This window comes from Alosa sapidissima, chromosome 17 (genome assembly GCF_018492685.1).
Source record: "Alosa sapidissima isolate fAloSap1 chromosome 17, fAloSap1.pri, whole genome shotgun sequence".
Lineage (NCBI taxonomy): Eukaryota > Metazoa > Chordata > Actinopteri > Clupeiformes > Clupeidae > Alosa > Alosa sapidissima.
The window spans coordinates 18090275-18234453 of NC_055973.1; the positions used below are offsets into that span (position 1 = coordinate 18090275).

The following is a 144179-nucleotide window of genomic DNA, read 5'->3' on the forward strand; positions in this document are numbered from 1 at the left end:
ACAGCTAGTGACCACATTAAGTGAGTCGATTTGGACAAAAGCGATATATGCCATCTCCTATAACAATTACCATAACATTACATTACTCCAATTCTTAAGTCCTTGCACTGGCTATAGCCTATACTGCTCATTTATAAATCACTAAATGGAGCAGGACCTTATTATCTATCAGACATGCTTCATCAGTACACACCTTCTATACCTCTCAGGTCTCAGGAGAAAAACATGTTAGTAAAACCTGCTATGTTAGAACTAAACGTGAAGCAGTTTTCAGCTGCTTTATACGGTTCAGCTCTGGAACCAACTTTCAGATGGCATCATTAAGTTGTTTTAAATCTATACTTAAGACTAAACTGTTCTCAGTTGCCTTCTGCTAACTGATCAAATGTACTTCCTGTTACCACTGATTTATAAATTCTGGATTAGTCTTTTAATTATTCTTTCTTGTGTCCTTTATGTTTTCATTTTAATTGGGGGCCAAGCAGCGAAGCTGCAAAGGCACCCATTGAGTTACTAGCTTTTCCTATTATTAGTCTGCCATTGGAGTCTATGGCAGCCCATAGAACGCCTGGCTAAAAAGTGCAGATTTTTTGGCAGAAAGTTTCGGGACACTCCACTGACCATTCACACTCATTTATGGACCTCTAAACCCAGCCATCTAGCGCCACCAACAGGTCAAAATCTGGCCGAAAATTGAACCGCTGGGTCTAAAGTTATGAAATTCGGCACACTGATTCAGCACTGTCCCATGATCACTTTCACCAATTTACAGAAATCTATGCCCAACACGCCACCAATGGGTCGAACCTGGATTGCATTCACGCATGTAACCATTGAACGGGGCATCCGATTTTCACATATCAAGCACTGTTGGAATCCCTGGACCATCCCGAGTTCATCGACCCCTATCCCGTCACTTTCCGCCATATTGGACCTCCGCTATATTGGATTTAGTCCAAACTCTACGAAAAGTTTCAGCGGTTACAAATTTCATCCGATTTTCACAGAACTTGGCGGAGATGATCTTCAGACCGAGCCGCACAAACAATACTTGTCAGATTTTTCAAATTCCACTTTATTGGCCCATGACAGCCAAACAAATATGGCGATGAAGCCACAAAACAGGAAGTGGGCTAACATCTCGGTGACACTTTGAGTTAACATAGCAAATCTTGATACCATTAGTCAGGACACTGTCCCAATCACTCACAGCAATTTTCATGGATATACATTGAACACACTAGCGCCACCACCAGTTCAATGCTGCACATGCATTCATGCGCATGATCCTTGACTCTTTTGTCTGTTTTTCACAATTGAGGTAGCGTCTGAATCCTTGGACCATCTGAATCCTTGGACCATTGTCAGATTTTTCAAATTCCACTTTATTGGCCCATGACAGCCAATCAAATATGGCGATGAAGCCGCAAAACAGGAAGTGGGCTAACATCTTAGAGACGCTTTAATGTACGAAGTCCAAACTTGGTACAGGGACTTCGTATCTGATTGTGAGGACACAGTAGGAAATTGACATAATTTGGCCTCTATAGGGGGCGCTGTAATACAGGAAGTGAGCTTGTATCTCAGCAACTCTTCGATGTATGAAGTCCAGACTTGGTACAGGGACTTGGTATCTGATTGTGATGACTCAATAGGAAATTGGCATCATTTGGCCTCTACAGGGGGCACTGCAATACAGGAAGTGAGCTTGTATCTCAGCAACGCTTTGATGTATAAAGTCCAAACTTAATACAGAGACAAAGTAGCTGATTGTGAGGACATGGAAGGAATGTGGTCTCATTTGGCCTCTAGGGGTGCTGTAATAGACAAACTGAGCTCACATCTCAACAACTCTTTGGTGTATGAAGTCCAGGGACACATAGACATAATATACATAGACGCCGCATTGGCTGCTGGAAACAAGAAATGCGGCCGCCATCTTGGACAGGTCATACTCCTCGTTGCGTTGCAGCAGAAAACACAAGATGACAACACTGTGTAGCATGTTCCTGCTCAAATCGGCGGACCATACTCAGGGGATTTACTTTTCACAAGTAAGATTTAACATTACCGTACTATTGGTTGTATTTTGTATTTTCGAACAATGTGGCCTGTATCATAGCTACATGTATGACCTTTGCAGCAAAAAAAAACGTGTGAAAATCTGTTCGGTATTCAGTGAGGTATGATTAATTTAATGCGCTGACAGCTCATTGCACCAGCCAAAGAGATTACACTGAGTGGAGTGGATGACCGATCCAAGATGGCGGCCCCACATCTCGTCAGCGCTAGTAGGGAGTAGCGGTCGATGCACCGTGTATGAATATTATGTCTATGCAGGGACATGGTAGCTGATTGCGAGAACGCACAAGGACATTGGTGTAATTTTCGCCTCTAGGGGCACTATAACAAAGTAAATGAGCTTATTTCTCAGCCGTTTTTTATCCAATTGCAATCAGACTTGCTGTGAGTGCTTGCTCATGCAATGGCAACGCCATTCCTGCTATAGCGCACTGCTTGGCCCCCGCATTGCTGCTAGCAGCTATATTTATTCTTAAATTACATATTTTTTTTATTATTTTACCTTGTGTTTTCTTTTGGTTTTGTTTATGAAGCATGTTGAATGACCTCTGTGTGTGATGTGCTTGACTTGACTTTAGTACAACTATTTTTAGGTGGACTTGACTTTAGTACAACTATTTTTAGGTGGCTTTTAAAACCACATGCTATCATAGATATAAAAAGTTAATATGATCTTCCAGCAGATGGCAGTATACTATCAGTATGTTTAGACCTGTCTAGGTCATGGAGGTATTATTTATATATATACAGGCGGCAGGAGAGATCATGGATTACCTTTCAGTGGGGTCTGCAAGGAGTTATGCAAATTAGTTGTTGCCACTTTAGTCAAGTCAAGTCAAGTGAAGTTTATTTATATAGCGCATTTCAGATGTCATTCAATGTGCTTTACATAAACAAAAGCAAACAACAAATAAAAGCATAGAAGGGCAATATAGTCAAAGAATGGTTCAAAAGGTAAAGATCATAATAAAAAGAAAACATAAAACGCACAAGGTAAAATAATTTAAAAATAAAGAATAATTAATAAGCAAGAAAAACAAAGGCAAAAGTATAATAAAAGTAATAAAAAACAAGGTAGAATAATAAGGTAGATTCAGAATTTGTAACTCAGCGCAGTTAGCAGAAAGCATCTGAGAACAGTTTGGTCTTAAGTCTAGATTTAAAACTGCAGTTTGGGCCTTTTTGATGTCATCCGAAAGTTGGTTCCAGAGCTGAGCCGCATAGTAGCTAAAAGCTGCTTCACCATGTTTAGTTCTAACAGTAGGTTTTACTAACAGGTTTTTTACCTGCGACCTGAGAGGATGAGAAGGTACTGCTGAAGCATGTCTGATAGGTATTTAGGTCCTGCATTTACTGATTTATAAACAAGCAATAATGATTTAAAGTCAATTCTGTGACTTATTGAAGCCAGTGCAGGGACTTAAGAATTGGAGTAGTGTGGTCAGTTCTTAGTTTTTGTAAGAATCAGCTGCTGCATTTTATATCAACTGAAGCTGTTTAATAGTATTTTATGTGCTCAACAATATTAGTTGTCTCTCTCAATATGACAGAATAGAGCCATGTTTTTCAGGTGCCATTGGGAGAAACATAATTTGTCACTGCAGTGATTCCTTTGAAATGGCAATAAGAACAAGCTAAACCAAAAATGTCCTCCAAAATTAGTTAGTAATTCTATTCAGTTTAAATCATTCATCTCTAAATCCATTTTTGGCTGCCAGTGGTGTGTTATATTATATTATTTCGTTGCCAGTTAGCTATGGCATACATATTGCCATGGCTAACTGGCAACAAAAACAATCAAGATGTCTTATTTTGCTTTACTAAAAGCAAGCAAATATGACACATGTGAGATCATGACAAGCTAAGAAAAGACAGAATAATATAATGTCCTAATTGAGGATTGAAAGTCTTCTCTGAAAATGTATTAGGCTACATCTCTCCTCGGAGATAAAATGTTCAGATGCATTGCCCAGAAATATTTTTCTCTTGTGTGAACTGAGAGCAGCCTTTTATTCGATCTCCATCTCAATTGAGATTCCATATTTGCCTTTAAAATGGCCATGATGAGTCTATACTGCATTAGTTAAAATATTATAAAACCCTCATAAGTCTTAACCCAAAGGGAGGCTTTATTGGTAATTAATTCATTCATTTGAGCAAATCTGGATTTATTTTTGGTTATTGTAGAAATTATTGAGTAAATAGCTGTGTAAATTTGTAAATGTTAAAAAAAAATGTCCATAGGCTAGGTTACATGGTTGATCATATTGTATGTAACAAGTATAAGAAACTGTTGAAACAATTAAAGGAGGAGCTTGGAAATTTTCTTGTCTTTAGTAAAGGAACATCATAGACTTTGCATTTTAGTAAACCTACTTCAATTTAACAGAGTATGCAGAGGAAATGTTTTGGGGGGTGGGAAGATTGAACAAGGGAGAGAGAGGTGTGCAATAAAACATTATCACACAGGGATAGAAAAAGAAAGGAAAGAAAATTGAGCAACAGGAAGAGACGACAAGAACAAGCAAGGGGGATACACAAAGGGATAGAAAGGCCAGCCCATAATTAAGTGGAGTGATGCAGTTAAATACTTGTCCATGAGATGGCAGTATAAAGCTCAGATGTAAGCATGTCAGATTGACTCGGCCTAATTTGCTCCTCTGCAGCACACAGCGACAAAAGAGGGGATTTAACAGCCCCCTTGCTCAACATTTTACAGTCATGCACCAGATGAGATCAGGTTCCTCTCTACCAGGCGTATACAAGTACATGTGCTCCTCTCATCATCACAGTGCAATAGCCACTCGCCAGACAACACGATTTCTGTCTACAAAGATAAAATAAATGTCCTTCGTCATCAGAGACAGGGAGGACCTTCTCATCCAAAAATAAACTGCATATTGATAAAAAGTGGCACATTGGATGTTCACAGCCCATTCTGAATTATTTATGATCAGTCATGATCTTTTGAGAACAGGTGTCAGATAAGGCTTTTTGAATAGGGATATTTAGCCCTTAAAGGTGTGATGGAAATTTTGGAAAATTAACGCTCTAAAGAATATCTGGGTTCATTGAATACAACATAGAATTTTAGAACCTTGAATTGTTGCGGAACGGAATCGTATGTTAGAATGTTCAAAAATACACACCTTTAAGGGTTAAGTAAGAGTAGCAAACAGGGAAATATCTCTCAATTGTGATGTGCTGGAAGACTAAATGTTCCCAGCTGGACTCGCACATCAAGATACTGGCGTATTGTACCATCAGCAGAGGAGCACAGGAGGCTGGCATCTGCTCTAAGCTCCTGCAGTGTGCTGCAGCATGGCGAATCCTTTGAAATATATAAATATCTGAATGTGCCGAGAGTCAGGGTCTACAAACTGAATAATTGTGAGGGCTAATGACGTAAAGGCAAGAAAGAGAGAAGTGACAGAAAGTGGCACAAAGATGGGAATGTGTGTGAGAGACATGTGAGTGCTTGCTGCTGGTCACATCTGCCACACTGTTTAGTAATGAGTTGTTTTGGCAGCCAATAGGAGATGTTATAGCACCACAGAGGGTAATTGATAACAGTGTGGTGATTCACACATCCCAAACTCTGTGAGTCTTAATCTCTGAAGAGAATTGTAAGTCCATCATGATATGAGTGTGAGAGAGAACGCTATAGAAGAGGAGTGGGGTCTACGTGTGTGTGAGTGCGTTCATTTTGTGTCTGTGCACCCAGTATTGTGATTACCTTGCAGTGTTTCTGCAAGTGTACAGTATTTATCACACATACCTGGTAAGCTGTTGTGTATGCACCCTTCTGACGCACAACACCGATAGACAAAATCTTGCTCATGCTGTTCTCGGAATAGACTTTGTGTGATGCTCCACTGGCGAGCTCTAATTGCTTTTCTGCCAGGTGATGGGATTAAATTAACCTCCCGGCCAAAGGGCCATGCTCCTCTTTCTTCCTGTGGAGACTTGGTACTGATGGCCAGAACTGTCTGACCCCTACTGCCCCACTGCCTCGACATCCACCTTTCTCCAAATGAGGGAGCACAGCTCTCTAGACTGGGTGGCATAGCTCTGCATCACCAGCGTTGTACTGTGACAAGCTTTGCCACTTTAGAGTATACTGAATGATTCATGCACTTCATGGAAAAGTATATAATATAAAAATCACAACTAAGCAATAAGGACTGTAGAAGATAAAGAATATACTAAATATAATAAAATACAAATGATACTAAATAAAACTCAATTCTAAAAAACAGTATCCACATAGTGGGTGATTAATCAATCAGGTGCGCTTGCAATGGCTGAAGCAGGGACTGAGCCTGCGGTCCTCTGTGCATAAGGTAAGGTAAGGTGCTCTTTGTGAATGAGTGTCATGGTGATGGTGCAAATTAGTAAGTCAAACAGTGCAACAGTGCAAGAATAAAGTCTATATATCTATATATAAATAACTATATTAAGAAAGGTATAAGTGTGGTCACAGTTCGGCTGTGGCATGGAGGGAGGGGTTGTGCATATGTGCTAATAAAGCATGCAAACAGTGAGGCAGAAGACAATGGTAAAGTGGCTAGTGGACAGACAGTTCAAGACATGGAGGTGGTGAAGAGGCAGACAGACTATGCGGATATGAATGTTTATCTATAATGGGGACATCTTCTGTAGAAAGTCAGCACTTTCCCCATCTCTCTCCCTCCTACTGCCCACAGGACTGACACAGGCACAGGTTCTCTCCCTTCTTTCTTGCTTAAGCGGATCAGAGAGGATGGCTGAGTGGATTCGGGGTGTGCGATGCAGTCTCTGTGTGTGTCGCTGACATATTTGCTGTGACACTTCTTTCACCACAGAGGTTCAGGGCTGACCTGCTAGGGAAATGTCTCCTGGTCTTAGTGTCATTGTGCACCCCCCCAACACACACACACACACACACACACACACACGCCCCCACCCCCTGGCATCCTCGCCTCTCCTCTTTTCTCATGCACACACACATTCCTGCATGTGTACACTAACACACATTCTCAAATGTGTAATGTGCATGCATTGATATTCTCTCTCTGAATTGCATCCTAATACATCCTGCCACCCACATACTCATAACCCACATTCTCTCTCTCTATTCAATTCAAATATGCTTTATTGGCATGACAAATCACTGTCAAAGCATACCCAGGAAAATGAATATCTACAAAAACATGCATTGTCTTCATTAATGCACTGTAATATGTATATAATATGTATATATAGGCATATTCATATATGTGTGTGTGTGTGTGTGTGTGTGTTTGTTTGTGTGTGTGTGTGTGTGTGTATGCATGTGAGTGAGTGAGGATATGGGTTATTGCAGAATAGCAGTTTGCTAGTATAGGCACTGAATGATCAGTCCTCTTTTTGTCATGGTTTGTGTATGTAATGTGCAGCCAGTATTGCACCATCTTCCTCCTCTACGATTCATACTAGAGGCACACATGTGGCACAAAAAGAAAAATATGAATCTACATACTGGTATATCTTCATCTACACACTACTGTACATGATCACAAATAGAGGACATGAGTCACATCAAACTGCAGTGATGATGCTCTTCTCTATCTGTTGAGTGACGTTGAATTAGAAAACAACCTCTGTGGACTCAGAAACACCCCTTACATGGCGCTTGAGCAGCACCCTATCAGTTTGTGCACAGCAGCCGTGAGAAAGCACAACACATTTCCTGCATTGTCACAGTGAGGCACAGAAGATGGAGGGCACCAGGGGGACTCGTTAAGAGCCTGGTGCTGCCAGGGTGGGCACAGAGAGGGGGCACAGCGCAGAGCCTGGTGCTGACAAGAGCCAGTGAAGAAGCTCAGGGATTACGGAGAGGAGTAGGATGGGAAAATGAATGAGTTGAGGAATGAGACTTGAGTTATATATGTGGCAGTTATGAGCAGTTAAGGGCCCTGACACGAGGGAGTTTAATAACTGGCAACTGTTACAAACAGTTTTTTAGGCTTTCTTTGTGTTCCTGAAGGATATGTTGTAATACAGTCTGGTATTCTGCAGAGGTTGCGGTGATTGTGTGCAGCATGGCACGGAATAGAATTAATCTATACAGAATCCAACTATCATGTCCTCCCATTAATTATATGCTGTAATGTTTGCTCTGCAGGGTTCCTCACTGACAGCTTCACCCGTCTGTCTCATGTTATATGTAATAATGTTAGGAGAAAATCAGGTAAATCTCCAAGGACCTGGCATTTCCCTCTGACCAGACCACCCTGTTACCTTTGTGGAAAAAGAGAGAGAGAGAGAGAGAGAGAGAGAGCTATGAAGCGGAAAGAAAGGAAATGTAGAGGAAATAAGGCGCTTGGTTATCAGTCGAACCCAGACAGCTGAGCAATGGAAATATGTGCCTCTCTAGCACAATCCTCTCTGTCATTACCACACCCACACTCACACACACACACACACACACACACACACACACACACACACACACACACACACACTTTCACAAGCAGATCCTTTTCCTCCAGCTAGGTGTTGAAGTGATTCTTCACTTTATCCCTCTCTGACATCCTGGCTTTGGTCTGAAGTGATTTCTGTTTCTGAGTGTGGTACAGTCAACTGATCTCATTTGCATACAGGTTATGCGTTTGCATTTCAATGTAGCTCTGATAATTACCATGCAGGCTGCCTTTCACATTATCAAATGAATGAGAAAGAAAGAAAATGAATAATGTCTAATGGCTCCTTTGCTAATTTGTTATTCCTTTGTTTTCTCCCAAGATCGGTCTTTATTGTCATTTAACATTTCGATAGAATACAAATAATTTCTGTTTGTTTTCTCTGTAAGTATCACACATCAAATATCCATATGACTGATGTAGTTTTGACTCTGTATGACTGTGGGTTGGGTCATTTACAGAAAGCCTAATCAAATACGGCCACTGGACCTGGTTTCATTTAGAGAAATAGCATCCCTCTTAGTTTCCTTCCAAAATATGATTTACAACTGTCTATGTGGGGATTGGGAGAAATTCAATTTCATACTTACTACTTTTCATTCTTATTTTCTGGGAGACCAAAGAGCTAATCAGAAGCTATCAGAATCATAGTCACTTTTATAAATGCCAGACTTTTAAAACATCTGCAACCAAGCAGAAATTATTTAACGTGATACATGAGAAAACTCTGGATCAACACAACATCAATTGCCTCTAAGATGGAACAAGCACTGCTCAACAAAAATACTGTTGGGGCAGTGAGAGTGGGGACGACATCAACTATTGGTTTACCACAGATTTATGATCTATGAAACCCTGTAGCCAATCCTAGAATAAACACACAGAGATGATTTGCACACACTCAGACACACACACACACACACCCACACACACACACACACACACACACACACACACACACACATACAGAAAACACACAAACACACACAGAGACTCTCTTTCTCTCTCTCTCTCTCTCTCTCTCTCTCTTGCACACACACACACACGCACATACACAACGAGAGTGACAGAGTGATGCAAACAAAACAAGACACTGAAACATTTGCTACCCAAGGGCATGTGCATGCTAGCATTAATTCATTATGCAATCAAGAGTTATGTTTATGTTGTTTTTATTATTATTATTATATCTGTGAATAAAATACAGTAGTTGATTATTGCCTATTAAGTTTAGATTATATCTTGTCAGAGTCTTACAGTAATGAGAAAAACTGAGAGTTTTTTTTTCCTTTTGTCTAGTGTAAATGGTAGCCTAGTAGTGGGCTTGCCTCTATACACCAAAGCAATATCAGCACATGCCACAATTTAGCAAAACAAAAACAGAAACACCACAATGTGAACATGAATTTAGGTTATTCATCCAGCGGCTGAAACGGACTCATTGCTCAAACAGCTCTGCGGTATTGTCTTTTGAAATAAAGATTTAATATGGATTTTCTGGTCCATGTCTTGCAAACCTGTCACCATGGCAACCAACATATTATTTTAGAAAAGGTACAATTAAAATCTTGTGCTTTAATATGCAATTAAGACTAAGAGCACATGGGACAAGGCCAGCTGCTCATTATTATATGCTAGGCTGATATGGAGGCTGCCCACATGCAAGTAGACCAAAACCTGGACGAAGTCCATTCACACAAATCACTACATAGACTTACATGTAGGCTATCCACAGATTGAGCGAAATGATTACGGCTCAATCCCACCACTGTATGAAACAATAATACTAAAGCCGTACAAAACCAATATTTTAATCTAGTCTTTCATTCATTCAATGCCCACATCAGTCAAAGTCTAGTCATAACGACTATAAAACCAGGAGTGCACAGCAGAACTTGTGCCACGACACTAGACTCTTATCTACTGGGCTACTAGTCTACCACTGCAGCCATTTGTCATGTCTACTGTCTCTGCCATGTTCTTTTTTTTCTGTAAGGGCTGTCTCTGCCATCATTATGTGTTGTGTCGTGTGCTTTGTTATACAGTATGTCCTATCAAAGCCATGTCCTGTACTATGCCTGATTTATTTGGAATCACAAAAGTTATTTTTTGTTATTAGTTTTTTTTTTTTTACGATTTTATTGAATGTATTGCATTTATATTGTGGCACACACAAGTACAAAAACACATAAACATAACTGTAAATGTGGGGACATTTTCTTACACTATCCTCTCAGGGACTGACCTTTCAGTTTCTCCTTGCGGTGCCACTTTAAAGGGAGGAGCAGTTTTGCGCGGGGGCTATAGTCAAGATGAAAGGTCAGAGTTCAGCTGCCTGGGCACAGGGAGGTTGGGCCATCTCTCCATGTACAGTACATCAGCCAGTGTTCAGATGTGGATTGGCACCCAGATGGATAGCCAGAAGATAGCCAGCTGTTGGGAGATGTGGCTCATGTTTCTTCATGCCCACACACTGGCCCCCACAGCATCAGTCCAGTACAGCTTACATTTCATGTGAGAGTTGGCAATGAAACAAGCTGCTGATAGGGAAATTGCATGTAAGTGTAGTGCCCATAGAAACCATGCCCATTCCTGTAGAAAACCCGTCACACAATTACATGCTCATGTAATATCATTGTTATAACTAAGCATTCAATATTGCTTAGAATAAACATTCAGTAAACATAATTCTCTATATATTTTATATTCTCTCTATATTGTTGAGGTCAGACAAGATAATATCTCATAGTGTTATCTTGTCGACACATCAGTCACGACACATCAGTAGGGGCACAATGATACAGTGCTGTGTGTCGGAAGGGAATGGCTAGAGTGGCAAAAGACGATAAATGCTTCTTTTAGTGATATCTTTTGTATTTTGTATTTTTGATATCCAGCCAGCATCAATCTCGACACTTCACTCACTTGTGACCTTAGAAAGACACATGCCAAGTTTGAGAGATATATGAAGAACATACAGAAAGACAGACAGACAGATGTTAGGAATGAATAGATAGGCCTAATAGATGTGCATATATTGACTGAGAAATCACCAGCTGATCACAAAAGATTTTATTGTATGTATTTATTTATATATCTAAAAGGATGTAGCACAATGCCCATCCACACACATGCACATACAGAATGCTGCGCACACATGCTCACACAGTTCATACTGCGCTGTGATATAAATAGCCTTACCCTGATTGCTGACAACAAAGGCACGGGGTAACAACCAGCAAACCCTTTTATCTGTCTCTGAATCCTTTCCGGCGTCTCCCTCCGAGCTGACATACAAGATATATATTCAAAAAACTCACTCACAAGCCCGCCTCTGCACCGTCTGTGGTCTGACTTTAAACTGATAATATTAATGAGTTCAGAAACCTTTTGGGTTGTCTGCAAATGATGTACCTGAGCATGGTCCTGACTTCACTTGTGCAGTCTGTTCTCTTCATTGAGGCTGTCTTGAGCTTCCTGTCCTTATCTGTTGCTTTTATGTGGGAAATAAACTCAAACTCTGAATCATTTATTGGAGAACCTGGACTTTCTGTCAGTTTATACTGAGTAATTGAACAAACCATTCAGTAGGTGAATCTTTTGTTCATTCAATGGTTTGAAACCATGACCTTTTTATGGCCTAACTGTGCTAACAACCAAGGTCAGTTTATTTGATCTGAAACATAGCTTGCCTCTCATTGAGGTTGACAGCATCTGTATCGAACTGAACTGCTCTGCTCAATCTAGAATATTGAGTCTGATAATATACACCGAGATTGCAATGCCAACCTTAGAAACTGTTATGGTAGAGCCACTATAGCAAAATAAAATGACTTTAAGATTATCGGTAAGCATCTCATGTTGTCTATCTTGAGTTATTATTTGTCAAATATGTATTAGCTTTTTTCAATGCCACACCAATAGCACTCCGGTGATGTTAAAATGATTCTCACAAAGAAGCGACTGAGTGAGATAAAATATGCAGCATATTTCCCCCGAGGCATCACCTTGAAGATAACAGACCCTTTGCTGACGTGCTGATCCCGTCTGAAAAAGATCTGTCTCCATCCATCAAGCAGTACCATGCTGCACACCTGAGGTGCCCACAAAAAGAGAACTCTCCAGACTTCCATATATGTATTAAATACTTTTCTTAATCTAGTCTTATGGTATGGAAATTGTTGTGATGTGCTCTGTCATATCACAGTTATTATGTCTGTCTGTCTGTCTGTCTGTCTGTCTGTCTGTCTCTGTGTGTGTCTGTGTGTGTGTGTGTCAGTGTCTGTCTGTCCTGGCTTTTCCCCCAAATGTCCTCTCTTTGTCCAACTCCATGTTTAACTATCTTTCCCTCCTTCCTCTTTGTGTCTCTGTATGACTCTTATCAAACCACATTAGACTTCTATCACATGCCACAAGGCAAGCTCATGGTCTGCTCCTTATCTTGCTCCATCTGATAAGACTGCCATTCTGTGCATGTGCAGAAAGCCAGACACAAAGCAATACCATGCAGATGTGCAGATAGAGGTGGGGGAAAGAAAGGACAGAGACCATGAGAGAGAAATGGGGCATCATTATTCCTAAACCTAACCCAGCCACCACCACAACCACTAAAACATGTGAGTGTAAATGATCATTAAGTTCAGCTCCATACAGTATAGCTTGTGGTCGGAGTAATGTCCACCTGGCTACTTGTACTTGCGTCCTCTCCTCTACACTACTACAGTGCTGTAGTCTAATGGCCTGACTGAAGCTAAATCCTCTTGAGGGCATTTTATCTTCCCTGGCTGATGAGGACAAGGGGGGCTTTCATCTATGCTGTTAATAAACACATGACAGGGCCCAAGGTGACGCTCTTTAGTGACTCCTCCCCTTCCTTTTATGTAGCTCAACACAAAGCAAAGACCTAAAGCTGCAGCTCAATATTATGGATCAGCATGGGGCATGCTACTTGGGCCCTTGCTTTACAGAAAAAGCAAGACAAGGCAACAAAGCCATACAAGGCAACGATATTAGGTTCCTCTCAGTAAAATGTATTATTTTCTCCCTTTAGTTCCATTCTTCTCGAGAAGAGGTCATATTTTGTTGTCCATCCATTCATTTTGTGTCCTTAATAAGATCATAAGATCAGTTCGCCACATTTATTTTACAAGAATAAACTTGATAATGGGTGCAAATAAATAATCACTTGTAGTTTGGGAAATTGGGATGTAAATGAAACTGGGGAAGAATCTTCTCTAGAACCTGACAAGCATACTGTATAAGTAGCTGACACATTTTTGCTGCATCCCTCTGCTTTCTACCTTGTGGGTATTAAAAGTCCATCAGCCTCAAGAAGAGATGTAACCAGAGGCTGATTTTAAGCTTTTAATCTTCACATACAACTTAAGACATTATAGGCGTATATGAGTCACATGTCAAATTAAAATAATCTCTCTCCCTCTCAGAAATGTGATTATAATAAGCTGTCAAAAAGTAACCCCAGAATTTAACATGACCAAAATGTTATTCTGTATTTCTACAGAATTATAAGAATTGGACATCTCTATCTCTCTCTCTCTCTCACTCTCTAACATTAATGCAGATATGACAATTCTCAAGCAGATATATATATATAGGATTCCTTCCATCTTGCCCTCCATTCAATCATGTGTGAGTGAGGAAAGGTGACAGGCCAAAGGCAGGCTTCTCTCGTGAACAAGCTCTTGTAAGGATGACGGTAAGGATGATTCCGATGACAGCTCTCCATCTGTTCACTCTGCTCAAAGCTAAGTGGCTTGCTGATCAGCCTGTGCTGGTTGACCACTGGAAGAGTACCCAGTCAGGCGAACATCCACTCACTGTTTAGTTGAAAAAAAAAACTTCAGAGGCCATGCATGACTCATTTCTTCTGTGTTTTTCTGTCGCTTTTGCATGAGCTAATTATCACCCATGTGTATAAATGGGAGCTAATTTTCAGTGCAGTTTAGTTTACCTCGTTGTTGCTACTGAATGTAGCATCTGGGTTGGAAATGGAGCGAGACTGTCACTTAGTCATAATTGGGAGATATTGTACTTACTTGGATGCTATTGTCATTTGGGACACTGTTTGGCGTGCCTCCTCCTTACAATTTAAGATCCTTCTCATAGTGACGTTTTTTATGTTAAGAATCATATCCCATAGCCTAGATGTTAGAGGGCTTGACTGTCATTTAATAATTATGAAATTCTATGCAATACAATGCATTTTAAAGAATGCTTAACAACAGAACATTTAGATAGATATAAAGAAAGAAAAAGATTTGTCACAGATGGAGTGGAGGAGATGATTACTCTTCCCACATGCAATATGGTGGCTCCACATGACCAAAACACTGCCAGGATAGCATTGCAAGGATAAACAACAGCCAGGGCAGTATTGAAAATGTACTGTTTTGCCAGTCATGTACATATATCTACCTTGAAGCCACACTAGAATAGGTAATGTTTATAACACATGCTGGTTAATGGTCTCCCTGCAGAATTGCAAGTAGCCTGTCAAGTTACATTTACCTCTGTTTACCTGCTGGTGATGATAAGGCAATGTGAGACATGTGCTGTGTACTTTAGACACAGTTCTCCCTCCAGATAATTGCACTTCATCAGTTTATTTATGTGCAGCATAATGCACTCTTTGCATCATTTCTTGTCTTCATCGATGATGAAGTCTCTTGCTTATTCTATTCCTCATTGGTATTTCATAGCCTTTTTGGGGGCAAATATTACTACTTGTGTACTTCACAATAACATGATTTAAAGACTGCACATCAGATACCTTTTATGATTGAACAGTATGAAAACACATGCATCTAAGCCATTTGTTGAGATTCTTTGGACTGTTGATCAAATTCCGAAAGAAATCGGCACATTGAGTCACCTCTTATGCTGTAGTTCCAGTTATTTCAAAGTTGCAGAGGAACAAATGGTGAAACAAACCAAAGGGAACTGACTGGCACAGATTAGAACTGTGCAACATAAGGGTTTGTGCTTTTGTTTAGACTTCAGAGTAACAGCACATTGCATGACAGAATGTTTCTTCACCAGACTGATCATTTGCCCTGCGGTGGGTTGGGATCAACTGAAAACCTCATCCAGATCCTGCACTACCTTCCATGTCATTCCCCCACCACAAGAAAAATGGGACAAAACAAAGAGAGGTCCCAGTGTCTTCTATGTCATCACAGTGGGTGTCTTCTGAAAAGTAACCCTATACAAAGGAAAGTCAAGTTTCATGTATTTCAGTCCTATTCAGATGTAGTGCCAAAAATGCAGTCCCTCCTGTGGTTTACAATGTGTGCTGAAACAGTCACAGCGACCAGATTGTGGGGAGGGATATTGCCGGAACATTCTCTTGAGTACCCAGCTGAGAGTGCAACCCCTGTTTCATGCTTGATTAAATCTGTCTGCCATTTGCTATAAATACTAATATATCATGTGTGCGAACAGCGTATCCATCACAGGTTATGACAATTGATAAATCCTTACATCAACTTGACATGAGACAATACACCTTATACAGAAAGGTCTTCTTAATATCTGGGGTTTTGCTGGCTTCAACTGTATCTTATATTATGGAATTGTTTTATGTGTGATAATTCTGATCCCTGAACTGCTGCTTTTATTCCCCAGTGTTACACTAATTAAAATGTCTATCACTCAAGTTTTTGGTTCTTCTGTCATTTCATTACGGTCAGTTCTCTTTGCTGCTTATTGCTGCTGAAAGCATCTTGACAAAATGAATTTCCTCCATCTTTCTTAGTAGGTCCTCCAATCCGTGAATGATGGCTGACATGTTTTACGTGTGCCTGATGATGTTTGCAAAGATAAATCTCCCTGGAATGATGACTCAGCTTATTTAAACTCAGTCCTCCACCAGGGATACAAACTGAGTGAAACCTCCTGCTGTTTTTGCTCTGTGCAGCCAAATAAACATTAGAGGTGGCAGCTGGGTGTCAGTCACAGTGACTGACATGGTATCGCTCTACTCCAGCAGGGCTTTAGTTCTCCCTCTGGCTTTCCTCTCAGAAGGATTAGAAGGTTCCTTGCAAGAAATTATTTTCTTGAGAACTAAGAACTTTTTAGCAGTGCCTCTAAAAATGTGTTTGATGTAAGTGTGGCATTTGCCCCATGGCAGGTGAACAACACTGTCATTTCCCTAGTCGTTATCAACTGCCACTTCTTCTAAGACAGCATTTTTTATTTAAGTCAATCTGTTCTAATTCATGTTAGTGCATATGCTCCACATGCCTGGTCAAAGTCCTAATGCAGTTGACCCAAGCACACCTATAGCCTATATTCTATAGCCTACTGCACAACAGCGTAACACAACACTGATGCTGTCGATACACTTCACTGTCATCACATCAATATGACAACTCTATGTTATGCTGTATACTGAAATGGTACCCTGCATTGCAGCTTCCAAAAAACCCCTGTCAGACCAAAAATGAATAAATACATACATTTATTTCATAAAACGCTGTGACTGCTGCTGCAATGGTAACACCTGAATAAGGCAAGACACCACATCAGCTTGGAATGACGTCCACCAGTGTTTTTACTAAGGTTGTCTACACTGTTTAGGCTTTGAACTAGTTGGCTAACTGTTACTCCCTCCCAACTTGTTACTGTACATTCAAATGCTGTAGGCTAAAATATCTTTATACTAGTTTTCTTCAATGTTTTTATAGAAAAAAATATCTTTATACTAGTTTTCTTCAATGTTTTTATAGAAAAAATTCAGTCATGATGTACGTTTTTCAGGACAAGTATCCCTTCAGCTGCATGCTCATGATATGCTGTTATGAAGACATATAGCAGAATGTATTCTAGACTGTTCAGCGTTAATCTCTGGTAGGATGAAATGCCCCCAAATTACTTCAATCTCACCATGGTAATGAAGAGCCATGTAGAGCTAGACATGTTCATGCATGAGTAGCTCTGTTTCTAAACAAATCACTCTGCTCCCGTAACCCTTTAACTGCCAGCGAGGGCTGAAGGTGCAACACAAATGATGATACATTCCTCATGTAACTGGAATAATCTCTCTCTGCCCCTCATCTAATGTAATGGAGGACACCATAATGACATGGTTAAATCACAACACTGTCACAACGGCTTTGGCTGGGAGTAGCATTTTGCACGGGAGAGTGTGCATAATATTTCACTGTGGGATGGGCCAAAATGAGATTTTAGTGGCAACAGACATTACAAAAGCTGTTTGTGAGGCAGCAGATACGATCAAACTTGTCAGAAGATGGACAGATACTGTTTGTCTCTGACAGGCATTTAAGAGCTGACAGGCTTCCATGGCTGCATTTGTCCCCTACTCACCAATTAAATCATGCCTCCTTTCTCTATTTTCTGTTTTTTTTTTGTGTCTGAAGCAGGTGGGATGATTGATTTTGGATGGCTCCTCCATGGCTCTCTGGGGGTATCTGCACGTCCTCACTGGCTATCATTCAAGCATGCCACAGACAGCTGTAGCACATTCGCTTTTCAAACTGTAACATGTGGCTGTTTCTCAAATGTATTTGTGGTTTGGCAGGCATCCTGGGTACATAATAGTGGGATCACAGCACTGAGAGGACCACATGACCACTCATATTCAATTTGATCTCTGAAAACATATGTCCGTCATTGGCCGACTATAATAGGCTGTCACTTGGTTGGCCCTAACATTTCTAACAGTGCAGTGTATGGGTTTAAAATGTAGATGAAATCATTTGAGAGCACCTTTGAAACCCCTTTCTACTATCATCCATCTTCACTTGGGTTTTTTTCCAGTCTCCAATTATCTTGCGTCTCTCTGCCTTTTTCACCTATATGTCTCATGCACCATCCTTTCATATCCGCCTCTTGTTCGCCCCCATTTTCTATCCTCTCACAAACTCTCCTACCAACACACACACACACACACACACACACACACACACACACACACACACACACACACACACACACACTTTAATTATAGGACCATCTGTACATCTCATACTGTGGCTATCAGAGTCAGGCTAGTTCTTGTGCCATCACACTACGGGAGGATTTTGTACAGATAGGGAAAACAGTGTTTTCCTTCAAAATGCAAAACCACATCAGTGGATTTCTTCAGGTATATAGGCTGCCATTCACCAGTGCATCTTCTTTTCTTGTGAAACACAGACTCATTAGCCATTCTGAGAGGTCTCGTTTCTCTGTGTGAAGCCTGTCTGACTCGGAACTGACTGTCTGTGCCTGTGTAATTAACAATGTTTTATTCTGAACACCAAAGACAAGAGCTCTAGCCCCCGCACATGCTCTCTGCCCAGATCAGTTGGTGGTTCACAACATGGGTTAACAGCTTTGCCAGACATTTTACACTATTTCTAGGAGACAGAAAACTGGCATTCAGCACAAATGGATACAGACTAAGCACATAGCATCTTTCTTTACCTGCTATACCATTCCATACATCTTTTTTCTCAGGAAAATTAAATAAAAGAGAACATTACCATAACACCATTGCGCTGGCTTAACTTTGAAAAAGCCAAATGGTTTGGATAGCAAAAGCACACAAGTAGGTGAAAGCAGATAAAGAAGAACAATGATTGAAGAGCATAGAGGAAACACATGAAAGGGAATTTTATACCAAAATATAAAGAATTATGAAATGCAAATGTTTTGCGTGACAAACAATGGCTCATAAAGAATGCCATGAAATATTTACAGTATATGCACAATGTATTTTCATTGTGGAATTATTGAAATTATGAGGATTAGTACCATCGTGTTTGCTGAAAAGATTAAAAGGAGTCAAAGATAGAGAGCAGGAGAAAGAGACAGAGAGATTCTGTCCTGTATAAAATGTGAATATTGTGTGTTTAAAAGAGTTTGTGGTGAAAGATAATTTGGAGTCTGCTTCTTACCTTTGCCCTCTTCTGAAATGGCACATCTGATGGCATTTACAGGCTGCAGCTCTGAGAAGACCACGGTCAGTGAGAGGAGGGAATTGATAGCCTTTTACCTTCAAAACACCATAGAGGTCTCCCATAAACATAGAGTGTGCGGTCCAACATGAATCACAAAAGTCAGTCACACAGTACACCACAGCATTAAGAGGAAAGGGTAATAATAAAACACAAATGGGGGGAAATAGAGAATAAAATGGAGAAAGGTTGTGTTCATGGGTGCAATGATTAGAACATGTCCTTGTCCTAGGCAATGTTTCCCAATATCTAATCATTGTAGTGGGAATATGTGGTACTCTAGACTGGAGAGAAGCCTGGGGATCCAGCAAGGAGATGTAACCCTGGAGGCTATGGTCATGATACAGTGCCATACTTTCATGCTTACAAAGGCCCATATAGTGATGGTGGTGGTCATGTTATTTAAAGTGAAAACATTTATAACAAGGACATTTACATTTTTAGTTTAGTAGCCATATTATAACACATCATTCTGCATTATCTGAATACAGAGTATAGCCACTGCTGTGTCAATATGGAGAAAAAGAGATAGCTTGAACAGTACCCATGTTGTGCAGATTAGAGACTCTACTAATTAGAAATAACTCATTAGCAGTCCTTTCCACTTTGACAGGTCCAAATGGAAATAGGATGTGTTAGATAGCTATGGTTATATGGCATCAGTGCCAAAGTAAAGCAGACCCGATTTAGATAAGCTGAGCATATTTTTAACTCAGTGGGCTCCTCATTAGTAGGCTGCAGTGTGCTCATGCTGAGATGTGAACCATCATAAGACATTGTAAACCGCATTGCCTTTTTAAAAAATCAAAGGGGGAAACATAACTGTTGAAAGATAACTGTTGCCTTGTTTACACAGAGATCTCACCCAATCGCCCAAATACACCTCATTATGCCAGCTTTGGTTGTTTACACTGAACCAAATAAAGTCAACATGATGAACAGTACTTCATATGTTGTGGGATTGTGTAGTGAACACTTTATGGACTCACATATGTAATGGTTTGGGTAAAATACTCTGGACTATGATAACCCCAGACCCAGTCTGTTAAATGATGATATGTTTTGAACTTTGAATGAATACATAGGGGAATAATGTTTTGGCTTTTTGGCAGAGAATCAAACCATCTTAGAATATTGGTTTAATGAGGAGATAAATGTATTGACATTGGAATATTCAACTGCCAGACTCAAGCTGATGAAGCCCAAAACTGTAGCAGCCTGGGGAAATGTAGTGGAGACGAATGTGTTCTTTGGAATGTGCTCCTCCAATTCCATGTAGGTGCAGAATGGTGAGGTGGAATAAAAGAACAGCACTCCCGCCCTGAAAAGGCTGTACAAAAAGCATGTGGGTGGGTGGAGGGTCACTCTGTTGATTGACAGGACTATAAGGATGTTGATCCAAATCCTTTAGGCTGCTCTCCTAAAAAAAACTCACCTTTCTCATTATAATGTATTCAGCATCCACCATGTTTGTCAAATAAATCAATGCCTCTATCCCTGCCAGGGGCGTTGTGTGGAAAAGCTCCAGAATGATCTTGTTCTCTAACCCTTTTCGTAAGTTACGTTACACTTGCCAAACAGGCATTTCCTCCTATGTTCCACACCACAGAGGTCAGAATGAATACCTGAGTACACTTATTTCTATACCCCAGGGCAGTTAATTTCAAAACTGGCATTATACAATAATTGGGTTCTATGGAACTATTTATTTGTTTCTGATTGGCCGAGTGACGTTCCATGAGTTGGAATATCCCTGGACATTTCAACTCAGACTTTGCACAGATAATAATAAATCACTCCGCGATACAATGCGAAGATTCAACACCATGTTCTCATCCCAGCTCTCCACTATTTTAAGCAATGGGTTACTCCTTAGAAAACCATAACGAAACAGTGCTTCACCACATCTGTGGATTAAGCCACACAGTCAACTCTAAGTAAGATAAACGAGGATGCTAATTGATGCCATGAGCCATAAACCAGCGCACATCACATCAGCACAGCAGAAACTTAAATGTAAGGGACAGAATACCTTCTACACTTGAAAATGCATAAATGAATAATAAAATCGTATGAAACTGTATTGTATTTTGTTCATGAAAAACACAAAAATGTGGCACACTTGCATTGTGTCCACAAAATATATTGAAGAGGGCTCATTGTATCATGCACAAAAACAAAATGAATGAAAATAATGGTTATATAAATATTATTCTTGGAATTTGTACTATTGAAATAATTAGCCTACCTTTGTCTATGAAATGAGTTGATCAGAAGAGAATTTGGACTTGTCCAAAAAACAAAAAGATCAACAGTCAATTTAGTACAAGAAATGAATCCATTGGCATATTTCAGAGTGAGGAAGAGGGAATTCTCAGACTGATGTAAATTATTCATCGTTCTGGATTCAAAGTCAGATCTAAATATGTCTTGCCATATACTGTAGCCTATGTCTGTATATGGAGGGCACACATGAACATTGTTTGCACCATAATAGACAAAATCTATAGGCTCTTTGGTTTGCTTGAAGGCACATTTCCTTTTTTCAGTTTGTTTGGATTTTTAAGTGATAAGAAAGAGGGAGAACGAGAGAGAGCTCACGTGTGCATGTTGGGGAGAAAGGATTGAGGAACATCAGGTTCCCACTGATCGACTTTCCTCTAGTGTTACTATGGAAACATGGGACCAGCAGGCTACCATGTTAATGTTGATCAGAAAAGGCTCATCAGTCGGCCCTTTCGAGTTAATTTTTTCTCTCTCCATGATGAGTTAGGAAATTAGGAAATCAGCTGCTTCACAAGATATCATTTTCTATCAACAGAATGCAATAATTATTACAAAGCTGCTATTTGTCTTCCAACGATGCATACAATTATGTGATTCATGAGAAGACAGTATTGTTTATATGCTTTCTCATCTGCAAATGACCAAAGCTATTACACTAGCACATCTGCTGTTGAAACTATGGATCATGTCCTAGCAGATATAGCAGTGAAATAATTTGATATAACGGTCAATCTCTCCTGCAATGCATAGGCAAATATGTGCAAGTCGGGTATATTTTAGCACTTGTGAGTCTCTTGTAGTACATTATTGTCACTAAGATAGGCTACATAAAGATGAACTACAGCCTGGAACATCTAGACGCAAGGAACCTAATGACCCAAATCTGCTAACGCTGTCGGGCATGGGGGCATGAGGCAATAACTGAATGAGAGCTCCAGGATTGTTGCACGTGAAAAGCCTGTTTGCATACTGTAACCGAACAATAGCTCTTACCTGGGCCTTCAAATGGTCAAATAGTTTGAGTCTTGCACGGGTTAGTTAGTGGTGCAAAGTGAAAGAAACTCACATATTGATGACATGATGATCATGAGAGTCATCAGGCATTACTGGTGGTCATGATTCTGAATGATGACGATAACAAACATGCAGGGTCATCACGTATGGCAGCATGTCCATTCACACATGACCACACTTGCAATTGCACCCTACCCAACCCCCACTCCCATGCGTTTGGTGAAGGATATTTTATTTATTTGTAGTGTTAGAGAGAAGCAGCGAGGCTCCCTCCCTCCATCACCAACAAGCCTTCGCGCTAAACGCTAAGAGAGGTTTGAAGAGCGTCTCGTGCATACGCACCTGCTTTCTTGGAGACATCCGGGGAGACGGATGAGGAGATGGCAAGCGCAGTTTTATATATATTTGGTGCACGGCATCGAACGCCAACCATTCATATGATGCTTGTCCTAACAAAATCCAGTGGGATCTAATAAACCAAAAGGTGAGTTTATTTGGATTCAGTCTTGCATCGATGAGAGATGTGTTGCGCTCAAATTCACAATCATATCGCATTTGGATATAGTTCAGCAAACACGCGAGGTGGCGAGGAGGATGAAAAGGAATACATATTATCGATTGTTTTTATTTTATTGAAGGCATCAAGTGCTTTGCTTTACGCATCGGTGTTTTTATATAGAGACATTTTACACGGATTTGTTTGTGGCGTTTTTCAGTACTGTTTCTGTAACCTACATTTTACTGTCCACAACAGTAAGCCCATATTAGTCATATTAAATTATCATTGTTATTTAGACTATGTGAAATAATTAACTGTGAAAAAATATATAAATCAATGCTTATTTTGTCCTGGTAAGTTGTGCATTCATATTACCTTTCGTTTTGGAAGATATAGTATTTGTTTTCTCACATGGCTATATGATAATTGTATGATTTTAGAAATTGTGGGAAATTGACTTCAGGCATAGTGAAATGAAGAGGCTAGTTGTTAGCTGGAAGCAGAGAGCACAAAAGGCTCAGACGTGCGAAAATCTGATTTCTGAGAGAAAACACTATTCATGGGAACACAAGATGTTCAGAGAACACTATAATTACATCCATAATTTTAAAACAAGAACGAAAGGGTGGGTGAGTGGAGAGAGAGAGAGAGAGAGAGAGAGAGAGAGACCCCTTGTGGGATTCTATGTAGTTGCAGTCTCATACCAAGATTTCCGTTGGAAGCGATCACTCTGTAGTACAAAAGAGACAAATTAAAATCCTTAAAGGTGATTCTTTTTCTTCCACAACTATTTACATTCTGTTTTGGTAGAATCGAACATATGCACACATATATGCATACATTAATTAATGCATATATGCAGCATGATGATAGATATTACCATTTCATTATCATTTTTCTCTCTGAATGGAATTACAGTATTTGCTGTTTTCTCTTTTCACTTTGTATATCTCCTGAATTGTAAACCAACCTCTGGGTTTGCCTCTCTCTTATATAATGTCTCAGCCATCAAACTGAGTCAACCTCAACACGCTTCTCTAAGCAGGCTCTACAGCACTTAAATATAGACATTGCATTGCACATGAGAGATGAAGGAAGAAAGAGAGAAAGAGAGAGATAGATAGAATGATGGAAGTGCAGAGTGAGACAGCCTGAAAAGGGGAGCACTGAGGCAGTAAGTTATGAATTATGTAAGCACCTCATCTGCATTTGGGGAAGCCGTGGTAGTACCTTAGTAAGCAATAAAAATAGTTTACTGACACCGTTTTGATCCACGCAAAGCGGATTGTTTGCTTCTAACAAAATGTTTATTTATTTTTTTTGTTTATGAGCACAAACAAAATCAAGGAACTAAGATGCACCGGATCGTATGGATTTTTAAGTTGCCAGTGTCTTAAAATGAATGATAATGTTTTAATTTTATTGTATTTTTAAAAAATTATTATTATTAATCTGTGCCTGTTTTTTTTCCCTAGCAGCACCGCACTCTATTGAACTCCTTCAGATTAGAGTTCAGGAACCATGGATCCAACCTCCTCAAAACAACAGTATGGCTCCAAAAAGCGAGTCAAAATCCATCCCAGCAGTGTCACAGTGAAGTATGCCACCCACTTCCCTCAGCCAGGTGAAGAGGGCTATGATGATGCACCCTCCTTCGAGGACTTCAGCTCCTTCATGGATCAGAGTCCTGGTAAGCGACTGGTGACGGAGGGTGGACAGGGCAGGACTTTGTTTGGCACCATGGACACGCGACCACGGCCCCCAGGACCCACCAGCACTGAGGCCATGCGGGACAGAGGCGTGGGCAGTCAGCTTCAAAGCTTTGGCGAGGCCTCGGTGCTGGCCTCACGCGTTACCTGGGGCGCCTTGTTTGGGGCAGCGGTAGCCCACGGCTGCGTGGCCCTCATCACACGCCTGGCGGCTGACCGCTCCAACGTGCCCTCTCTGGAGCTCATATTCATCCGCTCGGTTATCCAGGTATTGTCAGTGGTAGTGGTCTTCTATCGCAAGGAGGCTCCCTTTGGTCCCAAAGGCTACCGTCTACGGCTCTTCCTCTATGGCGTCTGCAATGTCATCTCCATCACCTGTGCGTACACCTCCTTTGCCATTGTGCCACCCAGCAATGGCACCCTCATGTGGCGTGCCAGCACCACAGTCTTCAGCGCAGTGCTAGCCTTCCTGCTGTTGGAGGAGCGGCTGGGCTACACAGACGTGGTGACGGTGGTGGGTAGTGTCTTCGGCCTGTGCCTGGTCATGGTTCCCAACATCGCTGACGAGGATAAGTCACCGCTGGGATTCTGGAAGGAGGCCTTTGGCTACACCATGACGGTGATGGCGGGCTTGACCGCTGCCCTCTCCATGATCGTCTACCGCGCCATCAAGGACCGGGTGAGCATGTGGACTGCACTCTTCACCTTTGGGTGGACGGGCACAGTGTGGGGCGCATCCACCATGTTCATCATGCAGGAGCCCATTATCCCTCTGAATGGGGAGACCTGGGGCTACCTTATTGGCATTTGTATCTGCTCGACCGTGGCGTTCCTGGGGGTCTACTACGCCCTCAACAAGTTCCACCCCGCGCTGGTGAGCACTGTCCAGCACCTGGAGATTGTGGTGGCCATGCTGCTGCAGCTCATCGTGCTGCGCATGGTTCCATCCGCCTATGATGTGCTGGGCGCTCTGGTAATCATGCTGAGCGTGTTCGCCCTCACTGGAGTCAAGCTCTACTGGGTGAGCCGGGCTGTACGACAGGATTACCAAGAGATCCTCGACTCTCCATGAACACTCGGCATTCCTAGATGTGTGTGTATTGGTATCTGTCTGGATTTGTGTGTGTGTGTGTGTGTGTGTGCATATCTGTGTGCATTGTTGATGTACAGTATGTGTGTGTATGTACTAGTATGAAAGTGAGTGTGAATGTTTGTATGTATGTTTGTACGATGGATGTGTTTACTTGTTTGCTAATCAATGTGCAATCAATGAATGTCTGAAATATCATCTATTTATTTTATATGGTGTATATGGTGTTGAAAGAGTGGCAATTGTGTAAAGTCTCTGCTAAATGTTATTGCGTGACAAAATAAAAAATAAATATGTTCCATGATGCATTTGTACTCCAAACATTATCCTATCCAAACAACATTTTATTAACTGTCAACAGTTATCAAGTACGGTTCAGAAACAACTGAATTAATTTGTCCTGTGTCAAATTATTCTAGATACTCATGGCTATGCTATATACACATGATATAAAATCAGGGTAAACACTGATTCTATCCCAGTATGTTTTCAGCAAATTCTTATAAAGATTAGATTTAAAGACAGCCATCCTAATTGTTGAACCATTATTGATTCTGACCACTGCTACTGATTTTCTTTTGTGCAATTAATACTTAAGAAAATGGAGGTCAGCAAGAGGGTAAAAAGGCATTTGTGTCTTTGACGTTCTGCAGTCACAAATGATGATACAGAATTCAATAGCTACAGCTGTGCTACTGTCTTTATATAATGAGCATCTCTGAGAGACAGCAAAGAAATCAAGGGCAGGTGCTGCAGACCCTCGCAGTCAGTCACAATAAGTAAAACATCTGCATTCTGAGACGAATCATAATGATAATGCAGCAGGATCAAGATATGGTGACTCCCTGCCTTGTGTTTTTGTAAATTATACATTTTTGTTAGTACATCTACAGCAGTTTCTCCAGTTCTGCCTTTAAGGCCACTGCTGTTTTCTTTTTCTTTTTTTACTTTCTCTGGCACAGAAGCCCTTTATTCAAGAAGTCTCTACAGCTATTGAATGTAAAGTTTTAGCACAACTCACAACCTAATGATGGGGAGGTGAGGAGAGGTTGCATCACTTGCAACATTTACATTTCTGATAAGTATTTCAAATTACTACAGTTTCAGGTGTAGCAGTGTGTGAAATGTGCATGTAAGACGTAGGCCTACATACAACATGGTAACAAACAAGCATCAAATGTGTATTGTTTCCCCCCCATAGTACAGTGCATTAATTGTCATCCTGATCTGATTTAATGAAATTTTGTTTTTTATGTTTCTCTCCAGTCCAGTAGGTGGCATATGAGAGATATCCCTGGATGTAATCATATTCAGAGATCAGTGTTATGTAGTCTCATGGTTAATGTTGTACTGGCGAGCCAAGGTAACCAAGACTACAAATCAGTTTAAATTGTATTAATTGCAGTGCTGTTTAGCAATAGAAATAATAAAGATAAATTAAGGCCTGCTCTCTTTAGACAGTTTTTAAGGGAATATTATCTGTGGTGGTCAGATCAGAGCAATGAAAAGGAGGGGTGCAATGGGACATACACTAAGTCCATCTGTTTGTGCAGGAAACAGATTGCTTCCTGTACTGTGTCATGCAAGAGCACCATCACATACTGTCTTGCACCTCTGCCAACAGAGCTTCAGAGCTTGTGTGTGTGTGTGTGTGTGTGTGTGTGTGTGTGTGTGTGTGTGTGTGTGTCTGTTTGTGGGTGTCAGTGTGTAGTTGTGTTCACAACCAGTGACCTGGTATAACCATCTCATAGTCAATGTAGATTAGCTTTCTGGACTCTGAACCATGTGTATGATGAATAAGTAAATGTAATGTATTGTTTGCCTGAGTACAGCAATGATTTGGATGTAACTTGACAATGTTGAGTCATTTAATTTTCCATGGCCAATAGAATCCACTGTTTAGTATCCGTTTGTGCCTTAGCTAACAATATTACAATTTGGCCCTTTTGAGGTAGATTTTCATGAGCAAATGATGGACAGATAAAAACACCTGCCATTCCCACCATAATTTCTTTTCACCATGATGCTCCCCCTGGGCCAGTTAAGCCATCGCCATGGACTCAGCTTCCACTGCTGATGACACCCAACTATACTGTACATCAGCACCAAACCCTCTACCCAGCTCCCACACACACCACTTGTCAACTGCCTGCAGAAAATAAAAACTTGGATTACTGCTAATTTACTCAAACTAAACAGCAATAAAACCTAGCTCATGGTGGTGCCTCCCACGTCACTGCTCAGAAAGGTTGGGGATCACCTCCTAGATGTGGATGGCAGTTCCATCTCTCCATTCTCAGGAGTCTGCAACCTGGGCAACATCCTGGACTCTACCCTCTTATCCCAGTCATATATAAAAAAACATCACCAAATCTGATTTATACCACCTCAAGACTCAATCCCTCACTCTCGGACTATTGCAATGGTGTCCTGTCTGGTCTGCCCAGCAAGGTCCTGGGCAGTCTACAATATGTGCAGAACTCGGCTGTCAGAGTCCTAACACACACCAAACCATGGCAGCACATCACCCTTTATGCAGCTACACAGGTCTCGTATCAACTTTAAAATCCTCCTCCTTAAATGGCTCCATGCACTTGCGAAGCGTTTAGTTTTTTTTTTTTTTACTACTGTTTTTTTTTTTTTTTTTGGCCTTTTTATGCCTTTATTGATAGGACAGTGGAGAGTGACAGGAAGCGAATGGGAGAGAGAGAGTCAGGGTGGGATCCGGAAAGGACCACGGGGCAGGAATCGAACCTGGGTCGCCGGCGTACAGTGCAGGTGCCCCAGCCAGTTGCGCCACAGCTGGGGCCCCTACTGATTTTTTTAATCATTTTTCTCTTCAGTAATTTTGTGTCAACAATTCTCGGGACACTGAAAGACCGAGGTACACAAAACTTGGTGGGCATATAGGCCCACAAGGATGACCCATTGTTTTCCGTTTTGATCAGTCGCCCCATGTCAACCCATCATATATCCACTCATTTGATGTATAGCCTATAGCCTTGATGTACAGTATACCTGTACACCTAGTTAAAAATGAAAAAGCAAAAACGAGGCATCGTAATCGCAAGTATCTTTGGCTGAAACCCTCTGAATGCATGCCAGGTTTCGTGGAATTCTGTTCATGGGGGACCATACAATAAATGAATATATGTGCACATTAAGTGACTGCACATGCACACACACCCGCACTCATTTACACACACAAACACACATAAACACACACACACACACACACACAAACACACGCATAAACACACACACACATAAACACAAGCTCACGCACACATGCGCACACACACACACACACACATAAACACACACATACACACACACACAGGTACGCACGCACACAAACACATGCACGCCACGCACACACACATAAACACAAACATGTACACGCATGCATGCACAAACACACACACACACACACATCAACACACCCACACGGACACACATGCAGGCACACACACACACCCCATTACCCCCAGTCCCCCCCCACATACACACTCACAAGCGAACACGCACACACGCACAGACACATAAAACACACACACATGCAGGCAAGGGACACATGCACACACGCACGCACGCACACACACACCCCACCACACACACAGAGAAGTACACATATACACAAAAGCAAATGCACACATGCACACTAATTTACATACACAATAAAAAACACACGATAATGTATAATCATCAACAGTTAAGTGCCAAATCCTTTTGTTATGCAGGCTATTTGGAGAGGTGTTGCCTACAGCCTTGTTGATCTGACTCAGAGGAACACATCTTGAGGTGGAGGTGGTATTTTCTAAGTAAACTGTCACAGGCTTGCAGTGCGTAGGCTACTCTACATCAACAGAGCAAGATAGGTTACTCTGTAGGCCTAACTAACGTCGTGTCTAAAGAAATTCTTAAGAATTCCCAACATGCGCCGCAATATTCAATAACAAAAAGGACCCTCTTTTGATGAGGCTCTGGCGTTTTTAGTAAAACAAACAACTATAAAGAGATATTCCATCTAAAACAAAATAGCCTATGCCAGTAGAGGAAGAATAAGTAGATAGATTATTTAAGCATTAAACTACAGTAGGCTACTATTGTAATTTGGCCAACGTTGGTTAGACTTGAGCAGCTAACTCAAGAGCTGATGATTCCTTAATTTTGTGTAGTGTTACATAGAGAGTACTATATATGACTAGTGTTACATAGAGAGTAGGCTATATAACATTGAATCGTATCAACTCGCCTTGAATCCACAACCAACAACTCTTCAGAAGGCTTCGCGTTTTCCCCTCTAAATAAAGGAGACAGAGTAGCCGCACAGTCCATACGGCTTCGACCCGTGGCATATGAGTTGATTGGCAGAAGCGCTGGCGAATAAAAACGTGTTCTGAGTAGAGCAGCCAATGAAAACCAAGGCAGCGAGGATTGTAGAAACAAGTTAGATCGAAGAGAACTTCTCATGCTGCAGACTGAACCGTGAACCACACTCCATCCAAGGCAAAATGATAATAGAAGCCTTGGCACCGTAGCCATACTGATGTGCCCATCATTATACTTTTTGCGTTTTGGACTTCATACCTAAAGCAGTGCACCGTCAAGTGATTGAATCGAAGATAGATCAATCACAGACAGGTAAGACCGCCGCGCCAAGCTGACATAATTTGTGATCACACCGATATCAGGGTTGGCACACATGCTACTCTTGCAGGGCTAGGACAACTACCCTATGCTAGCCATCGACCTAGCATTTGAATGCTAACCCATCTCCGTATGGAAATGAAAAACGTATTTTTTAAGAACTAATAGTAGTAATTCCCCCCAGATAAATCCATTCTTAAAGTAACGTCAACTGACAGAGGCAAGCAGATGGAGGATGCATTTACAATGCTTGTGGAGTCAGAGGGCTTTTAAATATGGGTAGGCTAGCCAGCTAACAGTTAATGTTATATATAAACGTTAGCAGGATTTTGCACTTAACGTGAATGTTGTCGAAGATTTGCGTTTGTTTGTATTTGTTGCATTAATACGTTTTACATATCCGGCGCGGCAGGATGTGAGTTTAAGGCCAGCTTTAATCTTAGATCGTGGTGTGGTGTTTTCACCCGGCTAGCTGGCTGACTGTTGATGTGGCTAGTGCGCTTTGATTTTTTTTCTCCCAACGTTAATGAATCCGTGGCCACTTAACTCGATTCCTTTTTTTTAGAAGAGAGGTTGCAAGGGGTTCAGCAAACCTCCAGGTGACATTATTGTCCTCGTGCGGCTTTATTCGTCTAATGGCCATTTGTGAGGACTGTAGGGTGGGTATTTGTGATCCTCGGTAACGTTACTGTGGAATTAGTACTGCATTGGCGTCTATGCTGAATGCTTATTTTTGTCTTTGTGACATATCCTAAGTAGCGGCACAACTGTCAGGCATTGCCAGGTGTGGCAATGAGGTTGAATTCAAAACTGTCTTTAATCCACGAAGAGCGTTGAAACTTTAAAACAACGTTGCCTTTGCCCTTCACTGTTCTGAATTATAATCATTATTCAGATATTTTTCGCTTCCATAAGCTGGATACATTCATAGTCATAGTGGATGCCCATTTGTGAAAAGTGTGGTTTAGCACGTATAGCGAATTAACCACTTTCTCGAAAGTGCTGTAATCGAAGGGTTTTGTGGGGTTTTTTTTGCCAAATCAAGTCAAAAATGCCCCTGAGTTTGTCGTGCAGGGTATTTTATTTCTTACTTGTTGCCTAAATGTGATTATTTTTCATTGTCGTCTTTTATAAAAAAAAATTTCTTAACAAAGTTTGATGGGGATTATTGATAGCTGTTACTCCTCACCCACAAATGCTCCAGCATACATAAGTATTATTTTGACTTGGTTATCTGATGAGGATGCCATACCTCAAAAAATAAATAAATAAAAGAATCCATGGATTACTTGGGGTACAGCTGATCACCATGACCACCCCTCTTGATCTAGTAGGACTCCTGGTCACCTAGCTCAGGCTCCCAGCTCTCCCCAAACTGCAGTTTCATCTAATGGTAGAGCTCGGAACTGCCAAACCAAGGAGCCTCCCATCCATTGAATGATAGTGTGTAGTTATAGCATGCCTGTGAGTGTGACATCACATTCTAGAGCTCATTCAGTTAAATCCAGAGCCCTAGAGAGAGATCTATCTATAAGGCTCTGGTTAAATCAAGAGAATCCTGCACTGAACTCCAGTATTACCCAGCAGTAGCTGTAGCAGGTTCAGTATGGCCAGTAGAGCCCTGTACTGTGCATTACTGTACATCCTTCATCCTTGATCTCCCCCTCTTTATGCTTTTCTGTTTGCTCCCACTTTGTTTTGCTCCCCACCTTTACACTCTTAGGCACATTTTCCCAACTCTCATTACGGTACTGGCAATAGGCACTGATGCTGTGACCCCATCTTCTCTTGCTAGCGTATAAACCTGCAGCAGAATTCTGGGTCCTACGTCTCCACCCATATCAAGTATTTTTGCCACTTAATTGCCACTTAATACCACAACTTCTATGAAAGGATGTGGAATGGGGGATTCTTTCCACCCCCCTATTATGCCGGCAGTTAACATGCTATGCCCTTTTACAAAGCAGAGCCCCAATCATAGGCCCACGGGAAGAGTGGACAGTTATATTTATCTGCCCGTGTCCTGAAAAAGAAACGGGGAAAACGAAAGAAACACAAAGCAGTAGCCGATATTTTTCACTCAAGTATTCGCAAAGTTTTTGTGTCACTCATGCCCATCCCTACGTCACTGGTTCCACACACTCTTCTACATCTGGACTCCATTAAGAGAGGAGCTGTGATATGAGGAGCAATTAAAATGCTTAGCTGTTGATCCTCAAATGCCTAGCAATCATAGATTACATCATGTTACATGCATCTGTTCCACTATAGATAGGCCTACCTCTTTTGAAAGCAGCCACATGCATGCTCTCTTGGGGTGTCTGTGGACATCGCTCACGTAATCTTGGCTGTAGGCATCCTAGGACCACTATCAAGCCAAACGTCCTTATTAGCTTTTTAATCAAGCATCCTAGTGGGCAAACTAGTGAAATTATTGCGAGATCTGCCTTACCTCTCTGCATCACACATTCCACCTCTTCCCCATTCTCCTCCACTTCACTAGTAGCTCTTAGCTCACATTATCCCTCATCCAAAGACAGTTTCAGTGGACATCACTCACACTATCTCCTTTATAGACATGATCTCAGAACCATGGCCAGCTACCAATCCAAACATGCTTCTTATTTAGTGTTCTAAATGAAAGATCCTGATAGGCAAACTAGTGAACTGTGATTTAACAAAGCCTCACTTCAACACATGTGCAGAGTTATCAACAATAGCCTTATTATTTTGATTAGCCTTATATCCCTTTCTCCTCCCTGGATTTGGGCCCATACACACAATTACCTCTGTACACAGGGTACAGGATCTCTCTCTCACTCTTTCACATACTCACACTAGGCAAGGAGGCTACACTTGGGTTGTGACACTTAGGAAACCGATTCAAGACCACAGTAAGTCTCTTCAGTGTTCTATCTTTGAGGACTTAACTGTTTTTTAACTACGGTATGTGTGCAGTTATTAGCTGTGGAAATGACATTGAAGTGAGACAAAACATCAGTCATTTACTGTAGTACTAGTATGCCTCACAGTAGCAGCAGCAGCACATAACCTTTTCTGAAGCCTCTCAAGTTCAAGAGCTTCTGACGTGTGTTTGTTGAAGGGGGCCTGTTGCAGCTGGTGAGATTCTGTAATTACTGTGACACTGACAGACATTTCCAGAGTCTTTCATTATGTCTGGGGTGGAGGTGGGTTGCATTTGCTCTGAGGCCGACTCGAGACTATCCCACAGCACTGAGACAGTTGTGTTTGAGGAAGATTGAGAGAAGCTAATTTATCAAGTACCATTTTTCTCAGACGTGGAGGAGGTGTGGCATCCCCATTCTGTTGGGTGTGAATGATTTATATCTGACTGGGAAAAAGATGGGAACCCCCCCCCCACCACCCCCCCCCACACACACACACACACACACACACATCCCACCCATTCTGTCAAGCAGATTTGTCTCACAAACATCCAAAAATCTCCAAGTAGACCTCTCTTCACCCTCTTACTGGTCCTGGCTGCCAAGAGATTAGCCAAAAGGCTGTTTTACCCCAGTCTAGGGGAAACACATGCGTTATAGCTCCATAGTTTTGTAGTGCTAACATGAAGGAACATGAATAATGTTGTTTTTTGAGATACAGGATGTGATCTTTTATAACTAGCTACAACTATTACCTACAACTTTATCACTTCCTCATTTCTTTGTAATTGTGTCTGGTCGAGCGACTGCAGTCATCACTACTGCACCACATGCAAAGTTGTTATGTTGGCAGTAGATTCAGAAGAAGCCTCGACTTTAGGGGTCTGCAAGCTTTTCTCTGTCAGAAAGTGCCGGGCGTAGTTTGTTTAATTGAAGCAAAACATTTAGGCTACACTAAAGCCACTGCACCACCACCTAGTTGTGCATCAGACAGGAGGAGGCATTATGCCACATGACATACTACAAATCAACTGAGGACTATGTAACCTAATACCTACACTGAACATTAAGTGATGAGTTGACACAGTGTGTATATGTGTGTATATATATATATATATATATATATATATATATATATATATATATATATATACACACACACACACATATGTATGTGTGTGTGTGTGTCAACCCATCACTTTGGTTAGATATAATACACACACACATGCGCTGAAATGCCAGCTAGTTTATTATGAACTGAACTGTGCTTGATTAAATCTGTTTTTTGTGTCTGTGTTCACTACTTCTTTTTATGGAGAGAATGATTTGTCTGAGTGAGCACACCACAATTCTTCACAGCTTTCAGTTTGCTTACTAAGTTATTATTGCTTCTTTTAGTTCTCCTTTGGTTAATGTTATTTTTGCTTAAATAAAGTTTTCATAGCTGTTTGTTCATTCATGAATATCAGGACAAGGATTTGGCCTTAGTCCAGGGAAAATTCGCAATGTTGCAGAATGAAGTAAGCTGAATGTGATTAACTGGTTGTATTTACAATTCCTTACCACCAGACTTTGTCACTGGGTGATGTGTAGTGTAGAGTGTTGCTAAACTTGACTTCACTAGCATCACTAGCATAACATTTTATTATACACAGTACACCATTGGTTTATTGTTATTGTTTTGATTTTGTTTTAAGTTGCTACATTCTGCCACCTGACCTCATATGTAGGCTAGTCTACTAGTCCATATTTAGGCTCCTGATGTATTTCAGCTGTTTCCCAGTTCCTCTTATTATTCAGACTTAAAACTCTGTGTCTTATTTACCAAAGAGGAAATGAGAGAAATCTATTCAGCCACATTTTGTGTTTATGGCTTTCAATTAAGTGCAGGACATGGTCAGTGGTCATGTGGGCTAGGTTATAGGCCGTCTCTGGTTTGTTTTGATTTAGGGGGAGGGGGGGCGGGGGCTTCTCAATGCTCAATTCCCAATTCCATTTATAATTTTCGTGCCTTCCCCTTCCATTACCCCTTGCTCTTATCCCTCGAAACTGAGTTACAGAATTAGGGGACAGCCCTTCAAGAACCTGATAGCCTCATCATGCAAACAGATATGACTGGGGGATAGACAACAAATAAGATTATTTCCCAAAGTAGTTCCAAAATGTATTTCAATGAATCATAAAATGGCCCTGATATGTCACTAGACATTAAGTAATCATGTTCATTTCAAATACTTATATCACTGACAACAGTACTCCGGCCAGGATATTGTCATTTAAGAAGTGAAGTTGCAGCCCTCAACTGATGTTGATGTTGTGTTTTGCCCTGATCCTCTATCTATCTACTAATCACAAAGTCAGTAGTGTTTCGGCATCCGGGTTGGCAACCTCGAGTCAGGGAGGAGAGGGAGGGGATACACCATTCTACAGTAATTTGAAAGTAATTGCAGTACCAGTTTTGGCCACAATCTTACATATGGTTCCTTTTAACATAAGCGAAATGATCAAAGAAGTGCAGAAAATTTGTCACTGGCTTATTATTCAACCATCATGCATCGGACATTGAAATGGCTGTAGCCTACTCACTCACACGTCATGTTTACACAAAGTTACATTGTGGATAAAGATTTTTCAGAAATGCTTGTTACAGCAATCCAATTTTATGCCCCCTTACCTCTACAGTCAGCTCAGATGTTTCGACAATGTGTAGTGATGCTCATAAAAATTTCACCTTGTTGTAGGCCTATCAAATAAGTGGGAAAGTGGAGAATTGACTTTCGAGAGCATAGCTGTACTGTCATTGCATCTTTGACACCAAACTCTGAAATGTGTGTATTGCATATTATTCCTCAATATTACAAGACTTAAAAGATTATAACATTTATGGACTTCTTTCAATGCATTTGATAGTTGCCCCTCAAAAATCATACAATGGCCGTAGCCCCTCAGTTCCAGAATTAATCGGGACACCCCTACATGTGAAAACGTAGGAGTACAGTGAATTGGGAGTAATGGGATTCAGCCTAACTGTTGATTGTAGTAAAATGTTTTGGAGACTGAAACTGAAAGAAGGTGGTTTATGTGAATGTTTTTGCATGTGCTCAATTTGACCTGGTTACAGCAAAGCAGGCAAACCAGGTGTGCCAGTACTGAAATGTTTCCCTTCTCCTTTGTCAAACGTCTGTCATGGTCTCTTCTTTTTTTTTGGCATGATGTCATTTTGCTTGTGTGCAGTGCATCTCGGAATGCTTTCGTGTAATATCATGCGGCCCTGCGTGTTAGAGCGTGTGCTGCTCAGCTCCGTACCCCAGTGGCTTGTTTAGCCAGACTGTGTCCGAGCCCTGGAGCAGGTAAACTGTCAAAGCACATTGACTGGAGATAAACCTCTTTGTGTGGATTCACTCCACTCCATTTTCATACATCCTGTAGCTGCCTTCCGGGACTGTTATCTCTGTGGTTTGCGAAATAACTTTCAACTCAATTGATTGTGTGGGTTGGGACCTATCTTTGATTCTCAGTGACATTTCTGTCAGGTCTTCCTTAACCCTTAGAACCCGACTGACGCAAAGTGCGTCAAAAAACACACCCTTTCTTCTCTGTTACATTGCTCCGCGACTGTTCATCACAACGAGATAAAACCTTTATTTTATGACAGAGGAGAATTGGGGCTTTCCAAAGAGACTATGCACTTGTCTGTACGATCAAGTATGAAAATAAAAAAAAATCATGAAATTAAATCAAATTGCATCATATTTACAGTCTATACTTCTCTGCGTTCACCTGCGCACCCATTACTCTCGTTTGAATTACTCGCGAACCCGTGATCGCATAGATATGGCAAGCATATCAGATGAAAAAGGAGAAACAGGGCTATCCATTGGTACCATGAAACCAATGGATAAACCAACGCTGCACACCCATTACTCTCGGAGTAATTACTCGCGGACTCGTGATCGGATATATATGCCACGTATGTTAGATGAAAGAGGAGACACAGAGCTATCATTTGATACCAAATACATTCTTCTGGGTTATAAAACAGATGAAGTAACAGCAAAATAATAACTTCATATAGCTGGACTTACCACACGTTTTTGTCTGTTTTTGTGGCAAAGCATGTTTATAATCCAACGCTATCGTGTGTTTCTCTATGGCAAAACATGTTCATAATCCGGTTTTGAGATCCTAGCAAATTCCTGCATGGCATCCAATTCAAGGCTCACATTGCATCCCAATTTGTTCAACAAAGAAACACCTTTTTTGCCTTTACTTTGTTCATGGCAATGCAGTAAAAAGTTGAGAATCATCATGAGTGCATACACCATAGTCACACATGCTAACAGGCAAACTTGGGTCAAGTCAGGTCAGATCAGTTCGTGTCACAGATATGGAGCGCAGAATGGTCATTTTTCATCGCTAAATAAAAAATGGCATTTATTTCTGTAAATCACACACCACATATTTCTGTAAATTGCTCAGCCCCAGAGTATCCCTCCAACATGGCAATTATATTGCCCGTTTCAGGACAGTCTGCCCTATACACACATGAAATGCATGTAGAGCTATGAGCTTGCTGTGGTGAGATACAGGTCAAAATATAAGAATTTTTATAATATGATTTTTATATTTTAATTATTGAAAAATCAAAATAAAATCAATGCTAATACATGAAATGATAGCCTAGACTCTGCTGAAAAAAACAATATATAATATGTGTGTGTGTGGCACTTACAATGACCAGAATAAATCCTTATGAATAAAGGTAGTGAAAATGCCCTAAAAACAGCTTAGGGTTCTAAGGGTTAAATTTGTATGTTGGTTTACTTTGGTGTATATCATAGTATTAATATAACACTATGTTTATTTGCTTTTATGATGCCATGGATTGAATGCCTTTGTAATGAAGGGAGAACTTTAATTGTTTGAATACCATACATTCAAATTGTTTGAATACCATTGATTATTCCAGTATGATTATTATTCACTGTATGGATGCTTGTTATGTAAACTCTACTGGGGAAAACCCTTCCTTGTTCAACTGTAAGGTGTAAGGGTTATTCAGGCTTCTCTTCTATACTGGACAAGAAAGTAGGAGAGAGGAGAGAATACACTGATATCATAAACAATTGCACTCACTGATGTTGGATCTGTGTTTTTTAAGTGAACAACTTAGGTGACACATACCAACTGGACATTACTATTGCCATGTAGCCAGGGTAGACAGTCATGCACACAGAACTTATGTAAGCGGGTGTGACTTGTGGCCACACAAGGTGACATGTCTTCAGCTTGCTAAATCTGATGACACTTTTGCCGTGGTCATTGGTTTTCTAGATTTAGAAGAAAAGTAAAAAAAAAAACTTTTTTTGTACACATTTGGCATCAATCATTTTTTCTTTAAATACAAGATATTCTTATTTGTTGTTGATGTGCCAATATGTGAAGTCTCCAGAAACAATGGGCATGAATATATACGAGGAATATATATATAAGGATAAAACGGGCTGGTTGGGTTTTTTAAGTCATTTTCAAATGACTAAAATTGTATGTGAGGTATCTAGCAGGAACATGAAAATCTATAGATTTGGAAGTAGCTTATACGATAAGGTAACTGTATTTAAAGTGCTCCACACACAAGACATTAACATCAGACAAAAGATGCTGGACTGAGCGGCGTAGTCGCCAGCATACCTGTGACCCCAAGACATAAATAAATTTACAAAATGGCAAATGACACAAGACGAGATGCTGAATGGAGCGGCGTAATCGCCAGCGTACCCGTGACACCAAGACATACAAGACAGACAACAAACAAAATTATCTAATAATAAATAAATAATAAGAAATTTCACAAAAAGAAAATTCCATGTTAACTTAGTCCAAATGTTAATTGGTTGCATCTAACTGGCTGATGTCCAAGGGCAATGATGATGACGGCGCACAGCTGTGTCTTTAGGCAAGACAAACCTGGTCAGAAATCCATGGCGAGTTGTTTGTTATTTTAAGAGTGCATTATCAACAGTGATATGGGCGGGTGCACAACGCACCCCGCTTCTCTCATCCACGAACGCACCAGTGCACATCCATGCAGAACATTACAAATTATTACATGATTAGGCTACCATGGGAAACATAATTAGAGTAAAGATATTATGAAATGCATCTCTCAATGAGTAGTTATTCACCATCATTTGCAAATTGGTAATGATGTGATAAAAGTGATTAGGCAATAGGCAAGGGGCAAATACGAAGCACAGCTGAAGATGCACTTTCACGAGATGTAAGCAGCAACTCCTCTGCAGGATAAATGTCCTTAGGTTTTTTATTCAGTCATTCAAACATTATTGGGGAAAGTGCTTTTTTCAGGCTATGTCTTCGATGGTAACCTATTGTCAGTCAATAGTGAAAGTAACTGTGTATAACTGTTTTATCGTTGACTATGAGACTACGGTGAAGTTGGTTTCACTTTGGCAATGAGTTCAAATGTGTGTAGCTATACTCTGCTAGGTTTTAGTAAAGTATGGTTTAGTGGAATAACTGTTCCATACGGTCTCGCGTGCAAGCAGATTCCTTCAATTATGCCGCTGTCTATCAAAATACCGATGCGCTGTTTGAAATTGTGCTGCTCGCTGTTAAAGGGAATGACATATGTCATTCTCATTGGTTTAAATTATGTTAAGCCCATAACACACCCATGACTGATTAAGGAACGCCTTGTTGCGCCATCCGCCCGACGTTTGATAACGAAAACACTCCCTATGTGGACTGGACATCCTACTAAATTTAAGTAAGCTTTTGACTAGTGATCATGCATTTTAGACCACGATAATAGGGAATTTTCATGTTCATATGCTGTGGAGACCTAAAATATATTGGCACAACATTAATAAAGTATTAGGCCAATGTTTGCAGACAAAATACTAATGCTATGTGACTACTAAACGACCCTCAATATCACTCTTTTTACACTTTAATCTGAATCTAGGGCCTTATATAAAATCAGAGGGCATACAGTGAAACTTTAAATGAACATTAAAATAGCCCCACATCACGTACCCTTCACCATACCAGGAGATTGGCATGGTTTTATTTCAGTTAGCCTAATAGCTGGTTTGATTTGCATTGAGAGATGATCTTATGGAAAGTACCCCATGCCAATCATGAGATATGGTGAAAGGTATGATGTGGTGCTATTTTAATTCCAAAGGCCAGGGGATCTTTATCAGGATGCAGAGTATCCTGGATCCATGAAATAACTGACCTTTGAAAAATGTATCGTAAATAAATAAATGTTCTTCCTTAAAATACAGGGGCTCATAAGTATACATACCCCTATGTTAAATTCCCATAGAGGCAGGCAGATTATTATTTTTATTCACGAAGAAAATCGGTGTCCTTAAAGGTTTGATTTTTTCCTCATTATATTTAATTAAGGCATTCAGGTCAATTCCCAAAAGATGATTTTTTTTTTTTTATTTCTCTTTTTAGTCAACTTTATCATGTGTATGTACAGGGTATGTAAACTTATGAGCACAACTGTACCCTTCTCGTCTCTGCGAGCAGTTACTCTTGATACACCTACCGCTAGCCTAGCTTAGCACAGTGCCTCGAAGTGGCCGGCCACAGTTCCCAATAGTGACAAAAGAACTCCAACATTTTCCTATTTACATGTGATTTGCATAGTTACAATTTGTACAAATAATAATGTCAAATGAGACACAGCCTAGCTGGAAATTTGTGTAGGGTACAGGATGACTTTTGGTCTACTGGTTTGCAGGCTCCATTTTCCTCATAGCTAAGTACACAAGGGTATTCGGATCCTGTCTTCACATAGACATCACATAGATGTTTGTTGAAAGCAAGGACATTGTTGAAATGTGATGTTGATCAGTGTAATCTCCTACTGTTTGAATACAAGGAATAATAAAGCGCAAAAAGGGACAGAATGTTGTGATGGTGTAGAGCCACTGTTGTGGTGTAGGCCTACCGCCTGTCAATCATCTATCTATGCTCTCCTAAGTTCTCTTGGAAGTTAGCAAAAAATGCAAATATAGTTTAAATCTTTCACATTAAATAGTTTCCTTTGGGCTATGCTTTGTAAGACTGCAGAGCATTAGGAACTACACACACATACGCAAAGCACATTCCAGAAGGCTCCACAGCCCTGTTATTTGAACAGGCTCTGAAAGGGATTAGGTTTCTGTGTGTGTGTGTGTGTTTGTGTGTGTGTGTGTGTGTGTGTGTGTGTGTGTGTATGCACTGGTTTGTGTGTGTACGCCAATGGTATTGCCCTGCTAAAAGGGGTATCACCTTCTTTTCGATCACTGGCTGTCTGTTTAGAGACGGGTAAGGCATATGACTGCAACAACATGTCTGCATGTTCTTGTTGTCTCAGACAATACTCAGAGCTCAGAGAACTGCTGCAACCTTGTGTCATCAAATGAGGTTGAAATGGAAACAGAAAACTTTGATATAATCTCAACAAATAAAGGACTGGGACACAATGTTCCTCTCCCTGTAATTTTCGCTTCATTCAAAGCCCCCATTAGAAGCCATTAATCAGTGGTCTGTCATGGGCCCTCTGCAGAGCTAGAGGGTGACTCGCTGAAATCATCTTCTGGCTCCTCTGGCTAAAATCTCATCTCTCTGATCTTCAGCGTGGGTTCACCCTGGCATGGGCTGTCGATGACACGCTTGTTGCTGTGACACGAGGCCGGGGTGCAGCAGTGATGAAGGATGTGGGGAGGCTGAACTTATCTTTGCACGCTTTGTCTTTTTTGTCCCACGATTTCTGCACTCACATCTCAGTGCAAGTGCACCAAAACCACACTCGGCGTCGGTTATGACACAAGAATGAGGTGTGAATGCACCTTTTGTCATGGTGTGTGAGGTTGCTATGCAGACTGTTTTCTTACTCACTTCCTTTTGAGGTGTGGTAGAAACAAGCAGGTTTCCTCAGTGGCTGCTGGGTGCCTGGTGTGGAGGTGTAGATGATGCTAAGTCTTAGACGATGCTTGTCACTGTCAATATAGGCTGGGATCGGTGTGTTGTATTTGTTTGGGGGAAGGAGACTCTGGGAGAGGGAGGGAAAGGGCGCTATCTGTGAGGGAGTGTGAGGAGAGGAGTGGAGCCATCATGTCACTGGATGACCTCCTGGCCCACAGCTGGAGCCTGACTGGGGAGTGTAAGCAGTGCTCAGATAAGGTAGGCCGCTGCTTCCTGTCAGCCAAACTGCATGTTGCCGTGCTGTGTGTGTGTGTGTGTGTGTGTTAGATGGCAAAAATCCTTCCAGAGAATTTACTAAGTGGTGTATCGGTTTTCCAGTAAACACGTATAACCTACTTTTGTTCTTGGCTTGTTAAAAGCCAAAGCAAATATAACAGAGTGTCTTTCGACAACTACTGTAGCTCTGCTTTTTTCCCAGCACCTCTGTTAGTCAAGAAGTTCCATATGGTGCCATTAAACTAAATTAGAGCCAGTCAGACTGTTGGTGTGAGAAAGCCTAAAAGAGCTCGCTAGTGGGCAGTAGTCTTTCTGCAGTGCTGTAAATGTAGACCTGGTGTGGTTAATAGAAATGGTGCATGGTCCTTCCTGTTTCCTCAGGACAAGCTGCTGTAGAACGGGTGGCATCTTTAAATACCAGTGAGAGGTTTTCTAGGGCAGTTGAGTGGGGAAGAAGGGAGGAGCTTAGCACAAGGGAGAGAAATCCAGCTCGTTCTCTGTCTTTTTTTTTTTTTTTTTTTTTTTCTTTTTTTTTTCTCCTTCCCCTTTCTCTCACTGTTGAAATGTTTTCCGTCTCACTCCCTCCCCCAGATTTGCCAAAATTAGGAAAGACTCTTGTCATAGCGAAGTTACAGCCCTCAGTCATTGTTCAGAAGTCTTCTTTTTCCTTGGAAGCCCTGTGAATTGTGTCTGTTGGTATATATTGGATCTGTGAAATATGAGCTTAGAAAGTAATGTCCCTGTCTGTGCTGTCTGTGACCACCTGACCTCTCTGTTCTTTAAATCCTGGGATCTGGTGTACTTTTCACTCTTGGTTATGGAAACCAACCTGCCACCAAGCTTGGCTATCACTGCCCACATCTGTTGGAAAGTCGTCGCCAACAAACACTCAGTCATGTGCACACAGACCACATCAAACATGCGTTGCAAAGCATCCTTGATTTTATAAGTGTCCCTCTCTTTATTAGTTCCAATATCAATGCCCAGTTTTCCACAATATGGCTATCTCTCTACAATAGTTCTCTACAAATCCCGTGAGATTATGTAGTCCTATCTCTCCTCTCACTTGTGCTGTTCATATAAGCCTGGGTACTTTTTTAAAATTATTCTTAAGAAATTTGTCTAGGGCATTTCATCATATCTCCAATAGGCCTACTCCCTGCAATTTGAGTCATGGGACTTTCATGTAACGGTGGGGCAGCAGTGGCCTACTGGTTAGGGCTTCGGGCTTGTAACCAGAGGGTTGCCGGTTCGATCCCCGACCAGTAGGAACGGCTGAAGTGGTGCCCTTGAGTAAGGCACCTAACCCCTCACTGCTCCCCGAGCGCCGCCGTTGAAGCAGGCAGCTCACTGCACCGGGATTAGTGTGTGCTCCACCTCACTGTGTGTTCACTGTGTGCTGAGTGTGTTTCACAAATTCACGGATTGGGATAAATGCAGAGACCAAATTTCCCTCACGGGATCAAAATAGTATACTATATACTATATACTATACTATACTATACTGTACAATCCCATCTGACCCCAGACAGACAAACACTCTTTTAGCCGGCCTTACATTGTAGGATTTTCGTGTGATTTCACAGTCAACGACTACATTTCCAAAGTCGGACAGAAATCATGGCGCGCTCCTGTCAACTAGATCGTTGAGTGTAAGGTGCCAGTCTTAGCGGTTTTAAGTCGGTCGGAGTCAGTCTTTTTCTAGTTTTGGCATTACGACAATATCAAACATGTTTCGCAAGTCTTTTAGTCGTGGCTCATGCAAATAAGGACGTAAACAATGTAAAAACCAATAGTGACCTCGCTCCACCAAACACCAAACACGAAGGGGCAAAGTAGGTGACAGCTGTAGCCTATTCATGGGTTTCATCAGGTCCCTTGCCACAGGTGCATTAATCAAGCACCACTATGCAGTCTGCATTCATAATCTAGGTGCTTGATTTTATACACCTGTGGCATGAAACCCATGAATATGATAATTTGCTAACTTGTTTCTTAAAAAATATTAGTCGGCTATTCCATTTCAGTTCCAACTCTATATAATTTAGGGATGCTACAGAAACACGAAAATATGGCTGATATGAGTAGGCTATCGTTTGAGTTCCTGCTGATATCTAGTGCACGATGGGAAATAATTGAAAGGAATCTAGTTGCAGTCTTGTAATCGGTGACCCTGCAAGATCCCTAGTCGTTAAAATCATAGTCTCTGTGATTTAAAAACTCGATTTGTCTTTTAATGTGAGGGGGTCTGAGACTGTAGTCTTTCAAAAAAAATCTTTGCAAAGTCTTTCAGTGTAAGGAGGGCTTTGTTAGAGTGCTTGATGGTACAATTTCATATTAAGTTGGATTGGCAGAGGGAGAGTTTGCCAGGGTCTATATGCTCTACTCCTTCTACATCTCCATGGTTTTATTGAGTCAACTCTGAAGAGAGTGGTGCTGGTGCCTAGAGCTTCCTGAATACTCAGACTGTTGAGAGGAGCTTCTGGATAGAATAGATGGCGGAGTATCACTGCATTAGTGCAGGGTTGAGGGGGATATCTTGTGATGTTGTTGTTATTTTATGTGAGTTGAAAAGGGTACGTGTGCATAGTAACATAGCTAGGCAGAGCAGCTGGTTGTCTCTGCTTCATCTGATATTTGACAGAATAATTTACGAGCCTTGTAATGGCTAATTCTCACGTTACATTAACACTTGACCCGGTTTGGATTTTGATGTATTCTTTGACTGGTTGCTCCTTCTCTCCTCTCCAGCCTCTACTTCAACTTTTTCTCTGCAGATCAAGTGTTGGTTGAAACCCAGTTTTCTGCATATCGTTGTCCCAAATGCCCCTTACTTTGATTGCAGGCTGTATCATCTGCTGCTCACATGGCACTAGCGATCGCTTGTTTGATCTGAGATCTGAGGAAAAGGGATAGGCTCTATGTGAGGCCCCTTGCTATGTTGTAGGTCTGCAGAATGTCTATGTTGTAAGCTGCTACGTGGAATACTGTACTGCTAAGATGTCTATTTGAGTCTAAATCACTTGCTTTAATAAGGAGTTTTTTTGAGAAATAGAACGGTGAACGGGCTAAAGTTTTGTGACCTATGCCTAACCGTAGAGAACTACTCTGAGACGCCTTCTATAAAGGATTAAAAAAAACAAAAACACTTACACCAGCAATACATTTGGCAAATGATTAATTTAAAATTCAGTGCGGATGTTGTTACGGATTGTCAACAGATGAACCATGACATGTTAAAGTGAAAGTGTTACTCCAGGAAGTGGTAGGCCATACTGTTAAACTGCATTGAATTCAATTAAGTTAAGACATGCATTTCATTCTGCTTAGTCATTTGTAACATCACAGAGATTGCCTCAACCATCTTTTTTGTGCTACCACTAATGAGCCTAAGCTGTTTTGTTACAGTTGTATAACTTCAGAATGGTACAATTTTATTCAGAATCATTCCCAAAGCATTTGTTCCTGCTGAAAAGAGCAAGACATTAAAAAAGCCAGTTCCTAGTTTTCCTTGCAGTAAAAAGACCATCATCCATCAAGACAGTTATAAGGTGAAAAGCCATTTTCTTAACATCATTTTATTATATTTTCTCTATATTTATTTATATAGTCTTTCCCTGTCTATGCCTTTTCCTTTCACCATTCCCTCTGAGTCATGTTGTGGACAATAGACAATTGCTGGCTACATTCCCCATAGAGGAAGTCCTGCTGAAGTTCTAACTACATCAGAAAATACGGAAATATAAACCCATCAGATTGTATACTTACCTTTTGGCAAGTGAGGCAGTTGAACATTTGAAAATAATGGGTGACTTCTGTCCTTTTTTCACACAATCTACTAAAGTTTGTCTTGCAGTACCGTACACTTCAGTTTCAATGTTTCATTCTGCATGGCTTAGATCTTTTCACATCAAACAGTACAACAACAACAAACAACAAAGTTAGCAGAGATGATCAATCGAGTGGAAAGCATTTATCACCTGTTGGCAAAATCTAATTGTTAGCCTATGCTAAACGCTTATTTACTTGCTTGATTCAGTGATATTTGTCAGGATGGTGGTTGGTTGACAGAAGTCCATAACATCTGGTGGTCCAGGCAGACCGACTTGGCTCATGTCAATGATGTCAAACAAGGCAGTATGCCACTTGTTGCATGCTATATAGGCCATCACCTCTCCTGTCCAGTTGAAGTTTTATTGTCATGTTCTCATAAATAGACATTTATCAATAATGAAAAATCTTGTGCTCAGGAGCCAGCTCAACTTTAAAGAATAATCAATTGGATAGTTTTAATTTCTAATAAACAAGACTGAAAAGTGGGTGAGTATTAGAAATAAAAAAAGGAAATAAAGTGACGAGCAATAAAATATTGAGGAGCTTTACACATTACGAGTGGGTGAAGTGACAATTCTGCATCCTGATGGTTTGTAGATGGAAACATCATATCACTGCATCTGCTTTTACAGGCCTGAATACTCTTGTACCTTCTACCAGATGGTAGGAGGGTGAAGAGACTGGCTGGGATGACTGGGCTCAGAGAGGATCCGCTTGGCCTTTCTCGTGCAGCACTGGCTGTAAAGGTGCTGGATAGTTGGTAGCTCAGTCGTTGTAATGCGCTGCACTGTGCTGCGCTGACCTGACGACACTCTGCAAAGCTTTGCAGTCATGGGCAGTGCTGTTACCATACCATGCTGTGGTGTTGCCAGACAGGATACTCTCAATGGCACAGCGGTAAAAGTTGGACAGTATCTCAGTACATACCAAACCTCTGCAGCCGCCGAAGAAAGAAAGAGCCGCTGTAAATACCTCACTAACAATTCATACTTTCTAATGAGGAGACACAGCACTCAAATAATCCTCCATAGAAATGCATGGGGTTAGTTTGTAACACCAATATAGCAGTTGTCTACACATATCCTGCCTCTTCCTCGGCAAAAAGTACTGTATATGTAAGTAACCATTTAAAACCTATATGGAACAGTGAAATACTGTGGTACTGTTCCAGTCAGTGAAGATGTTTTAGAACTTGTAAAACTGCTGTTACAACAATAAGTGATTTTATTTTCTTTCTTGCAGGTTCACACTAGAACAACTGGATTCTTAAGCTTCCAGCTTTGATGTGGTGCAGGTAGGTAATGCTGTAATACATGTTAGTTTTTATTTAAATAGCATATTGTAATATGCAGCCTTCTAGCATATCAAATAAAATGTATTTGTCACATTATACAGTCATAGAAAATGCAATATGTACTGAAATGCTTTATCAATGTGCATTAATGAAAAGATGTGTTGTACATAAAACACAAGAATTGTATGGATGAATGGTGATGTGACATTTACAGGTGTACACTATGTCAATAAATATGCCTTTGTTTTCATAAACAGCATACAAAACATCATGCACACCTTCAATACTGATTTATTTCAGAATATTGAAAAAATAATAATAATTAAAACTTCCAAAGGTTTAGATATTTTGTTGTATCAATTTGTTGTATCAATTCATGTATGAAATTCATCTTTTGGCTCCAGAGAGCGGTAGCAGACCAGGTGGTGTAGGCTACTGCCACTTCAACAGCCAGAAGCTGATGAGCACTGAGGCTTAACTGACATTCACTAAAATTCATTGGCCCAAACCCCTTAGGGGTGATGTGATTATGGGTAAAGGATCTAGAACTTTCTAGTCTGTTGTCTGCAATATGTCTGGCTAATGTTCCCTGTCGATTTTAATCAATCATCTTTTCAAGAATCATTCAGAATGACCTTAGGTTCTCTGTCCATCTCTTGTTCATTACTTGTTATGGTTGTCTTGAGCTAGACATTTCCAGATGCCATCTCTTTCATCTAGAAACAATTACACTCGTTGCCTGGAGTTATAGTTTCTGGCCCTCTTCCTTCATAGTATCAAGTCAAATCCAAGATGACGGAAGAGGTGATTGTTGTTGCCAAGTTTGACTACATGGCCCAGCAGGAGCAGGAGCTGGACATCAAGAAGAATGAACGCCTCTGGCTGCTGGACGACTCCAAGTCCTGGTGGCGCGTACGCAACGCCACCAACAAGACTGGCTTTGTGCCCTCCAACTATGTGGAGAGGAAAAACAGTGCAAGAAAAGCCTCGATCGTCAAAAACCTCAAAGACACACTAGGTAGGGATGTGTTTTTTCCTTCACACCTTCCAAAGCAAAGAGTTTTTGATACCATATTCCAGTCAGCTGCTTAATATTCCTGTCCACTTGTATTTCTAACTATTGTTAAGTGTTCTTTTATAATAATATTCATAAATAAATCCATATTTATTGTGCACTACATGCGATTAGTCTTCAAAAGTGACTGAAATGAGGCCACTGTAACAATAGGCTGGTATCATGGTGAATCTCTCAAAGTTGCTCTGTGTATTCTCTCAGTTTTGCTTCATTAACCACAAGCAGAGACCAGACAGGAAGATTTGCTACTCTGCAGCATGCTTTCTTTTTTCTTCTCATGTTGCTTACCTTGGTGTACAAACACTTGCGCTCATACACAGCCGATGCACAGATGTACAGCACGCCCGATAGTTAGAAAACTGACTCTCATCTTGTCTTGCTGGTGAACAGATCCTCTCCTCTTGTCTTAAGAGTAGCACCATCAGGTAATTTGGACCTTTCCTATGATACGTATTTACTGTGCACTGGTCTGAGTGGAGCAGTGCAAATTGAGGTCAGATCAAAAACCTCAAAAACAACATTTTTATGCAAAGAAAGATTCCAAATAAATGAGAGATACATGAATCGTCTATTTTGCTTACACCCTGTGGTTGAATTCGGGCAGTTTGGGGAGGAAAAACAGGAAACATGGCAGGAATAGAGTAATGAGCAGATGCAATGATTAATCAATTATTTTTATTTAAAGGGCTGCAGGGGCTTAGTTGGTGTTATCGCCTGTATTATAGAAGGAAGGGGAAGGTCTGAGCCAAGTGCAAGATAATTGGTCAGAGGATTGAGTCCAACTAATCATTTTTAATGGGGCTCAGGAAATTATTAGTACCTATAGGACTTTTACCAATGAACTGACATTATAATGCAGCCTTGCAACTTAGTATTATGTAGCCTATGTAGAAACATTGGTTTCTTCATTTGGGAATGCTTTAATGATTACTCAGAAAATTGTACCATGTTTCCATTTGACTTCTGCTATAAAACAGGACATAGCTTCAACCTTGAAATCAGAAGATCTATGTCTTCAGTTATGTTCTCCAGATTTTAATTTTTTTTGGGGTGAAAATCAAAACAACATAATTTATCACTACTCATTTTAAAAGGAAGCCTGTTTCAATTGTTTTCTCTTTGCTCTAATGTGCGCGAGGGAATGCGCATATGCCTCTAGAGGAGAAATTGGGTCTTGCTAAACACACGTGAAGTGAGAGCTGAAATTCACAGAAATGGGGCTCAAGAAATTCAGCCGCGGACTGTGCATGAAGTGACCAGGTTTCATTATGAGTAACGTGTGTGTGTGTGTGAGAGAGAGAGAGAGAGACTTGTAAAAGAAGTTTAACAAGCTAATTTTCTACACTTGGTTAACTAGGTTGCCATAACAATTCCTATTATGTGTTTGACCACAGTAATCATTATGAAGCCTAAGAATGATGTCAAACTGAATTATTAAAATGGCCAACCCCTGGTTATGTGCTCTTGGTATCTTGTTTAGTATGCTAAAAGCCATTATGTTGTAGCAGAGAAATCACTACATTTGCACAAATAAAGCACCCTACGGCCTGTTTTTTTTTTTTTTTTACAGGTTACATTCAGTTATTGAGCAAATAAATGTCTAGACCATTATTTGCTGTTTTGTGGCAATAAAACAAATATGGACCATGGTATGGTGACAGCCTGAAAACTTTACATGTGCGGTCCTAAAAAAAAATATAGGTCATATTGAGGGCAGAATACTGTGCAGTGTAGGCTAGCTAGTGTGGACAACTGATTGTTGCTCCTGTTTTAAAAGAAAGCACTTGTTAGGGCCATAACCTTTCTCTCTCACCTGTACCAAAACATTCAAACTTGAATGAACATTTGATTTGTTTTTTTTAGACTGTGCTGCTGATACTTAGCCTCAAATTGATGTAGGCCACATTTCAACAGTCATCAGCATGCTGCCATGCAGAGCAGATGCAATCCTGTACAGATAACTGTTACAGCCCTGCCCTGATGAGACATGAGGATTAGGAATGCAGGCGGCCCGACAGTGTTATGATCTCAGTAGTAGGCTCTTTCAGCCCGCGAGCAGAGCCCCAAAGGGAGCCGAGGGGCTGATCACGGTCTCCTCATGACTGCATGCAGATGGGTGCTGGCCTGGCCTGGGGGGTGGGGGGTGTTCAGTGGATGTGTTTTGAGCTTGTTGCTATATGGCACAACACATGACTAGGACCACTGTGAACAAGTCAATTGTTTTTTTTTTTTTTCTCAAAAAAATGTGTAACTTGATGGGACAAGAAGAACTATCTAAAATAAAAGCTCAGTCTCATTTCCTCTCTTTTCAAAAGTGCTGGTGATGAATCATTGGGTGGTATGGGACCGTTTCCTCTCGTTTGGAACCTGAAGTGTGTGTGTGTGTGTGTGTGTGTGGGTGAGTGAGGGGGGGCTGAGTGTGGAAAGTAGCCTCTTCATTGGTCAAGTCTGATCACATGGGGAGCTGTGGAGTTGGAGGGCAGTGAGATTCCTCTCTGAGTTGTGGGAGTTTCACATGGAATAGCAGCTCAGCAGAGGGAAGTTGGGACTCGCCGGTGGGGAGGCGAAAATGGATATGGCTAACCTCTTTAAGCACTTCTTCCGTGAGTCCTTCGCTTATCTGTTTTGTTTTGTTTTATAATAAACAGCGAGGAAACACTCTTTCTATTACTTTTTCAAAGATTGGTGAAAGATTTGTTCATCTGTTTTTCATCTCTCTGTGTCTTTTCGTTTCAATGTCTGAATCAGGGCTGGGTGGTTATTTCCTGAAGTGATTTTGAGAGCTTTTCTCTATGTTAACAGAGTGTTAGTTTTCCAATGTTCACAACTTGTTAAAGAGAATTGAGAATTCAGTAATTAATGGATTGTTTGGAAGTTGGCTATGGCATAGAAAAAAAAAAAACTGTCCTCGCAGCTTTGTAAAGCGTCTGCTCGGGGTGTCTGCAAAAACAGGGCGGGTAGCACTTCTGAGAGCTTGCTGTCGAAGCCTGTAATTGCACAGTCTCTCTCTCACACACTCACACTCACACACGCATACGCACTAATACACACTCTCAAACACAGAATATGCATTCTGCAACAATCCAATTCTGTGTGAAAACCTTCCTCCACACATTGCGCATATGGAAAAGAAGTGTAATTTTCTCAAGACCGAAATGCTTTTTTTACACCACTCAGTGAGCCAGCATGACCATGGAAATGGTTAATTTCAGACACAAGCTGCTGCTAATATGCCCTATCCCCAACTAAATTCCAACAGTAGGGATTTCTTTCTGTTGTGACTAAAATACTCCAGGTTATTTAAGGCAGTAGTTGTGTTTGAAGAAGTTGAAGTTTTTTTTCTTTTTCTTGGTGATCTGTAAAATCTGGAACACAGGCAGTCCCCATGGTTCCCCCAGCAGCCAGCCGGCAGTGGAACATTACTTTTCCCTGTTGAACACTGCAGGCATTGTGTCATTTTTTTTTTAAACTGTGTGCTAAGATTGACTAGTGCTTGGCTGGTTATCAGACAAACGTTTTTGGTGTGGAGGAGCTTCCACAGAGAGATGACTGCTGTGCAGCTGACTTTTTTAAGTCAGCCGTGCTGGGCATTATTGTCTAATCACCATTCCCATTGAGTTATGGTGACTGCTCTTAGGGTTCGAGATTATCATCATTGTTGTATTAATACATTGAGATTCTAGTGCAAAAAAAATCTGCATTGATGTAGGAAGTTTAAATAATTGTTAAAAGTGCTATGCAATTTAAATGATGAAAGACAAGTTCCTTTGTACATATCACTGGCAGTACCACATTGTGTGTGGTGAAACACATTCCTTAGGGTCGTGACACTAGCCAAGTACACTTAAATGTAAACAAACCGGAATTGCTATCATATTTTAACCGAAATAATGATAACCGAAATCATTATCATATTTTCCATTTTCAGGCAATACCCTGTCTGACAGGCATAAGAAGTTGAATATAATCAATATCAATCTAAGAAATCAATCCTATCCAGATTGAGAATTACAAGCGAAACACTAGAAAAGCAAAAGTCCTCATGTGGCGCTAGTAGGCCTTGATTTGATCACAATCACAAACACATTTTACAGGCTGTTAGGCCAGCCAAGTTTTCTCAAGAGCTGGTTATTTCAGACAAATAAAGGTCAATGAGGGGGGATAAGAGTATTTCAAATAGACCTAGAACATAAATTGAACTTGGACTGAGGTGAGAGGATGGCTGTTTCTTTGGACTTGAATATAAGAAATATGAGAAAATAGTCAAAATCTTATTGAGCCAATGCTGTAAGTAAGATCAATTATATCCTGGGCTAGACAAAGATGAGATCTTGTGCTCAGTTGTAATGCTATCCAGGTACAGTTACATGTTAGTTTGATCATATTTTAAACACTTATTGATCTAACTATGTGTTGTCACATCAGTGAATGAAAACATACAGTAGCTTTAATGACCAGAGAGAGAGAGAGAGAGAATTAAAGTGAAAAGATGTTCCAAAAAAAGGTTTACCAAGAGCTAGCAAAACACAATGATGTGTAAATTGTGAATGTTGGACTCTCACTCTCCCTGTCTTTTTGCCTCTCTGTCTCTCTTCCTCTGTCCCTTTTGCTGTGCTTTATTTTCACCCTCCGGAGCTAGCGGAAGTAGTTTAATTTGAGACAGCTTTTTTCTCCCACCCCAAGGCAGGAAGCTGGGGCTTTTGGATAGAGCAACCAACCCATGCTGTGTACGTCATTCTTTCTTCCGGTCATTTGTTCGTCACCCCTGCTTCTTTCATTTGTATGTCTCCCTTACAACCATCCCGCTGCTTGCTCATTTATTGGCCTTGATGGTAACACTTGTAATAGATGTTTTTTGGAACAGATGTTGATATTTTTTTGCAAATGTCCCTCTTGTTGCTTGCTTCTACCCTGCCATTTTCCACATTTTCCATCTTTTTGTCTTCGTCTGATTTAAGGGCCAGAGTTCAGGGCCTGTGAGCCAAAGAGCGTTGCATAAGAGGAAGTGATAGTGGCCCTTTTTGAAGTGTGTCCAGTGGTTGTAAATGTGTCAGGAGCGGTGGAATTCTGCAGAAGGTTCCCTGAGTGCCTGAGGAGAGGACTCTAGCCCTGCACTTGGCTCCCCCTATGCTCTACAAATCCCATCTCTAACCAAACAAGAGCACTCAGACGACTGCAGACCCTTGTCCCTGTCTCGCAATAACCAAAATCAAATCTAAGTTCCTTGTTTGTGTAAGCATTGGCCAGAAAGGCCTACATGTGTTTAGATATTTTATATATCTTATATATTTGTTTACACTTTACTTGACAGTATCGACATAAGAGTGACATGGCACTGTCATGAACGTTTCATAAACAAGTCATAAACATTTATGACATAACACTTCTGTCATTGAGTGTCATTCGGTTTTTGTCATAACAAGTTAGGGTTATGTGTTCATGACTGTGTCATGTAACTCTTATGTCGATACTGTCAAGTAAAGTGTTACCATCTTTTATAATTGATTTAAAACTGACCTTTTTCTATCCGTGATTATTATTTTAATTCTGTCCAAGACACTCGTTTCAGAAATATCTCCCTACACTCTAGAACACAAACTACAGCTGATAATGTGACTATATTTTTGCTCTTGCCCTTTTTCACGTCATTGTTTAATCTAAAAATCTCTGTTTTACTTGTCCACATGGATCCACGGAAACTGCCGTTTTGTACAAAATATATGAAACCCATGTTAGCAGGCATTTTTAGAAATGTCCTCTTGAGTGAGCAGACAGATGATTGACCCACTGGGGGACAACAAGGGTAATAAACCCCTTTTGCACCAAAGATTTCATATGCCAATCAGTCACATCACACCAGGTTAAAGCAGGAGGCCTGAAGTGTTGCAGCGTTCACCCTCATATAATCCATGGTATAGTGGTCTGTCCTGAAGTCTGTTTGATGGTGGAAGAGTATAGCTGTCTGGTTAAAAAGCCTATTGGGAGTGACCTTACTGAAGCCTTTGCGTGTCTGTGCTGTAAGAATAGTGACCTAGGTGAAGCTGTTTGTGAAAATGTTCGGACTAAGAGCTTGTGAAGTCTGTCAAGTTGTTTGAGACTTTCATGGTTGGAGTGTAGTGGGTTTCTTTTTCTGATATTCCCTTTAACTCATGATGCTAGCTTGAGGCATTCAACATCTTGTTTTTGTTTTCTTTAACATTCTGGTAAATCTGCAAAGGTTTTTTTGTCTGTCATGATCTCTTTCTAGGCATTATCAGTTTATTTTTGCCTTTTCATTAAAAGATTGCCTGAAATATACCAGTGTGTAGGGTTATAAAGTCACCCTGAATCTGACCAAAACATACACATATGTCAACAGTCTGGTCTCTAAACTGTTGTTGACTAATTAATGTATAACGTGGAGGTTTGACTTAGCTTAAGCATTCTTTTTGACCCTCTTACATTCCTTGTTGTGAGGCATCTCAGCCTCCTGCTTGAAGAATGCTGTCAAAAGAAATAGAAAGAAGTGACTTGATATCATACAGAAGGGCTCAGATAATGACGATGATGGACAGATGATGGAAGTTTTCTGGAGAGTCTTTCTTTAGAGAGAATTCAGTTTTCAACAGAGACCTGACAGTGAAGAACCAGAATGAGGTGAAAGCTCTACAAGTTGAGCCTCTTGTTTCCTTGCTGTCTTTCTGTCCAAATGAATGTTAAGATATCATTTTCTCTGTCACACTCATTTCCAAATGTCTGAAAGGCATTATGTTAATAAGGACCACTTTAGGTAATGCATTTGTATCAATTAAGTAGACGTGTGACCGCGCACATCCCTTTTCACCGTTTTGGATGGGTGCTGGATCAGAGAAATGACTCCAAAAGTAAAATAAGAAAGTGATCCGCACACCATATAACTCCCTTGAAAGGTTTTTTTACTTTGCATGCAACGTTTCGAGCCCCTGGCTTTTCCTCAGGCTAGGAAGAGACAGGGGCTCGAAACGTTACACGCAAAATAAAACAACTTTCAAGGGAGCGATATGGCATTTGTATCAATTGACATGAAAAAGCAAAAGGAAAGGAAAAAAAGTAACACAGAAATATCCCCTTGCACACACATCTTTGTGTATGTGTATATTCGTGAATCTCAGTCGAAGTCAATACACTAATTTGGCAATTTAAAATGAAATGGTGTTGCAAAAGCAAACCTAGAATAGAACATGGAATCTTGTAACATGTCCTAGGCCTAATCTCTCTCTCTCTTTCTCACTCACTCACTCTCACACACACACACACACACACACACACACACACACACACACACACACACACACACACACACACACACACACACACACACACACACACACACACACACACACACACACACACACACACACACACACACATGGATATATGCAGATTCAAGTCCTTTTTCCACTGAAAGGTGAGCGACATATACATATACATCCATATATACACTCACACACATATACATATACACGCACTGTATGGGGGAATTGGGATGAGTACCTGTGTGTACTCAGTAAGTACTCATTTACACATTTACAAATAACAGGGGTGTAATCATTTACAAGAAATAGTAGACAAGCTTGAAGGTTTGCTCTACCTCTTCCTTGATATATAGTGTAAAGCTACATAAAGAGTAAGAAGTGTGCAAAAAAATGAGAAAATAAGAACAAAAAAGACATAAGAAGCCAAAGAAACGACTGTTGAATAAGAGAATATTGCAGAAGGTTGCTTTACACACTTGGTACTAACACAGGGCGAAGATGAGCATGCTTCGAGAGGGCCTCTGATGTCATGCCTGTTGAGGAGGCTCCCTGTTCTTCTCTCCTCCCTGCATTGCAAGCCATGACTCATCTCATTTCATAACCCATCATTTCATGACTCATCTGATTTCTCATGTCTGCTTTTACATTCATACCTGTCTTTTAGTATGTTTAGTGTGTTAGTATGCAGTAACTCCTACAGCATAGTTTGTGAGTAGACTCTTTCCATATACCCTCTGCTAATCCTATCAAATGCTGTTTTTGAAAAATATATATTCTAGGCAGACACGTAGAAATAGTCACGTACATTCACCAACCGTGTCTCAGTGTTCAATGATTCTGCACCTGACCTACATAAAGGTATAAGTGAGTTTAAGATATGATATGGCTGTTTGTGTGAGACCGTTGCCGTTTGCAAATCTCTCTGTGCCTTCAATCAGCCATCAAAAAGGAAACATAGAGGCAAATATATCAGTCCCAGATTGCCTGTGTTTGTAATGCAAAACAGGCATTTCGACACAGCAGGAACTTCTCTTAAGTAAATTATCTTGCTTTTGATAAGGAGCAAAGCTTTATCAGAAAAACCTGCAGGGGCAATGCAGGAGTTCTGTGCTTATTGAAGTGAAATTGGCAGTAGAACAGTTAAAACCTTCAATGGATACTGTAGCTGCTTGCACACTAAGGATTTTTTTTTCCCTTGTCACTAGCATGTCTGAGTAGACAAAAGTAGAGTGGCGAAAAGTAACCGTAACCTTAAAGGTATTTTCATTCCTCACTTGCAGCGATGCACAAGGGAAAGGAGTTATGCACAAGTTGTTGCGCAGCACAACATAGGCTACTTTGAAACAGTGTGTGCACAAAATACACACAACAGCTAGTCACAGTTTCTCAGCTGTCTTAATAACCGAGATCCACATCTATGAGCTGTTTGGGTGTAGTACTTCATGCACGTTTATGCTTTAGGTTGTCTTGCTTGGTTTGTTTTGATGTAGAGGAGTGATCGTGTTCTGATATTGTTGGGGCTTTTGAGCGCACGCTGGCTGCCAAATGGACATTCCTTTGCTGTAACACCATCACTCCCCGCCCCAGCTGCCTGCCAAACCCAGCAACATGGCAAGGAGGCCAGACGAGGGTCAAAGTTTTTTTTCCTCCCGTAGTAATCCGCGCGGCCGCGCCAAGCCCGACGCTCTGGGCCTGATGGTAATGTAGTGCGGCAGGGTGGAATCCTCGAGAGTGCCAGAGGACCCATCCCTGTTGACCCGCCTTCTCCTTCCCCCTGCGGAGGATGACGGCAGCTGGGATGATGTCACCAGTCCAGTCATGCAGCTCACTGGGTTTGTGCTGCACTAAAATCGTAGCAGAATATAGCCTAGCCTAAAGCACAAGGATGGCACGAGTAGGTTAGTGAGTTTGAGTCGTTATTAACTAGACTTATTCTGCAAACTTGCTCTGGATTTCTACAAGACTGTTTTCTGTAAGAACATTATAAATTAATATTTGTTCTGTGCTACGGTAGCTCTTCTCAGAGCCTTAGCAGTTTGCAGCCAGCCTGGTGTGTGGGAGGAGGCCCCTTCTAAGCCAGCATTTTTAGTTTCTGCCAGCCGTGCAGTGGGACTGACAGGTGTTAACTGCTGTTTACCCCTCTCCACTACCGATCTTATCACAGGCCTCTTCTTTCCATGTCACTGTGTGCATCTGTTTTTGTGTGTGTGTGTGTGTGTGTGTGTGTGTGTGCGGTTAGTATAACGTACGTCACCATGACTGCAGTGGCCCCGGTTGCCAACGTTAGGATGACTGGAATGCCACACACACACATTTGGTACAGTGAGACTGCTAGGTACGTGTGTACAGTACATGTGAGTATGCTTGATGAGCTCAGCTGTGCCAAAACATGTGTTTGGACAAGTCATGCCTCCTCACAAGCAGCCTGTTTGTGCCTGTCCCAAACCACAGAATCTTTTCTAAGGGGTTTTATCCAGTGAATACCCTAAAACAACACTTCAAGTTGCTCTTCAATAGTCTGGTATTTCCCCCCCTCTCTCCTCCTTTATAAAGTTTATTATTGGCAGCTATTATTTTCCATTTTTGTGTTGTGGTTTTTGTCCTCTGATGGCGTCTTTTTTCAGTATAAGCCTGTTGCACTTCCCGTCGAGTGTGACCCAGATGGGTTTGAGCCAAATTGAAGTGCGTTTGTGGAGCAGGAGGAGGATTACACAGTGTGCCATCATGAGCTGTGTGGACATGCTAACACACATTCACTCTCTTACCCCACTGAAGCCTGTCGATAATAACACCTTATCATCTCCTCTGGTTACAAACCACTTGCAACAGCCCATAATTCAACATAATTTGTACTCTGTATCATCTTATATACTATAGTGTACCTTTAACTAATACATGTAGTCTTAGAGCTGGGTTAAGGTTTAGTGTTTGGAGGAGATTCTTTCAGAACCTTTTTACCAGTCGTACAAATCATAAAGCTATTTGACCTGAGCTGTATTTACTGTAAATGTTTGTACTCTACCCATGCACACAGGTTACATGCACACACACAGTCCTCTTGAAAAACTAGGGCATATGGGGTCTTTGTTTCTGCACATCTGGACTGAAACTCTTCCATGTTGTTTCCTGTGGCTGCAGGGATCGGCAAGGTGAAACGGAAAACCGGCATGCGGGACACAGCCTCCAACGCAGACACAGACCAGTACGCTGACAATGGCGAGCGCCTTTATGACCTTAACCTGCCGGCACTTGTCAAGTTCAGCTACGCGGCTGAGCGCGAGGATGAACTGTCGCTGGTCAAGGGAACGCGGGTGATCGTCATGGAGAAGTGCAGCGACGGCTGGTGGCGCGGCAGCTACGCGGGCCACTCCGGCTGGTTTCCCTCCAACTACGTGACGGAGGACATGGACGGCACCGCGGCGCTGGGATCGGGTGAGCCTGTCTCGTCGCTACCCGAGAAGCTGGCAGCTGCCGTGCACGGTGCCTCGACCGGCGGCTACGCTTCCAACGGCAACAGCAGCTGCGGAGTTCTGCACACGGTGCAGGCCCTCTACCCCTTCAGCTCCACCAACGAGGAGGAGCTGCGCTTCGAGAAGGGCGAACTGATGGAGGTGATCGAGAAGCCCGAGAACGACCCCGAGTGGTGGAAGTGCCGAAAGGCAGACGGCCAGGTAGGCCTGGTACCCAAGAACTACGTGACTGTGCTGGCTGAGGCACCCAGTGTAGGCCCTCCCACTCCAGACTGCGACTACGTCCAGCCCTCTACGACTGGACGCTTCGCCGGCAAGCTGTGGTACTATGGTAAGGTGACGCGGCACCAGGCGGAAGTGGCCCTCAACGAGCGTGGCACTGAGGGGGACTTCCTTATCCGAGATAGTGAATCATCGGTGAGTACAGCCAAAAATTATATTTTAACTATTGTTTTACAAGCACTCTGCATATGGTACAGTAAAGGTATCTTAAATCTAATTCCGGCATCTTTATTTCCTTTGTGCAGCCCAACGACTTCTCCATCTCCTTAAAGGCCCAGGCAAAGAACAAGCATTTCAAAGTGCAGTTGAAGGACACCCTCTACTGCATAGGCCAGCGCAAGTTCAACTCGATGGAGGAGCTGGTGGAACACTACAAAAAAGCGCCAATCTTCACCAGTGAACAGGGGGACAAACTCTACCTGGTCAAAGCCCTCGCAGCTTCTTGATCACTCCAGAAATGTAAAACCTCGGCCTAAAAACTGACAAAACAGAAGAGACTACATCCAAAAGAGACTTGTGGGGAATAATGAACATTCCAAGTGAAGACGGAGTGAGAAGAGAAAAGAATGACAAGAGAGATTAAACGGGAGCGAGAAGTTGGACTATGACTCATTCTTAAGGACATGGACACATAAAAATGTATTAAGTCATGTTTAGGTCATAGGACACAACGTATTTCAACGTATGTCAACATATACTAGATCTACATTTAGTTAATTTTGTTAATATATATTCTTTTTCATTTTCTTTTAAAATGTGATGCTTTCATTCTTCCCAGGACTAACACGGGCACAGGGATCTTTTCAACATGGCAAACAATCATTGGGAGTTTTGAAAGAAACTGAGAAATCGTGTTACACGAATTGCTTAAGAATTTATGTACTTTTCCTGTCATTCTGCCAAGCTGCAAACATTTTGGAAATAATTTCAGACTCACCATCTGCAACATAATGTTTGTGGAGAAGCTAAACTTTTGCTAATAGTGCAAACAAAATAAAATCAAAAATTGAATGAATGACCAAATGATTTATTTTCCAAATACAAGATGCTGCTTTGTGAAACCATAAAACCTTTTGGATATTATTATTATTATTATTATTATTATTATTATTATTATTACCAAGATCAGAGGTCATGCCAAAGGCAGCTTATGATATAGCATGATGCTTGATGACCAGTAAGAAACTAAATGTATTTTGTTAGTCTTACAGCTTCTGAAAATTATAGTCCCACCAAAAGTGATTTGCTGCTATGAATTAAGACAATGTTAACAAGAGCAGTGAGGTGACTGCAGAGCCCCATCCCTGTATTTGGTCAGTAAAGAAAGTGGAAAAGAATTTCTGTACCCAGATTCTAATCCGGATCATCGTGTGGGTAGCCTGGGTGAGCCCAGATGAACCTGTTGGCAAATTTGAATTTGCTAATTTGCTATCAGGTTCGTCTGGGTTCACGAAGGCTATCATGTAGGAGGACCGATATGGTAACAATGTACCTTGTCTGAATGTTTGACATAAATCAGACCAGTACTTTTTAAGTTGTGTAAGTGGACACATAAATGGAAAGACAGTGGACATTATTATAATGGGAGTATGAAAAAAAATGCTATAGTTATATAAATTATATAGTAATATGGGAAGGAAATTACTCGGTGAGTCAAGTGACATGGAAAGAAACGATTCTCTGGTTTAGATGATGTCTGTTTGTCTTTGGTGTCTGTATCATGGGAGGTCCTGGAGAAAATGGCCCTCTGGGCTAAGATCATTTTGGCTGGATCAGAGGTGGTTGCATTTGCGAAGTTCATCTGAATCTGGTGAGGAATTTTGACAGGGGTGCTGGGCTGCTATTGTGTAACTTTCTGCTCTAACTGCTGCAACAGTGGAGAAGGAGAAGGTGCACTTTGACCCCTAATTGTGTCGCAGTCACCGTTTCCTGTTATTCCACTGCACTGATAAAAAAAGCCACAGGATGTGGAGAGAGAAGTGCAGTCACTAGGATGAGTGGCTAGCTTAGGATATGTAAAACTGGACTCACAAGGATGTTTATGCAGGGAAATTGATGCAGGCAGAATTGAGGTCACCCCGCTTCACTGGATGGGGTCCTAAGATGTGCATGAGCATGAGTTGTGTGATGCTATGCAGAGTCTAGTTTCTGGAGGGAAAGGGGTTTCACTCCTCCCGTTGTCTCTCGCTCTCTCTCTCTGATGAGTTTTCCAGCTGTGCAGAGGTGGACTGTTTGGCTGAGGAAAGGAGGGAAATTCAGAGAGGCTAATGGAAAAATATGACACCAGAAAAAACAAAAGCAGCCCGATCTAGAACGTATGTCTGGGGAGTACGCACTAGTCTGGAGTATTAATCAGCACAGTGGAGAGAGGGTTGTGCCGAGAATGTGCGTGTTTTTGCATCCTTGTGGAGGAAAGAAGTCTTATCTTATTCAACAAGCAACTGTAGTACCATTTCTGAGAGGTGACTGAACTGTCTACATTTATTCACCATCATTGGGGCTGCTGCTGCCACATGTACTTAAGAGTTTACGATTGACCAGATTTGCCAAGTTAGCCAGTGTTATTACTTTGAACACTGCTGGGTGTCTGAATAGGCCTACTCCTTTTATGCTCCAACACTCTTTCAGTAACACCCCCTGACACACACACACAACACAGAAGGACATGATGTATTAATGTACTCATTATGCATTAATGAATACAGAATTTGAAAACTGAAAGCTGTCAAATAATTACATTCAAACAACAGGAGTGTGATTATTTAATGTGGGCCTATACTGCTCATGGACGGTCATCCATGGTGGGGCCCTCCTGATCCCAGCTTTCACCTGCTGCAGCGCTTCATCACTGCTCCATCTGGATCTGCTGCTTTGCATGTGCGTGATGAGCTATGCCTCTGTGCTGGATTCAAATGGGCAGCAACCCGAAGTGGGAAAACTTCCGTCCTGAGGCTCATTTTACTGTTGAGTCTTGGCACTGATTGATTTATGATGCTGGCTGTGTGACTGATAACTTGTATCTCTCTGTGTGTGTGTGTGTGTGTGTGTGTTTATTCAGCGGCATGCATGTAACTGCAGCTTAATCGTAACAGCTGAGTGCTAAGTGCCAAACAAGGATGTCCTTCAGATTACCCTTTCTGTTTGCTTTTCCCCCCAGTTATAACTCCTACACCTCATGAAATTATACATTCAAGCACCTGTGTTATTTACAAACTCGGACAGTGATTCAGATAGCAGTTTTTTAAGGAGCCACTCCAGCGGAGCAAGTGTTTTAGCATTCAAATTAAAACTCTGAATGAGTGGTTCACTTCAGTGATCATACATTATTATTATCATACATTAGTATTAACAAATATAGCCTATATTAGTGATAACAAGATCATAAGATTATTGTGCTAAGATTATTAGCGAGGTCCATAACTCACACAATATTTCAGTCTCTAATTTGTGGACTGCCGTCATGCATAATATGTAATAAAGGACATACAAATGGCAGGTATAGCCAACCAAATACATAAATGTTTACAGTAACACCATTTAAAAAAAAAAAATCCTGAAAGAGTACTCATTTAGCTCAGAATTCCACTCCTACTGATTGTATTTTATTGTCTATTTTATACTTACAAGTATGTAACAATTGTGCCCCCAAGTGGTTCCAATAAGAACATCAGAAAAGTAGGTTGGTGATGATCAGCATCTCATCATTCAACTCATTAAGCCATTAAAAAGTTTTTTTTTATTTTTTTATAATACAGCCATATATAAAAAGGCCCTGTTTGTGCTTCACAATTGCACCATGTGATGTCTTTCTTAGTATTTATAATACTCATAGCCAGAGATGGACAGGACTATAAGGGACCCCTGCAGGCAGTATGGTGAGCGCAGTGCTGGTCACCACTGACTGTGCCCAGAGTCCCACTAACACAATGTGCCTTTCTACTTTAGACAGCTGCCTTTGGGATATTAATTACTTGTTTACATAAATCCATCTCTAGGAATATCTCCATAAAAATATTTATGGTAACACGTTAAAACAATATTGCATTGTCAGATTTCATCAACATGATCAAAATGATCTCATTTAATTCTGCTAGTAAATGAAGAATATAACTCATCAACTCAAGTGCAAACAGTAAAAAAAACAAAACCACCTTCAAACAACAATTCTGGTGTTAGAAAAATAAAAAAAAGAGGTGGTGCAATTTTAAATGGCACCAGAAAGAATAGTTCTAGCAGAGAAATGTCATCAACATGATTTACAAATTTCCTCCGAAATTTTGACACACTGCATACCCAATACTCTTGTGGGCACTCAAAATATATATTTTTCTCAGAAATCTCTCAATATTTCTCTATTCATAGTTCACATTTTCATATAAGGCAGACAGGAATTACTGGCCATATGGAATATCAATGATCAGGAATGATAACACTGGGCTACACAGGGTCTGTAACTGAAGCACTCTGTTCCCGTAGCGTAAAGAATAGTTTTAGAAGACTGGTGTAATTTTCCGAACATACACGCTGCTATTATGTGTAGCCAGTTCTATTGATTATAGTGGAAGCTATTTGTTGCAGCAGAACGGAATGCTTCAGTTACGTGTCTGTTGTAACTGTTAGACAAAAAATCTAAACTGATTGATCTTTGCAGCAATCCTTTTACATGATACAAAACAGGACTGACTAATAGGATGTTTTGCGGTATCTGGGTGTTGTTTTCTGTTTCTCAGAAATACAGTCGGTCAGAGATGGCTGCAGGCAGGTGGGTCATGACCTGCATGCGGATCCACCAGTGGGGCTCCATGGGGTTGTAGCGTGTAAAAGGCCGCTGGGACACGATGGCATCAGTGATGTCCTCAAGCACAGGCGCCACATCTCTCTGGCCACTGCCACAGTAGGAGCGCATCAGGGCCATGTGCTGCTCAAAGTGGGACTTGCCGTAGTCCTCCTGGACTACAGGAGGCGCCTCTCGCCACAGTTTGTCTGCAGTGGCAGCAACCAGGTCCCGTGACAGTATGCCGGTGGCTGCCACAAAGTTACCCGGTTCTATTAGTGACACTTTGACACCCCAGGGCTTCATCTCGTAGCGTAGGCAGTCGGTGAAGGCTTCTACACCGTATTTGGAGATACAATAGGGTGAGCGCAGTGCATTGCCCATCCGACCATACATGCTGGCCAAATTGACCACACGCCCTGAGAAGAACAAACATTTTCACATTTGGCTTGATCATGCAAACAGGTTGAATGTTGCATAATTGTGCCATTTTGTTGGCCAGATCCTAGGAAGTTCTCTGATAAAAATGTTAAAATGTCCCACATTAAATATGAACTGGAAAATCAATGCTCTAATCCAGAGGAAAAAAATTGTAATGTTAAAGCAAAGCTGCCTATGCAAGTAAATGAGTTAACGTTAATATCCAGTGCAAGTACAGAAAGAATTAGCCAAAGTCCATTTCTTCAACCAAACTCCCCAGCATTCTTCTGAATAGTGGTGAAAGATTGACCAAGCCAAAAATGGGGATGTACAGTGCCAAAGTTCTAGGTATGTTTGAAACAATGCTGTAATGATAGCATGCTTTAACATTAAATTTTTAGTTTTTTATTTATCAATCAATAACATACAAAGTATGTATAAAAGAATGTTTAAAAATCTAAACAGATGGACACATTAATGGAGAATTAAAAATAACTGTGTTAAGACAAATCCCTTTTCACAGAACTACATATTTACTCTAATCACCTTAAAATCACCTTGCTGGTCTAATTTGCCAAGTACTGGGAGTACAAGGAATTTATTTATATGGAAAGTAGTAAGTAGAAGTGGAACAACTGTAACTGACAAGAGAATACTTAATAGTTGTACCACACCTTCTATCTAACAAGCCTTCCTCACCTTTAGTCCTGCGGATGAGTGGCAGTAGGGCCTTGGTGATCCTGATGGTACCCCAAAGATTGACCTCTGACACCTGTTTGTATGTCTCCATGGAAGTGAACTCAACCTCGCCGAAAGTGGAAACACCAGCATTGTTAACCAGGGCCCACAGACCTGCTCCGAAAAGAAATGAGGATGATGACACATTAATATTCAGTCCAGTCATCTTCGACTGCAAACTGCTAGATGAGGAGTGTTTTAATTGAATTAATGGCATCGTTTGAGTTGAGAATTTGCATGGGAGAGAAGAGAACCAAGGTAATTCACCATTTGAGCATATGTGACTTTCTTTGGCTGGAGCAAGTCTAGCCTACACTATGATGCTTATCTGAAACTGCATTCTATGCATACATCCACTTGAATTTCCCCTTGGGGATCAATAAAGTATCTATCTATCTATCTTCTGTAGTCATGTCAAAAGTAGCAATAGAAAGAATCTGTGCGAGCCATTTTTTTTTTTCACCTTTATTTAACCAGGCAGAACCAAGAACAAGTTCTTATTTACAGTGATGGCCTGACAAGAAGCACAAGCTTCACCTCCTCCTTAGATAGCAGTCATTTGTAAAACCATCATCTGGACACTATCAGTCACGAAAGAATGGATTCCCACCCCAACTACCCACCCCCAAACGCAGCCATAATGTAGCCTACCTTTCCCTGAATCCTCTAGATTTGCCTTCACAAACTCTGCAGCCTCTGCCACCTGTTCTTCGCTGCACACATCCAGCTGTAGGACTTTCATTCGTTCAGAGTGCATCTCCTTCAGCTCCTTTGCACCATCCCCATCCTCCTGCAGAGCCAAGCCAAAGGAGAAACCTTTCACACATGACATATTAGTGAATAAAGTATGACATAGAGATAGGCTACAGTGACAAATAGTAGGAAATGTTGCCATACACTTGTAATAATACCGGCTTCAATTCATAGTGACAGTACAGATGCCAAGGCCTTATTCAGCAGACTTTTGACAGTTGCATGCCTACCGTAAACAAGCATCCTGCAAACACAATGAAACCTTTTTTGTGAAGGTGTTTCGCCAACGCATGACCAAATCCACTGTCACAGCCAGTAATGAAAACGGCTTTGCCCTCAATCTGAGGAGGGAGAGAAGACATGATGAAATGTTGCATAACTTAACGGCTGCGCTGCTAGTTCCTTTCAAAGAGACAATTCCCGTGGGCTATTAACCTACAATGTCGTCTGAAGAGTAAATGCATCCTCAATATGCTGTAATAACATCAACTAAGTGTGATCGGTGTTTTATTGCACACAAGCATATCAGTGTTGCGATGTAGATGGTTGTAAAAGGTTTGCGATAGACAATAGCCTACATAGCTTATTAGCTTTACCTGTACAACATTCATTCAGTAGGCCTAGGCCTTACAGTGATCTAACGTAGACAGGTGAATGGCTACCAACTCATTCACTCAGACAAACCAACCCCCTTACCTTAACCGTACCCCTTGGTAATCGAGGCATTGCAACATACACAACGAATACTAAATACACTGCGACAACGCATTCAGTCACGCTAGCGTCGGGATAACCACAGCACCTCGCTAAAAAACTGAGTGCTGTTGGTAGACCAAAACCCAACACAATGGTTAGAAATACAGAAAAGCCCACCAGGAGCGCGACTCGCACATAAGGTAGCGGAGCCATCTTGAGAAGTTCTACTGTTGACAAAATTATAGAGGGGTTGGGTCTGGGGAGTAAACGTCATCCTCATGCCTGTTGCGCTCCCAGAGGCGCACTTGTAGCCTACAGATCTCTCCCTGAATGTCCAAGGACAGAATAAATAAAATAAGGTCTAGCCCAGGGTAAAAATAGATTCATTGAATTGAAATAGCTATTTCTCAGTTGCTTTATTTATAGGCATACATTTCTCAGGTCAGGGTATAATTTCTAAAGACTTAGGCTACTATAATTTGCTTCCCAACCACGCACATCCTAGCAGTTTCACAGCATTTTGGCCAACATGCACTTTCATGCAAAAAGGTAGCCTATTGAGTAGGCCTACTGCCTGTAGCCTAGCCTAGGCCTACAGATATAAGTCTTAACTCAAACACCAGATGGGTATCACTGCCAATCGGGCGAAACAAATAGTATTTTGTGTGGTATTTGCCAAACCACATAGGCCAACAAATCCAGAAAATCCAACATCATTAGGCCCACATCAGGCAACAATGTGTTTATTTTTGACCCAATTAGCCTACTCTATACAGTCCTTATAGACCAGGGGTCTCCAACCTTTTTTCTTCCAAGAGCTACTTTCACTGTTGGAGACCATTGTTGGAGACCATTGTTTTAGACCATTGAAATTTAGACCAAAAAACACAAATTCTAATATTTGTTGTAAATATGACATGAATATGTAAATGTGCAAGTAAAACATAAATAAATCAGGTAGCTGGAGTCCGGCAATGCATTTCTACTCTTTCAGCAGCCTAGTGGACATGGATACAAAGCCTGAACAACCAACTGGATGGGCCACTGGATGCTTCCAGTTGTCCGACATTTGTCAGTGGGGGAAGATTTCTGTAATTTTTCCAACCCAAATTATGTTTTCATGACTGCACCATTATTATTTTGGAAACAACAGGTTGTGTCTGAATTATATAGGCCTAGTAATTGAGATTGACTTAGCCTATATATGAGTCATTGTTATACTGACATTTTTATTTTTTAAATGGATAAACACTACCATCTAGTGGTAGACAAGATCCCACACAGATCAACCATACATTAGAAAATCTTGAAGGTGGTTGGTTATTGTTATTTTTTATCTTTCAATGTAATTAACATTTTGTATTGGCTTAACACAATACCATTGTGGATGTTTTATTTGTACAGCAAGAGCAGAAATGTAGGGGTCCGACCATTTTGAAACATACACAAAAGGAATGAAACAACCAAGTGACCTGATGTTAATTTACAGGGTGTCTCGTGAGAAAGAGCATTGGGAGTCATTGTATTTGTGATTCCAGTGATCAGTGTGAGGGATCCTTTGGTTTATGATTGTCGTTAAAAGGTGGAAGAGATAATCAGATATCTGTCAGATTGTTAGCCACAGAAGGTAAGATCTCATCCTGACACAGTATATTCAGTCGTTGTGTATTTATAACAATAATAAGCTCAATTTTCATTCAATCTGACCATAGAATATGATTCCAGGGAAAGTCCAAGGAGCATTTAGCAACTCTAGGAATTTATATTTGCAATGTAATGACAGTAAAGGTTTTCCCTTTAATATATTAGCATGATGGTATTCTCTGAAGGGCCCTTGTGATCTACTGGTGACCACAAGATGCTACTCTTTTCTGTGTGATCCTCAGAGACTCTTACCATCAGACACACTGTGCGTTGGAGTTACGTGTGTCGTGGTCATGGATTACAGCACGAACATTCATAGACAATCTAATTAACTTTTGAGCTTAAGTTATATTTTATCTTTAATATATTTAGGGGTGTCAACAATTCTGGCAATAATTGTGGCACATTTGCTATACTGCACTCTACTTTACCAGAGATGCCAATAAATGTGTGAGGCCCTGGATAATGGAAATATGTAGCCTACATGATAAATATATGTAGGTTGGGTACCTGGTGAATACCACTATTATTCAAAATGTGTTAATATTCTGCAAAATTTGCACATTATGATGAGGTATTTTTAGTACTTTTAACAGTACTATTCTGGTTTGACAGGCAATGTCACCATTTTATTTGAGCATACAGGCATACTGTATGCTAATGCAGCAAAAAAGTAGAAGTGAAACAAGACCATTTTTGTCTTTTGCTGAACATATGCAAGTCCATTCACATCCTTGTAAAGGTGTGAATAAACAACCCATGAGTCTTCAACCCCACCTTTTATTAATATAACCTCAACTCAAACAACCCTTTTAGTACTGTTTCTGTGTCTGTAAGCAGTATGTCTCTTCTCTTCAGCTGAAACCCATAAACACAGCTATGAAGTACCACCTGTTCCTTCTCAGACTCTTAGTCACCATTGGAAACACAGGTAAAACATTCTCTAATTGTTTTCTTAATTTTACAAAATAGAATGATCAGTTGAGTTTATTCTTTTTATTACACTTTTTCTCAGTTGCTTTGGCATATTTCTCAGATCAGAATGGTCATTCTCAAAACTGTTCAAACTCCATTTCCTCTTATCACTTGCACATGATTGAAGCAGTTTCTCCCCATCTTGAACAAATAGCAAATGCCAATGCTTTTATACAACTGATTTTGTACAAATGTCTGCTGTTTTTTTTATTTTATTTCTAATGGCTAGTGTCTCAAAATACACTATACTGGTTCTCTGCTGAATAGTCCTGCCTTATTTCATCGCTTGTGTCATTACATGCAAATGTGTTGAACTAGCTGTCATAACTAGTCATCATTATCTGTCTAGCATATATAAGCATATGTGACCTGACAGACAGGAACGTCAGAATGTATAGAAAGATGTACAGCACAGCTCAGCACAGCAATGAATATGTATATTGGTAATTTTTGCATCTGCACAATGCTGTAAAAGCCTTTTTTCTTTATACTGTCACAATATCTGTCAACAGAAAAAAGCTTTTAAAACATATCCACTGTCTTCCACATGTCCACATCCACATATCCAGTGTCAACCCCCTCCACACACGATAATGTATAACTAGTTTTTAAATAGAAAATACTGCCTTGCGCATTGTTCATTAGAAAATACTTACAGACTGAGTAAACTGTTATATAACAAGACAAAACAGTTTGACTATTTTGACATAAACAGTGGCATTTTGATTGCACTGACCATTTCAATGGCATACATATTTGCTTTTGAGGCATAAACTAAGCATTTTGAGCAAGATATGTGCTTTTGCAGATGCGGTGCAGTTTGCATTAATTGTTTTGAGGAATGCACCAAAGAAACTGGTGTGCAAATGTTTATGATTTAATAAATGCACCTAAGCGACTGCACAAGTGCTCTTACATCAGTATGACCTGCAGTTTACAGTGAAGGAATGGTAGAAGGGTCTTTGTTATGGGGGACTATAGCCTGAGGGAGGAAGCTCTGGAGGTTATGATGACGCCTGGTGTGTGAAGATGTGGATGAGACATAGTGACTGCTGTATTATGACGGTGTAGAACTGAAGTGGCAATGGTTGAGGCAACCCTTTTTTTATCAATTCTATATAAGGTGTGTGGGGGGGGGGTGGTTGGAATAGGGAGAGTTGTCGATACAAGTGTCACTGGGACCTCTTCATAACTGCAGTACAGTATCTGTCACATGTGAGATGAGATCCTGCTTCAAAAGGGTGCCCAGGAATTTTGTATTTTGTAATTTTGTGCTGGTAACCATGGTGGTGCCATGTATTTCAAGTGGGGTAGTGTGGTAGGTTTCTTTCTGAAATCAATGATCGTCTCCAGTGTGTTCAGTTTCAGGTTAAAGGTTGTATCAGCGATTTCAGGCCCAAAAAAGACCCAAACATAAATTATCACATTCAATCTTTCCTAACGATTCACTAGCTGCCTGCCCCATAAGCAAGCCGTCAAAAAAATGTGTCTCTGTAGGCAGCCTAGGCTCCGAGATCTGTACACAAAAACAATAGCTACCAACAGGGGTTGGCAACCACTCAAAAGCAAAATAAAGTGTTTCAACCAGTAACCGACGAGATGCGTGTTTAGGAGAGTTTAGTTTAATTGAGTAATATCCAAAAATGAAATCATTAAAGAAAGCACAGCAGGGGAGAGAGCACACAGGCCTGTGGAGCATCAGTGTAGAGGCACAGAGACGTCATCCACCTTGACATACTGTACGGCGCCATATTTATCAATATTTAGACATGTCTCTTGGGCATGTCTAACTTGGCCCACTGTTTCCTGTTAAATAGAAAGTTGAAGGTCCAATTACAGATAGATGAGGGGACACTGTGTTGCCACAATTCATAGAAGGTCTGGAATTATAGTGCAAAAGGAAGAAATAAAATCTATAAACATCACATGCACATCTGTATGATGCAGCATAAAACTTAGCTGAGGTACAGAAGTCAATGGCATCATCTCCAGACCTATTAGCTCTACATGCCAACTGCAAGGGAACCTGAAGCGCAACACTCAACATTTTAGGGTGTTGACATAAGTCTTTCAAAACTATTCAGACAGGCAATCCTCACATGTTAACTAAACATGGTCAGGGGCTGATTGTACAAGAAAATGAAGATAGAAGACAGCTGTCTGCTTTCCTGATAATCTTCTCTTATTCCTAACTATGAACTATAGAATGCACTTCAGAGTAACATTTTAGTCTCTAAGAATATTAAGATGAATTCCAATAAATAGCATTCTAAACGGAAGTTCGGGAGGAGCATGATGAAATGTGCCACACTTACAGTACACCGTCACTTTTATCAGGTAGTTTATGCCCAGCCTGCCAGTTCATGCTGTAGCAGTTGGTTTGATCACTCACTTTGAACCCACCACCACCCCTCACGCCTCCAATCTTAGGAATAGCATAGGGGTGCACGTCTGGATCCTGCTTAACTCCTGCACAGTAGATTCCTGCACGATCCCTGCATATAACACTCCATGATCCTGGCAAGAGACCTCGCCAAACACACTTTTAACTTGCTTCTCTTTTTGCAAATTTGGAATGTGGCAAAACACACCTTACACTGGCCTGTAGAAAATGTATGACAGCTAGTCATAGAACCACATTGGACCACCAGATAATAACTATCTCTTTCATAAAAAGAATTATTTGTCTGCAGGTTATTTGTCATTGCATTTGAATTTACCAGTCAATATAATCTATTTCACAGAAAGTCAACATCTCAGCTCTGTGACTAAAGTGTGTGTACAGAGTGGAAAAAGCATCACCATTCCATTCCTCTATGACCAGAAGTACAAAGGTTACAAGAAAATCTGCCAACGAGGATTTGGAGCTGTAACCCATCCAGACTGGGAGGCTAAAGTACATAATGGGAATAATAAAAGCTCTAAGACCATGTCTATGTCTGATGATGTCACCAACAGCATTTTCACTCTGACTGTGAGGATGGATGTTGGAGTGCAGTATACTAACGTGAATGTTAAGAAATATAGTTGTGCTGTTGTAGGAGGTGGGCCAAATAATGAGAAAGTGTTCACATTGTTAGACACAGACGGTAAGATCTCCTCCTAACACAGCATGTCCAGCCTTTGTGTGTTAATTACAGTATTAATGTTATTACAGTATTGCTGTAGGTCCTGACATCCTATCATGCCACACAGTGACACTGTCACTTGTCAAGACCTAGAACATAGACATTTCAATATTTGTTTTTGACTGAAATGTTTTAAAACTTCAGTGGCTACTGTAACTCTGTTAATACTCATGTTCTCAGATATTCCAGAACTCCGTGTTCAGAATCAAACTGTATTTGGATATGAAGGTGGGACTGTGGCTGTAGACTGCCTCCATAAAAACCTCACTGGAGAGAAGAAGTGGTGCAGAATTGATGGATCTTGTTTGAAAGGAGAAGTAGATGGAATGTCAGTGGAGACAGTAGATGCAGCAGGAGTGTTCAGAGTGACTCTGAGGAACCTCCAGGAGAAGAACAACGGCTGGTACTGGTGCTCTGTGGGAACATTCCAGATGCCTTTTCACATCACTGTCAGTAAGAGGACCATTCTTCACACCACCATCACTCCAACACTCCAGACATCTCCAACAACAGAGATGTCTAATAACAGTTCAGCTGGTATTTACACATGATGGATATACTAACTTCTTTCTCATTTCCCCAGATGCCAGTTTCTTTCTCATTTCCTTTTCATATTTATGCAATGGTGAAATATGATTAGAACTGCAGAGGGTCAAATATAATATTCTATTTCATATTAATCTGAATTCATTTTTCTGATTTTGCTTTTAATGTAATGGTGATCTGAACTTCACAATCACTACCAGAACATTGACAAGACCAACCTTTGAATGTATTTTTTCATAATATACCTCATATGACGATAACACTAACTGAGACTCTGTCTCAGTGTCTTTCAGCTGGAAACACATTCTTGGCACCCTTTTGAAGTCTGCTGTGGCCCTGGTCTGTCTCACCCTCTCTATCATAACTGCAGTGAAGCTCCTGAAGCTCAGAGCTGCTCTATCTAAAGATGACAGAAACACTCCTAATCCCAGTGCTGAGTAACAAACCCCAGTATGGAGTTGGACTGGCCTGAAGCAGCACTGTGTGCACTCTGCCATTAGTTGCTTAATTCTTAATTTTGCAGCTGAAGGTCAGGCAGTGGGTGATGGGCTTCTGAGTCACTGGGCTTAGAGTCGAGCAAAGGAAAGCATTCAAGGCAGAATTCCTTGATCAGAAATGATACATTGTTTAGACGCTGACAATATGTTGTTTATTCACAGCTTAAAAGACTGCTAATGACCCGTCTTAAACTGCACCATATTTCAACAGAGCTAGATGCTTTTACATGGCTAGATGACTGTATACTACTGTATTATGATCAATTGCTGATAATGAATTTCACATTCTTATTTTTTGTTGTTTATTGTGATGTCTTTCTGAATATAATGCCTTTTATATTATGCAGGTAATTCAATATTCTGTTCTATTTTACACCACTATTGTGAGGACAAAACAAGCTTTTATTTTAATATTATACATTGAACCCTTCATTGCTGTATTGATATTAGATATTTCAGTGTTTCTAATAAACTTTAACTTTTTAGCTTTAACTTCATCAATTTCTAAGAAATGATTACACCACACTGACATATTTTTTGTTCATGAGTGATGCATGATAGCACATCCTTTTGCATAAAACTAAATAAATCAGACACAAGAATATTCAGTTTGCATACAAAACTTAAGATAGATCCACTTTCAAAGCTATGATATGTTGAAAATGTAAAACTTAGCAGATGGACAATAAAGTGTTTCTTTATATTTAGCAACTCAACTTGTTATAGTGAGTCACACATTTGTTGTAGATAGTCACACATGTGTTATAGATAGAGTCACACATTTGACTATTGACATTATTTATGGTTCTGGGGACATAAATGCCACCCCATTTTCAAACCACGTTAAAATAGAATAGAATAGAATAGAATATATTTATTTTCATTACAGAAGTGTAGCCTCAATACACAATGTCATGAAGAGAAAATAATTGCAATAGATTAAAAAACAGCATGGACAGCATCCACTTGCAACTAAATATAACAAAACATCATTTAGTTAGAGTCTGGGCTTGGTCATGAATTTCCAGTCGTTCAGCAGCCTAGTGGACACTGATACAAAGTCCGAACAACCAACTGGATGGGTCATGTGGTCTCAGCTGCCAACTCAGCCTCTTCCTCTCATTTGCTTCATCAACAGCTTCCTCCCAATGTACTGTGAGCTCAACAATGCGGCAGTGTGCAGAGAGTAGGAACAGAATAGGCTTCCTTCTGCTCAGGTAGCCCAGTGACTATTTCTGATGGGGCTGTAAGACATATATGACACTAATGGGAGTGGGGTTAAGGACAACTGGCTGTAATTCGGCCGTAGCATAGACAGTAAAAGAAATGGACAAACAGACTCCGTCGTTTTCAATGGGAGGGCACTGAGTCAAATAGAACGATTTTTCAGTTGGTCCCCCCAGTACTGCGCAGACTCACACTTAACTTCGTGACGTTAGCCATCGAACTGAATCTTGTAACTCATATGATAGATACACAGAAATTCTTCTCACACTTCCTTCGCCTTCAAAGTCATCAAAGTTAAACATTTATTTATGTATTATTATTAATATCATCCTCACCAAGTCGTGTTAATGTTGAAGCTACCATACATGATCATCTTCAAAAACAGTCAACAAAAAAAACAAAAAAGTTATAGCCTTGAAGCTAATCTTCTTTCCACTTTTCCGACCTACGGTCAATCCATCGAAAACCTCTGTAATGATTAGTGCCGTTTTTAAAAAAAATAGGTTTACTTTTTTATTATTATGAGGTTGCCTCTGTGTAATGCTTTACCTTAAAGGAGAATTCCGGTGTGATATTGACCTAAAGTGTATCGAAACATGATACCGAGTGTGAACGTATGTCTCATAGCCCATCTCGACTTGTCCCCTGCACTCCAAAATCTGGCGCTAGTTAGCCGATGCTACCAACAACTTTTTCAGTAGTGGTGCTTCGGCATCGGGCTAGCCATGCAAATAAATCACTGTTTTACACCCATTTACGAGGCTCAATGTATCTCCACACTTCATTGGTAGACTTCCTAGGGCCCTGACATTTAAAACGAGACATTGAGAACTTTGAAAAAGCACTGGTAGTTTACTTACAAGACGATTTATACAGACAGTATCTTTGAAGTTTAACGTTTGCAGCCATCTTGAATTTAGTCACGATAAGTCGAGCAACGAGTAAGAATGAACAGGTATGATAAGGGATCAGATTCCAAAAATAATTCAGTGGAAATGCATGGATTCCAGTTTCTTCCAGTAGCAGCAACTGGAATCCATGCATTTCCACTGAATTATTTTTGGAATCTGATCCCTTATCATAGCTGTTCATTCTTACTTGTTGCTTGACTTATCGTGACTAAATTCAAGATGGCTGCAAACGCTAAACTTCGTGAAGATACTGTCTGTATAAATCGTCTTGTAAGTAAACTACCAGTGCTTTTTCAAAGTTCTCAATGTCTCGTTTTAAATGTCAGGGCCCTCGGAAGTCTACCAATGAAGTGTGGAGATACATTGAGCCTCGTAAATGGGTGTAAAATAGTGATTTATTTGCATGGCTAGCCCGATGCCGAAGCACCACTATTGAAAAAGATGTTGGTAGCATCGGCTAACTAGCGCCAGATTTTGGAGTGCAGGGGACAAGCCGAGATGGGCTATGAGACATACGTTCACACTCGGTATCATGTTTCGATACACTTTAGGTCAATATCACACCGGAATTCTCCTTTAACATACGGTCGTGTATGCTAGGTTTTGCTTATGAGTTACCGTCATAGACAGTAAGGTGGACTGAACTTCTTATCCAAACAATACGGTTATCTCCCTACGGCGCGAAAGAGAGATTACGTCAAAGCTAGCTTCCCTCCAACCGAACAAGCTAACCATTCTTCTTACGGGTAACCAACGTTTACAGACGAGGTAGTGGAGTCTGTTTTGCCTTTGTAGTGTTTATGTGGATTACACAGAAGCTACAATATCGGCACAGGATATATGTTATATGAAGTTATGGTATTTCAAAAAAATCCTAGAATGAATGGACTTCTATGGGAGTTAGCAGAGAGGTGGTCCCTCCAGCCTACGTCGATTCTTCTACTTCCGGGAATTCGCCTGCCCCCTTGGGCCGTAGGCCTACTGTAGGTACGAAGCCAAAGACCAAGTGCCGCCAAGCAATGTAACACCACTCCAGAGAAATTCATTGAGAACAAAACTTGAAAAAATAATCCAAGATGGTTAGCTAACTCACAGACAGTAGGCCTATTTCTGTAGCCTATTAACAAATAAGTTCAGGGTTTGTTCCCTTGTATTTTGTAAAAATTAGCAAGAAATAAGCTCTAGTAAAACTACAGTAAAAACTCAGGTTAACAAAATAAAATGGATAAACACTACCATCTAGTGGTAGAAAAGATCCCACACAGATCAACCTCTTACATTATAAAATCTTGAAGGTGGTTGTTGTTATCGCAACGTTGTTTATTATGACCGTCACTATAGCATAGATAGCGTAGTTGTCATATATTCATCGTCTGGTTAATCTTTACCAAAGTCTTTACCAAACTTTTTCTGTCATTCGCCACTTTGGAGGGGATTTGGTGGGGATTTACAAACACCACATGACCCATTTGGTGGGGATTTACAAACACCACATGACCCCATCAACCAGGCAAAATGGTAACTTAAAATATATATATATATATATATATATATATATATATATATATATTTCACATTGTGTTATATTTCCGGTCTCATTCCGCTGGTTTAAAATTTTATTTTAGTTCAGCCTATGTCAGTCTGTTTATGACTCCTATGTTTTCTGTGTGATTATTTTGTTTTGAATCTATGATCTTCCTTGTCAAAAAAGAAAGGCATTGTTAATTATGGGCACAAAAAAAAAATATCCTCCACTTCATCACGCCCCACCTGCCATGTCTCTGTTTCCCACTAGTAGCAAGGCCCACCCCACACTTTGAGAACCAATGATATAAAGAATAAAAACAGAGCAGTAAGAATAGTATTCAGTAGGATAAACAAAAAACGAACAAAAAAATCCCCAGAATATTTGTTACGTTTCATTTGCGCAAATCAGATTTGTTGTATTAGTTCAATCGGACATGTCACAATGGTTATGTTGGAGTGGGCACCCTTTATAATTTTTCCAGGCTGCTTGCTGAAGTTTCAAACCATTTCAATTATGTAACAATATAAAACTGTATTTGACGGCCCCAGCCGTGGCGCAACTGGCTGGGGCACCTGCACCGCACGCCGGCGGCCTGGGTTCGATTCCCGCCCCATGGTCCTTTCCGGTTCCCACCCCGACTCTTTCTCCCACTCACTGTCATTCTCCACTATCCTGTCAACTAAAGGCATAAAAGCCCCAAAAAATATACTTAAAAAAAACAAAAGAAAACTGTATTTGGATATGAAGGTGTGGCTTCGATAAACAGCTTAGTGGAGAGAGAAGAAGTGGTGCAGAATTGGTGGATCTTGTTTGAAAGGAGAAGTGGATGGAATGTTAGTGGAGACAGCAGATGCAGCAGGAGTGTTCAGAGTGACTCTGAGGAACCTCCAGGAGAAGAACAGCGGCTGGTACTGGTGCTCTGTGGGAACATTCCAGATGCCCGTTCACATCACTGTCAGTAAGAGGCCCATTCTTCACACCATCTTCACTGATACAGCTCCAACACAAACTTCTTTTAGCATTTCAGCTAGTACAGTTCTTGACCCAGTCTTACATGAAGCCAATAAGCTATTGTACAGATTTACACAGCTGGGTAATAAACCGATGACAGCTACAGATAGTTATAAGTGTCAAATACCATCTTCACGTTATTGAATTGCTATTTTCTGAGTTCAGTAAACCATTTTTGTATGCTCTGCACATATGTCTAGGTTGATACTGGATGGATCAAGACCCACTTGTCTTGGCAGAGACAGACAGATTAAATATCCAGATTTACTTGAAGTTCATTAGCCTACCATGCACTGTGATGAGTTTTCCATTGTGTTTTGAATGAAAACAGACCCACAACATCACATGTGGTTCTTTTCAGTATTCTTCTTCATACACCAAACCCACCTTGCATGTTTGATGCCAAACAGCTCAATTTTCTTTCAATCTGAACATATAATAGGATTTCAGGGAAAGTCCAAGATGCATTTAGTATATATACTCTTTTGATCCTGTGAGGAAAATTTGGTCTCTGCATTTATCCCAATCCGTGAATTAGTGAAACATACTCAGCACACAGTGAGGTGAAACACACACTAATCCCGACGCAGTGAGCTGCCTGCTACAGCGGCGCTTGGGGAGCAGTGAGGGGTTAGGTGCCTTGCTGAAAGGCACTTCAGCCGTTCCTACTGGGCGGGATTCGAACCGGCAACCCTCCAGTTACAAGTCCGAAGCCCTAACCAGCAGGCCCCCTTTTTTTAGCAACTCTAGGAATTTATATTTGCAATACAATGACAGTAAAGGTTTTCCCTCTACATGATCTATTTGCATGATGGTCTTCTCTAAGGGCCCTTGTGGTCTGATGACCACAAGGTGCTACTTTTTTCTGTGTGATCCTCAGAGACTCTCTTACCATCCAACACACTGTGCGTGGGAGCAAGATAATGGGTTTCTGTCCAGGCAAGTTTGAGACATTTCCAGTTGATAGGAATATTGCAAACAACTCGTCTATATTATACTTTACCACATCTGCTAGCGGACCATTTGGGATAGCGTGTGGACCACCAGCGGTCCCTATACCACACTTTGAGAAACACTGGCCTATGCCATGCACTGTAATGAGTTTTCCAGGGTGTTTCAAATGAAAACAGCCCCACAACATGGGGTTCTTTTCAGTAGCCATTCTTCTTCATACACCACACCCACATTGCATGTTTGTTGCCAAACAGCTCAATTTTCATTCAATCTGACCATAGAATATGATTCCAGGGAAAGTCCAAGGAGCATTTAGCAACTCAAGGAATTTATATTTTCAATGTAATGACAGTAAAGGCCTTCCCTCTACATGATCTATTAGCATGATGGTCTTCTCTGAAGGGCCCTTGTGATCTACTGGTGACCACAAGATGCTACTCTTTTCTGTGTGATCCTCAGAGACTCTTACCATCCAACACTGTGCGTGGGAGCAAGATAATGGGTTTCTGTCCTGCAGGCAAGTTTGACACATTTCCAGTTGATAGGAACTTCTTGATTATTCTCTTAATGTGGCTATTTTCAGGTGAGTAGGCTACCTATTATTTAATAGCCATTCCTTAACTTACAGTCAACACCCTTTCCTTTGAATTAAATTGTGTATTCTATTGTCTTTCCTATGTTGAAGAATTGGAGTTACATGGAGTCATGGTCATGGATTAGAGCTTAAATATTCATAGACATTATGTACTCAGATCCCAAGAATTTAACCAAGGTATTACCAACGCTTTTGGGATATTTCTGGGGTAAAATAAAGGAATTTAGGCATTTTTAGTACTTTTAACAGCACTATTCTGGTTTGACAGGCATTGTCACTATTTTCTTTGAACAGGCAGGCATATAGTCTAATGCTGCAAAAGGCTGCTTACCTAAAGCAGAAGTGAAACAAGACCATTTTTGTCTTTTGCTGAACATATGCAAAAAACAGAAGTCCATTTTCATCTATTTCTGTTGTCTGATACATGTTAATGTTGTTATAAATAATTGTAGTCTTGATCTTCAATACCAATCAAAAAGTTTGTTTCCATTTGTATAGAAAATACAGACCTAAGATATACCTCCTATCTGATGTTTAAATTGCTTACTGTAAACGGCAACATTGCTAAAAAGCAGAACTGCGTCATGCCTGATAATGTATTTACTCTTTTGTGGCCGTCTCACTATTTTTTCAGAATGATGTTGGAGGCTGCAGCATGTGATAAACTGAAACATTTTTACACTGTGTAACTATTTATTCACACCCTTTTAAAGGTGTCTGAACCAAGATCTGAAGATCTGAGAATCTCAAACAACCCTTTTAGTAGTATTTCCGTATCTGTAAGCAGTGCGTCTCTTCTCTACAGCTGAAACCCATAAACACAGCTATGAAATACCACCTGTTCCTACTCCTAATTCTCGTCATCATGGGAAACACAGGTAAAAGGTTCCCTAATGGGTTTCTTAATCCTACAAAATAGAAGGATCAGTTGAGGTTATTCTTTTTGCTACAGTTCTCGGTTGCTTTGGCACATTTCTCAGATCAGAATATTCTCAAAACTGTTTGCTCAAACTACATTTAATCTTATTACTTGTGCATATAGTTGAAGCAGTTTCTCCCCATCTTGCTTTCGTACATCCACACAACTGATTTTGTACAAATGTCTGCTTTTTTTAAAATTTTCGATGGCTAATGTCATGTCAGTCAAAATGCTCTATGGTTCTCTGCTGAATAGTCCTACCCATAAAACAATTTGGCCATCTTGTCATTACATGCACATGTGTTGAACTAGCTGTCATAACTAGTTGCTATAAGTGACCTGACAGACAGGAACATTTGAATGCATATATATATATATAGTATAAATATATATAATCTTTTGATCCCGTGAGGGAAATTTGGTCTCTGCATTTATCCCACTCCGTGAATTAGTGAAAGACACTCAGCACACAGTGCACACACAGTGAGGTGGAGCACACACTAATCCCGGTGCAGTGAGGGGTTAGGTGCCTTGCTCAAGGGCACTTCAGCCGTTCCTACTGGTCGGGGTTCGAACCGGCAACCCTCCGGTTACAAGTCCGAAGCGCTAACTAGTAGGCTACCGCTGCTCCAATTGAAAGATGTACAGTGGTGCACAGCTCTGACCAAGGGGTGTTTTACTGTATATTGGTAATTTTTGCATTTGCACAATGTAAAAGCCTTTGTTTTCTTTGTACTGTAACAATGTCTGTCAACAGAAAAAAGCTTTAAACATATCCACTGTCAACATGTCCACATCCACATATCCCGTGTCAACCCCTTCCACACACAATAGTGTATAACTTTGTATTTTTGAAATAGAAAATAGTGCTGCCTTGCACATTGTTCATTAGAAAATACTTAAAGAGTAAATTGTTCTATTGACAAGACAAAACAGTTTGACTATATTGACATAAACAGTTGCATCATGACATTTTGATTGCACTGACCATTTTAATGGCATGAATATTTGCTTTTGAGGCATAAACTAAGCATTTTGAGCAAGATATGCGCTTTTGCAGATTATCCATGTGGTGCAGTTTGTACTAATTGTTTTTAAAAAGAACTGTTGTGCAAATGTTTATTATGATTCGAGAAATGCACCAAAGCGACTGCACAAGTGCTCTTACATCAGTATGACCTGCAGTTTACAGTGAAGGAATGGTAGAAGGGTCTTTGTTATGGGGGACTATAGCCTGAGGGAGGAAGCTCTGGAGGTTATGATGACGCCTGTGTGTGAAGATGTGGATGAGACATAGTATCTGCTGTATTATGACGGTGTAGAACTGAAGTGGCAATGGTTGAGGCAACCCTTTTTTTTATCAATTCTATATAAGGTGTGTGTGGGGGGGTGGTTGGAATAGGGAGAGTTGTCGATACAAGTGTCACTGGGACCTCTTCATAACTGCAGTACAGTATCTGTCACATGTGAGATGAGATCCTGCTTCAAAAGGGTGCCCAGGAATTTTGTATTTTGTAATTTTGTGCTGGTAACCATGGTGGTGCCATGTATTTCAAGTGGGGTAGTGTGGTAGGTTTCTTTCTGAAATCAATGATCGTCTCCAGTGTGTTCAGTTTCAGGTTAAAGGTTGTATCAGCGATTTCAGGCCCAAAAAAGACCCAAACATAAATTATCACATTCAATCGTTCCTAACGATTCACTAGCTGCCTGCCCCATAAGCAAGCCGTCAAAAAAATGTGTCTCTGTAGGCAGCCTAGGCTCCGAGATCTGTACACAAAAACAATAGCTACCAACAGGGGTTGCCAACCACTCAAAAGCAAAATAAAGTGTTTCAACCAGTAACCGACGAGATGCGTGTTTAGGAGAGTTTTTGTTTAATTGAGTAATATCCAAAAATGAAATCATTAAAGAAAGCACAGCAGGGGAGAGAGCACACAGGCCTGTGGAGCATCAGTGTAGAGGCACAGAGACGTCATCCACCTTGACATACTGTACGGCACCATATTTATCAATATTTAGACATGTCTCTTGGGCATGTCTAACTTGGCCCACTGTTTCCTGTTAAATAGAAAGTTGAAGGTCCAATTACAGATAGATGAGGGGACACTGTGTTGCCACAATTCATAGAAGGTCTGGAATTATAGTGCAAAAGGAAGAAATAAAATCTATAAACATCACATGCACATCTGTATGATGCAGCATAAAACTTAGCTGAGGTACAGAAGTCAATGGCATCATCTCCAGACCTATTAGCTCTACATGCCAACTGCAAGGGAACCTGAAGCGCAGCACTCAACATTTTAGGGTGTTGACATAAGTCTTTCAAAACTATTCAGACAGGCAATCCTCACATGTTAACTAAACATGGTCAGGGGCTGATTGTACAAGAAAATGAAGATAGAAGACAGCTGTCTGCTTTCCTGATAATCTTCTCTTATTCCTAACTATGAACTATAGAATGCACTTCAGAGTAACATTTTAGTCTCTAAGAATATTAAGATGAATTCCAATAAATAGCATTCTAAACGGAAGTTCGGGAGGAGCATGATGAAATGTGCCACACTTACAGTACACCGTCACTTTTATCAGGTAGTTTATGCCCAGCCTGCCAGTTCATGCTGTAGCAGTTGGTTTGATCACTCACTTTGAACCCACCACCACCCCTCACGCCTCCAATCTTAGGAATAGCATAGGGGTGCACGTCTGGATCCTGCTTAACTCCTGCACAGTAGATTCCTGCACGATCCCTGCATATAACACTCCATGATCCTGGCAAGAGACCTCGCCAAACAGGCTTTTAACTTGCTTCTCTTTTTGCAAATTTGGAATGTGGCAAAACACACCTTACACTGGCCTGTAGAAAATGTATGACAGCTGGTCATAGAACCACATTGGACCACCAGATAATAACTATCTCTTTCATAAAAAGAATTATTTCTCTGCAGGTTATTTGTCATTGCATTTGAATTTACCAGTCAATATAATCTATTTCACAGAAAGTCAACATCTCAGCTCTGTGACTAAAGTGTGTGTACAGAGTGGAAAAAGCATCACCATTCCATTCCTCTATGACCAGAAGTACAAAGATAATAAGAAATTCTGCCAACGAGGAACTGGAGCTGTAAACCATCCAGACTGGGAGGCTGAAGTACATAATGGGAATACTAAAAGCTCTAAGACCATGTCTATGTGTGATGATGTCACCAACAGCATTTTCACTATGACTGTGAGGATGGATGTTGGAGTGCAGTATACTAACGTGAATGTTAAGAAATATAATTGTGGTGTTATAGGAGGTGGGCCAGATAATGAGAAAGTGTTCACATTGTTAGACACAGAAGGTAAGATCTCCTCCTAACACAGCATGTCCAGCCTTTGTGTGTTAATTACAGTATTAATGGTATTACAGTATTGCTGTAGGTCCTGACATCCTATCATGCCACACAGTGACACTGTCACTTGTCAAAACCTAGAACATAGACATTTCAATATTTGTTTTTGACTGAAATGTTTTAAAACTTCAGTGGCTACTGTAACTCTGTTAATACTCATGTTCTCAGATATTCCAAAACTCCGTGTTCAGAATCAAACTGTATTTGGATATGAAGGTGGGACTGTGGCTGTAGACTGCCTCCACGGAAACCTCAGTGGAGAGAAGAAGTGGTGCAGAATTGGTGGATCTTGTGTGAAAGCTGGAGAAGTGGATGGAATGTTAGTGGAGACAGCAGATGCAGCAGGAGTGTTCAGAGTGACTCTGAGGAACCTCCAGGAGAAGAACAGCGGCTGGTACTGGTGCTCTGTGGGAACATTCCAGATGCCTGTTCACATCACTGTCAGTAAGAGGCCAGAAACTTCCATTTCCCCAGAAATCTGTGAATGCACTTCCATTCTGAATCTCGAAAAAGAAATGTGAGTTTCTTTCTCATTTCCTTTTGACATTTATGCAATGGTGAAATATGATTAGAACTGCAGAGGGTCAAATATTACATTCTATTTCATATTAACCTGAATTTATTTTTCTGATTTTGCCTTTAATGTAATGGTGATCTGAACTTCACAATCACTACCAGAACACTGACAAGATCAACTTCTAAATAATTTTTTTATAATATGCCTCATTTAACAATAACACTAACTGCCACTGTCTACATGTCTTTCAGCTGGAAACACATTCTTGGCACCCTTTTGAAGTCTGCTGTGGCCCTGGTCTGTCTCACTCTCTCTATCATAACTGCAGTGAAGCTCCTGAAGCTCAGAGCTGCTCTATCTAAAGATGACAGAAATGCTCCTATTCCCAGTGCTGAGTAACAAACCCCAGTATTGAGTTGGACTGGCCTGAAGCAGCACTGTGTGCACTCTGCCATTAGTTGCTTAATTCTTAATTTTGCAGCTGAAGGTCAGGCAGTGGGTGATGGGCTTCTGAGTCACTAAGAGTAGAGCAAAGGAAAGCATTCAAGGCAGAATTCCTTGATCAGAAATGATACATTGTTTAGACGCTGATAATATGTTGTTTATTCGCAGCTTAAAAGACTGCTAATGGCCCGTCTTAAACTGCACCATATTTCAACAGAGCTAGATGCTTTTACATGGCTAGATGACTGTATACTACTGTATTATGATCAATTGCTGATAATGAATTTCACATTCTTATTTTTTGTTGTTTATTGTGATGTGGTTGATGTCATACTGAATATGATGCCTTTTATATTATGCAGGTAATTCAATATTCTGTTCTATTTTACACCAATATTGTGAGGACAAAACAAGCTTTTATTTTAATATTATACATTTAAAGGTAAAACTTTACTTGACTCAACATTCATACCAAACCTTTAATGAATGTGAAAGACAGAACAACGACAACTTGTCAAAATAAAAGTCCAATTTGTCAAAACAAAAGTCCATTTTTGTTCCAGACCTCTTACCTGATTACGTCACATCTGAGTCAATGGGGTAAATATTTCATGAATATCTTAAGTCTACATCAAATGTCACTTTACTAGTTGTGAAGTATTCATATAATCACTGAGTTTAACGCTTGGAGGTAAACTAGCTACATTCAGCTGACCTGTATTTGTTTAACCTGGAACGGTTGGACATTCCCAGTAGCAAAAGATGAGAAATCACCTGCAAAGGTTACATCATAAAACAAATACATTTTTATAAAACAAAAATTATATGCTTGACCATGTCCTGTCTTTTTGGTACTAGAGTAGCCCATTGACTCAGATGTGACATGATCAGGTAAGAGATCTGGAACAAAAGCGGCAATGCTGCTTTGCGATTGTTGGACTTTTATTTTGACAAGTTGTCGTTGTTCTGTCTTTCACATTCACGAAAGTTTTGGTATGAATGTTGAGTCATGTCTCATGAAACAGTCATTAATGCTTTATGTGCAGTTTATGACAGCTGCTATGAATGTGTTATGAACTAACTCGTCAAGTAAAGTGTTACCCATTTAACCCTTTATTGCTGTATTGATATATCAGATATTTCAGTGTTTCTTATAAACTTTAACTTGAGCTTTTTAGCTTTAACTTCATCAACTTCTAATAAATTATTACACCACACTGACATATTTTTTGTTCATGAATGATGCATGATAGCACATGCTTTTGCATAAAACTAAATAAATCAGACACAAGAATATTCAGTTTGCATACAAAACTTAAGATAGATCCACTTTCAAAACTATGATATGTTGAAAATGTAAATGGACAGATGGACAATAAAGTGTTCCTTTATATTTAGCAACTCAACTTGTTATAGCGAGTCACATATTTGTTTTAGAGTCACACATTTGACTATGGAGTGACATTATTTATGGTTGTGCATTTATGTGGACATAAATGCCAATCACCATTTTCAAACCACAATAAAATAGAATAGAATATATTTATTTTCATTACAGAAGTGTAGCCTCCATACACAATGTTGTGAAGAGAAAATAATTGCAGTAGATTAAAAAACAGCATAAACAGCGTCCAACAGTATTCTGTAAAGGTATAAATGTACACAACCCATTCGCCTATATGACTAAAAAAATGATTAAAAGCCTTGTTCCAATTAGACGCAGAACTTTAAGTATAGACTCACTTTCCACTGATGACAAACATTTTCCATTGATGAAAGGAAGGCACTATTAGCCTATGTTCCTAAATGTTTAAACTTCAATATAGACATTCTATATACATTCTTAGATTGGTTAGATTCTCCACTTGTATTGTTACAAAATGTTGGTGCTAAAAATTAATAAGGCGTATATCCCGGGACCAAATAGGGATATGAATTCAATTCTTCTCTACTGAAGTGGGCTCCTGGGTGAAATATAGAATGGGTTCAGAGTTTTATGCAATGACATAGAGCTTGAAGCTTGCTGTGAGGCTGTTTTGAGATGACTCTTACCTATTACTGGCTGGTGTTGTTTTCTTTGTTTAAAGGACTCGACTCGGAATAGGGACTCAAGTCAGACTTGACTCGAATTTTTGAAAAATGACTTGGACTTGACTCGGACTTGAACACTAGGGACAGTGGCGGTAGCTTGTATGGCGCCCTGGGCAACCACCCCCCTCAGCGCCGGAGATGAATCCCCTGGCCGCCCCTCCTCCTTTCCCTTCTCAGCTTTTGTGTGTGAGACCTTCTCAGCAGCAAGTACAGGCACCTGCAAACTATACAGGGCGCCTACTCCCCACATGGTGACATATGATTGACTTGACGTGCAAATGAACGATAGAAAACTGATTAGCGCAAATGAACACTAAACAAAATAGTCTTTTTTTGGGAGAATTCGTGCCGCCACCGGGAAGATGCCTCCTTGGGCAGCTGCCCACACTGCCCATATGAGAAACCGCCCCTGACTAGGGTCTTGAGACTGGACTCGGACTCTAGGTTTAGTGACTTGACCAACACACTGGTAGACACACAGTCATATGTAAAGAGAGTAGAGTAGGGGGCTCAGGATACGCGGCTCCTGTCTTCAGGATGGAGTTAGAGGTGAAGGGGTGGACATTCTGACTACATGAGGTCTGCCAGCACCCAGTCACAGAGATATAGTCATTCAGACCAAGGTCCTTGATTTTAGATAAGGAGGGACTGGGTTCATGGGAGGGACTATGGTATAAAAGTAATAATTAGGATTAGGGTTAGTTATAATCAATTAACATGTCTCACAGAGTTCTCTAGCAAACAGGTTGAGTTTTTGCTAGAGTTGACTATTGAAGCAAATAAAAGCCCAGGCAATTAATCAAGTTTGTATGGTATTTAGATCCCAGAATTTAACCAAGGTGTTGCCATAGCAGGATATAAAGAAACACAATGTAGGGATTCCCCTTTTGTCTGTTTTCAACTTGGTTACATTAAGCATTATCGGGTGTACCGAATTAGTCTAAATGATAGTTCCGATAAATAGCCCAACGATAAGGATCATGCTCTTACCCATGATAGCAACTTTACATCGCAGTGACAATGTGTACATCGGCAATGTGAAAGACTCCTTTCTCTGAAATGCAAAATACAAAAATGAGTTTGAAGCCACTATTGTAAGCAGGGGCATAGCACAAGGTCCTGGGCCCTATACATACAGTATAGGCAGTCCTGATGGGCTCCCATAATAAATATAATAAAATATATTCAAGACTTTTCAAGGGTCCCCCTCCCCTTGGGGCCCTAGTAATCAGTACTGGTTTTATCCCCAGTCCGACGCCCCTGATTATAAGGCAAAAGTACTACACTGTGTTGCTTTTAGTAACCACACTTAAAGCAGAACTGAAACAAGACCACTTTGTCATTTTGGCCGAACAGATGTTAAACACAGAAGGCCCTTTTTGTCCACTGTCTTTATTTTCTGAGATACTGTAGGCTACATACTTATATGTATGTTTATTAGCAGCAGGCCCTGGGCCACGTGATGACTGAACCCATGGACGGACCGGAGCACGCATATATATTTTTCAAACTTAAATGGTTGTGCAAGTGACAAACGCTGTGCATTGAAACAAGTGATGCTCATTTCATTACTTGTATGTTTATGTTTATGCAAATGCTGCTGGATGAATATTTTGTCTTAGACACAATGCTATTCAAATTGGTTTTCACTTTAGCCGCTCACCCAGGCCTACAGAGGGCTGGTAGAGAGTGCAGCGTTTCCCACAGAATTGGATTAAATTTGTGGCGGTAGCTGACATGGACAACGGGGGGGGGGGGGGTGTCACTTTAAGACGTTCGTGAGGGAACCCTTGCAAATTGCAATTGTAACACAGTTTAAAGGCTGCTGATGTGTGGATGCAATTCATAACGTTTTCTAGTTAAAATAAAGGTTCGTACTTCTCTTTGGGACAAGCACTTTTGAATTTTAGAAAACACTTTTCCATTTACATCGGGATTTTGCAAACATTCAGTGTCAGAGTCAATAAAATGAGCCCTTCAACAAAATTGACAAGCAGCTGTAAGTAGACTAAGCATGCTAAATTTGACATCCGAACAGTATTCTAACGTTACCTTTGAGATACTGCTTGATTGCATAACTTAACTTAATAGGCTACATTGAAGAGACCATCTATGTTGTGATACGATCTTAGCAGAGTTAACTTCAATGCAGCAGTTTTGAACAAATTTGCGCAGCATGGTCACGATGCTAAGCGGATTTAATAGCAATTTAGCCAGACGTCTTCTATGCAATGCTTCTATGTAGCAACAACAATCATGAATATTTTGTTAAATGCACATGCAGTGGAGGGGCAGCGGGCTACGAGAGAGAGCGGGGCGGGGCAAGGAAAGGCTGCGTGCGTAAAAAGCGCAGCTCAATGGCAATGCAAGGATTTGATCTTATATTTAATTTCAATTAAATTAAATTAAACATAGAATATTTATGTGTGGCGGCCGATTTTTATTGTGTGGCGCCCCACCACAGATTAGTCAATGTATGGGAAACACTGGAGAGTGTCCTTACAAGGGGCATTACTGTTTGGTATGGTAACACCACATGGTAAAGGAGAAGAGGGCCCTCCAGAGGATAATTAAAACAGCAATGAGGATCATAGGGACACAGCTCCCCTCCAAATCCATTCTCCAGGATCCACATCACCCCAGTCACTCTCTGTTTAGGTGGAGAAGCTCTGGTCGTGTGCTGAGACACATAGACTGGAGAGCATAAAAGCGAATAGAAAGAGCTTTCAAAACAGCTTCTAGCCAGCAGCCATCAGACTGCTGGCTAAGGACATTCTATCTGGTTTGAAATATCCTGCCCCACCTCAGACTCTGAAACATTGAGACCACACACGCGCACACACACACGCCCATACACCCACCTACCTCATCTTTCTGTGCAATCGAGCACAAGTTTGCACTGTATTTATTGTACTTATTCTTATTTATTAGTACCGGTATGTGGTGTTTTTTAATTTTTTTTAATAATGAGTGTTTGTTTTTACTGACTGGTTGATCCTCACAAGTATGCCCCTGTACGCTTGTACTTAAAAACACACTTACAAAAATAAACACTTGACACTTGGCTTTACACTTGTATTTTGAGAACATTGACTCATGATACACATCCCATCTGATGTTCACTGTACACGGCAACATTGCTGACAAAAAGCAAAAAAAAAAAAAAAAAAGCAGAACTGTGTGGCCTCTGGCATGTATAGTTTAGCAGCTGAAGTCTAAAAGTGTAAAACTCATAGGCCAATAAATGTCCCAGGCCAGAAAAGGGGAAATCCAGCATCATTAGCCTACCAGGCAACAATGTTGTTTTTGAACATTGGAATTTGGGCTACAGAACACAAATTATGTTATGTAAAGGTGACATGAATAGTGCACTTGCAACTAAATATAACAAAACATCAGATAGTTGGAGTCTGGGCTTGGTCATGATGAATTCCTAGTCTGTCAGCAGCCTAATGGACAGTGCCAACTCTGCCTCTTCCTCTCATTTGCTTCATCAACAGCTTCCTCTAAAGGTACTGGGCTCAACAGTGTGGCAGCGTGCAGAGAGTTGGAACAGAATAGGCTTCCTTCTGCTCAGGTAGCCCAGTGACTATTTCTGATGGGGCTGTAAGACATACAGTATATGACACAAATGGGAGTGGGGTTGGTAAAGGACATCTCCACGGCTGTAATTCGGCCGTGGGTACGAAGCCAAAGGCCAAGTGCTGCCAAGCAATAAAAAACACCACTCAAGAATAATTAATTAAGAGGCAAACTTGAAAAAATAATCCAAGATTGTGGAACTAACTAACAGATGGTAGTATTTCTGTATTAACAAATAAGTTCAGAGTTTGTTCCCTTCTATTTTGTAAAAGTTAGCAAGAAATAAGTTCTATTAAAACTCAGGTTTTGTAACCAAAAAATACCTTTCACCAATGAAATTGCTGATCTGTCGCTTTGAATGAATGGAATGTCCGTTCTGGATAATTCAATGCAATATGCAGAGTTTATTTATAGTAATTAATGCTACTAGTGGTAAAAAAGTTTGAGTGGGAATGTTCTGTCGCATTGTCACTCTTGATGACACATTGAATGCCTCTCGTCCAATCAGAAATTAATAAATAGTTTGACCAGATCTATAGAGTATGGCACATAGATATACATACACGTAGATACCGCATTGGCTATAAGTTAGCTAGGCCAGCAACACACGCTGGAGAGATGCAAATAAACAGATAGACTTAATGTTATACTCGGGTCTGGCTTGTCAGGCTAGGCATAGCTAGGAGGTTGATGTGAAGGTGCTTCTGGCACTCACTGTTGGCAGTGCTCAGTCCGAGGGGCGGGATAATCGGTTGTCTTTCAAATTCCCTCTGCACGCAATAGGTCATCGCTACAGCTCATGAGTCCCATTCGTTTTCCCACCAGCGGAACTAGATGGCTAGTTCAAACTTGTGCCAACTTAATAAAAGCTTGACTCGTGTTCGCAAACAGCAACATCCATCTTCTTTGTTTTCAAGTAGCAGGGAATTCAAGCCAAACCGGTGCAACTCTGCCATCATTATGTTAAGCCCGCCTAACGTCTCTATACAGTACATGATGTGATTGGCTCTATCGAAGTTTAATTTTTCCAGCTCACAAGCCAACGGAGAGTTGCTAGACTAGCCCAGGCAGCAAATTACATTTACACTACATTACATTTGCCCCCGCTAGGGTGTGTCTAGATTTCTAGGCTAAGATATGCCAGATTTCCTGCCTGAAACATTTTCACCCGGCTGACCGGTTGTCACATTTTAATCAAGATGGACAACACAGCCAGAATAACAACTGTGAGGGTGGCCTATGCTCTCCACAGCTGCAGGCAGCCACACATCTGTTGTCATTTGTTTAGTTCACAGAACTTCAGTACGAACCTGCTGTCCAGGGGACGCCCATGCCAGTCAACATGACACCTGAACGTGCAGGTGGAGGTGTACAGTAGATGGAGATGCTTCGGTGTGGCACAGGTGAACCTGTTCGCATCAAGAGAAAGAACGAGCTGTGGTTCTCAATTCATAACAACAACCAACCACTGGGACTGAACACGTTAGCGCACTCATCGCCACAAACTCTCCTTTAGGCCGTAGCCGCTGCCAGCATAACGTCCTGACACAAGCACAGGCCTCCCAGATGGCCTCTAATATGCCACCCAGACCCAGAAAAATATCAACTGACCCCATTTCGCGCCCATAGACATGAAGTACGACAAAGTATCTTGCTCCGCCTATGTATAATCTTTACTTTAAGGGCCCTATTGTGCACCAGATGGCACAAAGCACAATGTTAGGCTTATTCATATATCCCAGTCAGTGGTGAATTTTTTTGCCATGCGCTCCACTTTTATTAAACCTTGCGCCCAGGGCTGTGGCTATTAACGCCATAAGGTGTGGTCTGGCGCACGATCCAAAAATCACTATCTCAGGGGTTTTTCCACACTTGGTTCCTTTCAGGCTACGTTTACACGTGGCCGGCTATTTTAATAAATGGACATTTCACCCTCTCCGTTTTCAAAAATAACATTGTGTAGGGCCTACACCTGTCAGTTTTCAGAAATGTTTTCTTTTACACTAACCTGTGTATATACTGTATGCCGTCAAAGGCATGCCAAACCTGTAGGTGGCAGTCAGACGAAAAGAGTTTGCGCTAACATAAATGCAACTGCTACTCTGAATGCATACATGATCACCATAGCCAAATGAAAATGTAGGCTAAACACAGGTTGCACTTTTGGCGCTGGCGCATAGGTCTAATGTGACGTTGGCTCCAACATGCAAACGTGCAAACGAAGTTTTCCAAAATCTCCACTCTGGCCGGAGTTTTTGGGGTGGTAAGAAGGGGGGGGGGGGGTAAAACCTCCGTCAAATGCTGAAAAATATCACCATTTGCATAATTTTCTTTGTTGTCTAAACACCACCTCAGTCTTTTAAACGAACTATGTTTTTGAGCCCACATTTCCCCGGTAAAATACAGAAAAAAACTACACTTGTCCCCACTACATACTAGATCCAAACTGGAATTGTCCATGGGTTGATCCTCCACACCCTCCTTTGCTGTTGACGCTGGGCAAACTGTATAAGCACTGCAGATTTCTTCAGTAACAGATTTGTTCACGATGACATTCATTGTTGTAATGACATTCATTGTCGTAAATTGTCTGTAGGTCACGCTCCAATCTTATCGATACTGCGGATGTTGTGGATGAGGAAATCTAGACTACAAAACACTGCGTCTCTTGGGTGTCGCGACGCAACAGGTCCCACTCCATGCAACACAGACACTCCTCTTCGGTGGCCTAGCTTCACAATGTCTGCAGGTACACCACCAGTTTCCAGAAGTGCGAGGCTGTGTTGCGGCATTGGCTACAAGATCTCTCTCTCATAGCCCTTTCATGGAGCTCCAGCAGCTCTTCGTCGGTATATTCCGGCTTGAAAAGATAAGGAGGACGTCCATCAAACCGAAAGGGTTCATCCTCGATGTCTTCAAATTCGTTCAAATAACCTCCCATATGTTATGTCTCCTGTTGCGTTCAGTGCTTCTCTTATGCGCTCAGTGCTTTCTTTTGGCAACAACGTTTCACGTGAGATTCACTTCACATCCCAGCGCCTGCCTGTATGTGAACCAGACGTGAACGGTAATGTGTTTCTTTTTAATAAACTGCCTGTAGGCCTACACTTACAAAGTTCTCAATGCTTCGGTTTACATGTAGAGACCCTCGTTATGCTACCGTGTAAGTGTGGTGCTATTTTGAGCCTTGTTAGTGGTATAGAAATAGCGATTTCTTTTTACTGTACGTCTGCCCCGAAGGCTAGCGTACAGTCGAACTCGGTAGGCCTACACATGTGTTATTAACCCCTAGGTTCATTTTGCGCCGGAATTGTCCTTTAACTTAGTGAATGTGGACTGATCACACCTTTAATGTCTTTCAACTTTGCACCTCTGATCAGACGTTTTAGATCGCCAAGATGGGACCATAAGACTGAGTCATGAGCTGATTTTAAAAAGGTGTGAAAAGTAGAAAGTATATCATGGGTCTGTATCTTCTATGTGCAAATGGCAACTATTTGAAGAGTTTGGTTCCAAAATGCTATATCCTCCTTTTCACTTAGTTACATTTTCTTTTCCAGGTAATTGTAATTGGGTTATTGCTATTTGATTTATGTTTACTGAGCCTGAAATACACCCGGAACACCTATAGCCTAGCCTGTAATACACAATTAAATAACATCATTTTATTAATGTTTTTAAAAATGGATGTAGCATTTTGGAACCAAACTCTTCATTTGTCAATTTAGTCAAGACCAAAAATATCCATAACAGCATGTACATGTATTTATCTCAGGTAACAGTTTTGACTTCTGTTTTTTTTTTTTTTTTGCGTCTGTTCAGAAAACAGCAAAAAATGTTTCACTTCTGCTTTAGGAGTAGTTAAGGTCAGGATTCTGTGCAGGCCAGTCAAATTCATCCACACCAAACTCTGTCGTACTTGTCTGACTGCATTGTGCCAAGTAAAGGGGGTGGAGGGGGGATTATAATAATAATAATAATAATAATAATAATAATAATAATAATCTTTATTTATATAGCACTTTTCAAAACAAAGTTACAAAGTGCTGTACAATATAAACATAAATGAAAATGCAAATAAGATATAATAATATAACAATCGAATAATATATACTAATTCAATTAGAACTTAACATAAATTTGAAAAAGGAAAATAAACTTACACTGAAATAAAACTTACTGAAATAAAACTTGACACTGAAATAAAACTTATGGTGTCGGGTTGTTTTTCAGGAGCTGGGCTTGGCCATGCAGCTTAAGCGAAAGTTCTACTAGGAAGACTTGTAGTGTAGCCTTTTACTCCGCCAATCTTAGCTTTGCCTACTTTTTCGGGAAAGCACCGCAATCTGGTCATTCACTCATTCGATCAGTGCTAGCTTATAGATTCAGTGCACTCTTAGGGCCCTAGGCTACTGTCCCCTAACTCACTGTAATTATCTACTTCATGCATGGATGCGGGGCTGGTTCACGTAGGCCTATAGCCAAAACGTTCATCGAGGGACATTGCTTTGGTTCATATTTAATCTTACTTCATCCAGGTCATGTGGTGTCAACTTACCTCCTTGTCTAAGCTATACGCTAACCCTGTACTCTTCATGTGTTCCCATCCCACCACAGTAGGAGCAGCAGCATAGTGAACTTGCATTGTTAAATCATTAGATTTTGCAATTCACTCTTGAATATCCATATGTCCCCGAATCTCAATCACATAATTCTCAATTGTCATATAATCAAATCAGATAGATAGATAGATAGATAGATAGATAGATACTTTATTGATCCTCAAGGGGAAATTCAAGAAATCAGTCAATCAATTCTCAATCAGCAATTATTAGGCTACATATTAGGGTCCTAATACTGATCCCTGAGGCACACCTGTGGTGAGGTCATGAGACTTAGATACCTGTCCCTGCCAAGACACGTTGAAAGAACGCCCTTTAAGGTAAGATTCAAACCAGTCAAGAGCTTTTCCAGAAATTCCCAGTTCAGATAGTATAGATAGGAGAATGTCATGGTTAACAGTATCAAAGGCTGCAGATAAATCTAGTAGAATTAATACTGATGACTGAGCAGAGGACTTAGCTACTCTCAATGCTTCAGTCACAGACAGAAGAGCAGTTTCAGTAGAATGACCACTCTTGAAACCAGACTGCATAGGGTCTAGTAGATTATTCTGATGAAGAAAGTCACAAACTTGCTTGAAGACCACTTTCTCCAAAACCTTTGACAAGAAAGGAAGAAGGGAGTTATGATCAAATTAATATAATTAAGTTGGTTCAACTTAATTAAGCTTTTAGAGGACAAATCAGGTTGATTGTGCTAAACTAATTGAGTTCTTCTCACTATAAAAGTCTCACAATATTTACTCAAAAACAACTTGAGTTGAAATGACTTAAAAAAATTAGGGTTAACAATTTGCATGGATCTTTTTAAGTTATAGTAACTTACTTCACTTCTGTCTGAATAAAAGCACACAGCAGTTTAAATTTTGTGAAAGCATTGTTTATGTTTAAAGCAATGGCAACCGGTCCAGTTGTGCAATGAATGGATGTAGAGATCTGTCTGAATTCGTCATTTATCTGTATAAAAGAAAGGCACAATGTTAGAAAATGTACCTCAAGACAAACCACAAAATGAACAAAATCTACAACGTGGTTTGCAGGGATTGACAGAATATTTGTTTTCAAACTTCAAAAATAAATAAATGTTGGCCTACCTATTATGTTTAGGTTAAGCTAAGAATGTCAAATGGCCCACAAACCTTCATAAATAGTGACAATGTTAGGCTTAACTAGGACGACCAAATATGATCCTCAAACACGTGCAGTGTTAGAACTAGCAGTGCTAAAATGTTAAGTGCTGAATACAGCTGCCACGGTGAAGTTTGAAGACACCAGATAGCTACATTTACCTTTACTAACTCCAAATTATCAAAGTGCAGGCTGCAGGTAACTTTGAAGACGCCAGCTACCAAAGTCATCTTTTCAAATGGTTTTAATTACCGTGCAAGCAGCAGCTAGCTTGGAAGACACGATAGCTAACTGTCTGTAGATAGCTAGCTAAATCCATCTTTTCAAATATTCAGCAAAAGGGCAAGCTGTAACTTTAATTTCATATGTAGTGTCACGTGATAATGATTTTGATGCACTGTGTGCCGTTGTTTGATAGCTGTTACTTTTAAAACAAACACAAAAATAGTAGGCTAGACTACTTTGCACGTGCCTTTGATGTTCCATGCAGGCTATAGGATCCTGTGCCATCATTATGACCGCCGCTAGCGAAGCTAGCGAAGCGGTCATATAGGGATTGTCAATTTTTTTTTTTTTTTTTTCCGTCATCTACTTCCTGAAATTTTGGTCAACGATACCCGGACACTGAACCACCGGGGCACATGAAATTTGGTGGGTATGTAGCCCCACTAGACTTTTATGGAAAAATTTTGTTTCGTCCCCGGGGGCCACTCCACCCCCCCCCCCCCCCGTGCTGGGCCCCCTGAACCGCAAAAAAAGCAGTTTTTCCTAAATAACTACCTGAACCGTGGCACTGAGGATGAAGAATATTTTATGGTATGTTGGTCTCAAGGGCCCACATCAAGCTGGCCCATAATCACTCATTTGTGATTTGCACCCCCCCGGTAAAAAATGAAAATGCAATATTATTCTGCTTTAATCGCCCCTATCTTCAGTTAAGATGTTCAGAACTGCACCAACAATTTTATGTGTATGATTGACCTGGCATTCTCTGGGGGTATGCCAAGTTTCGTAGAATTTCATCCATGGGGGGGTCTAAAAAAATTAGGTTATGTGTACATTTAGTGAGTGTACACTCATTGACATGTAGATGGCGGTGCACACATATACACATGCACACACACACAGGCACCCACATACTATCGGTATTAGAACGGCCGATACATAATTACAAATTCAGTAGGATTAAAAGAAAGCCAAAATAAATATTCATCATCATCATCATCATGGCTGCATTTCCAGTATTGGCGATAAGTAGTCGTTTGTCCACTAGATGGCGCGTCGTTGCAGTGATTTACGTAATTTTGTTGGAAGTTAAAAGTGGGTTGGAAAAACAATGGACGCTTCATACAATGAGTGTAGTTTACCGCAAAGAACGTCTAATAAGGATGGGATGATGTTCACATGAAATGTAATTTCCATTTCTTCTTGAAGCCGAAATAAATCTGATGATGTTTATCGGACATGCTTGGTTTTTACTGCAGGTACGTTAATCTTATAATATCAATAAGGACCTAGGTAATGTTACCGTTACGGCGTGGGGGGTGGGGTAGGCTCCCCGCCCCTGCCTTCTACCATCGGCAGGAGACGAGATCCGCTCATCGCTGGACGGATCCGAGACGGATTGTTACCTATTCAGAACTCTTTATCATGCTTGTATCCAAGCTGTTCCATTCATATTAAATGGTTAACTGATTCTATTCTGTCTACTGAGTTTTTCTGGCAGAACCTTAGTTCCAGTGAAATTCTGAATGCTTCAGCATGCCAAGAGATCTTGGACAATTCCATGCTCCCAACTTTGTGGGAACAGTTTGGGGGTGGCCCTTTCCTGTTCCAACATGACTGCAATGTGCACAAAGCAAGTCCTGACCTCATCCCTATACCCTCAATCCCCTTGAGTTGCTTTGACCACATGTAAAGCAGAACTGAAATAAGATCATTCTGTCTTTTTGCTGAACAGGTGTAAAGCACAGAAGTCCACAATTTCTGTTTTCTGAGATACATAGTTGTATGTTCATGCTGTAATGTTTATTTTGTGTATGCAAATGCTGTTAATATTAATATAATATTAATATATTTGCCTTGACCCACAATATCCATCAAATCGGTGTTCATTTCTATTTTGAAAACAAAGACTCATACTTCCTATCTGAAATTTTAATTATTCTCTGTACACAGTAACATACTGTAGCTGACAACAAAGCAAGGCATTAATAGTTTTGCAGCAAGTCACAAGGATGTAGGAGGGTGCATGTGAGAAACTGTTAAAACTGGTGAAACGTTCATTTACAGCTCTTTCAAAACCGCTAATGACCCAGCCTTAAAGGGACATCAGGCAACGTTTTTGTGTTAATTACTCATCTTCGTAAATCGGTATATGGTTAAATGACTCATTACAGGGCGAATGAAGACTCTCTCGCCCGCCCCTACTGCCTGTATAGGAAGAATATCCCGCTTGCAAGTTCAGTGTATCCTACCCGCCGATAGCCTGGCTAGCGCCACCACTTCTCAATGAGACGTGGTCTGGGAACCAAACGTTAATTTTCTCGTATTTGAAAAAAATGCCCAGATCTGTTTATTGGGTGCCACAGATGTCTATCAAATGCGTCTGTGCATAGCTCATCATCGTCTTGCTTTCCCCCTTGTTCTGTGATTGGTCCCCTATCTAAGGCGAAAATTTGCTCCATGGTCTCCAGGCTGCCTTAGCAGCGTGAATCAAATTGGGCGCAAGGCAGCATGGGAACACCCAGGCTAACCCGCCGACCGAAGCAGGATCAATTACATCCTGCATCCACAGCACAGAGGCAGGCTAACTAGACGCTAGCGATTGTTGCAAACGTGTGTATAATGGCAGAGCCGGCGAAAAAGCAGCGAAAACCCTTGACGGAAGATGCAAAGAAAAGGAAAAGAGCTTCAGACCGAGCGAAGGGGGAGTTTCGTAGAGAAAAAGCATCAGGCTTGCCTGGTGTCCCTTTAAGAGCAGCTTCTATACGTGCAAATATGACCCCAGTATAAGGTTTTCAATAAATAGGCATGAATGCAACAGAATACACAAATTCTTTTTCACACCCACCAAAAGAAGAAAACAAACCAAAAACAAATTCCCACACACAAACTGTCAATCAATCACTTTAAACCCACACAAATAAGACACCATTAAATCAAATCAGAAACTGAAATCAAAATGAAACCCAAACCCCAAAAGAATAAAGAAAGAGAAAACTAAGAACACAATGTAAACCCTATACAATATGTCCCCCTTAGATGTAGCATAATTGCCCCAAGCCACTAGCCTACTGAGTTTACAGTAATGGCTCCAAGCTAGCATTGAAATTACAGTAGTGAGTTTACAGTGCAAAGAATAGGCAAAAACATGTAAATTAACAATTAATTAAATCAATATTAGCAATAGCAAAATATGAAACAGTTAGCAGCATGCCATTCATTCACACCCCATGCATTCACCATTCAGCATGCACAAACACACAATCTAGTTGATGACACCACCATAATGCAGCTGTATCATGAGTGATGATGAGTCTGCTTACAGAGCAACCCTGACATCTTGGTACCAGCAACAACCTGCTGCTCAATGTAAGCAAAACCAAGGAGCTGATAGTGGACTACAGGAGACTGTAGGAAGAGGAGCACACACCCATCTACAGGGAGCATACAGTAGCAGTGGAGAGAGTCAGCTGCTTCAGATTCCTTCAGCGAGGATCTGAGCTGGTCAGACCATATAGGTATGGTCAGCAAGACAGCGGCTCTTCTTTTTTCGGCGGCTGTGGAAGTTTGCTATGTGGACGGTGAAATACTGACCAACTTCTCCCGCCATTGAAAGTATCCTGACTGGCAACCAGGGTTGGGTAGTAACTGATTACAAGTAATCTGGATTACGTAATCAGATTACAAAAAACAAGTAACTATAATCAGACCAGATTACATAAGAAAAATGTGTAATCAGATAGTTACATTGTCGAAGATTGCTTGATTACATTTTGTTTATGTGTTTCAATACATACAGGGATGGGCAAAGATACATCAGGACGTAGCCTATTTTGAAATAAAATACCAAATACCCTCTTTTTAAATGTTTCAAAATAAACTACAAAATACTGTATTTTGAAAATACTCAAAACACTTTTTTCAATGGGGCATGGAACACTTTCTAAATCATTTTTTTATCCCAAACATTTAGGCTATTAAAACTCGAATAAGACTACATATGGAATATTACACACCAGGAATTCCTAAACGGTTCAGAAGTTCTAAACAGGCAAACTTATATGCAGGGATGAATTACTGAATGGGCCTAATGGACCCAGGCCCAGAGGCCCAAGTGTTCAGGGATCCCTGAAGTCCAAACCTCTGTGTGAAGTAGTGACTTGAACTTACACTAAGTTTCCCTCACGGGATCAAAAAGAGTATATATAATATATATACTATGTTCTCCAGCCCTGATATCGGAATAAAGCCCCTCAGTGAAATAACATAGGTTATGTTATGTGATATGTCTTAATAGGGCCCCTCAATCATATGACATAGGTTATATTATTCACCCTGATATCTAAATGGGGCCCCTCATTCAAATAACACGGGTCACGCCATATGTGACAATCATGCTTTGTAATTGCCATCTTTTTTCACAGCAAGATGCCTTAAATGTGTTGATGGTTATATTATCAATCTGTCATTTATTTGCACAAAACTTGCCAGAAGTCATAATTTAAGGGGTTATTGCCTTTTAGCACACCCAACTGCGACCCAGCTAGAGAATAAAATGGACGGCTATTTTGTCCACTTCATGTGAGTGGTTCTGTGCAGAAATACAAGACCAGTTGATAGTCATAATTTGTGTTTAAAAGAGGAGGTATAAGGCTACATGTGTGCTATAATGTAGCAGAACTAGGGTGACCATCAACCAGACTCTGAAAAGGAGGACAAGTTATCTATAAAGTGAGGACAAATTGGCCAAAATGATGACTCCCCCCAATGTCTGCTCATAGGCCTATTCCAGTTGAGTACCTGTAGCTAGCCGGTACATATCTATGTAGTGTGTATACTGTGTGAACTTCCTTCCTAACACCTTAAGAGTTGTGCTAGTAAGGGAGCCAGCAGACCGGGCTTTTAGCTCGATTGTTAGCACGCTTGACTCCCGAATTCAAGGTGCTGCTGTTTGTGGGTTCGAGTCCGGGCGAGTCCAGGGCTGAGCAGGTCAAATCAGCGCAAGGCATTGGTGCCATGACCCAGATCAGGAGATAGATAGATAGATAGATACTGTATTGTTGAACACGCAATTTGTGTTGAAATGGGGAAGTGGGGCTACATGTGTACCATAAAGTAGCAGAAATACAGTAGCATTACCACAACACGAATCTTTGGGCCATTCACTCAACCCAGCACAACCTTGCAGCAAGTGTCGCTTGCTATCTGTAAGCCCTGTCTTTTTTATTCAATGTATTTGTAAATTCTGTCTTTTTTATTCAATGTATTTCATTTTAGCTTTTTATTTTGAAGTACTCCAAAAGTATTCAAATTGCGTTACATTATTTGTGTAATCCCATTAAAGGACCTGAGAACAAACAGAAGCAGGTACAAACTTCCTGTGAAGAATCAGATCAGGTTCAGATGGAGCTTCAAGTGGAGAAAAACTGTCTAGACAGATCATCTAGATTTCCATTGTAGCTATAACCCTGGGCGATAGGACAGAGGCACCTGTAATCGTTTTTCTTTACCTTAACAAAACGTTTCCAAAATCATTTTGATGGCACAACCTCATAACATGATGAGCAGCTCTCTGTAGACGATTACCGACCGATTACAACTTTCTATCAGAGTTATGTTCGCACTGTTGCAAAAGACCTCAAGAGCAAATCTTGTTAAGGGGGACTTTAAAACTTAAAAAGAAGTCCAGCGGGTCTGGCAGGAATTAAACCTCTAAGCAGGGTGGAGATCCAAACTGCCTCTAACGGTGGTCAGGGACACCAGTCCTCAATGTGTTCTGGGTCTATTACTTTCATGTGTTATAGCTAGTTATAGCTATAATCAGTAGCAATCTCATTGCTCAAGATGCCAGGTTTAAATTACCTCATATGTAGGTTGCTGAATTTATCCATTAATTACAAGAATGTCTGTCTGTATGTGTGTCGACCAACGTCACATATTGCAGGTGTGTTGCTATTTGGATGAGAGTGAAAGATATTCTTAAAAGAAGCATTTGCTGGTTCTAGCCACTGCACCCCCCTCTCTTCCCCTACACAGCATAGCTCAGTCACTGTATTGGAGTCACTGCACAATACACCTACAGAAAGCACAAGTGCAGTGTGGAGTAAGGAATGAAATATGAAACTTTAAAACATTAAGTACTACATATACTGTTAAAATACATTATGTCTGATGACGTTAAAGCAACCATCTCTGGATGAGGTTTGAACTGACACTACAATATAACAATTCCAATAGCACACTATATTTAAGGCCGGTTTCAGTCACATTATTGAAGACTATTCAGAATATTGCTCTACAGTAAATAGAGAGTCGCTACAGCTGCATGTCAGTATCTCAAGAACAGTGTAAAAATGTGAAATTTGGACACTTATGCCTGGCCTCATTTCCTCACATTTCCTAAAATGCAAATTGACTCGCTCTTCAAAATGGTCACCAACAGCCAATCAAATTTCAGCTGTCAATATATGCTTTTGTGAATGGCGGGTCCTCATGAAATAGGCTCATTCAAATCAGCCCTTTGAAGCAATGTACCAAATGTGATACAAATTTGGCCCAAGAAAATGCTTTTGTAAGCACATTACAGGAACTGGGCATGTCATTTGACAACGGGATGGCATAGCATGGTTTACATGGACACAGCAAGTACGCAATTTAATTGAACTGCATATTTAGTGTACGTATGCATGCATTTTTGTATAGAGTTCATGCTGTTCATGTGTGTAGTTGCCATTGGTGCCCACACGTCACTTGAGAAGAGGAAGAGAGAAGGAGAACTATTTGGAAGAGAAGTGTGATGTAATAGTTCAGTCCTTAAATTGTGTGTGCAGTCTCACATTCGAATACTCTTATACTGCATGGCTTACATGGTTTTCTTCCTGTAGAAATAGTCTTAGCTATGAGGCCTCACTTGCTCTTCTTCATGGTCCTTCTTCTTAGTGGTTTTTCAGGTAAGATGATGGTCAAAATCCAACTTTCACTAATCCATGTAATAGTTGAATTGTAATGAATTACATAAACTTCATGCTATTATCTCAATCCATATGTCAGTCTCCGCTAAAGTATTTTTGTTTGTAACGTTTTGTCAAGTATTCAGTTCATAAATAGCTTAGAAGTGGTTTATCCTGATCCCGATTATACTTAGGGCTTTACCTTCATTTGTTGTGACATGGAAAGGATTTGGCTTTGAAAATAATCTTCCTATGCATTTCCTGCATTTAATTGCGGGGAAGAATTCCATATGTATGAATTACATGTACTGCATAAGGAGATATAATGTGGCACAAAATTATTTTTGATTATGTTGACTGAATTTTAAATATTTTGTGTTCACACAAATGAGAACAAATGGCACACAGTAAACAAGAAAAACTTCGAACATTCTCTTTGACCTAAAAACACATCAGCATAACACACCAACTCAACCAAAACTTCCCCCACGCTGAACTGGACCCCCCGAAAGGAGGGTAGGGCAGACACAGTTCTCTGTGAATATCTTGAGAACTGTAGGGCCTAGGATGACCATTTTTTTCCGTATGTTTGCCTCCAGGGGTCATGTTAACCCATTTCATGTGCACACATGTGCACAAACAGATACACACACACACACACATACATTCACAGTAATCATACGTATGACACATACTCACACAGTAGACATATGTACGCTTGCATGCACAGGCACAGGCACATACGCAGGCACACACACAAGCGCGCACACACACACACACACACACACACACACACACACACACACACACACATAACATAAACATGCACACATGCACACAATTCAAGAATTTCTCAGAATTATGAACAGGCAAGATGGAGGTGGGGTTGTATAAAATGAATTTTACATGTGAAATCTATGAACTAATCATGTTTTGGTACTTGTTGTCTAGCAGATACCAATGAGAATTGAGTGTGGATAATGCAATTTAGTGAGACAGAATCATATAGGCCTTTCAGCGTGATTTATTTTTGTGGAAAAAATGTGCTGGACTGGGCGGCGGTCATATTTTGTACCGCTCGGCGGTACATCTAGTTTGTGAAGTTATGGGCACTTTTACAAACGGTGAGGGTCACATCTCCTAAATTACAAAGTTTGGAAATTTATATGAAGGTTAACCATGAAGGAACCATGTTCAGTAAAGGTGGTGTAACATAAAACCACTTTATACCATGTGTTTCTGTCATCTCAGCAGCAAGCATGTTAATCATCAGTGTTCTGGTGGCATCTGTCAAAGATTTGTTTTTTCCATACTCTTGAATAATGCGTTCACCACCAGGCTTTGATGTGAGAATTTCTTCAATCTACTTTAGGTGGAATAAAATGCAATTTTAGTCATTTTAAAACCATATGTAATGCTGAAAATAGTTATTTAAAAAACACTTCCCATGATATGATATAACATTCAGACTGGACTTAACAGCAATTTACACTACCTACCGCTTTTGCCTCATAGTTTATTCGGCATGGCCTTTTAGGATGGCTTCGTTCACCAGCGGCTGCTTCTTCATTAGGGTCACACAGAGAGAAATTCTGAATGACGGTGTCATCTGATGTTACTAAGCATGATGATACGAGAGGCACCTGTTCATTATGAAATTTGTATAAAACCTAGAAATATATTACATGAGGCTGTTATTTTTAAGACGATAAATGTTCTCATTCCAGCCTTTAAATAAACACTTTTCGGAATTGTCTGAATGAGTACCAAGTCCTTCATCGCCTAGCATGATTCGAAAGGTTCCAGGTGATTCCTTCAATATTTCTTCAAAAACCTCTGAGTCAACTTCTGTGTCAGACTGGTCATACACCTTAATGTCTGGCTGTCTGCTCTCTGGTATGTTGAATTTTAGGCACACTGGTTCAAAAAAAAAGAAAAAGGGAAAAAATGAAATGATGGTGATCCCCATGTTTTTTCCTTCTTGCAAGAATCAAAGGTCTAATAACAATTATTTAAGTTAGCCTCATGTATTCACAAAAATGTTACAAGTTAACTAGTTCTCGTAATATAATAGGTTAATGCTGTACTCTTGCAATAGAGTGAGTGCTTTAATCTAATGTAGCCTACTCACCTTCTTTCAAGAAAGCGTTGAATGTTGGTTCAGACAGCTTCACATATTTTTGCTCTCCCCTGAACTGAACATGCAAAAGCATTGTGCACCTGTTGATAGAGGTAAAATATATATATTATATATCAAAATCATAATTTAGGCTAGTTCAACTAAGAGTTACCTATCCATTCTTCTATGCAAAAATGAGTACACTGCAACTACAAAGGCTACAGAAGGCAAAGTCGTGCTGGTTGAATAATTTATTCTCCGCAGCAAATTGGGTGAAGTGAAGTTCACGTAAATGAGCTATGTCCCATTAGCTAGCAAATGACATTCGAGTTAACTAGCTCATTAGATATTTCAATTCGCTCTGGTTTCTGTAAACAGTAACAGTTAAAATGGTTAAAGGGGTGATAGAATGATTATATAGGGTATTTCATGCTGTTCCTTAAGGTTTCCGAATAGAGTATGTAACATTGGTTGGGCTGAAAATGGCCCGTGTGCTGTTCTATGCGCCCTAAGGCAAGCCTAGGAAATAGGCCCTAGAATGAACAAGAGGTTTTTTCCCTTTTATGGTATGCTCATGACTGTGCATCACAGTGTGCTGATTGGTTGGTTTACAATGAGCAAAATCTCCAGAGCAAAGACGGCAACATGGCCGACACCACTCGCTGAAACAGCCAAGGTGGAATACGGAGACGCAGTGCTCAGTCCGAGGGGCGGGATAATCAGTTGTCTTTCAAATTCCCTCTGCACGCAATAGGACAGCGGCAGCGCTATTAGTCCCATGCGTTTCCCACCAGCAGAGCTAGTTGGCTAGTTCAAACGTTTGCCAACTTAATAAAAGCTTAACTCGTGCGCGTCTAGATTTCTAGGCTAGCATTTATAGTTTTCTACAAATGCAATCAAATTGGCCTCCATCACTCAACCAACGCTAACGGTAACATTATTGTACCTAGGTCCTTATTGATATTATAAGATTAACGTACCTGCAGTAAAAACCAAGCATCTCCGATAAACATTCTCAGATTTATTTCGGCTTCAAGAAGAAATGGGAATTACATTTCATGTGAACATCGTCCTATCCTTATTAGACGTTCTCTGCGGTAAACTACAGTCCTTGTAGGAAGCGTCCATTGTTTTTCCCATAGACTGTATATATAGATCTATATATACAGTCTATGGTTTTTCCAACCCACTTTTAACTTCCAACAAAATTACGTCTCACTGCAACGATGTGCCATCTAGTGGACAAACTAACTACTTATCGCCAATACTGGAAATGCAGCCATGATGATGATGATAAATATTTGCCTTTTTTTTAATCCTACTGAATTTGTAATTATGTATCGGCCGTTCTAATACCGATAGTATGTGCGTGCCTGTGTGCGTGTGCATGTGTATATGTGTGCACCGCCATCTACAGGCCAATGAGTGTACAGTCACTAAATGTACACATAACCTAAATTTTTTTAGACCCCCCCCATGGATGAAATTCTACGAAACTTGGCATACTCCCAGAGAATGCCAGGTCAATCATACAAATAAAATTTGGTGCAGTTCTGAACTGAAGATAGGGGCGATTAAAGCAGAATGATATTGCATTTTCATTTTTTACCGGGGGGGTGCAAATCACAAATGAGTGATTATGGGCCAGGTTGATGTGGGCCCTTGAGACCAACATACCATAAAAGATTCTTCATCCTCAGTGCCACGGTTCAGGTAGTTATTTAGGAAAAACTGCTTTTTTTTGCGGTTCGGGTGGCCCAGCATGGGAGGGTAGTGGGGCTACATACCTACCAAATTTCATGTGCACCGGTGTTTCGGTGTCCCGGGTATCGTTGACCAAATATTCAGGAAGTAGATGACGGGGAAAAAAAAAAAAAAAAAAAACTTTGACAATCATTATACAGTATGACCGCTTCGCTAGCTTCGCTAGCGGCGGTCATAATAATGAATGGAATATGTTTTATTTGCATTCACAGGTCTCAAAATGGTTCCTATAATACCTACAGTACCAAGCCTCTCCATGTCTCCACAATAGGCCGCACGTTTTTAGCAACAATCCGGGTTTTGAGGCAGGAATGATTCTTTGCCACACTCTTGCCTTGTGCTCACTTTTTTGACAGATTGAGGACTGGACTCTGGCTAGGCCACTCTGAAATGTTGATATTGGTCTCTGTTAACCATTTCTTGCCTTGTTTGGCTGTATATTTTGGATCATTATTGGTCTAATGCCGCCTATTGGGGCAGGTCTCTTGCAGACTGCCTGATTTGTTCCTCCAGAATCTTAATGTAGCCCTTGGTCTTAGGGTTACCATTTACTTTGAGAAGGCCAGCAGGCCCCACCCCACATCCCAAAATAATAATTTTCTCACCCCCACACTTGAAATGGACGGACAGCGAAAGCTAAATTATTTGTCCAGGTGTGCCCTTATAAGGTTAACCTCACCCCCCTCTACATTAATGGTGTCTGTGTAGAGTGTAAAAACCTTAAAGTTTCTCGACACACACGTCTCTGCTGACCTCTCCTGGTCCGAGAACACCATGATGGTCACCAAGAACACAAACAATTTAATCTAAGTTAAATCTGATTGTTTGTTTGCATGAAACTAATTGTCAAGAGAGCAGAGCAGTGGAGAGAGAACACAACCCTGAGGAGCACTAGTGCTGAGGCACAGAGGAATGGAAATGTGGTCACCCACATTGACACACTGTGTCCTATTTTACAGACCAGTGGTTCTCAAACTTTCTTGAGTTGCAACCCCCCAGAAAACTCAAGTTGGTGTCCATGACCCCCAACCCTGCCTCTAGCTGCATAGGCCTACTCCCTGCTCTTTTTTGCTCCCAAACAGAATAATACATTCCATTTTAGCTTTACTGTTATGCATTTAGATTTAATTTACATTGGAGTCTTGGGTTGTAATAGCGTTTCTTTTTCTGAGAAGCCATCTCAACAGGCAGTGGATGAGGCTTCTATCACAGGTGTTATGAATATGTAGTAGCCTGACGTAGCCATACTCATTCCCCACCTCAAATTTTTGGGCGGGTTTAAATTTTGGCTGGCTTCCAGGCTAAATACAGTACATAGGACAATCATGTTCATAACAGTTTCCTGACAATAAACAATGATGCACAGCTAATGAAACGGCATAGCCATATTATCAACATAAATTATTAACCCATCTAAGTTCAAATATTACTATGACCAATTCAATTTACTGATGCTTAGCTAAAGCCAGACTGCCTATTGTAAACTACAGTGATATTTGTACTGTATGTGTGTGTGTGTGTGTTACGAATGGCAAACTAAATGGATGGAAAGTGATAATTTAATGTCAAATTAAAATAAGATTGTAAACTTTGTAAGCACCTTGTTAGTTTGAATCAGCCGGCGTATCACTGGTGTAGTGCCCTAGTGTTGCAGGTGAGACACCACCTGCTGCTTTCCTAATAATCTTTTATTTCCTGAGCACACAGCTGACTTGCTGTACAGTGAGGATTACTGGATGAGCAGAAGATGGGGTTGCAGTTGATGTTAGATTGAGAGCAGAGAAGAGCAGACAATGTGAAGGAGACAGACTTTAGGCTAGGCATTTGATGCTTTGGGCTTGTTGTTTGCTGTAGTTTGCAGTTTATGAGGCAGAAAATGCTGAAATCCACAATCTTTACCAAATGTATCATATTCATGTTTGGTCTTGAATTGATCCTTATATTGCAGTAGAATGAGAGGTTGCCCAGCATGGCGTATAGAAAATATAACACAAAGGGTGCCAGATGTAAAGGCATTATTCCTAACTATAAGAATGGAAAGATGAATTCCAATAAATAGCCTTCTGAACGGAAGTTCGGGAGGAGCGCGATGAAATGTGCCATGCCTACAGCGTCACTCTTATCAGGTAGTTTATTCCCAGCCTGCCAGTTCATGCTGTAGCAGTTGGTTTGATCACTCACTTTCAACCCACCACCTCCCCTCACGCCTCCCATCTATGGAATAGCATAGGGGTGTACACATGGATCCTGCTTAACTCCTGCACAGTAGATTCCTGCACGATCCCTGCATATAACACTCCATGATCCTGGCTAACACGTTTTTCACTTGTTTTTCTTTTTACAAATTTAGATTGTGAACTTGTAAATAACTAATAGTTGTAAAGATTGTACAATGATACATTAGGTGGAGAGGCAAAACAGACTTACACTGGCCTGTAGAAAATGTACTGTATGTCAGCCAGTCATAGAACCACACTGGACCAGGACCACCAGATAAAAACTCTCTTTTATAGAAATAATTATTTGTCTACAGGTTGTTATTTGTCATTGCATTTGAATTTACCAGTCAATATAATCTATTTTACAGAAAGTCAACATCTCAGCTCTGTGACTAAAGTGTGTGTACAGAGTGGAAAAAGCATCACCATTCCATTCCTCTATGACCAGAAGTACAAAGGTTACAAGAAATTCTGCCAACGAGGAATTGGAACTGTAACCCATCCAGACTGGGAGGCTGAAGTACATAATGGGAATAATAAAAGCTCTAAGACCATGTCTGTGTCTGATGATGTCACCAACAGCATTTTCACTCTGACTGTGAGGATGGATGTTGGAGTGCAGTATACTAACGTGAATGTTAAGAAATATAGTTGTACTGTTGCAGAAGGTGGGCCAACTAATGACAAAGTGTTCACATTGTTAGACACATTAGGTAAGATCTCCTCCTAACACAGCATGTCCAGCCTTTGTGTGTTAATTACAGTATTAATGGTATTACAGTATTGCTGTAGGTCCTGACATCCTATCATGCCACACAGTGACACTGTCACTTGTCAAGACCTAGAACATAGACATTTCAATATTTGTTTTTGACTGAAATGTTTTAAAACTTCAGTGGCTACTGTAACTCTGTTAATACTCATGTTCTCAGATATTCCAAAACTCCGTGTTCAGAATCAAACTGTATTTGGATATGAAGGTGAGACTGTGGTTGTAGAATGCCTCTATAGAAACCTCACTGGAGAGAAGAAGTGGTGCAGAATTGATGGATCTTGTTTGAAAGTTGGAGAAGTGGATGGAATGTTAGTGGAGACAGCAGATGCAGCAGGAGTGTTCAAAGTGACTCTGAGGAACCTCCAGGAGAAGAACAGCGGCTGGTACTGGTGCTCTGTGGGAGAATCCCAGATGCCTGTTCACATCACTGTCAGTAAGAGGCCCATTCATCACACCACCATCACTCCAACACTCCAGACAACTCCACAAACAACGATGTCTAATAACAGTTCAGCTGGTATTTACACACCGTTTATGGCCAAGTTTTGCATAGTGCCATTTATATGTCACATCTATTAACACAGCAACATGAATTATATAAATATGAACAAATCTCTCGTCATTTATATAACTCTTATGTTGATATATTAACTTCTTTCCCATCTCCCCAGATATTGGTGGTACCACTAAAAACCCCAATAAAGAGCAAACTGAATTGTGAGTTTTTTTCCTGATATCCTTTTGATATTCATGCAATGTTGAAATATGATCAGAACTGCACAAAGTGTCGAATAGGTCAGGATATTCTATTTCATATCGACCTGAAATCTTAATAAATTTTCAGACCAGGAGGAAAGCCTTGATTTTACAATAACTCCATCAACATAATCAACACATTTCTCTAATAAGTGTGTTTAATAATATTCCTTTATATATTTCCAGAATCATCTACTGTCTCCTGGGAGTTACACTGCTGTCCGTTAGTACTATAGTATGGTTCATACTGAAAAAGCACAGTATGTATACAGTACTGATATATCTACACAATGTACTGTAGGTCTGGGCATGTGGTTTCACCCATGTAGCCCGCGGACTAGGATGATAATATTGCATTCAACCACACTTTGCAAGGCCTACCACAAAACAACATTACCATTACATGAGCCAATGTGTAACTCCAGATGAAGGCAATCAGAGAGGTTTTATAGTTTGACAAAATGTTTCACCTATCATATGACAAATCTGAATATTATCTACAGGATTCTTACCAAGTGGTTGTTTTGTGGATTTCAATTCTGATTTAAATATTTGTCTCTTCAGAGAACAAAAAAGGTCATGGGAGAGACAGAAAGTCAAATTTGGAGGTAACTTTACAAAATACAAAAAACAACAAAAAAATCATATATTTTTAATATATATATATATATATATATTTATACAACAATTGGGTTCTATGGAACTATTTATTTGTTTCTGATTGGCCGAGTGACGTTCCATGAGTTGGAATATCCAGCCACCCACACACACAGGGATTGTACCTGTGTGTGTGGGTGGCTGCCAAGTGGCAAGAGAGATAGAGAGAAAAAGATATATAAAAATAAATAAATAAATATAGAGGTTTGAGGTTGATGATATTCTTGTGATGATATTGCAGTTTTCAGAGATTTGAGATATTGTTCAACTACCATGAGCGCATTGTAATTTCTGAACTATGCTAAACCAATATAAACAACTGAAATTAACATGGATCTATAGATGTTTGTTTACGCAAGGGAGTGACAGGGCTTGATTTTCTCTCTCAATAGGCTGGAGATGATGTCACTTACAGCCATGTGTCCCATCAAAACAGAAACATGGGGAAGGTAAATACATCCTGAATGAGCTAAACATACTGTATCTCACAGTAAATACATGCAGAACCTATGTAATTATTGGAACTATAGGTGAACATGTGTGTGTTTTTCTGTGTACAGTCACCGAGGTATCCTGTAGCTGATGATGTCACCTACAGTGCTGTTGCACAAAGACATATCCAGGTACAGTATGTTTGAATAGCCTTTGGGTTTCTCATGTTTATTTATTCATGCCAGTCATCAGGAGGTGACATAAAGATCTGTTGCCTGTTTGAAAAACCCCTCACAGATGGTACAGCCTATTGTCATATTTTTGAATTATAATTATTTATATCTATCCATAGGTGTTTAATGGAATATTCCCAAAATGTACATTACAGTTAATAATATTAATAATATATAATAATATATTATATTGTATTGATACTGTGCAATTGAACATTTTATTGTCAGGAAAAAATGTAGAAAAGATGATACTAATTTACACTGATCCACCTGCAAATTGTGTAAATTAAGTCTTGTGATGATATTGCAGTTTTCAGAGATTTTATATAGTTTAACTGTCATGAGCATATTATGATTTGAGTACTATGCCAAACCAACATAAGCAACTGAAATCAATGTGGATTTGCAGAGGTTTGCTTACACAGGGGAGTGGTGGGGCTGGATTTTGTTTCTCAATAGGCTGGAGATGATGTCACTTACAGCCACGTTTCCCACCAAAACAGAAGCAAGGGGAAGGTAAATGCATCCTGAATGAGATCCGCATATTCAAGACCCATGCAGAACTTATGTAATTGTTGGAACTATAGGCCAACATGTGTGTATTTTTCTGTGTACAGTCACCGAGGTATCCTGTTGCTGATGATGTCACCTACAGTGCTGTTGCACAAAGACATATCCAGGTATGTTTGAATAGCGTATGGGTTTCTCATGTTTATTTATTCATGCCAGTCATCGGGAGGTGACATAAAGATCTGTTGCCTGTTTGAACAAACCCTCAGATACAGCCTACTGTAATGTTTGAATTATGATTGTTTCTATCCATACAGTGTTTTATGGAATATTCCCAAAATAGGTTACCAGTTAATATAGTGCACTGATACTGTGAACATTTTATGGTCAGAAGTTGATACTCATTTGCACTGATCCACCTGCAAATTGTGTAAATGAAGTCTTGTGATGATATTGCAGCTTTAGATAGTTTAAATATCGTGAGCACATAATGATTTGACAACTATACCAAACCAACATAAACAACTGAAATGAATATGGATTTACAAAGGTTTGCTTATAGAAAGGAATGGGGGGGATTGGTTGTTTCTCAATAGGCTGGAGATGATGTCACTTACAGCCACGTTTCCCATCAAAATAGAAACATAAGAAAGGTAACGAGCTGAACGAGCTCAACATATTTAACATACTGTACATGCATAACCTATATAATTATTGTAGATATAGGCCAACAAGTGTGTATTTTACTGTGTACAGTCACTGATGTATCCTGTAGCTGATGATGTCACCTACAGTGCTGTTGCACAAAGACATGTCCAGGTATGTTTGAATAGTCTATGGTTTCTCATGTTTATTCTCGCTTGCCTTGGGTAGCATTCTAAAGAAACCTTTATATCTCTTTTCTTGTTTCTATAGCTTTAAAAAACAGCCCAGCCAATGATGTGAAAACATCAGTGAATATGTGGATATCGCTGCATCTCTTTGCTGCCTCCTCTTCTCCTCCCTCTGTTTTTAGACCTTATTTCACTATACCAGAACCACTGTTACTCTAGGCTTTTGTTACATTTATCATTAATAATTCTGTGAAAGTTGTCTATTAATAAATTAAGGCCTACATGTCAATCAAGTGTAAGTGGGTATGAGGGAGCTTGACATGAAATGAGAGTGTGTTATCTATGTACAGAGATCTACCTTGTCTGTGTACAACCACCGACACATCTAAGCATTTGTGAAGGATTGTGTGTGGTACTAAATTAGCTAACTGTTTTTTTTTTTCAGGTAAGTCAGCTGTTTTTCATGAGCAATGAATTTGGCACGTTGTAAGTGATAGGCCTACAATTTACAGCCCTAAGATGTCATGTCTGAATGTTAAACAGAACGTTGATTTTGGAAGATGTCACAGTTTCACCTTCTTTTAGGATTCCCAGACATTCAATCTTTTGCTAGCCATTGCCTTACTGATATTTTCTGATACTGATATTTTGGGTGTAATATTTGAAACCTTAATTGCATATGAATTCTATAGTGTTCTTTGTTGATAACTAAGAGGTATGCATTTGTATGTTTTGGATTCATATTTTCCTTGATAGGATAAAATGTAGTTATTGTATTCCATAAATATGTCCCCTAATATATCCAGCCTCAGTGGAAAAATACAACACATGATGATTTATGATGATGCTTGTTTTCTTTATTTAGTATTACAGTAGTAGTTTATTTATGTTGTATTTATCCATATGTGGACCATGTGCTATTACAGATTACACACTTTTGTGCTTACAAAAACCCTGTGGCACAATTTCCGAAGCCTGAAATTCAAGGTCAAAAAGCTTCAAATCTGCAAAAATACAAGCCTATTGATTATTGAATTCCTGATTTCTTATAGCATCTTTAAAAACATTGCATACATAATTGACACAGCAGTCAAGCAGTGACATGTACTGTAAGTATTTTCAGGGGACTTTTTTTTATTATTTTGAAGTTTGAGTCTAGCAGTTGTTGGTTGTTATGGAAACAGCTGTGTGGTTTTGGGTGTGTGTGCATGCGGTGTAGTGTGAGTGGCTCAGTTGAGTAAGTGTCTAACATATTCTGTGTGTCTGTTTCTTTCCAAAACTTAATAGTACTGTCCTTCAAAAAACAACACAGTCACAGTCCATGTTTGTGCATGTTACAAAACCCAATTAGAGGGTTGGATATATAGTCACACAAGCCTCTTTCATGAACTAGAATTATTCCCTGAATAATCCCCTTAATATTTCCACAATTAATATGAACATCAAACAGGTTAGGCCAAATAGGTTAATCATTATAATAATAGTAGTAGCTTCAATAGTAAGGTGCTGAGTATAATTACTGTGGCCAGACTGTGATTGACAATGAACTGAAAATATAACACCAGGGTTCGAAAACTAGCATTTACAATTTTCAAACTATTACTAAAACAGTATTCAAATTTTTTTGTATAAAGAAATACATCATATTTCAGTGCAAGTATAATATACAAAAGTTGTCAAAGTTCTTCAACGCAGAAAACGTATAGAATTAGTGAAGATATACAGTACTAATTATAGTTTAATATACAAAATAGTTGCTAAAATTCTTCAGCACAGAAAGATAGATTTATTCAAGTTATACTGTACTAGTCAAAAGTGTGGACACACATACACATCTTTTCCTTTATTTAGACTATTTTTTCATTGTAGAACAAAACTGAACGTCAAAAACATCAAAAAGATTTTGCAGCCAACTTTTGCTGCCAAGACAGCACCCCCTTTCTTTCAGCATTCTCTCAGTTAACTGAATAGACACCTGGTGGCTTATATGGTTTTTGAACAGTCCTGAAGGAGTTCCCATACATGTTGAGCACTTGTTGACTGCTGTTCTTACACTCATGTTAATCAAATGGCATTCTATCATCATCTCATGAAGCTGGTTTTGCTCGATTATGCCAATAGAATAGTGTGCAAAGTCATCATGAAGGTAAATGGAGGCTACTTTAAAGACTACATAAAACAGATAGATAGAAAGATACATTGATAAATATGTGACGGAGTGCCATCACTACAGTTGACTATGCGCTCTGATTGCCATACCAACGGGCCTGACTTTTTGGCGTTGCGGTCTAGTGCCCAGGAGACCCGGGTTCAAGGGTGGGGTCACTGCTCTCTCCCTTCTATATACATACACACATAAATACATACATACATAAGTTAGTATACATTAAATGAGAGTGAATCAAATTATTTCAAACCAAATGAAAATTAAAAATGGAGAACATTTGGATTTGAAAAGGAAGCATACCCTAGACATGCCATATTGAAAAACGATTCTTAGAAAACAGAAGTTGAATAGCACACTGTGCTGATGGTCAACAGGAACATGAGGAATGAGGACTAAACGGTTTCATACTGTGAAAAAACCTTGGTGTTTCATATGTAAGTGTCAAAAGAAAACTAGGAACTATTATTTTCATAGTGCCCAGAATGTTGATGACAACTTGCTTCTTCTTTTCAAACCTTCTGCTGATGGTCAACACTGATGAGGAAGTGGGCCTTTACTTTCTTAGAATTTAGTTTCATATCTTTTTTTATCATGGTTTCTCACATGGTGCTACTGCTATCTCCGCCACCTTTCTTTATTAAGCTGTGACATTTAATTCAAAGTGAACAGGATATTATCATCAACAAGACTTCAATTGGGTTATTACCAACTGACTCAACTCAAAAAACAGCCCTGGTCTGACTATGGACCCTTTCAAGAGAGTTCCATTATCAGCATCATAGTTGGCCCCACAAGACTTCCTTTTTAACATTCCATATGTTATCTTAATGTAGAGGAAGTAGATTGGGGCCCAAATAGAACGTTCAAGCATTGTTTTTGTTTACCTTGTTGAAAGGGTCTATAGGAGAGCAGAGCAACAGAGCTACCACATTGCATTTACTTGTTTATCTATTTCTCTTTGCCAAAGAAATTCTGCCTTGTGCTCAGTTTTGGACTCTAAAGGATGATAATATGACTCTGCGAGAGATCTGTCACTACTACCAAAGGAAGAGTCAGAATCCCATCACCTGCGGCCTGGGTGCATTCAGCTGCTAAACTGGACAGGCAATAATTCCACAGGCCGCACAGTGCAGATCTTGGTCAGTGGCGGAGCATTTTAATGGTGATATTTACTGAGTTGGCCAATTTTAACTTCTCACACTCTGACTCATCCTGACCTCATAAGCTGAGTCTTCATGCCTGCAAAGTTTGGTTTGATGTGAACACAGCTTCTCAAAAGACAACATAAACCATATTATGACTGTCCCCCGCTACACTTGTCTTCTCCAGAGCCCATAATGTCACTCTGAGTCAGCATGCTGTTGATTTACAGTCAAAAGCTATAATTGCATTAATGTCAAAGACACATTTATACCAACAGACATTTAATCATAGACATGTTATATATAATGGATTTGCAATGCCTTATTTGATCCACTCTCATTAGTGTCGTGATGTTATTTTATGACTAATGTAGTGAATGGGTGGGCACTGTGGCGCAAGTGGCGACAGCGTCCATATTATGTTTGGGTCCAAGTGCCGATTGGAATCCAGCTTTGAATCTGACCTGCGGTCATCTTCCAATCCCACCCCATCTCTCTCTCTCTCCCACTCACTTCATGTCGATATGTCCCTGTCCTACCTCAATGAATGATGCAATACATAAATGATGGTAGCTTCACAGGATTCACAGAAATCATGTGGACATCACACTTCAACTCGAAACACAAACTCACACAGGAACCTGCAGCGTTACTTTTCTGTCAGCTTTTATTGAAATGTGATTGTCTGCATTATTCAGTGTTTGAAAGGATTTTACCAGACCTACAATGACAGCCTTGGCAGGACACTAGACACAGTTACAAGGTTTCTTTTTTACAGTTGCTTTTGTCATGGTATTGTACATCAAAATCCAAACCTCTGATTTGAGAGATAGTGAGTAAAGAGTTGAAATAAAAATTGTGTGTATTGATGAGAAGTTATGTAAAATGGTCACGCCAGGAGTGCTTGTAATGTAAGCAAATTAAAATATTTTCCAAGTCAACCAAATATTTAGCCTTTTCAATAAATATCATTTAAATCATATTGTGTTTGTGTCAAACTAAAAGTCTTCCTTTGTTATATCACATAATTTCAAATTCCTCAACTGAGGCTGTCACTACTTGCATATGTACCAATGGAACTGAACACAGAGCAATCAAAGAGTTGAACATTACAAAGCATTTAAAGTTAAGAAAATGACAATAACACACACTTTCTTTTGCAATGAACAAGCGATTGCTACAAATACAGGTAATGAAAGTTTGGATCAATGACTGAAAACGTACTGTATATTAACCACTGGTCAAAGATGTGACTGTATATTGCAGCAGAGTTTAGCTACAGCAACACTCTTTCCACACCTTATTTACATGTTCTCAATACTTCATCAGGGGCAGTGGTGCGTGTGTGTATGAGGGTGCGTATTGAGGGAGAGGTGTTCCTGTCCTGTCTCCTGCATCTCTCTTCCTCTTGTCAATACAAGGGACTGGGAAAAAAGTGCTGCAAATCTTTCTGTCCATGGCTGCGGTTCACTGTGTGGTTGTACAGAATGGAAATAAATCCACTTGAAGTTCAAATCCCAAATTTGGGGGAAGAGGAAAATTCAGGATTTATGGGTTGCTTAAAAAAGAGGAATGTCAAACTGCCTTTGGTCTCAACATTATGGCCATACATGTTCACTGGTTCTTGTGGCCATTTCACTGTAAAATTACTCTTTCTTTTTCTTCTTTCTTTTTGTCAAGATGTGGTATTTCAGTGATCTTTTTGTCAAGATGTGGTATTTCAGTGATACATATTGCAAACTGTGATAGAGCAACTTAACAACCCCACCACCAACAAAAACATCAACATGTAACATATCTTAAGAAAACATTTATTTGAGTGGATTCTTTGGAATGTCACTGTCATGATTTCACTTCAAGACATAAAGGACAGAACTTTGATTTTTGTTTTTGTTTTTTCAAAATGTATGAGTGTTTGAATACAAAACATTAATTTCCACTTTAAGGCTTTGCTGTTTTATTCATTGTTCTTTTGCTACCTCCTACCACAGCAAATTACAGAAGCAGTATTGAAAATAAAAGTCATTTTTCCTCTTCATCTGTTAAAAAAAATTGCACAAAATTTTGAATGACGGTACAAAAACTAAAGAAATGAATAGGCTGTGGACATAGACGGGTAAGACTTAACTCTTAACTCTAACTCCTTTTCAAAAAATTAAATATGCTAATATACATTTAAAAAAGTCATCACATTGTCTGAAACTATATAAAACAGGGAAAAGAATGAACACTGAGTATGTTTTTTTTGTTTATTTTCCTTTCTTTTTTAAACAACATGAATACTATAAACACAAACAGCTTTTAAATATATTTATCAGTGCAACATTGTTTCTGCTTTTAATTCTCGCTAAATTATCCATCCTCTCTAGTTACCAGACTGAAGTTATCCACTTGAAGCTTGTACTTAAGTGTTGATGTTGCAAAAAACGGCCAGAGAATGTGGTTGCCACAGTTCACAACAGAGCTTGAATATACCAAAGAAGCTTTAACAGAGAAACCCCATTACCAACTCTTCAGATTATACGTCTAGAAATACTAGCGAAAGACCAAACATTCTACTGACTAGTGGGTCAGTATTGACAGTTTGGTGGTCTCCAAAGATCACTCTCCTTTATTTTTAGTACAATATAGCTGCAATACAAAAGAAATCATATGATCTCCTCTCATGATGTCTTCTGTTCCCTGTTATTTAATCTCAAGAGTCATCTCTCCACCCTCACATAGATTCACAATAGCATATGTATGACGGAGTGAGTGGGTCAATGGTTGCAAATGCAGTCACACAACAAGGTGCAGTGAAGGACCTCTGACAGGTGAGGCCACAGTCCTTTGATAAAGACTCAACAGCCAATGGCCAGCTATCCGAATGACATCACTCAGCTCCAGCATCCAGTGGCCACACCAGTGGTCCCGCGCCCTGATGTCAACAACACAGATGGCCTATGAAATCGCAGGGCGCTGTGAAGAGGCCGGCAATGTGACATAACGAGTGCCAAAGCCCCAGGCTTGCTGTGAACAGATGATAGCACCATTCTTACAATTCACTTTTCCCCAGTCACAGGGCCCTAGGAGTATTCAAGCTTTGATGGCGGTGAAAGTAGCACTTTTTTCCAAGACAACACATAGGCCTATAGTACAACATGATTAAATGTGGCTATACCACTGTCACTGTCCCACTCAATTTGCAAGGCAATGTATTCTTGTTTTTTTTTTGTCCTGTAGTGTTCGAAAAAGTCTATTTGGTTTCTTGACAGACATTCCATGCATGATTCATTGTCTCTGAGATAGGCCATGACCACTGGAATGAACTCTCCTCAATACACACTACATGGAAATGACAAACAAAGCAGAACAATCCAACTGAGTGTGATTGAGAGAATGTAAAAGAATGTCAGAGACAGAAATAATGATCCACAGAGATCAAAGGAGAGTGAATAATAGACAGTAATAACATAAAAAGCAAAGTGAGGGGACAGAGACTTTACATTGCTTCAAAGACAAACATCACTGATGGAACAAATTTAGCTACATAATATCATGTGGCTCTCTCTGCTACTGCCATTAGGCTTATATGTGTGAGTATCTGTTTGTTTTGTTCTGTCCTGTCCTGTTTGTTCACTAGCTCTAGCCTACTCACTTGTGAATCTACACACTGGGGTAGAAGAGTCAGATGATATGGTGGTTTACATATGTGTGTTTCATGTGTCTGAATTGACTAGCTGGATAGACGCACGCGTATGCGCACACACACCCACACCACTACACCCCCACGCATCCGCAAACACACACACACACACACACACACACACACACACACACACACACACACACACACACACACACACACACACACGTGTACACCCACACCCACACAAACACACACACACACACACACACACACACACACACACACACACACACACACACACAGGGCTGGTAAAACAACAAAAAAACGAGAACAAAACTACCTCACACTGATCACTTTCACAAAACAGCCAGACAATTCTATTTACAACACAAAACCCAAGGAAAAGGAATACTGCAGCTTTTAAAATCAATTTACTTTTTTCTTTTCTTTTTTTTAAGAAAGTGATTGGTGGTGGGGGCTTTAAAATATATTAAAACTTATGTACAATATGTTGGCCTTCCCATACACGCTCCATAAAATGTACTTTGTTTTTGCATACCTGACCACACTCCTACCATTGAAAGGAAAGGGATGCAAAACTTTAGAAAATAAATTCACAGAGAATGCTAAAAGAGATGCACTTAAAGGCACTGTTGGAACCATATATGCTTTTCTCCCCATTCGCGAATCAGGATGGGCAAGATTCTGGTCTTGCTTTGATGATAGAACCCTTTACTCACACCATGGTTCATTTTGGGTTTTTCAACACAAAAGAACATTCTGAAAATAAAAAATAAACTTTTTATTCTCAGAGAAGATAAATACTTTAAACATGATATTGGTCTCAACACCAGCATCTGATTGTAAAAAAGGAAAAACAAGAAAAAAAATAATATTAATCATAAAAATTAATAAAATAAAATTAAAATAATCTCAATCATCTGTACATATTTTTTGTTGATGTAGTTTTTTTTCCTCATATTTTGTACACAGTGTCCCCCCCTACTGGTAGGTTCCTTTCACTGCCGCTCCTGAGAAAAGCATGGCTCAGTCACAACCTCAGACTGGCTCCCCGCAAACCTCCAGAGTTTTCTCTTCGTCCAGTGAGAGAGTCTTGGCAGTCCATTTAGCCTGGCCCTTTTTTGTAGGGGATGGTGGGCTCCTCTCTCATTGGTCGCGCTCATGCCTCTGAGTACGAGTTCTGTGTGTTGAGCTTGTCCTTCTTGAGCTTTACCCCGTCCACAAGCTCAAAGTTATAGTTCTCCAGAGCGGATAAGTTCCTGTCTGCCATGCCCCCGTGGGAGCAGGCACAGTAGAGGACGACGCCACATATGGCCCCCAGGAAGACCCCGAGGGCGCTCATGGCGATGATGGTGATGAGGATGGGGTCCAGAGTCTTGAGCATGTTCCCTCCGCCAATCTCACTGCTCTCTACCATGCGGGGGAAGTCTGTGATCTCCTCCACTGTGCGGGCACAAGCAAGAGGTGACACGTCAGAGACATGAAGCAAAACACAAAGCCAGAGAAAAGACAACAGAGACATGGATGTGAAACTCAAAAATCTGATAAAGTGACTTGCAAGTGACGTACAGATTTCATTCGGGATGTCCTCAGGCAGCATGGGTTCAGTCGAAACAGCAGGATCTACAGACAGAGAAGCCAATGATAAGGGATGGCATGGGCTTGGTGCATAAAAGAGTCCGGGGATTTTGCTCAGTCCTAAACCATGTGAAACCAGGCTTAACATACACACACACTCAAAGAATCTACTCACCTCTGCATTCAGCCATGTTGAGATTGTCCAGAATCTTGATGTCATCCACTGCAATGTTCCCAAAACTCTTCCTCTCGACAGCAGCTTCAATGACCACCTGTTGGGCAGGAGGGCCTAGTTAACACATGACCTTGCATCTGCTATGGAGTGAATTTATGACATTAACTCCGGCCATTTTTTACATAGATCTCTGTTTCTCGAGTACTCTTGGTACAAAAAAAGTCAGGAAGCTGTAGTGCTCCACTCATCATCATCATGGACATTGTGGAGTGAGTTTTGGGAACTGTACCTGATATGGTTTACTGGAGTGGGGCACTGGGACACGGCCCTCCCTCCAGCGGTTGCCTTGGTGACCGCTGACAGTCCAGAGCAGGATGTCAGCAGGGCCCTTGGCGCCCTCCTTGCGTTGCTTGATGTGCAGTGTGCCGATGTGTGAGCCCACCATGTGGTACCAGAAGGACAGGCACAGGTCCGACTCCTGCGATGCCACCTCTGGGCTGACGATGCGCGCCACCTCAGTCTCGTGGGCACCCGGCGAGAGGAGGATGAAGTTCCCTGAGCCGCCTGAGAATTTCAATTTTAATGGAGTCAGTTTAGATTTGCCATGTTGGATGAGGTGAAGGCAGTTTGCCAAGATATATTACACTGTAGCTAAGTTGTATTTACTATAATTACAAAGGGGATCAGTGCACATTATCCTGATTGAGTATTATTTCCTATTTGATTTCTCTGTTTCTCTCCGTCACCTTTGTGGTCCATATTAGGTCCTGTGTTAAGGGTGGGTGTGCCGCTGGTTTGAATCTGCCATCTGAATCCATTGTCTTCTAAACTCCAACGACAGAATGATGGCTCATGGAAGCCAAAATCACAGGCAAACCATGTAAAACCTGTGAAACAAAAAACCCACAAAGATGCTCAATTATTTCAAAACTATAACACAATATCCACTACAACACTACCCTACTTTATCATAAGTTTCTAACACAGCTACAATTTATGTGTGCAACAAGTATCTACTATTCCCATGCCTTGATTCTACAACACTTGAAAAAATACAATGGCCCAATAGGGGGCAGCAAAGCTCTATCACAGAGTATGAATCTGATGTGCTGCAAGATATACTACAGTACCAACAACAGACACCGAATAACAAAGAAGAAAGACAGAATAGGCAGAGACAGTCCAGAACAAGGAAGTAGACTACATATTACAGGTTGCACATGGCAGGATGTTCCACAATATATATAAAACAATAACTCATAACTGTTTTAACTGTGGAAAACAATAGAAGCACAAAGAGATCAGGAGAATGTCAACACCGGAAAATGAGAGGATGAGAAGAAAAAACAGAGGAAGAGGGAGGCATTCTAATAGCATGCTCAGATAGGACAGCAGCTTTCACTTAAAGCCCACAGCGAGGGGCAGTTTTTTAATGAGGCCAGTGGTGCTCTTTAAAGGAAATGGCTAATATATTAGGGCAGCATTTCCCCAAGACAATCCCCCCCAGAGAGAGAGTGAGAGTGAGAGTGAGAGAGAGAGTGAGAGTGAGAGAGAGACTGATAGAGATGGAGAGGAATAGAAATTAGCCTCATATTGTTATTCAGTGCTATGGAGAAACATCCAAAAGAAACAGAATGAAATAAATGGAGTGCAGAGATTGCAGTGTGAAGAGAAAGGGGAGGGAGACAGAGAGGAAGACAGCGAAGTCAGAGGGAGACACGTCTAGAAATGCCTGTAGCAGCCACTAGGCTTTTGTCTGTGCGCCCATCATTTTGTTCTCTCAGCATAAGACAGAAAGAGAGCAGAAATTCCTTTCAATAAGAATGTCAGACCTGTGCTCCGACACAGAGCATCAAGTCTATTTATCCAGGCAACGATGAGGAAAGAATTCCCAGCAAAAACCCACAGGGCAGGCACTCTGCCACTAGTGCTGAGGAACATACGCCCGTTTCCAATTAAAAAGGCTTTGTTTTGCCTTTTCCATCTCTGAAAGGATTAAGGCTGGATCAGTGCAGAGCGGGGGGAGGGGTATATGTCTTCCTGCCCCAGTCCAAGGCTTGTTCTGTGCACAATGTGTTAGGCAGAGTACACCTCGGCACAGTCCACCCCAGGAGCAGACTGTTAACTAAATTGCTCTGCTGAATCCATATTCTAGTGAGTCTATCCACTGCCATGCAGTTACCAGGCAAACACAGACTAGCTTCTATTTTAATTAGTCAAGGTCAGATAAAAGGGAGAGGAGAGAGAGAGAGAGAGAGAGAGAGAGAGAGAGAGAGAGAGAGAGAGAGAGAGAGAGAGAGAGAGAGATAGAGAGAGAGAGAGATAGAGAGTTGTGTGTGTGTGTGTGTGCCTCGGGTAAAGGGAATGAAAGGTGCAGTCCATTATCATACACTTGATTGATAATAACTCGGCACAGACACAAACACAGTGAAGAAGCATATTGGCAACACAATCACTGCTGTTTCAGACACAGAAACGTGGGCAGAAAAAAGCCCTCAGGAAGAGAGAGAGAGTTTACTGAGACATCCATCAACAGTGAAAACAGCAAAGAGAAATGAGCTGGAAAAAGAGTATGGAAAAAAAATGTACCTTGCTCCTCTGGAACTGTCTCCAACTCGGTTGTCGTTTCTGGCATGATGGTTCCTCCTGCTGGACAGCGGTAAAAGAACAGTTAGACATGCGCTAACATCTCTACTGTACTTCAGCCAAACTATTCATATCTAATGGCCATGCTGTTTTAAGAGAATTGCTGTATATTTACTGTTCTCTGTCTGCAGTTCATATACTGTTGAACTGTTGCGCTTGATAATGATGATAATGGGTTGTTTTCTTTTTTAAATCAATGTGGATTTGGTGAGTCACTGTGTGTAGGATATTCTGCCTGGCTGAACTGAGCTAAAGTGAGGTGGGCTCTGTGGCAGAGCTACTCATTCATTAGTGTCATTCTATCTATCCAGAGAGGGGGGGCTGAGTGCCCGTCACTGCTCTGATTTGAGAAGACCTACTTTCCCCTTGTTCTGTGTGGACAGAGAGGCCCCAGCATGCTCATGCTCACACCAAGAGACTGCAGTCTAGAGGACAAGTACAAGGGTGTCTGGATGTGGGGTGTGTGTGTGTGTGTGTGTGTGTGTATGTATGTGTGTGTGTGTGTGTGTGTGTGTGTGTGTGTGTGTGTGTGTGTGTGTGTGTGTGTGTGTGTGTGTGTGTGTGTGTGTGTATGTGTGTGTGTGTCTGTGCATGCATAGGGAAAAATCAAATGCGAAAGTGTAGAAAGAGCACAGATCATCATCCTCATGATCTTAATACTCAATACTGGATGTGTGCAAGAGTGACACAACAGGTGCTGGAGCCAGCGGTTTGTGAAATGCTTTCTGTGCAGGTGTTGAGAGTGCTCAGGTGTTAAAAGAGATAGATAGAGATAAAGAGAGAGAGAGAGAGAGAGAGAGAGAGAGGAAGAAAGAGAGAGAGAGATATAGAAGGGTGTTAGTTGATCAGGTGCATTCTGGATGCAGTGGGTTATTATGAGTGCAATGGTGCATGTACGTGTCAGTGTCACAGTGTCAGTATGTGTCAGTGCCCTTTATCGTATGTGTGAGAGTGTATCATGTGCGTGTGAGTCTACAAGTGTGTTTGTGTGTCTGTGACTGTGTGCATGCATGCGAGGGATTAGGGGGCTGCAGTCTCATTGGGGTGGCGTTGGCACCTGTCAGCTCGTAGTCATCACCTGTTCCACTGTGGCAGTTGGCCTGCTCATCATCACACTCATCTGATGGCGTAGTGCTGGGGGCCAGCGTGGTGGGAGCAAGAGTCGGCGCTAGAGAGAGAGAGAGAGAGAGAGAGAGAGAGAGAGAGAGAGAGAGAGAGAGAGGGAGAGAGAGAAAGGGAGAGAGAGAAAGGGAGAGAGAGAGAGAGAAAGGGAGAGAGAGGGAGAGATATTGAGCTACAGTCAGTGGCATTTCATCAGTGCTTCTTTATTGCTTCTGCAAAGCAAACAAACACTTGTCCGACCAGCTCCATGAACCCTACTCTGTAGTCTGGATCTGGCAGGGTATAAATAGTGCGTGTGGATCTGAGGCTGGCGTGCGGGCCGCTGCCGCTGTGGCCGGTGGGCAGCCACGCCTTGGGCCGCACCGCGCAGCTGAGGCTGCCAGCAGACCTGTCATTAGGGCCCGGAGGGCCCCCTTTGGATGTGGGGAGGCCCTTGATGAGTGGCGTGGCATACGCTGCGGCGTGGGGCCCCTGGTCTGTGGCAGAGTGGGCAGGCAGCGGACAGGACCGCTCTGTTTACTAAGGGCTGTAATGAATCTCATCACGGGGATCACTGGGCTTTCCCCAGTTAGAGGGGTCAAGGAAGGCAAGGATGTATTAGAAAGATGTCATTCAAGTCATCAAGGACAGAGAGAGAGAAAGAAAGAGAGAGAGAGAGAGTAAGAAGGAGGGGAAGGGAGGGAAAGGGATCTAAGAGAAGCTAAAGTCTATCAGATGTTGTGGAAAGCAATGGAAATGTGAGCCAGGTCAGCAGGGTACACACGGGGTGAATAAGTCAGAAGTGTGTGTGCGTGTGTGTGTGTGTGTGTGTGTGTGTGTCAGAAGTATGTGTGTGTGTGTCAGTGTGTCTGCGCGTGTGTATGTGTGTGTGTGTTGGCAATCACAGACATGTGCATCAGCTCTGTATAAGCTTGTGTTCTGCAATGTCTGTTGTCGCCAAAGCCTTGTTTGATTGTTTGCGTACATGATGATGATTTTGTGGGTACATGCATCTGAGCTCTATACACAGTGCTTGTGTGTGTGTGTGTGTGTGTGTGTGTGTGTGTGTGTGTGTGTGTGTGTGTGTGTCTGTGTGGCGGGGGGTGCGTGTGCATTGGCATTAACACTGACAACAAGCACTGTGATCCAAAGCCCCAGCGGGACTCCAGAGGCCTTGCACAGGCAGCCAGAACAAGCCTGAACGCACAGAGAGAAAGAGAAAAAGAGAGTGAGTGAGGTGGAGGCACTAATCCACTGGGGCAGGTGGACAGAGATCTTCTCCATCTGTTTCAGAGGCTCAGCTTTTGGAAAGGGAAATCTGGGTGGGGTGGAAGGAGGGGCAGGGGGCTGCCTGTCTTTGAAGTCGCATCTGCAGGACAACTGTCCTGGTTCAGGGGGAGCCAAGAGATGCCTCCCCCCTCACAGCTGTACACTCTCCTGGGTGTTACCACTCATATGTGTATGAGGGCTTTTCGGCAGCCTGACTTCTGTGCACACACACTGAGCCTTTCTATCTTCCCGCATCCACATCAGTCGCGGGAGAACCGCACACAGGCAAGCCTCTCCCTGATTACAAATTAGCTCGAAGGAAGAGCATATTTACACCAGAGCTATACCTGCAAGTAATTTAGCTTCAGAGGATCAGGAGTTAATTTGAAGATATCCCAGAGCAATGTCTATGTAGGAGATGTTAACATTTATATTGGATCATGTCAAACTAAATGTTTTTGTTGGAACTGCACAGGGATTTCTAGGTTTTTCATTTACAAGATGAAAAAACAAGCATCTGTTGATTTTAGGACCAAGACAGATGGAGCAGATGCTAAATTGTGTTATCCGTGCAAGTCTGGGTGAGTGTGCGTTTGTTGTTGTTACTGCTTAGGCAATAGGCATACCTTCAATCTCACAGCCAAGGAGCTCCAGTCTCAGTCCCAACCCTGCAGGAGTGGCTCTGTCCGGGTAAACCCTCACGTAGCGGGTCAGCAGAGGCTCCACAATCCTCTGCACAGGAGTGTCGTAGTTCATGTTGCCTTCGAAAATCTACCGGAGAGAGAGAGAGAGGGGGAGAATACGTTAATGACAGACAGGCGAAAGAAGAGAGGAGAAGCGGTGGAAGACTGCTGAGGCAGGAAAAGGGGATAGAGAAAAGCTGCAAGACGAAAAAAGGGGTGCAAGATTCTTCCAGTCCTCCGTTTCTTCCAAAGGCCCTCGGGCTCTTTTTCGCTCGCGCTGTCTCTGATCAACTGAACAGAGCGGAGGAGCGAAACCAGAGAGCTCCGCTCGCCGAGATCAGAGAGGCCGCGTCCCGTTTCCCGCTGGTGGCAGAGCGAGCCAGCGCAGCGGGGGGGTTTAGGTGGTGGTGGGGGGGGGGGGGGGGGGGGGGGCGCCGGTCAAAAGCCCCACGCACGCAGCACTGAGCCGAGCCTGTGAAGTGCCTTTACCTTGATGAGAAAGAGGGGAAGAGACTCCCTTGGTGCACCGAAAAGACAACGCAGATGAGAGCGAATGAATGAATGGCCGTTAGCGCTGTCTCCTCATTTGTCCTTCACTCAGAGCGAAACGGACAGAGAAAAAGGAGGGAGACAGAGAGTGAGCGAGTGAGGAGGCAAGACAGGAGGTTTTAAGTAGGACAGCGGGGCATCAAGCTTTCGCTTGCCTTTAAATCAAATGCCAGGGCCATCTGGGATAGATTTATGTTCCCTGTCGCCCTGGTGGTTGTAAGTGCGGATGAGGTGTTGCTGCGCTGGCAGCATTGAGGGAAATGGAAGAATACTCATGCATGCACACATGCCTCTCTTTTTCTCTGTCTCTCTCTGTCTCTCTCTCACACACACACACACACCCACACACACACACACCTGCACAAAGTGTGCAGCATGACAATGGTCATGACGACTGTGGTCTACACCGAGTCAGAAATCCTCTTCTCCTCCCCTTCTCTCCACCTCTTTTAGTTTTGATCTTTGTCTCTATTTAATACCCTATTCGCTTCGCAAAGGTAAGCAATTCCGTTTCAAGGCTCCTTGGGGTAAGCAATGTACTAAAAGGAGGCAAAAACCCAGGCAGGGAATCATCAAAACATGCTAATCTCTAGAGGTGTAAGAAGTGTGGAGGTGGTATTTCCTTCACTTCAATGCTTTTTATGCATCAAAGGTTGTGAACCTGACGAATTCATGAGCATTAGAATAATTAAGCACCTCCAACCGACTCCAATATCGATGACCTTGTCCTCACCTTGGGCTTGCTGCCAGTGGCGTCCATCACCATCTTCCACTCGGAGCCGTTGTTACTGTAGCCCAGGCGGAACTTCTTCATGAAGACCTTGTTCTCGCGGTGCTTGCCGCCCTGGATGATGAGGCCGCGCACCAGCTTCTCCTCGGCCAGGTCTACCTGCAGCCACTCGCTGGTGAAGGGCTGTGTCTGCGCCGGCAGCATCCAGCCCGAGCGACTGGTCAGCAGGCGAGCGTTCTCCGGCACCCAGCTGCGATCCGTGTGGGAGGAGGCCGTGATCTGGGAGTCCGTGATGAGGCCAGACACCATGCCCAACATGCCCATGCATGGGTACTCTGTTTTAGAGGGAAGGACAGACATAGGAGAGAGAGAGAGAGAGAGAGAGAGAGAGAGAGAGAGAGAGAGAGAGAGAGAGAGAGAGAGAGAGAGAGAGAGAAGAGAGAGAGAGAGAGAGAGAGAGAGAGAGAAAGGGAGAGAATATTTATATTGTGTTCTTGCCATAGATGCTACATTTCATTCCTTAGGGCCCTCTTTTTCTTTGACATTTTTTTACTTTTTGAGATTATTTTTCTTTCACAAGTGGGCAAGAAAAAATGGAGTAATAATATCAAACCCTCTGCAATCAAAGTCCTATCTGCTATCTGCAGATTGAATGCAAAACCACAGAGAGAAACAGAATGAGATACAGAGTCTGCTAAGATAGAGGTATTACAAAAGGAGTGATAGCATCATAGCCCTGAGTGGGGAGATGAACAATAGGCTTTCTCAAGGCTTACAAGTATTCAGTCAGAGAGAGGGTGGAGAGATAAAATGTAGAAAGGTGCGCTCTCTCTCTCTCTCTCTTTCTCTCTATCACACACACACACACACACAAAGTGTTTCTCTCTCACTCTCGGTATCTGTATGCATGTGCATGTGTAAGACTATGTCTGAGTGTTCCTTTCTCCCTCTTTGCTCTCCTTGCCTTTGACCTCTTGTGTGTCCATCTTCCTGCCTGCGGTGTTTGTCTCATGATGCCTAATTAAGGCTGGCCTTTCATTCTTAACCTGATGCCAGGGGAGCTTCCCCTGTCTCTCTCTCATCTTCCCCGGCACTCCAGCATTCTATCCATCTTGCCGTCTTTGCCTTGCGTTTCCTCTGCCCCCCTCTCCCGCTGGCCCATTTGCTCTGAAAGGAGAAGTCTTTTCCGCTCATCCTCCGTGTGTTGTTTCCATAAGCTGATGACTACAATCTGATCATAATATTTTACTGTCAGATGGAGTCTGGACTAAAGGAGATGAATTGTAGAGAAAAAAAAATGAAAGCTGGAGTGTGTGAAACCACTGACTCGCTGTCCAGCCAAAGCTTTATTGTCTGCAATCTGTCGAGAGCAATATCATCAAAATTTTCAATCTGCTCCCCCTGACAGAGTAGCCACAAATAACCGCAGAGAGGGTCTGGGAAAGGTCACCAATGGTGTTTAATGTTTGACTCTGAGAAAAAGAACCCCGACAGAGTCTGGCTCAGAACTGAGTCTCTGTTGTACTCCGACTAAACTTCCTCGCTCACTCTGAGGTCGGGGGAAAATACCCTCGCTGCCTGTCTCCCTGAGCAACCGGCGAGTTGAAATCTGTGTTCCATGGATCCTGACAACAAACGGCCACGGTGAGATTTGTCTCTATTTGAAAGGGCCTTAGGACAGGGGGAGACATGGGCTCCCTTCCTACTGGGCCAGAAACGCTGACAGTAAGAGGCAAAAAAAGAAGAAAGCGAGTCAGAACAGAGAAAAAGCGGGAAAGAGAAAAGTCTGATTCTCTGAAGGAAAAAAAAAAAAAAAACAAGAACCAAGAACTTTCCGTTCGCTTGTCGACTTGGCAAAAAAAAAAAAAAAAAACTTCTGGACTGCAGAATATCGATGATTTTTGTGTATTTTTATCTGCCCGATTCTGGGTAGCGGCCGAAGGTTAAAGGTCAGCTGGGACTCGGGGACAGCTTTGGGGTAGCATGGGCGGGCAGACACGCCCCAGAGGGATTGTGGGATGTGTGTATGTCAGTGGTGGTAGACGGCCCTCTGGGTGGAGATGCAATTGGAAGCATGCCCGCCTGGCCACACGCTCAGCTGGCTTTGTTTACAAACATGAAGAGGAGGCTTATAAATGTGTGTCAGTGGCATTATGTGCACAAGTAGCAGAGTGTGTAAAGCTTGAGCATGCATCTGCTGTCAGTCCCTGCATCTGAGTAATATCATCCTCGCTTGCTGTGATTTGAAGGGCATGATAGACTTCACTCTATCTCTCTCTCTCTGTTTTCCTCTCTATCATTAGCCTGCCCAAGCAGCGTCCCAGCTGGCTGCATCATCTGAGCACAGGCCACAACGCATTGATGATGTCACTGGGGCAACCCATAATGCATCTTGCCTCTGATGTGTTTGCAGTGTGGTCTGGTCACCCGCCCAAACATGGCAAAGTCCAGCTGTACCCTGGGGACTGCTGAACCGCACAGACACATACACACACGCACGCACACACAAGCACATGCACACACATACAAACACACACACACCAACATGCAGTCTTTCATCAATTCATACACAGATGTGCACAGCAGTAGATTCCTAAAATAATCTTTAAACGCTCCCTGTGCACAGCACGCGGGGATTCATAGAATATACATGCTTTCCACATGAGGGACATTGATGGCGGATGTCAGAAGCTGGATGAGTACCGCACGCATCACAGTAAAGAGGGATGACATTGAGGGAGTAATGATATGAAATCCTCCACAATCAAAGCCTTGTGGAGAGGGTGGCAGTCTGCCAGAAAGCACACAGATTCAAATGGATCTGTGCCAGCAGGGGCGGGGTGTGTGAGGGTGTTTCTGTGTCTCTGCGCGTGTGTGTCTGGCTTGAACGGCTACAGTAAACTGGACTGTGAATATACTACACTATTGACTGAGTGTGTGTGTGTGTGTATTTGAGTAGACGTAGTAGATGAAGTTCTCTGTGTGCGGTACAGTGTGTGTGCACGTGTGCATGTGTACAGTGGGAGAGATAGATGAGCACTCAGTGAGCTGTGCTGCAGCCCTTGCTGCTAGGGCTGCTGCCATTCATTTTAAATGAGCTACATCCAAACATCAGGTAACATAAATATGTAATCAACTTCATGTGCCTCTCATCTATAATGCAAAAGCCACTGCACTCCTGTCAGAGAAAATAGCAAAAACTCCAGTCCGTTGCCTCTCTCTCTCTCCACTCTCTCCCCCATCTCTCTCTCTTTCTCTCTCTCTCTCTCCCTCTCTCTCCCCCATCTCTTTCTCTCTCTATGAGTAAACAATCTGAGTTGCATGGGAGATGGGCTGAGTGCAAAAAGAGGAGGTTAAACGAATGAGTGAAACATTCATAGGTGATGCCAACAGCTGCAGACAGACAATGGTTTTTTTTTACATTTTCTATACACAACACGCTAGGCACTTGGTACCTCAGAATTATCACAAACTGCGTTTCCATCCTGTGCTACATTGACAGGAAGGGTAAATGTATTATGGCAGGCATAGCTTAAAAAGCTGAATCAATGATCTCACCTGAAATCTTGCAGCCGTGGACCTCAAAGCGCAGGGCGATGCCGTTCTCCCAGGTGAATGGCCGCAGACGTACATAGCGGGCAAGAGTGCGCTTGGGCAGCGCCGCCTTGACCTTGTCCGTTGGGTTGGTGTTCCCTTGGAAAATCTGACAATGACACAATGGAAAAAAAAAAAGAGACAGACATCAATTATTGACGTTGTTTGTTTTTGAATGTCAGCTGGGGAGAGAAGGCCCAACAAAGCACGGGGAATCACCTGGCGCCTTGCCCCAGAAAATGAGACGGGGAAGGAAGAGGGGGGTGGGGGAGGCAGACGCAGAGACAGAGGGCTTATTTAGGTCAGCTTCCTCAAAGCACTGCTGTTATGATGATGTGGACGGAAAAAAAAGACACTCCTAAAGAGAGAATGTTAAAGAGAGCTTGCCATCCTAATGCTTTTCATGGAGATGAAGAATTATCGCTAAAAGATGGGCACTCATCCATTAACCTCTTCGGGACAGACCACTGCTCAAAATTCACTCCTTAAATGTCAGCCGAGTCATTTCATCTGTATGGATCCCTCACTCTTAACTCCTTCTTTTTTCTTAGTCTGTCTATCTCTGCCCTCCACCCGTCTCCCTCTCTTTATCTCTCTCCAAGATGCCCTGAGGAAGAGCATCCAGTGTGCCGATCAGACACCTCCACTGCTAATCACAGAGCCCAATGATGCCATAACCCTTTGGCCTTTCCAACTGAGTGCCTGCCAGGCCCGCCAGCCCTCTGAGAAAGCCCACGCAATGTGTGTGTGTGTGTTTGTATGTGTGTGTGTGTGTGTGTGTGTGTGTGTGTGTGTGTGTGTGTGTGTGTGTGTGTTTGTATGTGTGTGTGTGTGTGTGTGTGTGTGTGTGTGTGTGTGTGTGTGTGTGTGTGTGTGCATAGAAAGTTAACATGGGCTGAAGTTTGCCTCACACACGCAAGCACACTCACACTCTTCAACAATATCTAGGGCACACTCACACACACCCACACCCACACACACAGTTATTAGTCCATCCAGAACCCCTTGTTGTTGAATCCCTGGGCATTGCTTATTAAATGTGTGAGAATAAGTGTGCGTGTGTGTATGTGAGAGAGAGAGATAGAGAGGAGCAGGAGAGAGTAAGAAAGAGAAAGAGAGAGAGAGATCCTGTTCATTCCCTCTCCTATTAGGAGTGTGCGATAATGACAAAAAAAAAATCTCAATTCAGTCAATACCGACAATAAGACGATATTTTGCAAATTGTTTGTTCAAGTCTCATATTATACTAGTATCTCACTCATGCTAAGAGGATATACATTTATCCTTATTAATGATATTATATAACAACATATAATCATTTACCTCAAACTAAAATAAGTGAATAAAATGTAAAAAAAGGTCAGAGGGTCTATGTGCGGCTCTGTGCATACATGTGTCCACAAGTTATAAGCACACCAAGGAAGGTTAAAAGGTAACATGGCCATGTCCTCCTAATGTTTCACATTTTATGGAAGATGGTGCTTATGATATTTGAGATGTCAAGGTAAATTTGGTGGTCCTGGGCGCTATTTTGGAACAATAAAACATGTTAAACCTTTTCCTTATAGCGAGTGTCAATAAGATAAAAACACTTAACATAATGTACACACACAGGAGGACAAAAGAGTGAGTGCTAGATGTGAGACAATTGTGTTTACACAATCCTGAGCTTTATCACTTTCCCACGGCAACCACTCAACACCTCCATAACCTCTGGCTGTCAGGTTTATTTGTGCAGTGAAAAGGAGCCTGGTCTGTTTGCGGACCTGATCACTGATCGATCATGTGTACGTGTGTGTGTGTGTGTGTGTGTGTGTGTGTGTGTGTGTGTGTGTGTGTGTGTGTGTGTGTGTGTGTGTGTGTGTGTGTGTGTGTGTGTGTGTGTGTGTGTGTGTGTGTGTGTGTGTGTGTGTGTGTGTGTGTGTGTACGTGTGTGTGTGTGTGTGTGTGCTTTGTCATGCTTTGCTTGAGTGCTTTGATGAAGAGGTACTCAGAGCAGCTGCTCAAACACAGCCCCATTCCAGTCGCCCTCCTGGACTCGTCCTGTCGGAATCTCTCTTTTAATCAGTTCTATTGTGTCCTACATACTCAGGCTAAGACAAATCATTGTCACTCACTAGATTCTATCATTGCCATTATTGTCCTCTGAATTTATTTTGTCACAGTGATAATATCTGAATGACTAATGAATAACCTGAAAGAACTGAAAATGACTAAAGTAGAAAGTAGAATATAATCTCACCATTTCAGTTAGCTAAACAATACCCAGAAATCACCTTTAATACTGTATATTTTTTTGTCTCTGGCATACATAATCAATGCAAGAACCCTTGTTCTACTTGGCATCCGAGTTCTGTAAGTGTATATCAAGGGATTTCTGTGGGATTCTGTGGACCACAATAGAGCTACTTGATTTATGAGCAAGCAGCATTGGAAAGACAATATTGTAAATAAAATCACTAGTGATTTTCACAGCGTAGCAACTATGGCCTCGTATGAACTCAGTGAAACAGCTTGTTGAAAAGTTATGAGGCAATATATGCTGTGAGAACCACTGACTTTACACTGGACGTCTGTGTGTGTGTGTGTGTGTGTGTGTGTGTGTGTGTGTGTGTGTGTGTGTGTGTGTGTGTGTGTGTGTGTGTGTGTGCGCGTGCGTGTGTGTGCGTGTACAGTATGTGTGTGTGTGTGTGTGTGTGTGTATGTGTGTGTGTGTGTGAGAGAGAGAGACAGAGAGACAGACAGAGAGAAGAAGTGGGTGTGAGTATTTATGCACATCTGATGGCCCTCACTTTCTGCTTGGAGCCCTCCTTTAATGTGATCCAGTCCTCGCCGTTGGAGCTCACTTCTACTTTGTACGAGCGCACAAAATAGGTCTTCATGGTTTCCTGGGAGATGGCACCTTGTGTCACAATAGCTGAGATGAAGCGAAGGAAACCTAGATCAACCTGTGAGAGTGACAGAAGAGAGAGAGAGAGGGAAACAGAGAGAGAGAGAGAGAGAGAGAGAGATGTTAAGTTATGCCCAGCTGTTCTGTTGCTGCTGTGAGCCATAAACAGAGGGAAATGAGCCACTAAAAGGAACGAGAGCAGACATTTGAGCGCCTCGCTGCAATCAGCAAAGTCATCTCCAGCTCTGTTTTACGTGTAAAGAACATGAATATGAGATCATAATTATGAACGGAAAAGAACTGGCACAACTTCATTTCCTGCAAGTGTGCAAGAAAGGGGCTTCTGGGAATAGACAACCTCACTTGCAAAAGGAGAGAAGTGCCGCACACTCCCGAGTTACACATATAAGTCTTTAATGTGACAACGTTTCGGTGACCTGAGGAAGGCCAACAGGCCGAAACGTTGTCACATTAAAGACTTATATGTGTAACTCGGGAGTGTGCGGCACTTCTCTCCTTTTGCAAGTGTTTTACTGGTTGCCAGCACCTCCTTTTCTGGTGTGCGTTTTGCACCTCCACTCACCAATAGACAACCTTACTGCCAGACAAAATATATCACTACAGTATTAACACAGCAGTTGTAAGATGTGCAAAAAAATATAGCCTACTGCATGATCTAGAATTAAAGAGGGTATTTCCACACAGAACACACTCTACATCTTTACACAATGTAAAAGTATGTACTTGACCTAAAGATAGTTTTCTACCCTGTATCGTCCCTCTCTGTTTCAGCTACAGAGGATACGTTCTGTGTTTCTGAACAGACCGTGCATGCGCAGCCTCTTCACTGCACGATCAAGCACTCTTAACTAAACTCAATCCCATCCTGGATTCAAGTGAGGGGGGTAATGGAGAGAGTTAGAGGTGGCGCTTGACTTGTGAGGTGGAGCGAACCATGGGAGCAAGGCTTTTCCAATGTCCCAAGCTCCAGTGGCATTAGCGTTTCAAGGGTCTGGCTTCATCGTCACTAATGAGGAATAATGTGCTTTGCGTGCAAAGAAAAACATAGGACTTTATCAACTGCAGACCTCTGGCAGCTTGGAAAAAATCTGGGAATAGCCATGCTGTGGTGAAAGAGCAAGCGAGAGAGAGAGGGAGGGAGAAAGAGAGAGGTACTTCAAAGTAACCAAAGTAATGTGAGCATTTCTCAAATTACTGTGCTCTACATCTGAGAGGGGACATGGGAGGCTGTTGATACTTAACACATACAAATGGGTTGACATGTTTAAGACTGCTTGGGACATGGACCCAAAAAATCAAAGCATAGTATCCCACAGATAACGTCTCATGACATCTCATATGCCTTAGATTCTTAGTATCTGGCCGCTGATGATCCATTTCACTCCAGTGCAATAACTTTCAGAGCTAAGCGCAAAAACAGATGCTATCTTGTATGAAGTTCCTCTTAAAAATGAACGCTTGAAGAAATGGAGAATACTGTATAAGTTCTGATGGACTACCAAATAAGGGCAAGATTTCTGGGACGCGGTCTAATATAGAACATGATCCCTGCCCTCTTGTCTTTTACTTTATAAATGGGGTCACCCATGTGACCACACATACGTCCATCTATATTTGAGGGATAGAACAAAATAGAGAAAAAGCCAGAAGCCTGTCTATGTGAAGTTAGTGTGGATGAAGTAGGTGATCCGCGACAAGCCCTCTGCTTTCTGTCTGTCTCTTCTAGACACATCTCAAAGCCAGCTAACCATGCTCTGCCACCACCGTGACCAATAAATACATGGCCTTTTGGAGAAACTGACCAATAACATAGCTTGTCACTGGATCTATCTGCTAATTGGCCTTCAACAACTATTCCAGTGAGAATGTCAGGAAAGAAAGGAAGGCGGAGAAGCAGAATGAGGAGACAGACAGTGACCTTGTCTTGCCATATTTTTTTTTTTTCAAACGTCCATCGACTCCCATGGAGTCATTAAGCACTCTCACCTGGTTACGTGAGCCCTTAAGGTATGATTCTATATTCAGTGATGATGAAATATACATGAAGAAAGAGGACACGTGTTTCAGCTGTAGGCCAGACGGCAGCACACACAGAAGCCCAGAGAATGAGAGGCCAGAGGCGCTCCATGGGGCGAGAGGGGTCGGACGGACTGATCTGAAAACTGTGGCGTGGCGAGCAGACTGAATCAATGTCTTCAGCACATTGATGCATACTGACAACAGATCAGCACTAATGAACAATACATAATTTATTGATGCTCATACAGCTCAGAAAGAGCCCAGAGTGAAAAGGACAGAGTGAAGGAGAGGGAGGAAGCATATGGCAAGAGGAGACGCTCAAAGAGATGGAGGAAGACACAATGGAGGGAGACGTGGAGAGGTGCAGATTGGAACGGAGTGGTATGAAAGAGCCAGAAGAAAGACAGGATAAAAAGACAAAAGCGTCAGTCATCATCTGCCCCTAAGTGAATGAGTTGAGAGAATGAATCATGCTGAATGGCTGATGTAACAGTCATCTCAATGTGTTAAAAAGCAGCGGATGTTCTTCACTGCGGAAAAGGTATTTTAAGACTGTGCTGACAAAGCAAAACAAGGGCCCCACACTCCATCCCAATTTTTCTTTTTGTAATTTTCTTAGATGGTTTTATGTAAACAGTTGCGCTTGGAACAGGGCCCATCTCAAGACGAACGACAAAAAAAAAACAAAAGCTTATCACTTTAAGCTGCGAAACATTCTGGTGCTTGAAATGATTGCAGACAGTTCTGTACATCCTTTCAAGGACTAAAAGGCATATGATGGAATAGCACACACGCTTCCTCTACAAAATAATGTCCAAGCATTTGTGACTTTCACAAGCCAATTTCCCGCATTCTCTGTCTTCCACTATTCCTTCCTTCTGCTTCAGTCCCACCTGACCATGCGCTAGGTGGGCAAGCTGAATGCTGAGAGCTGCTTAACACGGGCGAGGGTAGTGAACGCACACCGCTCTCATTACACTGACAAATGAAAGCAGAAAAGCAGAAACGGAATTAGTCGCGCTCTAGCTTGTAGGCAGCCAGTTAAGCCTGCTGCGCAATTAGATTAACAGGGGAGAAATGTTTCAACACATCTGTGTGCATGTGTGTGTGTGTGTGTGTGCATGTGTGTGTGTGTGTGTGTGTGTGTGTGTGTGTGTGTGTGTGTGCGCAAGTTCATTTTCGACTTCGAATGTTGTCCCTTTGTCCCCTCTGAGGAAGATGACTTGGTGCTAATCCGTCCTTAACCCTTGTAAAAATTCATTAAATGGAGCTCCATCATGAGTTCAGAATTAGCCTGAGCTGGCCGTATGGAGCCATGTGACGGCGCAGGGGAGGAGACTGGCTCTCCCCAGCCACAGACGGCAGCCGGGGGGGGGAGAGCATCTCGAGTGGCTGATGGAACGCAGGGAAAGGCAAGAAGCACAGGGGTTTAGCAAATTGTTTCCCACTGCTTGTCTTTCTCGTAACACAGCTCATGAGAGTGGGTGGGTGGAGGGTTCGGCGCATGGGGAGGGTTTACAATGCCGGAGAGTGGGGCTTGCCAGTTTAAGATCTGTTTATCTGGCAGCCAATTCAGTGTCTATGTGGAAAAATACAACCTCTCCCCAATCTGTGTGTATGTGGGTGGGAAAGAGGGATGAGAGAGCAAGAGAGAGAGAGAGAGAGAGAGAGAGAGAGAGAGAGAGAGAGAGAGAGAGAGAGAGAGAGAGAGAGACTGATTTCCCAACTGGCGAGCAAAATATGCTTGCTGTCCTTTTGGCTCACAAAACAAAGGGTAAAAAAAGCTAAACTAAAAACAACAAAGCTCACCACTATGTAGAGAAGGAAGTCTTGTTTTATGAATCTAATGCAAATACCATCTGGTTAAAGCTGTGCCATTATGTGTCCCTTCAGGCTAGAGGCAAAGTAAGGCTCGGATGAGGAGATGGGTTAGTCCTAAGTCCCTGTGAAAATAAACACACCTCAAGGTATTTCCAGGGCACCAAAGAACACACCCCCAGTCACTCTGTCTTCCTTTGTCATCCATCATTCACACATTGCCTTTTCCTGCCATTCTTTTTTTGGCAGTAACTGTTCGACACCTGGCCATTGCGTGGTTTCTTATAAATTCCATTAACAGAAGGTGTAATTAATTCGCTTTTCATGAAAATTGTATTACGCGATGCTGTGAGACCTATGAGCTCCCCTGGGACCTTTCTAATTCATCACCAAATTTACCTGGCAGGATTACGGTGCTATTTTTAGCCCTCATGGCTGCATGGTAGCATTAAATTATGCACCTTTTTTCCCAAGCTCCAATCATCTACTTCATCTGACAGTGAGAAACGACCTAAGCCAACTAATGGGTGCACAGGTACGTAATGTGTGTGAGTGTGTGTGTGTGTGTGTGTGTGTGTGTGTGTGTGTGTGTGTGTGTGTGTGTGTGTGTGTGTGTGTGGGGATTTGTGTAGTGTGCGTTTTAGTGTTAAAAAAGAGCATCTGCAAGTCTAATTTCCTTATAGATGATCTGATATTCCTGTAACTGTACCAGGGCCAAGATCAACTGAACGTAGTCTGCTGTAATTGTAAACTAGGAATCCAATTACATAGTTTTTGTTCTTTCCAATCCACTGTGAGGCTCAGTGGCATGTTGAATGCATTAGGGAACATTGAATGCTTTAGGGAACAGCATTGGCCTTCTCATCTTACATCATCAAATCTTGGACTGATATGTTGCTATTTATTTTACCCAGCCTTGACACAATTTGTTACTAAAGGAGATATAAAGACTTGGAACAAATTTGAGGATGAATGGTCTAAATCCTCATATCTCTCAAGACATGAATATAATTGGGCTGAAACCATTTACAGTCTATGCAAACAAGGAGATTTCAGGGGAAAAGGGCTTAATGGCCTTTCATATGGCACAAAACAGTCCTTGACTGATTCAGAACTGTTCCTGTGTATGCTTGAGGCCCCATCCCCAAAACAGGCCCCAGGCTTCATTAGACCACTGCCTGATGTTCATTAGAGTCCCATGCTTGTAATTACTCATCTGTTGGCATGGTGACAGAGCCTGCTAGCTTGACTGAAAACAGGCTAGATGATAGGCTAGATCAGTCGGCTTTCATAGAAAATGGTCAAACAAACTGCACAGGGGGAGGGATGAGATGAGGCAAAACAATGACGAGTTTAAACCATAGATCCATCCCCTAGATTATGGCTAGATGAAAGCATGTTTGTTTTGACAGGTGAAACAAAATGAAACACTGATGGAGGTTGTTTCAGCAGCTGACTATCCCTCGCCTGCTCCTTCTGCTTTCATGAAATTAACATATGTTTGACAGCTCCATTTGTTTTTCTTTTGCCATCAGAGGGAAGTCTGCAATTAGTTCGAGTGACTACAGTGGAATTCAACCTGTTTTGCTTTCCCTAAACTATTTTGTAATGGAGATTCACTTTGCTGGCCAGTTAGAGGGGAAACAGCTCTGTCAATATTTCTCCTTGTCCAGAGGTGCAGGACCTCGGCCCAGGAGCTTTCCCCCTGCACACTGCTCATCAATCAAGACAGCGCAGCTTCCTGTTGAACTGGCTGGCACTGCTGCTTGCTCACATCTGACTACCCCACCGACTGGCGTTGTTATCCTGAAAAAAAAAAACACCACTTATTGTGTGGTATCTCTCAGAGGGTGGGGTGTTGTTCCAGCTAGGCTGATTAATGTAAACATCCTTTCTCTTAGTGCTCAGGAAGAAAGGCCCTCACGTCTCTTTGATTTCTCTCATGATCAAAACCGTTTAAGTAACCAGCGGGAGAGGCAGGAGCCGCAACAGACAAATGTGTTTTGGTGTATTCACTACACCATCAGATTTATGGTAATGGTAGAGCTTTTATAAATAAATTATGGGCATGTAAAGAGAAATTATTGCAACGTAGAGAACAACATGAAAAATAAGTGGGAACAGACATAATTCAAACACTCAATGCCCTACCATTATGCAATACAGGTAGAAATGCTTTTAACATTGACAGCCCCCCCTTCAAAAGATAATGCATAATGCATGAAATGCCTGTGATCAATGATTACTGTCTGAATGAGTCAGTCATTTCTTTAGAGATCCGGCCGTGAGTTTAAAGCATCATTTTGAAACCTTTGACCTGAAGACTCGGTAGTGATGTTGGAACAAACCACGTTATCACAACCCTTTCATGACAGAGCCATTTCTCTTCATACCAGACGATCATAGGGGTACATTGTTCCTTTAATCTACGGTATACATCTGCTTTGGGTGTTTTGAGACATGTTTAAAACCCCTGCTTGTCCTTTGGAGTATCCTGAATGTGTTGCACAGCTGCAGGTATTTCCTCGTACAATGTCACGCATCAACCAATGTTTCCTATTGAAAACAGACTTGTCCTATAACTATGACTTTTTCAGGTAGGTCACTTCCTACATCCTGAATATTTGATAGCAGATTCAAACAGATAAGCTCTAAATTACCACAAGGGTATGGTGTGTATCACTGTTCTTGCTTCTATTCCTGAATGGCATGGCAAATAAAGAGAAATGAAATGTGGTAGTTCAGTCTGTATCCTCTGCTGCTTTACTGCAGGTCTTTCTGCAACATCTATGCCAGTAGGTGTCTGCCCTGGTCAAACAGAATTTAGAGTTGACAAAACCATGTGGATCACCCAGACCTGTTCACCGATGTCCTCCAGACCCCAATACTAATCACAATGAGAGCTCTGGCCTGACCCTGGATCTGCTCAGAATGCCAAATATGGAATCAGAAGCACTGCAGGGAATGAAATGCTTGTCTACTCACAGCACTGAGCTCCAAGAGGTAATCGTGTCTGGTGAATTAGTCAAAAAAATAATGAATGGATGATATGCGTGTGAGGAGATGTGGGGGGAGGGGGTCAGTGCGTGGGTCTTGATTTGTGAGTGTGAAGTGGACGGTGTCATTAGCAAGGTGCCGCATACAAGACAGAGGGAGTATTGTTGTCACCAGAGCCCTTAGACAAGCTTAATGAGAGTGAAATGAGGAATCTCACTCCGTTAATAGCACTTTCTATAATTAAACTCTTTCATAAGTGCAATACACACAAGTTGAGGACTATTCTTTTAAATTATGAATTATAACATTCCGTGGTTAGAGTCGGTCTTTTTGTTTCCTTGGAAACAGATGTGCAGAGCTCAACTTGTGACTGCTGATTGGCTGAGGCCTGGTAAGTATCACATATATAATGTGTTTTTTGAAAACTCTATTCAGGATTTTACTGCCAAAAACATAATTTTATCCTTAATCAAT

General features: G+C 41.2%; 6 protein-coding genes and 1 long non-coding RNA gene across 20 annotated transcripts in view; 4 read left to right on the plus strand and 3 right to left on the minus strand.

Moving 5' to 3' along the window:
• The first annotated feature begins 22960 nt into the window (after nucleotides 1-22960).
• Nucleotides 22961-26400, plus strand: slc35g2b (solute carrier family 35 member G2b). Of its 2 annotated transcripts, none has more exons than XM_042067892.1 (2): nucleotides 22961-23291; nucleotides 24782-26400. In XM_042067892.1, exon 2 carries the CDS (start codon nucleotides 24828-24830, stop codon nucleotides 26085-26087), a length of 1260 nt encoding a protein of 419 aa, XP_041923826.1. In that variant the 5' UTR covers nucleotides 22961-23291; nucleotides 24782-24827; the 3' UTR covers nucleotides 26088-26400. The 2 variants fall into 2 exon arrangements, with proteins under 2 accessions (XP_041923826.1, XP_041923825.1); XM_042067891.1 differs by having other exon boundaries at nucleotides 24785-26400.
• Nucleotides 26401-30547: 4147 nt separating this feature from the next.
• Nucleotides 30548-61127, plus strand: nck1b (NCK adaptor protein 1b). 3 transcript variants are annotated; one of them, XM_042067131.1, is made up of 5 exons: nucleotides 30548-30749; nucleotides 47960-48011; nucleotides 48786-49029; nucleotides 59499-60247; nucleotides 60358-61127. In XM_042067131.1, exons 3-5 carry the CDS (start codon nucleotides 48804-48806, stop codon nucleotides 60556-60558), a joined length of 1176 nt encoding a protein of 391 aa, XP_041923065.1. In that variant the 5' UTR covers nucleotides 30548-30749; nucleotides 47960-48011; nucleotides 48786-48803; the 3' UTR covers nucleotides 60559-61127. The 3 variants fall into 3 exon arrangements, with proteins under 3 accessions (XP_041923065.1, XP_041923066.1, XP_041923067.1); XM_042067132.1 differs by lacking the exon at nucleotides 30548-30749 and adding an exon at nucleotides 42572-42865; XM_042067133.1 differs by lacking the exons at nucleotides 30548-30749; nucleotides 47960-48011; nucleotides 48786-49029 and adding an exon at nucleotides 51572-51689.
• Nucleotides 61128-63337: 2210 nt separating this feature from the next.
• Nucleotides 63338-67731, minus strand: bdh1 (3-hydroxybutyrate dehydrogenase, type 1). 2 transcript variants are annotated; one of them, XM_042067134.1, is made up of 5 exons: nucleotides 67494-67731; nucleotides 67028-67138; nucleotides 66696-66834; nucleotides 66006-66161; nucleotides 63338-65305 (listed from the first exon to the last, which is right to left on the minus strand). In XM_042067134.1, the coding sequence occupies exons 1-5, from the start codon at nucleotides 67704-67706 to the stop codon at nucleotides 64839-64841; spliced, it is 1086 nt and encodes a 361-aa protein (XP_041923068.1). In that variant the 5' UTR covers nucleotides 67707-67731; the 3' UTR covers nucleotides 63338-64838. The 2 variants fall into 2 exon arrangements, with proteins under 2 accessions (XP_041923068.1, XP_041923069.1); XM_042067135.1 differs by having other exon boundaries at nucleotides 66006-66158; nucleotides 67494-67730.
• Nucleotides 67732-69975: 2244 nt separating this feature from the next.
• On the plus strand, nucleotides 69976-86416 carry LOC121687929 (CMRF35-like molecule 8). 3 transcript variants are annotated; one of them, XM_042067136.1, is made up of 5 exons: nucleotides 69976-70068; nucleotides 72857-73201; nucleotides 73421-73777; nucleotides 85277-85337; nucleotides 85589-86416. In XM_042067136.1, exons 1-5 carry the CDS (start codon nucleotides 70017-70019, stop codon nucleotides 85734-85736), a joined length of 963 nt encoding a protein of 320 aa, XP_041923070.1. In that variant the 5' UTR covers nucleotides 69976-70016; the 3' UTR covers nucleotides 85737-86416. The 3 variants fall into 3 exon arrangements, with proteins under 3 accessions (XP_041923070.1, XP_041923071.1, XP_041923072.1); XM_042067137.1 differs by lacking the exons at nucleotides 85277-85337; nucleotides 85589-86416 and adding an exon at nucleotides 74070-74758; XM_042067138.1 differs by lacking the exons at nucleotides 85277-85337; nucleotides 85589-86416 and adding an exon at nucleotides 74070-74758 and having other exon boundaries at nucleotides 73421-73693.
• LOC121687926 (CMRF35-like molecule 8) lies at nucleotides 84324-115522 on the plus strand. Of its 4 annotated transcripts, XM_042067127.1 has the most exons (14): nucleotides 84324-84769; nucleotides 84989-85264; nucleotides 110850-111194; nucleotides 111414-111689; nucleotides 111928-111973; nucleotides 112199-112272; nucleotides 112577-112620; nucleotides 113062-113118; nucleotides 113230-113292; nucleotides 113794-113850; nucleotides 113952-114014; nucleotides 114441-114497; nucleotides 114601-114663; nucleotides 114760-115522. In XM_042067127.1, exons 1-14 carry the CDS (start codon nucleotides 84610-84612, stop codon nucleotides 114763-114765), a joined length of 1587 nt encoding a protein of 528 aa, XP_041923061.1. In that variant the 5' UTR covers nucleotides 84324-84609; the 3' UTR covers nucleotides 114766-115522. The 4 variants fall into 4 exon arrangements, with proteins under 4 accessions (XP_041923061.1, XP_041923064.1, XP_041923063.1 ...); XM_042067128.1 differs by lacking the exons at nucleotides 84324-84769; nucleotides 84989-85264 and adding an exon at nucleotides 104023-104379 and having other exon boundaries at nucleotides 111414-111773; XM_042067130.1 differs by lacking the exons at nucleotides 110850-111194; nucleotides 111414-111689 and having other exon boundaries at nucleotides 84326-84769.
• Nucleotides 92167-101809, minus strand: LOC121687930. Its single transcript, XR_006024455.1, has 3 exons — nucleotides 101799-101809; nucleotides 95359-95362; nucleotides 92167-92328 (listed from the first exon to the last, which is right to left on the minus strand). It is a non-coding gene; the product is annotated as an uncharacterized LOC121687930 (long non-coding RNA).
• Nucleotides 115523-121860: 6338 nt separating the features above from the next.
• nrp1a (neuropilin 1a) overlaps nucleotides 121861-144179 on the minus strand; it is a 59911-nt gene continuing 37592 nt past the window's right edge. For 2 of the 5 annotated variants that reach the window (XM_042068348.1, XM_042068347.1), the window contains 11 exons: nucleotides 136753-136908; nucleotides 133925-134069; nucleotides 130370-130701; nucleotides 129031-129175; nucleotides 127092-127202; nucleotides 125978-126037; nucleotides 124135-124275; nucleotides 123678-123952; nucleotides 123389-123485; nucleotides 123205-123258; nucleotides 121861-123078 (listed from right to left, as the gene is read on the minus strand). In XM_042068348.1, coding sequence (XP_041924282.1) covers nucleotides 122795-123078; nucleotides 123205-123258; nucleotides 123389-123485; nucleotides 123678-123952; nucleotides 124135-124275; nucleotides 125978-126037; nucleotides 127092-127202; nucleotides 129031-129175; nucleotides 130370-130701; nucleotides 133925-134069; nucleotides 136753-136908 — 1800 coding nt within the window. In that variant the 3' untranslated portion in view covers nucleotides 121861-122794. The remainder of the gene's footprint in view (nucleotides 123079-123204; nucleotides 123259-123388; nucleotides 123486-123677; nucleotides 123953-124134; nucleotides 124276-125977; nucleotides 126038-127091; nucleotides 127203-129030; nucleotides 129176-130369; nucleotides 130702-133924; nucleotides 134070-136752; nucleotides 136909-144179) is intronic. The other 3 variants (XM_042068351.1, XM_042068350.1, XM_042068349.1) reach the window with 3 other exon arrangements.

Excerpts from the sequence above, each read along its gene's own strand:
- slc35g2b (XM_042067892.1), top strand. The coding sequence starts at position 24,828 with ATGGATCCAACCTCCTCAAAACAACAGTATGGCTCCAAAAAGCGAGTC.
- nck1b (XM_042067131.1), top strand. The coding sequence starts at position 48,804 with ATGACGGAAGAGGTGATTGTTGTTGCCAAGTTTGACTACATGGCCCAG. Across the intron at positions 49,030-59,498 it reads AAACCTCAAAGACACACTAG|GGATCGGCAAGGTGAAACGG; the intron begins GTAGGGATGTGT and ends CTGTGGCTGCAG. Across the intron at positions 60,248-60,357 it reads TCCGAGATAGTGAATCATCG|CCCAACGACTTCTCCATCTC; the intron begins GTGAGTACAGCC and ends TCCTTTGTGCAG.
- bdh1 (XM_042067134.1), bottom strand. The coding sequence starts at position 67,706 with ATGGCTCCGCTACCTTATGTGCGAGTCGCGCTCCTGGTGGGCTTTTCT. Across the intron at positions 66,162-66,695 it reads TCTAGAGGATTCAGGGAAAG|CAGGTCTGTGGGCCCTGGTT; the intron begins GTAGGCTACATT and ends TTCTTTTCGGAG. Across the intron at positions 65,306-66,005 it reads ACTCATCCGCAGGACTAAAG|GGCGTGTGGTCAATTTGGCC; the intron begins GTGAGGAAGGCT and ends TGTTCTTCTCAG.
- LOC121687929 (XM_042067136.1), top strand. The coding sequence starts at position 70,017 with ATGAAGTACCACCTGTTCCTTCTCAGACTCTTAGTCACCATTGGAAAC. Across the intron at positions 73,778-85,276 it reads GTCTAATAACAGTTCAGCTG|AAACTTCCATTTCCCCAGAA; the intron begins GTATTTACACAT and ends GTAAGAGGCCAG. Across the intron at positions 85,338-85,588 it reads CTGAATCTCGAAAAAGAAAT|CTGGAAACACATTCTTGGCA; the intron begins GTGAGTTTCTTT and ends CATGTCTTTCAG.
- LOC121687926 (XM_042067127.1), top strand. The coding sequence starts at position 84,610 with ATGTCTATGTGTGATGATGTCACCAACAGCATTTTCACTATGACTGTG. Across the intron at positions 84,770-84,988 it reads CACATTGTTAGACACAGAAG|ATATTCCAAAACTCCGTGTT; the intron begins GTAAGATCTCCT and ends TCATGTTCTCAG. Across the intron at positions 85,265-110,849 it reads GCCTGTTCACATCACTGTCA|AAAGTCAACATCTCAGCTCT; the intron begins GTAAGAGGCCAG and ends TCTATTTTACAG.